This window comes from Megalops cyprinoides, chromosome 25 (assembly GCF_013368585.1).
Source record: "Megalops cyprinoides isolate fMegCyp1 chromosome 25, fMegCyp1.pri, whole genome shotgun sequence".
In the NCBI taxonomy this organism is placed as follows: domain Eukaryota; kingdom Metazoa; phylum Chordata; class Actinopteri; order Elopiformes; family Megalopidae; genus Megalops; species Megalops cyprinoides.
Window position 1 is genome coordinate 15590133 of NC_050607.1, and position 101872 is coordinate 15692004.

At 45.8% G+C, this 101872-nt stretch overlaps 3 protein-coding genes across 3 annotated transcripts; all 3 read right to left on the reverse strand.

Annotated features, from left to right (window-relative positions):
- Positions 1–14202: 14202 nt before the first annotated feature.
- Positions 14203–20097, reverse strand: LOC118771818 (protein Wnt-16-like). The gene is made up of 4 exons (XM_036519890.1): positions 19716–20097; positions 19309–19535; positions 16999–17285; positions 14203–14667 (listed from the first exon to the last, which is right to left on the reverse strand). The coding sequence occupies exons 1-4, from the start codon at positions 19805–19807 to the stop codon at positions 14203–14205; spliced, it is 1071 nt and encodes a 356-aa protein (XP_036375783.1). The 5' UTR covers positions 19808–20097.
- A 4104-nt stretch (positions 20098–24201) lies between these two features.
- On the reverse strand, positions 24202–84262 carry cped1 (cadherin-like and PC-esterase domain containing 1). Its single transcript, XM_036519737.1, has 22 exons — positions 83587–84262; positions 74187–74361; positions 70916–71010; positions 69572–69653; positions 68236–68308; positions 67769–67928; positions 65537–65667; positions 64667–64739; positions 63414–63578; positions 62856–62960; positions 62481–62611; positions 61440–61532; positions 60903–60991; positions 56030–56216; positions 55627–55795; positions 32846–32963; positions 31326–31462; positions 29486–29703; positions 29144–29245; positions 28469–28556; positions 27762–27908; positions 24202–26185 (listed from the first exon to the last, which is right to left on the reverse strand). Exons 1-22 carry the CDS (start codon positions 83875–83877, stop codon positions 25955–25957), a joined length of 3060 nt encoding a protein of 1019 aa, XP_036375630.1. The 5' UTR covers positions 83878–84262; the 3' UTR covers positions 24202–25954.
- A 3843-nt stretch (positions 84263–88105) lies between these two features.
- On the reverse strand, positions 88106–95670 carry LOC118772013 (inhibitor of growth protein 3). Its single transcript, XM_036520247.1, has 12 exons — positions 95579–95670; positions 95368–95439; positions 94094–94194; positions 93543–93608; positions 92781–92877; positions 92027–92098; positions 91800–91916; positions 91422–91582; positions 90771–90967; positions 89402–89594; positions 88979–89017; positions 88106–88285 (listed from the first exon to the last, which is right to left on the reverse strand). The coding sequence occupies exons 1-12, from the start codon at positions 95604–95606 to the stop codon at positions 88169–88171; spliced, it is 1260 nt and encodes a 419-aa protein (XP_036376140.1). The 5' UTR covers positions 95607–95670; the 3' UTR covers positions 88106–88168.
- Positions 95671–101872: the final 6202 nt, after the last annotated feature.

The following is a 101872-nucleotide window of genomic DNA, read 5'->3' on the forward strand; positions in this document are numbered from 1 at the left end:
GCATGTATTTGTGTTTGTGTTATGCGCTGACTCAGGGTCGGCCTATGTCTGCATTTTGCACTGATTCAGGCTCAATGTGTGCGAGTGTCTGTGTTATGCACTGTTTCAAGGTCAGTGTGTGCATGTGCCTGGGCTGTGCACTGACCCTGGGTCAGTAAGGAAGGCATGCAGGTCCCCCCAGCACTGGGTCTGCTCCAAGGTCCAAGCCACTTCCTCCAGTGCCCGGGCCCTGCTGCAGGAGGCACTGTCCTGCCTCCGGAAGAACTGACCCAGGGCCCTGCGGTAGGCCCCCCTGCTCCTCACGTCTTTCCCCTGCTGTTGTGTGACCGCTTGAAACCACAAATGACAACCACACAGTGGAGGTTACAAAGACATTGGCCAGCAGCTATCTAAACTGCATCATATTATCAAGTGCCTTACGTGTTAATGTGCAGCAGCTTTGCCCATTCATCTTCAAGTAAGACCGACCGTAGTCATAAATTTAAGGATTATCTATGTCTAAATATAACAAGTTTGTGTTCAAAGGAACATTACAGTGCCTGTAAGTTCACAGTTCTGTCCCGCTGATGCTGCCAACAGCAAAGTTTCAGTGATTCATCACTGCTATTTGCTACAGCTGGAGCTATTTATAGTGAGCAATTTCACACTAAAAGAGCTCCAACGTCACAACTCAAAACTTTAAACAGCTCAGAGAGGAGACTATCCTGTTTGGTGCAATAATATGGTTTGCTTTATACTTACACATAAAAATGTACCCAGAGATAGCTCAACATTTCAAATGTAAATTTAAAACTTTTATATCAATTTCAAATACTTTAAGCCCAATTTACAAAGGTGTCTTGTGCCAGAAGGTGTGCCGAATATGAGTAACTGAATCCAAGGTTGTTAAAACTTTCAAAAATATTGCAAACTTCCTGAAAAAAACATATATTTAGAGTTTTTGTATTTTTCATTGCAAAGGTTTGTGGAGGCCTTTCTTGCTCCTTAAGGCATCAAATATCGCTGTGATTTTAATCTGTCTTGTTTTCACTGTAAACAAAATGCCAGGTATTATAATAATCACAAGGTACTTTGGGTGGGTTGAAGGTTGAGAATGTCATATTGAATGCTGTATCAGTATTGGAGCTGACCTCCACTCTGTGATGAAACTAAGGACCTCCACTTGGGACATGTGTGAGAAGGGAGTTGATGAGCGTGTATCTGAAGACGAGTTTTGTGGGAGTAGAGAATCTCATAACTGAGGACGAATTTTTGAGGGACTCAAAACTATCATAACTGAGGATTTATTTTCGTGGGAGTTGATGATGAACATATAACATTGAATCCTGCCACATGGTTTCTGTTTCAGTAACTGTGGGCTCATACTTTGAGATATACAACACAACGCTCAAGCCACTCATATTGCACATAGATGCAGCATCACAATGATAACAGAGAAAATAAGTGCAGAGGACAGACTTTAACCAAGTTTTCCATATGTTCTCAGATAAAAGGTGAGGTCATGTGGACTGACATGAATGCAATTAATCTAGGGTTGCCTGTATGGATGACAACCATCGACCTGTTTAGCTAGGTAGGACTCAAATTTCATTCATTGATTTAATCCCCTATGTCTTCAGAAAAAGACAGTCTACAGCTTTGACTATCCAAAGGAGCGGAGGAGAATGTTCAGTATCACTACTGGATGGGCAGATCTATCTCTGAAGAAACTGAAGAGCTCAAAACTGAGGACATGAGTGACTTGGAGTTAATGATCTCATAGCTGAGGACTACTTTTTGTATGGCATACAAAAATCCCACAACTGAAGACAGTTCATGTGACTGAAGGCTAGTTCATTTAACTGAAGACGAGTTTATGTGGGAGTCGAGGATCTCATAACTGAAGGCTAGTTCATGTAACTGAAGATGAGTTTATGTGGGAGTCGAGGATCTCATAACTGAAGGCTAGTTCTGTGACTGAAGACGAGTTTATGAGGGAGTCGAGGATCTCATAACTGAAGGCTAGTTCATTTAACTGAAGACGAGTTTATGAGGGAGTCGAGGATCTCATAACTGAAGGCTAGTTCTGTGACTGAAGACGAGTTTATGAAGGAGTCAAGAATCTCATAACTGAAGGCTAGTTCATTTAACTGAAGACGAGTTTATGTGGGAGTCGAGGATCTCATAACTCAAGGCTAGTTCTGTGACTGAAGACGAGTTTATGAGGGAGTCAAGAATCTCATAACTGAAGGCTAGTTCATGTAACTGAAGATGAGTTTATGTGGGAGTCGAGGATCTCATAACTGAAGGGTAGTTCTGTGACTGAAGACGAGTTTATGAGGGAGTTGAGGATCTCATAACTGAAGGCTAGTTCATTTAACTGAAGACGAGTTTATGTGGGAGTCGAGGATCTCATAACTGAAGGCTAGTTCTGTGACTGAAGACGAGTTTATGTGGGAGTCGAGGATCTCATAACTGAAGGCTAGATCATGTAACTGAAGATGAGTTTATGTGGGAGTCGAGGATCTCATAACTGAAGGCTAGTTCTGTGACTGAAGACGAGTTTACGAGGGAGTCGAGGATCTCATAACTGAAGGCTAGTTCATTTAACTGAAGACGAGTTTATGTGGGAGTCGAGGATCTCATAACTCATGGCTAGTTCTGTGACTGAAGACAAGTTTATGAGGGAGTGAAGAATCTCATAACTGAAGGCTAGTTCATTTAACTGAAGACGAGTTTATGTGGGAGTCGAGGATCTCATAACTGAAGGCTAGTTCTGTGACTGAAGACGAGTTCATGAGGGAGTCAAGAATCTCATAACTGAAGGCTAGTTCATTTAACTGAAGACGAGTTTATGTGGGAGTCGAGGATCTCATAACTGAAGGCTAGTTCATTTAACTGAAGACGAGTTTATGTGGGAGTTGAGGATCTCATAACTGAAGGCTAGTTCATTTAACTGAAGACGAGTTTATGTGGGAGTCGAGGATCTCATAACTGAAGGCTAGTTCATTTAACTGAAGACGAGTTTATGTGGGAGTCGAGGATCTCATAACTGAAGGCTAGTTCATGTAACTGAAGATGAGTTTATGTGGGAGTCGAGGATCTCATAACTGAAGGGTAGTTCTGTGACTGAAGACGAGTTTATGAGGGAGTTGAGGATCTCATAACTGAAGGCTAGTTCATTTAACTGAAGACGAGTTTATGTGGGAGTCGAGGATCTCATAACTGAAGGCTAGTTCTGTGACTGAAGACGAGTTTATGTGGGAGTCGAGGATCTCATAACTGAAGGCTAGTTCATGTAACTGAAGACGACTTTATGCGGGAGTCGAGGATCTCATAACTGAAGGCTAGTTCTGTGACTGAAGACGAGTTTATGTGGGAGTCGAGGATCTCATAACTGAAGGGTAGTTCTGTGACTGAAGACGAGTTTATGAGGGAGTTGAGGATCTCATAACTGAAGGCTAGTTCATTTAACTGAAGACGAGTTTATGTGGGAGTCGAGGATCTCATAACTGAAGGGTAGTTCTGTGACTGAAGACGAGTTTATGAGGGAGTTGAGGATCTCATAACTGAAGGCTAGTTCAGTTAACTGAAGACGAGTTTATGTGGGAGTCGAGGATCTCATAACTGAAGGCTAGTTCATTTAACTGAAGACGAGTTTATGTGGGAGTCGAGGATCTCATAACTCAAGGCTAGTTCTGTGACTGAAGACGAATTTATGAGGGAGTTGAGGATCTCATAACTGAAGGCTAGTTCATTTAACTGAAGACGAGTTTATGTGGGAGTCGAGGATCTCATAACTGAAGGCTAGTTCTGTGACTGAAGACGAGTTTATGTGGGAGTCGAGGATCTCATAACTGAAGGCTAGTTCATGTAACTGAAGACGACTTTATGCGGGAGTCGAGGATCTCATAACTGAAGGCTAGTTCTGTGACTGAAGACGAGTTTATGTGGGAGTCGAGGATCTCATAACTGAAGGGTAGTTCTGTGACTGAAGACGAGTTTATGAGGGAGTTGAGGATCTCATAACTGAAGGCTAGTTCATTTAACTGAAGACGAGTTTATGTGGGAGTCGAGGATCTCATAACTGAAGGCTAGTTCTGTGACTGAAGACGAGTTTATGTGGGAGTCGAGGATCTCATAACTGAAGGCTAGTTCATGTAACTGAAGACGAGTTTATGTGGGAGTCGAGGATCTCATAACTGAAGGGTAGTTCTGTGACTGAAGACGAGTTTATGAGGGAGTTGAGGATCTCATAACTGAAGGCTAGTTCATTTAACTGAAGACGAGTTTATGTGGGAGTCGAGGATCTCATAACTGAAGGCTAGTTCTGTGACTGAAGACGAGTTTATGTGGGAGTCGAGGATCTCATAACTGAAGGCTAGATCATGTAACTGAAGATGAGTTTATGTGGGAGTCGAGGATCTCATAACTGAAGGCTAGTTCTGTGACTGAAGACGAGTTTACGAGGGAGTCGAGGATCTCATAACTGAAGGCTAGTTCATTTAACTGAAGACGAGTTTATGTGGGAGTCGAGGATCTCATAACTCATGGCTAGTTCTGTGACTGAAGACAAGTTTATGAGGGAGTGAAGAATCTCATAACTGAAGGCTAGTTCATTTAACTGAAGACGAGTTTATGTGGGAGTCGAGGATCTCATAACTGAAGGCTAGTTCTGTGACTGAAGACGAGTTCATGAGGGAGTCAAGAATCTCATAACTGAAGGCTAGTTCATTTAACTGAAGACGAGTTTATGTGGGAGTCGAGGATCTCATAACTGAAGGCTAGTTCATTTAACTGAAGACGAGTTTATGTGGGAGTTGAGGATCTCATAACTGAAGGCTAGTTCATTTAACTGAAGACGAGTTTATGTGGGAGTCGAGGATCTCATAACTGAAGGCTAGTTCATTTAACTGAAGACGAGTTTATGTGGGAGTCGAGGATCTCATAACTGAAGGCTAGTTCATGTAACTGAAGATGAGTTTATGTGGGAGTCGAGGATCTCATAACTGAAGGGTAGTTCTGTGACTGAAGACGAGTTTATGAGGGAGTTGAGGATCTCATAACTGAAGGGTAGTTCTGTGACTGAAGACGAGTTTATGAGGGAGTTGAGGATCTCATAACTGAAGGCTAGTTCTGTGACTGAAGACGAGTTTATGTGGGAGTCGAGGATCTCATAACTGAAGGGTAGTTCTGTGACTGAAGACGAGTTTATGAGGGAGTTGAGGATCTCATAACTGAAGGCTAGTTCATTTAACTGAAGACGAGTTTATGTGGGAGTCGAGGATCTCATAACTGAAGGCTAGTTCATTTAACTGAAGACGAGTTTATGTGGGAGTCGAGGATCTCATAACTCAAGGCTAGTTCTGTGACTGAAGACGAATTTATGAGGGAGTTGAGGATCTCATAACTGAAGGCTAGTTCATTTAACTGAAGACGAGTTTATGTGGGAGTCGAGGATCTCATAACTGAAGGCTAGTTCTGTGACTGAAGACGAGTTTATGTGGGAGTCGAGGATCTCATAACTGAAGGCTAGTTCATGTAACTGAAGACGACTTTATGCGGGAGTTGAGGATCTCATAACTGAAGGCTAGTTCTGTGACTGAAGACGAGTTTATGTGGGAGTCGAGGATCTCATAACTGAAGGCTAGTTCATTTAACTGAAGACGAGTTTATGTGGGAGTCGAGGATCTCATAACTGAAGGCTAGTTCTGTGACTGAAGACGAGTTTATGTGGGAGTCGAGGATCTCATAACTGAAGGCTAGTTCATGTAACTGAAGACGAGTTTATGTGGGAGTCGAGGATCTCATAACTGAATACTCATTCGTGTGACTGAAGACGAGTTTATGTGGGAGTCGAGGATCTCAGTTAAATTCAGTTATGAGATCCTCGACTCCCACATAAACTCGTCTTCAGTCACAGAACTAGCCTTCAGTTATGAGATCCTCGACTCCCTTCATAAACTCGTCTTCAGTCACAGAACTAGCCTTCAGTTATGAGATCCTCGACTCCCACATAAACTCGTCTTCAGTTACATGATCTAGCCTTCAGTTATGAGATCCTCGACTCCCACATAAACTCGTCTTCAGTCACAGAACTAGCCTTCAGTTATGAGATCCTCGACTCCCTCATAAACTCGTCTTCAGTCACAGAACTAGCCTTCAGTTATGAGATCCTCGACTCCCACATAAACTCGTCTTCAGTCACAGAACTAGCCTTCAGTTATGAGATCCTCGACTCCCACATAAACTCGTCTTCAGTCACAGAACTAGCCTTCAGTTATGAGATCCTCGACTCCCACATAAACTCGTCTTCAGTCACAGAACTAGCCTTCAGTTATGAGATCCTCGACTCCCTCATAAACTCGTCTTCAGTCACAGAACTAGCCTTCAGTTATGAGATCCTCGACTCCCTTCATAAACTCGTCTTCAGTCACAGAACTAGCCTTCAGTTATGAGATCCTCGACTCCCACATAAACTCGTCTTCAGTCACAGAACTAGCCTTCAGTTATGAGATCCTCGACTCCCTCATAAACTCGTCTTCAGTCACAAAACTAGCCTTCAGTTATGAGATCCTCGACTCCCTCATAAACTCGTCTTCAGTCACAGAACTAGCCTTCAGTTATGAGATCCTCGACTCCCACATAAACTCGTCTTCAGTCACAGAACTAGCCTTCAGTTATGAGATCCTCGACTCCCACATAAACTCGTCTTCAGTTACATGATCTAGCCTTCAGTTATGAGATCCTCGACTCCCACATAAACTCGTCTTCAGTCACAGAACTAGCCTTCAGTTATGAGATCCTCGACTCCCTCATAAACTCGTCTTCAGTCACAGAACTAGCCTTCAGTTATGAGATCCTCGACTCCCACATAAACTCGTCTTCAGTCACAGAACTAGCCTTCAGTTATGAGATCCTCGACTCCCACATAAACTCGTCTTCAGTCACAGAACTAGCCTTCAGTTATGAGATCCTCGACTCCCTCATAAACTCGTCTTCAGTCACAAAACTAGCCTTCAGTTATGAGATCCTCGACTCCCTCATAAACTCGTCTTCAGTCACAGAACTAGCCTTCAGTTATGAGATCCTCGACTCCCACATAAACTCGTCTTCAGTCACAGAACTAGCCTTCAGTTATGAGATCCTCGACTCCCTTCATAAACTCGTCTTCAGTCACAGAACTAGCCTTCAGTTATGAGATCCTCGACTCCCACATAAACTCGTCTTCAGTTACATGATCTAGCCTTCAGTTATGAGATCCTCGACTCCCACATAAACTCGTCTTTAGTCACATGAATGAGTATTCAGTTATGAGATCCTCGACTCCCACATAAACTCATCTTCAGTCACAGAACTAGCCTTCAGTTATGAGATCCTCGACTCCCACATAAACTCGTCTTCAGTCACAGAACTACCCTTCAGTTATGAGATCCTCGACTCCCACATAAACTCGTCTTCAGTTAAATGAACTAACCTTCAGTTATGAGATCCTTGACTCCCACATAAACTCGTCTTCAGTCACAGAACTACCCTTCAGTTATGAGATCCTCGACTCCCACATAAACTCGTCTTCAGTCACACGAATGAGTATTCAGTTATAAGATCCTCGACTCCCACATAAACTCGTCTTCAGTCACAAAACTAGCCTTCAGTTATGAGATCCTCGACTCCCTCATAAACTCGTCTTCAGTCACAGAACTAGCCTTCAGTTATTAGATCCTCGACTCCCTCATAAACTCGTCTTCAGTCTCAGAACTAGCCTTCAGTTATGAGATCCTCGACTCCCTCATAAACTCGTCTTCAGTCACAGAACTAGCCTTCAGTTATGAGATCCTCGACTCCCTCATAAACTCGTCTTCAGTCACAGAACTAGCCTTCAGTTATGAGATCCTCGACTCCCACATAAACTCGTCTTCAGTTAAATGAACTAGCCTTCAGTTATGAGATCCTCGACTCCCACATAAACTCGTCTTCAGTTAAATGAACTAGCCTTCAGTTATGAGATGGATGCCTGGATGCCAGGCAAATACAACATGTTCACAGAACATAATAAGGGCCTCTGCTCCGGCCACACATAACACAACGCGAGCATACAACAGAATAGTGCATGTTCTAACAGGCGTCAAAACAATGCAAAACTTCAACAATCTGCAATACATTCCGACAAGTCAGCAGGAGAGGGGTGGGGGACAGTGATAGAGCCGTTTTTCCGGACCAAAAGGTCCCTGCAGTCCCACAGCATCTTCTTCGTCAGGCTGATCACGAGGAGCAGGAGGAAATCAATGTCTGTCTTGCCACGGCGGGCGTCCCATCCTCGGATCAGCTTGTCGTAGTCCATCACGAAAGCCGGGTCCAGTGTCTACAGCAAGCGCTCCGACCTGGCCCACACACGTGAGATCACGTCCTTCATGGATGCTTTTTTTATAACCCAACATATCCAGCAGATGGCGTTACATCAACATTCTCTGTAAGCACAGCTATGGTGTGCCACTGGCAACTCGTCCATCACAGACGAATTCATCCAAATTAATTTGAATAAATCTGCTTGGCATTATGGGAGACCAAGCCAAGCTCATGCAAAAAGAGCTGGCTTTGAGTGTATTCCCAAAACTCCAAGAAAAAGAAACATATGTCATTGGGTGTTTTCGTCCAATTTAATGTTAGCAGTCAGTCATGTTTTGCTTTTTTTTCATCTATTTATTTCTGGCTTTATGTATCTCTAGTTCGGGTAGTGTTGATAGAGAGTTCAAGCACTATCATGATGACAGTTTTGATCGTTATCGATAAATATCTACTTGTGTCATATGTTCCTTGACCTTCAGGGTTGTTAACTAATTGGGTAACTCGAAGATGAAATTAATGAGAACGACTCGTCTTATAATGACATGGTTTTCCAATAAACCATATTTCAGTATAATCACTCAGGGTTCAAACAGGCCCTTAATTGGTTATTAGGCAAAAGCGGAACAAAGGGAGCATTTCAGGGAACATTCTAGAAAAGAGCTTGGTGCATGTTTCTGTGTTAAGTCTGATGTGCTCAGTGTAAACCCACTCACCTCTGTATAGATTTATATCTTGCTGGTGAATCTTTAACAGATGTGATTCCTCAAGGAGTTGAATTACCTATAATACATACAAACATACATACTCATTATAAAGACATTATTCTTTATTTCTCAGTTACTAGATTGTATTTGGATTTATTTTTTTTTCCCATAACAGCATATGGTGTAATTAAATAATGCTAACACTGCCAGAACTAAAGCATGTAACTTAAGAAAATGAAAGACATAGCAAAACAATCATAGATTAAAACATATTTGTAAAATGTACAAATGTGTGAATTGTCAGCGCTTTCATTTGTCTGAGAAAAGGACACGTGTCGGAACCAGTTGTCACAAATCAGCCCCATCAACCCCCTCCTCTTGTTAAAGTGTTTTATGACTCCTTGGTTGCTGGTAGTGCTCAAACTTCTTGCCATGATTTATTCTCCTATGTGTAGACAAAAGACAGGAAATGTGGCAAAAGAAGGAATTTTACCCTATAATATGAAAATTAAATCATTGAGAGAGATCAGAGACTGACTGCATCCTACAGACAATCGGAGATTGACTGTAGGATGCGAAAACTTTCAGTATTTGTAGTTGGTGCCAGGAACAACACTTTCCCCAACCGCCAGTAGCACCAGTTCAGTACCTTCTTTGCTGTAGAATCATCATCCTGCCCTGAGAAATATATCATAACCTAAATATATCCAACAATGATTTTTTTATAACAGATGTCCCCATTAAAAACCTGTTGGTTATTTTGAATTTTGCATCTGTGTCGTCTCTTTGTTATTTCATCGCAGTTACTTCACTGAAAGAGACACTGAGTGGCAGGAATTTAGCCTGACAGTGCAAAGTGCAATGAGTGCAATGCGAACCCATCTCATCACCACAGGGACATGGGTTCGGCTCTCCAGAGCAGATGAGAGGGATATAGAAGAGGAACATTATGTGTTCACACACAGCATACAATCCGATGTTTATTCAGCATAATAATCGAAATCATACCTCCGCAGGGAAAACAGGTGCAGCAGCGAGGAGGCTATATTCAGACATGAGAATCTGGAGAGTGCTCCCCCTGCAGGCTGGTGACTCTTAGTGCAGCACAACAGCCTCTGCCTCTCGCGACAAAATCACCCTCCTGGACCAAGAGTCCTGATCACTGCCCTAAGAGTAACAGTGAAATATCACAGCACCACAACAACGTTAAGCACACAGTCCCAGGACGAGAGAGTGAGACCACAGCGGCCGTGTTGGGAATCTTAATTCCGACGATTCTGGCGCTGAAACGGCACCCAGCGTTGCACGTTTTGGCAGGCAGCACACTCACCCGATCCAGACTGCTAAGCGCTCTGCTTCTCAAGCGGCTGGCAAAGAGCCGCAATGCTCCATGGGAAAATGGACAAGGGAACGCATACAGTAGGAGGAAGGGGCCGGGGGGCCCGGCGTTCTTGGCGCGAGTCGGTGTTTTCAATGCTGAGTTGGGATGAAAGAGAAAGGAATAGATACCATGAGACCCAGAGCAATCATGAGCTGAAGCCGAATAAACTAGGAGAAAGGGAACAGACACAGCACAGGCGAAGTCAGGGGTCTCGTTCTCTGGTTTGTTTCGGTGGTCCTGCTCTGTGCTTTGTTTCAGTAGGAAAGGCCAGGGTTCGTTTTGCTTGGATTTTTGCCCATTCTGTGAGGTGAATCCACATGATTAATTTCAGGTTTAAGATCAAAAGGACAATCAAATCAAGCCCCCCCCCCCCCAAAAAAAAACATGTCAATGAAAGACAGCTGTGAAAGATAAGTGTAGACAAGCGTTATCAGTAACATTAACCGGTGTCAATGGTTCGAAAGGCCTGTATTATGAGAGTTTACTAACGAGTACATGATAGTTCAACCGTGTTCCCTCTAAAACTGTGGCTTTGACATTGGCACAATAATGCCTATTGAAGTTATTCAGGTCGTAGGTGTGTCGCAATGTTGTGTGACTGTGACTGACTGATATGTAACTCCTGAGAACTTCGACCAGGCCAGCCCATCGCCAAGTTTTAAGCTTGCTGGGGATACACAGTTTTCAGCTTGGTGCATTCTTTCTCTCAGTAGGAACTATGAGTCTGTCCGGCCGATAATTTGTTTTGAACTCTCCCTTGCTGCAATGGGTCCTCAAGGCAAAAACCTGTGTTCTGTTAGAGAGATCTGATTTGACAACTCTCTCTCTGTCCTTTTGTCTGGCTTTGCAGATAGCTGGCAGATACTGGTGAGGAATGAGCTGCCTGAAAACCCTGCCAGTAAAACAAGCCTCATGTCCCTTTGCTGCCAGTAACCGGTTCACATTGTCACCTGAATTCACCTGTTATGCAAGCATAACACACACTAGGACCGTGAGTACCAGAATGCAGCTGGATATACCTGAACATACCCATTTAAAACTGAATGCATGCATGCATGTTGGCAGGATATGCCCCAACTCAGCAGCACCCTGGCCGAGAGATTCAGGTGTTCATAAAATATGCTCTCAAATGAGCATGAGATTCATAAAACTTGATATTAATTTGAGCTCAAGTAAAGAAACTGTGGTCTGTCATTCAACGTAAGAACCTAGCCCTCTCCTTTGACAAGAACTGTGCCTCTGTTCTTGCATTCTTAGATTTAGGGGCAGTCTTTGATGCTATATATCATCATGTCCTCATAAACAGACTTTGTTGGGCCTAGTTCAGATCCAACCTATCTGATCTTTACACACATTAACAATGAATCCCCGAATCACTCCAGGGTAAGGTATGGAGCACTGCAAGGATCAATGCTTGGACCTCTGCTTGTTATACACATTACCTATCAGCAATGTTATTTGTAAAGATCACATTAGCCTCCATTGCTATGCAGGCAGCCGATAATGGTATATACCAATTAAAGCGATAGAAGTTGTGCAACTTTCACAGATGGAAGCCAAAGCAAGATCCAAAGCAATGGATGACTCAAAACTTTCTTCTCCTAAATATAGCCAAAATTAATGTAAGTAAATGTAAGGAAATCAAATATTATAATTCATAAACAAAAAAGGCAGAGGAAAAGACTTCATTTTGAGGGCACATTTATACTGTCTGACAATATTATGTATGTTTTAATATATTTTAATAATTACGAATGGCAAAGAACAGATATTAATACAAAACAACAAATCTGAAAATATCAAAGTCCATTTTTAAAACAATGATTTCTATTCTATTTCTATAATTTTTATATATAAATATTTCATTCTGGGAACCTAAGACACACATGCACCGACAAAATGAAAAAATAATGACAATCCTCTGTATTTTAAAATAATTTATTTTACAATGACAAAAAATAACGTACTCTCTGCAAAGAATTAGACCAACTTTGAAACCCTGTGTTTTAAAACTTGATATGACTTTTAAAATGTTGCCGCTACAACACGTCTCTCTATTCTTCCAGACTTCCTGGAGCCAGGAACCATTCCTTCGCCCATTTCTCCCTGTTTGTACGTCCGCTGTAAGTTAATAGACTTATTTTTCACCTTTGAGCCGCTCCTGTGCTATGCTGAAATCAGGGGTCAGCTCAGTTGGCTTTAAACCCCCTTTAAAAAAAAGCACTTGTGGTATTTAGCAGAAGTTTGTCACTTTTCACAAATCACTGTTCCACACTCACAGTAAAGAGACAGTCAGACAGACAGAGGGAAGCACCCCCATTTTAGGTACAGACGGCAGAATACCTCAGGATCAAAGAGAACAGCAGGTCTGTCCTCTTTGACAAGCAACTGACGGGGAAGACACATGCAAACACTGCCGAGTGCTCAATAGTGACCAGCATAAATGTACAATGGCTGCAGCGTTGATCTGAGGCTGGTCACCCTAAAGCACAAACATACAGAAAACGCTTTACAATAAAACAGCACAGCCACCTGGTTATAATAATCAGAGACAGGAAATATTTACAAAAGGAAACAAACAGGATTAAGACTGATTGTTGCATAAGTTAAAATGTACAAAATGTAAAAAGTAATGCCATTTATTAAAATATTATGTTCATTTTTATATATATCTGATCTGTAATGTGTATGCCTTCAGACACTGTACAGTGTTTTAATTTGCCAGAAGCAGCTTTTTGCTCAGCATTTGTTTCAATTATTCAATTCTGTTTTAAAGTTTGATGCTAAAAAGAAGAACAAAACAAGTCAAAGGAATTAAAGCTGTAGGTGTTGAAAAGTCTTTTTCAAACGATTCATTTGCTTTTTTGGATACCACTATATCATTTGCCAATCAGGAAAGAAAAAGCGGATCTTATGGCTGCAGTGTTTTTAAAAAGTGGTTTGATCAAAATCCAGAACATTTCATTTATAAAACCAAATTACAAGGAAATTTACAGCTCAACTAAAATAAAGGGCATAACTGGAGTTCTGCAATCTGGTAATTTATAACATAAATGTCTGAATAAAATGTGACCTTTAAAATGCCGAGCTTCAGACAACTTACACATGAGCGTGTCTGCTCTGAATTACCTGAAATAATGTGTGAGCCGTAATTCAAAGCACAGCGTTTATTTACAAGACTGTAGGCTCACAGATCCATTGCTAACCTGCGCCTGGGTTCCCTTTTCACCGTTATACGAATATTAATCTCTCCAGAGTTCATCTGGAAGTCTCTCTAGAGGGGAATCTGAATAGCTTCAGTGTGCGCCTGCATCTCTCAGGACGAGTCTGAACGTCTCCAGAGTGAATGTGAATCTCTCCACGGGGAGTCCGAATCTTCCCAGAGTGAGCCTGAATCCCTCGGGACCTGAAGTCTGAATCACTCCAGAGTGACTCTGTCTTTCTCTCGAGAGGGGAATCTGAACCTCTCCAGAATGAGTACGAAGTTCTCCATAGCCAGTCTCAGAATGAGTCCGAATGTCTCCAGAGTGAGTCAGAGTGAGTTTGTGAGTCACGCCTTCGAATCTGGTTCCTCCCAGTGCAGTTCAACACTTGCACACACTCTCTAGCGGTTGTTTATTTCCCAACACCGAAAGCACAGCTTTACCCACCTTAGCTATTTACAGTGACCCTTTCTGCACCTTTGCAACGCGTACGTATTTCCTGAGCTGGCACAAGAAAGTCACCATGTGGGTCGGGGTCGCGACCCACTACGCCACAACCACCCCCCCCGCCCCCCCGCCCCCCCGCCCGCTACTTGCAGGTGTGCATGTCGTTCATGCTCTCGCAGCGGCGGCAGCGCACGTAGCAGCACCAGACGAACTTGCAGTCGCAGCGCTCCACGCGCCGCACCACGTGGGTGTTGTACCCGCGCCCGCAGCACAGCAGGTTGCAGCCGTCGGGCCCGGCCGAGGCGCGGCTGCAGCGGCGGCCCCGCGTCCCGGACACGCCCAGGCGGCGGTCCTCCAGGCAGTAGTTGGGCGACTTGTTGAGGAAGACGAGCTCGTCCTTGCCGACGGGCGCCCGCCGCCGGGCCTTCTCCCTGCGCCGCACCTTGCGCCCGCCGCGGGCCTGCACCAGCACGCTGGCCTCGTAGCGCTCTTTCAGCCAGGCGCCCACGCGCTCGAAGGGCGCCATGCTGCGCCAGCACGTCTTCACCGCGCACGAGCCCGACACACCGTGGCAGCGGCAGTCGGTGGACATCGTGCTCGCCACGGCCTGCGGAGAGGGGCGAGAGGGAGGGGAACTGCATCAGAACCGGACTTGGGGGGGGGGGTCTCTGCTCATACCGAGAGCACAGAGGAAAGGGGGGGGGTCATTTCCTTAATATTGCGACATTTTTTGTACACAGGAAGTCAAACGGTCACCAAATGCAGAAGTGCTTGCTTTGACTTTTTCTTTACTTTTGACTGCAACTGCACAACTGACTGTGGGCCCTTTCTAATGTGGGTGGGAAACTTTGTGGGCTTCTTTTTGTATGCAGGCAGCCCAAAGGTCACCATACACAGGGCTGCTTACCTTGACTAATCGTTTTGACTGGAACCGCACAAGTGCACTACGGGCCTTTTCTAATATAGATAAGTGACATTGTAGACATACAGTACAATGTCAGACAGCAATGCAAACCCCTTAGACTAGCTCTAAGAAGAATGGAACTGTACTGCCTATTTCCCAGTCCAGTCACCTGACCTAATTCCCATTGAGTGCCTTTGGGACAATACCAGCACACTGGCAGGCTGTTCACCTCCCATGAGCTCTGGACCACAGTAAACACAGCATGAGTTAAATAACCTCAGGAGCACCTCTAGGCATCATTCAACAACATGGTAATGATGTGTGAAGCCATCATGAAGCGCAAGGTGGATCTACACGATATTAACACCATGACCAGCTGTATGTATTCAATCATGTACGGTATTGTAATCTAGTTTTGCATGCTAAAGCAATACAGTTTCTTACTGCTAGGGCAATCAAGCTTTTTATGACTAAACTAGCTTTGGACCCATTAAAAAAAAAACATGTTAATATCTAGCTCTTACAAGGAGAACTGTAAAACCAAACATATCCTACCACAAAGGCCTTGCTGTCTGGCCTAAGATGTAATCAATTCTCAGGGCCTCGTAACAATTTGGGAAGACTGGAACCAGACCTCTTCAGAGTTATTTATCCAGAAACGTTGGAGAGAATGTCGAGAAAATCTGTTCCATCGCAAGCCTAAGGGCCAGGATGGAGACACTCTGGATGACCCTGAGCGAGTCTGAGCTGTCTCCACGGTGACTGGGAGAGGAGCGGGAAAGCAGTGCGTACGTGCAGCAGACCCAAAGCGCTGGTTACAGAAGGTGGGGGGGGGCGGTTGGGGGGTAAGGTCCCTGAGAACGTGCGGTGACAGACACTCTCCTCTTACCGTGGTGTGAAATTCACCGCTCGGTGACCGACCGCGGTTCCCACGGAAACCGGTGCCTGTCAGCGTGGGAGACATGTAGTGCACGTTTGCCCATGATTCGTCTACTACGAGCCCTTGAGGCTTTTCACAGGACGCTGACCTCAGAATTAAGCGGGGTCACTCAATACAGGCAGGGAACGCCCAGGAGGCGGCCTCTGACAGGGTCAAGAGGGCCAAAATCTACTAAGGTGGAGGCAAATAAAATAAGGAATCCCCATCCAGTTTGTACATATGTTTGGTAGCATAACATGTCGGTGTACATTTATTGTAATATTGCTTTGCACTTCCTTAGCCTATAGCCACACAGAGGCCAATGCACAGTTCTGAGAGTTGTACAGTTTATACTGTGTGAACCACCGGTGTGGTTTAGTCTTTACTGGAGGTGCTGAGATTAGGTACTTCACTCAAGAGTGCCACAGCAGCACCCCAGCTAGGGTTTCTCCTATTACTTCCCTTTGAGATCTTTCAAGTGCTTGCTTATGGCTCATTGAGTTAGGTATTTTACCTGAATGGCGGTATTAACATCCCTGGGTAACATATCTGTCAACAAGCATAAATTCACTTTTATGTTAGCCCACTTAAAATATACAAATGTAATGAATTCTCAGATAGTGTAGAGTGTGGTGTAGAGTAGTGTGTACAGAAGCATTACTTGCTGTATTATTAGGTAGGCAATGCAAAAAATGGTGTGGTATGAAAGCACCTGTTATAAAAAATAATTTTATAAGCGTATGGCTCAAGAGTAAAATCTGAAGAAAATCTGAATAAAATCCATGTTATGCACTGACATAATGTGACTTGTGGACTGTCTGTAAAGCAAAAAAACATAAGTCTACTGTTCAGCCAGCCACATACATGTAACAGCACTCCTCCTCACCTGTAATATTATTACAGTTGTGCATATTTAACGGCACTGTGTCTCACCTGTAGCATTCTCACAGTAATACCCCTGTAACGACCCCCTCACCTGTACTGCTCTCACACCTGTATCTCTGTAATGGCTGTCTCCCGAGCCTGTGCCCTCCTGACACCTGCATTCTGTCACAGCTCCTCTATGTGTTCGGATGCCCCCATTCTCGAACCCCGCTCCTCTCTCCCGGTCTCACCTGGCGGCCGGCCTCGCTGTTGTGCTGGTTGACAGCGATCAGGGCGTCGCTGCCCTTGGCGGAGGCGTTGCCGGCGGAGCCGTCGGCGAAGCGGCGGCTGAGCCAGGTGCCGTAGCGGATGTCGTCGGAGCAGCCGCCCCAGTGCCAGCCCTCGCTGGGCGAGCCGCTGCCCTGCAGGGTCGTGTCGCATGAGCACTCCGTCACGTTGCCCGAGCTGCAGGCGCGGGTCACCGCGTGCACCAGGCCCGCCGCCATCACCGCGTAGATAAAGGCCGTCTCCTTTGTCCCTGCGGCGGCCAATCACAGAGCGAGGTCAGGGGTCAAGGGGTCAGGGGATCGAGGTCGTTTTCTATTACGTTTGGCTGCAGAGTAAATACTCAAAACCAGCATTTCTGTAGCACGTCTGATGTTGGGGACTTCCGGGTTCCCTGCACATACCCTTGGTGACCAATCCAAGATGCATACAGACTCTGCTGTGATTGGAGGATGGGATGACTGAGGGCGGTATTTACTGGATATTGACAACTCTGTAGACCTATCAAAGGCTCCATGCACATGCTGACTCAGTTCTGTGTTATACACGCCTGCGCAACATTTTTTGTTGTAGACATGTATTGGATTTGACTCCTGTCTTGTACACTGATTAGAGTATTACACCCTTGAGGAAGCCCTTTGCCTTAATTCCAAAAAGGTCCAAAATCAGTGTGCAAAAAGCAATGTAAAATGATAGTACCAAGACTATTAGTAATACTATGACGATTACATATGCTGCATCATCACGTGTTGGATTTATAGGTGTGGGACGCTCAGAAATGCTGTGGAGAAAACCCTGAAGGTAATTTGGAGAAGACAAAACATCTGTCTGTACAATTTGTTAAAAACAATGCATGTATGTAAAATGCGGCACTAATTAAACAGATTGCTAACAGTTATTGAAAGTTGAAGCCACTGCGAACATCACTTTGTTTCTGTTAAGCTGATGGACGCGCCTATTTTTATGACGTTCGAGTTACTCTTAAACTCCGAACAAAACGTTGCATTAATATGTCGCACATTACGCAGGAATCTCTATGCAGAACTCCGCCATGTTGTATTTTATGAACGGTGATATAAAACAGAATATACGAAATAAATACAATAATTGTACTTTAGGCCCACAGCAGTTCACCGTTTGCACTGTATACAGCGTGCATCAAACACCAGTGAAACGACTTTAAAAACACAGAATTATAGCTGTTTTACATCTTCGATGTTATATTATAATTGAGTCATATGTTGCCCGTGACAAATCTGCCCAATCCTAATTCAATAAGAGAACATTCACCTATTAGTCAATTATCTAATTGGCTTAAAATTCTCGCTTGACAACACTGAGAAGGGGTATTTGTACTCAAAGTTCCAAATACCTTAACCTCGTATCTTGGAAGTGTCCGGAAATTTCTGACCCGGGTGTATTATTTTAACGGCCATAAATCACCTAACGCTTTCTGAGCTTCAAAGTCATTGCACGCATTTTTCGCGAATTGGGAAATTCACATGTTTGATTGTGATAGAATCAGGCGGCGTAAGGTAATATGCAAGGGAAGGACGCGGCGCTGAGTCGCGGTGCGCAGCTTTTAAAGTTTGGAATCTTGGAAAAAGACAGAATTTTGGCGTGTAATCTGAAGACAAAGTAACTGTGTCTAATATTACAGGTCATTCCTGGATCTCGTAATTACTACAATCCCCACTGGATTAAAAACGGGCGAGTGAAGTAGTTCTCTTTTCAAAGACAACACTTGACCGTAGATAAGTGGTGTGTTGAGACGGGTAAATCGAAGCAGATGTGCGCCGTTCCGCGCGCTGCCTTGTGCAGGCGAGAACCAGCAGCTGCTTCACAAATCAAATCACCTTTTTCAGGCCGAAATGTGAAACATTTTACTACCCAAAATCACCACGAGAAAACAGTTATGAGACTCTTAGGAACAAAGAAAGTATTTGTGAACAAGAAGGTAGCTTATGTGCAAATAGGAGAATTCACGTTCGGCAGTACACGCAAGCGGGGAAAATTGAATAAATATAAAAATTGTTTACAAGTCCATAACTGTGGGTACATTAAAATCGACTAAATTAATTGCAATATTCACTAAAACATTCTTAAACAACTAATTGCATACGTATTTGCAGCCTTTCGATTTTCGTATTTTTCATTTTTATTAAAAACTATTTCAGACAGCCCGCAAGCTTGTCGTGCACTCAAAAGGAAATTGTCAGATAACAGTTCTCAGATGAATAGCAACAGATGAAATGATACGACTTCCAGTCACTCACCGCTGGTTAACTCGTACCCGAACACCGACACCTCTTTCGTCGTGGAGCAGTTCCACCGCTCGTGCTTAAACTGCGTCTGGCACTCGGAAATCCCGAGGCGCGCACCGTCCTTGATGCTCGGTAAGAGATATGGCTTTTTCCTACAGAGATCCTTTTGTTTATTTGTGAGCGGTAGATTTGCGCATCCCATCTTCTCTGGTACTCCAACAGACGTAATGCCCAGCCACCTACGATGCAGACCGGTTCATAAAATCAAAAATTTTCCCCTCAACGAAATAGGCTGCATAATTAAATTTAAATGTCATGCGCTCTTAGTCGCTAATTTACTAATAAATTACGAAACTTAATTAAATAATAAAAAAGCCAGTCACATTACATTACATTACATTGTGAGCGATATTACTTACATCCAACTTCCTCTGCAATGGAGGGGGTATAACCAAAACATGACAAAAACAATGCAGATTTGGTAAATTCCGCAAAAAGCCCGACACTCCATGACCACCGCATTTAAGACTGCACCATGCCACAAATTCCATCGATATTGTCTAAATGTGTATTACTCTTACATCTTAGCTAACTAACTTGGACCTCTTGGCGTTACTCTTCGGTCGGCGGTCTCTTTTAGAAATCCCCTCTGTTGACATGCATTAAATGACGAGTCGTGGCTTTGCTTTGACAACTGGACTCCAAGGTTGATGCATAATACGATTAGTTTTCATTCCTTGTACGGAAGCATTCAGTTTTATCCTGATCTCACGGAATTCACGTTGAACGTTCCTCCCGTGCTAACAGCCAGACTACGATTGGCCTGACTGGCTATTAATATTCAAAAGTCTTGGCGATTCTTAAAGCTAATTGGACGCTGGTGGAGAATTTGTTCTGACGCTGGCACAGGGTGGCTGGAGTGAGGGGACTTGCTGAGCTGGTTGGCACGGTCGGGTGAAGATGCGCATCTTGAAAAGGACTTTGCCATGTCAAGCGCCGATAATTTCAATGCAACTAAACTGAGGCCACGCATGATCTGAATTAATAATCCCCATACTAAAAAAAGAACGAAAAAAAAACCCCAAATCAAAACAATACATTCTGAAAGTGGCGGTCAGTCGGAGTCTATTGCACCTTAAAATGTGGCATCAGCGAAGACAGGGAGCGAAATACGTGTACTAGTCGAGTACAATAACGAATGCTGTTGCAAGTATTCTGCACAATTTATTAAGACAAACGCGAAAACGATTGTTTATAATGTTTATAATACACTGGCATATTATATTAAAAACCGAAATTTATGCAACAGGACAGAGGTATACTTGCTTAAACAAAACAATGAATGATAAAACAGACGTGCAGTCTGAATCGGAAATAACCAAACGAAAAATTGAATAAAAACAAAAGCATATTATTGTTTTCATATTTTAAAAAAAATTGGATGAACTGACGTGTTTTAAATGTTATGATTATGTGATTATTATTATGGTTACTGTGATTTTTCATTATTGTATTAGACCGTGACATTAAATACTAATTAACTTTTTTTTTTTTGAATAATTTGTTGTCCCAACGCTGGCACAGCTCGTGAAATATGTGCAGCTCCACATTTAAACTGATGTATAGATTTTCTCATCTGATATGACACTACAAGACTATATTTAAGAATATCCCAAAAAAAAACACACGTGCCAGCGCGTTTCAGAATTCGATGTATTGCTTGTCGCATCAGAAGTCATTTTTATTGTTACGGAGCCACAATTTTGCTAAACTGGCATATGTTACAAAAATGTAAACTAAATGTTATTACATGAAAAAATGTAGCAGTAATTTTATGAGACTGAGGCATCAAATATCCGTTTTTTTCCAGTTAAATGTTTTTCCAGTTAAACATTTTTGTTGAAATTTCCATTTATTATTCAATCAACCATAGTGGTTTTTAAATGTACCGAAAACAATAATCACTAAATCAAAACAAAACGAAACAAAAAAAAAAAATTAAACTCGAAACATATTTTAAAAAACCAAACTTAATAAATGAATGCCTGGAAACTAAACCCATACGGAAAAGCTAAACCGTACAAAATCAACGTCTTGCCGCTTGATTATGCGCCCCATTCAGAAATTAAATGCCCATATAATTAATTTAATATCTGTTAATACATCTTACAATGGTATGCCAAAAATACAACGCACGCATTTTCCTTTAATACAAACTTCATCTATTACAATGTAATGCAACATGCGCGTTAATTTACGAATTTATTTCCAGGCGATTATTATTACAGGCTGTGTGACTGAGGCAGTGCTGTGTGGCCGAGGCGATCCCACCTTCTGGCTACAAGAGGCCGTCTGCTTCACATCTCGCTTTCCCGCAACTGACATGGACCTCGCCGAAGAAATTGGGGGGGAAACGGGCCTACAATGAAATCTGACCGCAAACCTGAGCTGAGGACGACTGAATGAAATCCTTCGTTCTCTTCCCGCATGAAATGAGATGCACAGGACTGAATCTCGACCATAACTCCCCGACTCACACTCTCACAAACAGACGCATCGCGTTGTATTTCATCAGACGCGTTGGTCGTGAATCTTCGACAGTAAATACACGGACTTTGTTCGGGCGTCCACAGGCTCCATTGAACATTCTGCGCCAATGTATTCAATTACAGCCGCATTCCTCAGCATACATACTGTAGGCTCGTGCTCCCGTTACAGGCGCGATGAAATATTGCCAGCGTACAAAGCTGTCTACACGTAATTAGGACACAATGCTTTAAATTTGTCGGCCATTTAATTTTGGAGCAAAGTCGTATGGACGCATGATTTAAGCCATTGCAGGGAATTATGCAAGTCACTACTACGTTTTTCTCGAATGTTTGACACGTTTGGGTTAATAGAGGGCAACAGGACATTGAACTTCACAGCAAATGCGCTGTTTTGGCGAGTCTCACTTGGTCCACGCATCAATGAAGCAGAACTGGGCAGAAGAATCGGTGATTGACGGATATGATCAGTCACGTGCTTAATTCTGCGCATTCCCACGTTCGTGGGGAGATTTTAGCTTCAACAATACAGGGTTTAAATCAAGCACACAGCGACTAGAAAAAGCACGTGTTTTACATAATTCATTTTACATTTTCGGGCGTCACCTTTCCCCCCCTTCATTTTCCTCGCCACTTTTCCTCTCTCGTTACTAACATTACAAATTGAACCTTGTTTTTTTTCTTCATTGTCCTTTTATATTTCCAGATTTCAGATCTGTGCGCGTTTGAACAAAATCGCTGCTCGAGTTTGATCGGACGGCGTGCTTTTAGGGAATCCGTGGCTGTGTTCAACTGAACAGGCCATGGAATAAGGGCAGATAATGATTAGCATCAAAGCGGTCTGGAGGACACGTGCCGCCATTCAGCAAGGCTGAATAATTTCGGAATCTCATATTACGAGGTGGGTCTGTATCCCTCTCTATCTGTCCGTCTTGCGCAACGTAGCCGCGGCACATGCCTTTCCATTCTTCGTCAGCGTAAAATTCCATTTGCTGTGCGTGTGTTAGTGTCTCCGGATTAGCCCTCGCAGAGGAGAGGACTCTGCCGGGATATCCCTGATATCTGCCAGACTGCCTGTTAAATCACATCACACTTCATTGTGCTGCATGACAGCGAACATTTGCTTTGAGACCGTAGGCGCGCCCGTCTCTGAGTGGTCGTCAAACCCGACAGCGCACCTGGACCTTCCAGCGCAGGTGAGGGTAGGTGCGATACCTCGAATTGACCAATTTGGGACCTGAACGCAAAACCTCTTGGCCACAAGCCCATTACCCCTTTCTCCATCGATGAGGTTCAGATCCAAACATAAAAACAGAAGAAAGGAGAGCTCAAGTTAAGAATTATTGCATTCTGCTGAGTGCCATATACAACGGACAAATAATTTAGAGATACGTTACAATCATTGTTTATAATTTATTTCTGATATTTAACTATTTTATGCTACATTTTGTTATGGGTCTGACTCAGTTCAATTCAGAATTCTCCAATAGTTTAAAAAAAACTGTTCTGGACTGTTGTCCACATGGTCACTTGAGAAATGTATGCTTTATATCACAGTTTTATCAATATACCACAAATGTGTCAGGATTAATAAATTCAACATGAATAAACTTGTACTTTACTTAAATATTATAACAGGCACAGTTACCATATGAAAATATACATTTCAATGTAAGCATTTACTGATACATACACATTCAAAATGGAATAATTATGGTGTGTAATACTGTATGTTTAAAGTTCTTCTATTATGCATAACCACAGTTCACAAAGAAAGCTGCCAAATAAATTGCCGTTTTTTTATATTGGATATACTAAAATGAAATATGACCTCAAAATGACCACATAAAGTGTCAGTTATCGGTTGGTGCCAAATACACATACATGATGACCAAATATGTTTATAGCAACAGGGTAATTATAACATCATAAAACTATAAAAATAAAATCTGGATCGCTTGCTAGTTTCGGTAGGTGTTTGAACACTTCATTTCAACGCAAAACACTACACAAGCTCAGTCTATCACAGATTTAGGGCAAAATCCATTTTTAAATTCCTTTCAATTCACTGTCCTTGTAAACTCAATTTGTATTAAATCATGGCAGCCAAGCCCAATTTATTCTTGCATAAACACATAATTCAGGAATCGGCTCATATCCTGGAAATAAATTCCTTCAATTGACCCATTGATCCCTGACAGAAATCAACCTCTACTTGAAATACACACACACATAATACCTCATCGGTTTGTAAACAACGTTCTTACAAACACTTCACTCTGACCATCAAGGAAGGCACATGAATTGGTATAAAAATATATAGAAATGTGTAAGAATATATAGGCATTTTGATATTTAAGACATTTGTATAACAATATAAAAATTCTGCAAGACCTTTGGCTTTGAATACAATAAGCTGTCTGCTTGACAGTGAGGTATGTGGGATTTAAGACAATGGGCTTCTGCAGACCTGTGCAAGGTGTCTGTGGAGACCCCACCGTGTCGAAAGATGGCTTTGAGAAGCATTTTTGGCACTGGAGGTGTGCGCTGTCCCCGCGCACTCCGAACGGGCGTTGCCGTCGCGGCGTTTTCCGCCACACTGTAAACAATCCTGCCCCCCCCCCCCCGCTGCGGTGTCCTGGCAACGTTGCGAGAACGTTGTGCGCGAGCTGGAACATTAGGCGGGGTAATGTCGACGGTGACTAACGATGTTTGGGCGGAACTGGCTGCCCGTCTTGGTCGCGCAGCAGCTACTTAAAAGTTCCTCTCGGACTCCATTGCCCGAATCAGCTCTCATTGGTTACATCTGCTGCAGTCGTTCTTGCCTCGTTCGCGCTCCCTTCTCCCTGACCTTATGGTGTCGAGGCACAGGTCACATGACATGGTCTAATAGAGTCTTGGCCAATTGCGGGCCAGGAAAGTAGAACGGGTCCAATTGCTGGACCTTGGCTCCATTTCATTAAGCCACACCATTGTATTTCTCCAGATGCTTAACACTGGGCCATATCCTAACCTATTATTGCATGTTCCCTCACTTCGTTTTGCATTACCCTTGTTCTAGAAGCCTAGAATCAAACCCGTCACCATCTTGGTTGCGGTCCCAGTCCATCAGAATGTGAGTGAAGGGAGCTTCACCAGCTCTACAACTCTCATTACTCTTCCGTCAGCCTAAATTTGCAAACTGGTACAATTCACTGGAAGAGAGGTTCTCTTTGACCTCCCAGCGCAAAATAAAACCAGCAGTGGAAATTCTTTTACATCCATGGTGGTGCAGAATTTTTAGCATCACAGATAACACAGATTCTGAAAATACATGGCTTCAGTCACATTTCTGACAACTCAATAGAAGCAATATTATTGCAATTATTGTATCTGTTGTATGAAATAAATAGAATGCCATTTCACTGGTCAAAAATGAATAAAATTCATAAAATGTGAGAATCTGTACTCTGTGATGACAAAAATGCTACAGGGGACTGGAAGTGTGCTTCAGTAGCAAGTTAAAAATATTGAAGTACATTGCAATAAGTGCTGAATTGAACTGAGATTTATCAATTTAATGGAACTCAAATTTGCTTGTTAAACCTGATGGGCATTTTGAATCTTTGGTCTGTGTATCATGTTGATGAGAAAAGATATAATTTAGTTACCCCAAAATATTTTTACATTAACGTTTTTGTCATTTGTGACCTAATGTAATATCGTAATAATTACTTTTTATATGGGTAGTGCATTTAGTTATTTCACAGGGACAGCATACAGTTTTCAACATGGATGTGAAGACATCCAGTGTATTGTACCAGTAAGGTCAGAGGCTAATTATCATCTGTAGTTTCTGGGTTCATTGATAATAGCTAGCTAAGAGTCAACCAAGATATTCTGCTCAGCAGAATATCATGTCTTTTTGTTTAGTTTGTAAAGACTCCTCCTGTTGGTTAATATCCAAGTATGCGTTCACGAGTACGTCTCAGCTAAACTGCTTTTCACTCCAACTCCAACCGGCTCAAAATCCCCAGCTGAGAGTGTGGAGACATGTCACACCATAAGCATCCACAGATCAGGGGTGGATTAGCGTCATATTCTGCAGAGAGCAGTCTCATACACGCTGTATCTCAGAGAGACCGCGCGGTCGCGTTTTTCCTGCTCCTCCAGCACAGCCTGCTGAGGAGAACCTCGGAGTAGACCTGGTTTATCGTGCCTTTGACATGATAGGGCGAGTTCGAGGCGGACCACGGGTCCTGCAGGGTCGGCGGCTCGCCGGCCCGGGCCCTGCTCTCCTCAGAGTGTCGGAAGAGCTTCATCTTTCTGTGCAGCGGCTCTTCCGAGAACGTCAGCTTCTCAACCTGGAAAAACAAATCAGAGCATTACATTGCATGACATTATTTCCATTCAGCAGACTCTCCTATTCAGAATGACTTAGGTTACAATTTTTTACGTTACCCTTTTATACAGCTGGATATTTACTGAGGCAATTCTGGGTTGAGTACCTTGCCAAAGGGTACAACGGCACTGTCCCAGTGGGGAATTGAACCAGCAACGCTTCGGTTACGAGTCCTGCTCCTTACCACTATGCTACGCTGCCGAAGCAAAACAACACCATTTGCCACAATGCACTGGGGCATCATCAAAGCATAACTGTTTACTGTTTACAAAAAATTGGTGTCCCTTTTAAATGACTGGTTAGGCCAATCGTGGTTAGCCAAATTCTCTCTGTTCTTTCTGCTTTCATGTACTTACTTGAATAACCTAAATGAAATAATTGGCTCTCAGTGAAACCCGTGATCATAAATAACTGTGCCACTGTGAGCTGAAAACTGAATATGTAGACAAAGGAAAAACCACACACTTCAATTTATGCAGCCTGGGGGTCTCTCCTTTTAGATCAAGGCATGGGCAGCCACAGCATTAATAACAGTAACGGTAATAACGTTAAGTACGGAGATGAAAAGTAGTTTCACCAATGCCATTGTTTGTCAGTTATTCAACAGCGTCACACATCACACAGGTGATGATTCTTCAGCATGAAAGAAATCATATTAGCTGTCAGTTCAGTGATGAAAGATATCCTCTGCTGTTGGAATGAATTTTGAAATCCATTCTGATTTTGGGTACATTTAAATTAATTATCTATGGTTAAGCCATGAAAATTTTTCTGGCTTGCCATAGGAATCTACTCCGTCGTTAAGAGTCATGTAGCTCAAATAAAATCACGTTTTGTGTGGAGCTGCTACCACTTCAGACAGACCACTGGACGCATCTGCTACCAGCATGCACTTTATTAGCGAATAAAAACGCGGTCTCATTGGCAATTACTCATTAACTGATCCGGAGAGCAAGTTTCCCTGATAGATTGCAAGGAATTATGGGTCTTTGACTCGTCAAGACGGGAAGAATAGGGGCCATAATTTGAGAAGAGTTCCTGGGATTTTGACCGATGGGCATGTTCAATCAGCAAAACAAGAGTGTATTTCCTGTTAGCTGAGGTAATGGTTGTTTTTACCTTCTTTTGGGGAATAAAAGCCAAGGGTTTAGACCTAAACTCCATTCAGGATAGCCACCACATGTGAAAATAATCTACTCATGCTTTTGTCATAGCGGGAAATCCCAGTAATAACTACAGGGTGCTCTGTCCTGTGGCAATCATTTTCATTGACCAGGAAAACCTTACCTTACTGTCAGCCATAATAACAATCAAATAACAGCAGTATATGTATTATCCAGGGTGGTATTTAATGACATGTTTTTTTGTGATATGAGTGTATAATGAAAAAGCTACACTAACTATGTGTGTGTTTTTGGTAACTAAAATAGAGTAATGCAGTTGAGAAAAATAAAGAGGCTTAATGCTGATGTAGATATATAAACAGAAGCCAATGAGTAGGGAAATGACACTTGGCTAGTGCTCAAATGGAAGGTTACCTCATGGAAATGACAGGCACACTTTCCCTGAAGGAATTCCTTATAGCGCCCCATTGTGATGCGGAAGGTGTCGATGACCTCAAACCCATAAAGCTTTGCAGTTGTGAGAATGTCCTCATTCACATTGTAAAGATCCTGCACCCCGCGCTGGAAATATACAAAAAAGGGTTTTTGCTTAAACTGTACTAAGCCAATTGCAAACATTTAAAACTTTAAATATACATACAAACATAAAAATACCTTTTGAAAAAATAACATTGCATGTGAAGACTTAAATCCATCATTCACACATGTATTTGCTTCTGGTAACAAATGAATACACATTTATTTATGCACTACTTGGTATTTCACTTTTAACTCAGCCAAAATCCCTTTTCATCTTTTTTTTTAGCCTTGACATTCTCACTCCGCAGGTTTTAACCAGACCTGCAAGTAGCTTTTCTGACTAAAATCGCACCCGTTTCAAGGCTGTAAAATATTTACAAGGTGTCACAGTCTCTTTCAACACCACATGTAAAACACAGACACAAAAATATCTTGGCGTTTGTTAAAGCCAAAAGTCAGGCCTCACTTGATTTGATGCTCTGCATGGTCTTAAAAGGTAATGTGGTTTCTCAAGCGCAGAATCCTCCTTCACACAAGTGAGTTGGCAGACAGACAGGCAGACAGGATGGACAGGACAGATGAACGAACGGACAGATACTCACAAGGGACAGTGAGCGAATCCCGTCCACAGGTAGGTGGAATCCCATCCCGAGAGATTTTATCACCACCAGGATGTTGAGAAGATTTTCCCTGGAGGACAAAAATAATATGGAAGGAGTGAAAAACGCATGTGCACACATGCACGCATGTAAGCACACACAGACAAACAAACACACACACACACACACACACACACACACACACACACACAAACACAAACACGCACGACCTCTTGAAGAAACTCTTCCCTTCATTTTATACTATTTATATTGAATTATCTGTTGCCTTTTATAAATAGTGGTTTCTGTTGTCAGGTCTTTATTCTATTTTTTGCATTTGCAATTATTCTCTAATGCATTTATTGCTTGTGCAGCAATAACCACGACCTATGGAGGATAGAACTACAGTGATGTCAGAAATTTAGCTTCCAAGTCTGTCAGATTGCTCAGAGCTGTCCAAGGTACTCAATCCATGCTTCCTATTGCATTTTCAAACATGACATATACACTAGGACTGGGACATCATTTACATGGAGAAGACTCTTTAGATGAGGAGTCATGCTGTTTTTGTGAATAATGCAAGTGCTCAGATCAAATACAGGAGTGTGAATCCACTCCTATTTCACCAGCCCGCTTAATGTCAATGTGACATCACTGTGGGGGTGTGAGGTGAGGTACCTCTTTAGGACTTCATGCAGAATGTTCAGGTGGTTGGTGTTCAGCCACTGGACGCCCCCGGTAACCAACACCGTCTGGGGGGAGTTCTCCAGAGGGCGGGACCTGGGAGAGGCACAGAGAGAGAAGAGACGGGTCAGAACCAAGGTTCTGGTTCACCTGTCCCTCCCTAAATGTTTATAGCACCTACTGAAATCCCCCAACATCCAATCCTGCAAGAAAGCCGAACAGATGCGCTCCTGTTCTTTTGGAAGTTGTAAGAAGGTAAGAGGGTCTGCTAAATCAATGTAATGTAATGTAATGGAAAGCTGTGAGGGAAGCGAAGAAGAGACGTTGATAGCTGACCTCTTGATGAGCTGCTCCAGGGCCTGCTCGAAGGTGGGTCTCCGGGCCTTCTCCAGCCAGAACTGGGGGTAGTAGGAGTAGCTGATCAGGGTCCTGCCCTCGTTGACATGGTAGACGACTGTGTCGTGGGCCTTGTCCCAGTCATCCAGCGTGGCGTTCACGCGCTCCATGAGGTAGTACATCATCCCGCGGTTGGTGGAGTCGCCGATGAACAGGACCTGGGAGACAGCAAAATAATGATCACATTTATACAGGTGTGGGTGCAAGGGTGGTGTATGTATGTGTGTGTATATACATATTCCCCAATTTCATACTCGATAAATGAGGACTGTTCTGTGGAACTTCAAGTGTTTTGTGTGTACTGACTATGAAAGCACATGTTTGTGGGGGTGTGGCTTGATCGTTAAGCAACTGGCTTATCAGCATCACTTCCCTTGAGTGGCTAGAGGTGACTGGTCTACACCCATGGGCTTTATACTTGATTTGACACAGGCATGCTTTCCCTCTTTAACCACGCGTATACTGTGTACATATGCATTACACGCTTGATGCTCTGATGAAGGTCTAGTGACCCAAAGCTCAGCTTTATTGAATGAGACTTGTGAAGGTCACATTGTTCAGAAGTTTCAATCATTTTTATAATTATCAAGACTGCCAGTTTGATCTTATATCACCCATCAGCACTCAACTGCATACATAACATATTTCCCTACAGTACAGTACTCATGAACAGAATGACTCAGAATGCACTGCAGTTGCATCACCTGGCCACCTGGCAGTAAAAACCCAGACTTTTGCTTTCTTGGGAACAGTACAAGAAACAGAGTTAAGAGTTGATCCTGTGGCACAATTTTCCTGGATGTCCTTCAGTTAAGCCACAAAGGAATTCACAGGTAGAGCTAACACAAAATAAATGAGAGATTGGCTGAACGACTGGCTTTAGGCGTTAAAGTATTTCGTGAAATTAACTGTCAAACCAGTGTGGATAAATTGAATCCATTCGGCCATGTTTGCATTGAGCAGACAATAACTTTTCATTTTCAGCCAATTGTCAATTAGGTTACCTCTGATGTGCTCCTGACTGGTCACCTGGAATTTTTTAAAATGTTTTAATAATGATCCTGGCTGTACAGCCTGATGAAGGAGCCACTTTTTGCCCATAATGCTTTGCGTAAGCATGAAATTGGTGCCATTTCACACCTGGGCCACGAGGCCCTTTTGGAACGACACCAGAACTTTGCTTTAAATGCCACTCTGTTTCACGCTTAATTGGCTGAACGTGGAAGCTGTGGCTTGTTCCCCTCACAGACAGTGTGGGCTGGGCACCAAAACCACCAAGTTATCACACTGTCACTGTCTATCTGACGCTCTCTAAATCAACACACAGCTGCCTAGAACACAGCCCGGGGAGGAAACTGAACTTCCATTTGGAGAGCTTGGACTGAATGTTTCTCATTCAGAAAGGACAGAAGCCACAAAATGTCAGTGAATCTGCCAACAGTTACCTAACATCACACCTACTGTCTGCTGAGTTTTAATGGAAAAAAGTAGAGAGAGAGGGAGAGAGGGAGAAAGAGAGAGAGACAGAGAGAGAGAGAGAGAGAGAGAGAGAGAGAGGGGTAGAGAGAGAGGGAGAAAGAGAGGTAGAGAGAGAGAGAGGTAGAGAGAGAGAGAGAGAGAGAGATCCTTATGCTTATGCTGTACACCAACCCAGAGCATCTCTATATTTCTGTTCAAGCCAGATGAGGAAGCACAGTTCTGGTCTGGGTCGTATGCACAGACTATTTCCCTTCAAGTCTGTGCCGCGGTGCTAACCCACTCAGGCAGGCCGAGCACTTGCCTTCCTGCCCATCATGCAGTTCTGCAGCTGGGGCCGGGCCAGCAGCGGGTGGTAGCAGCCGTCCGGACGCCAGCTCACCTCCCTCCAGTCGCAGGTTCTATTGTCAGAGCAACTAAGGCATGGCACCACCCACCGACCTGCACAGACAGACAGACATAAAACACATTAATCCTCATATTTACCGAATGCGTCTGCCACCCTGTATAATTATGTTTGTGTTAAAATTCCTTTCATAAACTTTAAATTCATAGAGATTAAATATAAAATAGAAGTGGCAACTTGTTAAAAATTAGTTATAAAGACAATCTATCAGTAACTTATAACATTTTAACAATGGACTAATGGACTCAGTGTTTTATATCTCATTGCATTTTTAATATGATGACAATCTACTGTATGTTATATATATTTATGCTCTTTATTTATTCATATTTTATTTATTTTACGATGTGTGTTGGTTGTGTTGACTACTGTTTGCAAACCAAATTGCCCCTCGGGGACTATCCAATCCAATCCAATCCAATCCAAGGTTTCCACGTTCCCACGTTTTCCAGCTGTAAGGCTCTTGTTGTTAAGAAGGAACATTTTGATCTCTGCTGAGAAAGTGTTGCTAGATCCTTGGTGTAAAATGGCGTTCACAGTTTTCCTGTGAGAGACCTCTGGCCCACGGCAGAAGGGGGGCTGAGATATCCTCCTGAACTGCAATTCCCCTGTCTTAACCCTGTCAGGTTATCGCCTGTGTATATCGATCCCAGCTGTTTCCTACCTTGCACTGCAGCAAAACCAACAGCACTTTCCTGTTCTTGCCCAATCATTGCTGATTATGTTTGAATCCCCGCCCCCAAAACATCCCTGCTTGCTGATGCAAAAGGCCATGCACTCCAGACACCCTGCCCAACACTGTCTAATCACAGATCCCCCATCTTCACTGAAAACGGACTCCCCAGACCTGTCCTCTCCAGCTCATCTCCCAGAAACACCCTCACAGCAGGCATCTACAGCTGCAAGGGTCGACATCTTCTCTACAACACTAGCCTCACGCTCACCGGTCTCTTGACCCGGGCAATTGTTTTGGATGATCAGTTTTACATCAGAGGAAGCGCTGTGCTCATGCCCTCAGCCCTTTGGGGTTTAAAACGAAAGGTATGAGGCTGAAGCCCATCCACAATGCCTTCCCGAGACTGTGATGGGATCCCACAGGAAAAGTGATAATATGTAATAAAACAAGCACAGTATATTGCCGGGGATTACCAGAATGAACAAAGAAAAAAACGGATTACACCCAACTAGCAAGTAGTCCGACTGCTGAAGGTAATGTAACTGTTTTATTTTGTTTGTGGATTTCTGCAGAAACTTGTAAAGCTGTTGACTGCTCATAGTGTGAAATGTTCCTCAATAAAAAGGAGTTTGCAGTTTCGTCACCGCAATCAGAGACACACGGGCGACCATGATGAATTTGCGTAAACACCGTGTTTGTGTGTGTGTTTGTATTTGTGTTTGCACGCGCAGAGGGAGCTAACCTGGGGCATCTCCCGAGGAGCAAGGCCCAAGAGAGGCCTGGGTCTTTCCTGAAATGGGTGACCCCGGGAGGGGCTCCAAGCCGCAGGGTTGATCGGGTTGGACCACCAGGCCGCAATCCTACAGAGGCAGAGGAGCGAATGGAAAAAGGACTGATTTGTTTCTGGTGTCAGTCAGGCAGAGGCGGGGTGGAGTCTCACATGAAGGATCATGGTGGGTGAGCGAAGTGTGATCCTGGTGCAATACTGTAAGTCAAACAAATCAGTCACTCTGAAAGGAAACCACGGCAACAGCACCAACAGTCAGCAGAAATGCATTCTCAACGGATGAAATTCAATCCGACCAATCACCAGCCAATCATAAACCACAAAGCCACTACAATTACCGGTTTATATTTTATGTTTGCTTTTCCGCCTCTTAAAACGTAAAACAACGCCTGACGGTAATTCCTTTATAATTGGCGATTAGCAGGCAATTCATGCTTGGTCTGAACCCCAGCCAAAATCTTGGGCTGTCAAAATGTTGCCATTGATGGAGAAAGTGTCTCCAAAATGAAGGACTTTATAGAAGCTGATCTCGGTAATCTAAACTGATTTACAATGATGTATGTATATATACACATAAACCTCAGATCTGAATTATTCCAGTATATGTAGACTTCAGCAGTCCACCCTCTGTAGAATCTCTGCAAAGGAGGTTAGGAACAGTTGATTTTGAAATTATGTGGAGTGGGAGATGATGGTTTCATGTGGATGGGACTTGGGGAGGGGGGGGGGGGGGGTTGCAGTTTTGCATGGACGTGCGCGCATGTGAACACACGTGCCTAAAGGTGCATGGATTTTTGGGGGCATGGCGGGGCATCAAAGAGGAGGGTGGCCTTCCTGGAGCGGGGGGTTGGGGAGGGGGGAGGGTTGGGGAGGTGTGAAGATGTTAAGATGTCAGGCAAAACCGCCGAGATGAATGGCGGCGCGGGCGCCATCCGCGTCCGACTCAAAGGGCCCGCAGCGGGAGCCGGCCGGTCTGGCCCTCGCTGCTGAGAGAGACACCCGGCGGAGCCTCTCGAGCTCTCACCAGCGCTCGAAACGGCCCCCCTCCCCCCGCCCCCCCGCACCCTCCGCCCAGGGGCTTCGCACGACCGCTGCACATTCCTCGCGCCGCCGAGACTGCTGTCGACAAAGTGCCACAAGACAACTTAACAGGGATTTTCTTGTTCGTACCTGCGGTCAGTGTACACGCATAAACACTGGATCACTTTTGATTTCGGGGCGCGGACATGAATCGAGGGGCCGGCGGAAGCGCCTTCCCTCTCCTCTTTATTCTGCCCCAGTTTAAACTGCCCCTGCGTCCATCTCAAGAAACAGACCCAAAGTGTACTTTACAGTAAGGCCACTCTTGCAACAGACCCCCTCCCCCCCATCCAACAACCTCTCTTTTTGTCGTACAAGAGAAAGTTAAGGTCAGATGGGAGCTGATAGTCCTTCAGAGAGCGCTGAAAAAACAGGTCCCCGATTTTATCCGGGTAATGAAAAGTTTATTTTTAGGGAGATAAAAGGAAAGCTCCTCTCTGGACGTGCGGCCAGAACAGAGGGAGAGGAGGCATTCGGGAAATTGAAAGATAAATGAGTGTGTAAGCATGTATGTAGCACAGCGGGGAGGAATATGAGGGTTGGGGGGTCGGCTTATTTCATGTCATCGGGGGAGCCTCGCTCAAACCCAAATACTACTGGGAGCTGTTTGATTCACTTATACGGTCCTCCGTCCAATGGCAATAAGGCCTTAATCTCCCATGATCAAAGACCAACTCTAACCTCCTCTGATAAAAGGCCTCTCTAATCCAGCTACCCACTACATTATATCATGAGTTTTGTCAGTGCCAGCTTTATGTTTGGGTGTACCTGCTTTTTTTGGAACCGAAACAAAGTGTGACAAAGCCAAATTCCTCCGGGCCTCATCCGTCTCTGAGCTTCTGTCAAATACCTCCACTTCTCTTTATGAGCCATTGCTATCCCAGATGCCATGGCCTTCTGCCCTCAAAACGCTTGCCAAAAAGCAGTATGAGACCAGCACCAAATACCTGCTGACTGACAAGGTTGATACTGTCTTTCTCAGACACCATAAGGATGAGCCACAGCAGGCTACCTCCCCATAAAACCAACAGTCAGCCACTACAGACAGTATAGCTGCAGAGGCTGGGTTTTACACACAGATATGTATGGTGTCCATAAAAAGACATGTCTGTGTTGATCCTCAGTTGTACCCCCTACCAAAGAAAATCATCAATACCGGCTCTCCTCTGGGGTGCACTGGCTATACTGAAATGGAGACGGAGTCAGCCCCGCCCACACAAAGTCAGTCACACCCACACACATTCAGCCTCACCCACACAAAGTCAGTCCTGCCTACACAGAATCTCTCTGTGTATCTCTCCCTCACCTCCTCTTCAATGAGTGACCTGCGGCATGGAACTGAGATGCAGGACTGACAGGTATTGCCAGCTTTTGTCTGGGTCGGACTAGCTGTGTGAGTGACTGAAGACGCGTGGTGTGGTGGGGGACTCAGACAAAGATCTGGGATCACACAGATCCGATCCACCCAGCACGGGCCGATGTGTCCTCCTTACACCCACTGTAGTACCTGAATATGAAATATTTGCTTTTGAAGGGAGATCTTGACCTACATGATATTGTCAGAGTAGAATATATGCTAACTGGCAAACAAGAACACAGGCGGACAACTATAACATCAGAAGGCAAAAGGACTTAGAGGGGTCTATTCTTCTCTGGCCATATATAACTCTATTCAAAACTATGACTCTGTTCAAAACTAGCACAAATAAAACTACAGAGAAGGTAAGAGAACATTAAGGTTCAAGCATTACTGAACCGTGTAGTTTTCAGTACGTCCAAACAAAAATGGACAACAGGGCATAGGTATGTCTGTCACAGTCTTCAACCTGTTAAAACTTCTTTCTAACACTTCTGAGCATGCAAAGTCTGTAAACTGTAAAGTCTTCAAAGTTGACCTTCTTTGTCTAAGAGCACTCACTGCGAGCAAAGCAATCTACACAGCATTCCAAATAAATGTTAGAACATGAGCCAAATGGTAAAACAGCTTGTACACAGTTATGACATGCAACACCATTGGAGAAATACAGACTAGCACAGCCCCGAGTGGGACTTGGCCTCAACCTCCTCATGCCGGTCTTAAACACATGGAAATAAAGAGCCATATGATCAATGTTACAGACACCAGCGGTACCAGCCTGTTAATTTATCATGAGTATGTAAGTCGGCATTTTATTTTAATCCTTGCTGTGGTTGCTGACATTCTCTTTGTGACAGCTTCAACCATTCAAGAAAAGGCATTTCATATAATCCTACATAAATAGGATTACACCGAATGCTATAGTATAATCCTCCAGCATAATGGTGCTTATATGTAAGCTTCATTGTATAGCTTTCTTGGTCTTTCCACTCCTCATTAAAACCCATGAGGTCAAATGTCACCTGCACTGCTGTAGAAAAATTTGTTTTTCATTGTTACATTCTTATTTTTAGCTATGTGAGAGAGTATTAAAATGTATTTTATTGTATATTGTACAAATTACAAGAGTTGATAGGTAACAATTTTTTGTGCATGATTCCTAATGTATTTTGTGTTTCTTTACCATTTCTGTTTTATGAACATTTTGAAAGAAAAGTAGAAATGTTCATATTATAATGTTTGGTCAAAATTTCATAAAAGTGTTTCACTTCCAAGCAATTTGCCATAGTCACGCATATGCAATATTCAAATTGAAGCAAATGTATCAGGTACTTTGTAATTGATATTGCTTCTGTTTTTTGTCCATGGATCTACAATATCTATTGGGAAATGCAACAAGATGCCTGGAACAACCGTCTGTGCATAGTTCAAAAGGACAGAGTAAGTAAGCTGCCATTATGTGCGTTTAGCATGGAGGACTAACTCCCACAGGAAATGAGTTGAAGGGTAAAGATGGCCATTTCCATCTTCTACACAGAATGAGCATTTTTCTTCAACTGGGCATTGTGAATTGCTGTTTTCTGACATTTAAGCCTTTGAAGGAGAAAATGTCCTTCAGCAACAGAGGACCAACAGAATGTAATCAAAGTGTGATTGCTATCATTCCACAGTCATATTGCGTAAGGGTAGACAAACTGCATATCCAGTAGTGAGACAAGCAAAACACAAGTTGGGATTGAGGGCAAAAAGTATTTAATGACAATACATACAACACACTATAGAGGTAAACTTCTTTAGTCTTCACCAACAGACAGATCCTAATTTTCAGCCCACTTCAGCTCTAACTGTGTTCTCAGGAGTACTCCAGGTAGTACCATAATCCATATCCTGACCCAGGGTTGCCTTGTGCTGCCCTAATCTTAACCCCAGGACATTTGTGCAAAAAAGCAGAAGCTAATCCATGATCAGAGCCTAGAGATACTATCTGTCTCAACTTAATTGGATGGAGAGTTAAATCACTTGTGTCTCTGTGCACTGGATTAAGTCAAACTTATACAAACATGCTCATCAAAAGCAAAAAGAAAAAAGCCATAGGCGGCCCAGACAGGATCTGAGCTTTTGGTCTGACAGATGGTCTCCTGAACAGCACGGAGGCTAATCATGGTAAGGTTTCCATTTTTCCTGGGTGGGTGGCTCAATTTTTCCATCTCATTTCAGCCATACTTCCAAAAGAGCCACACACACTTCCACAAGGGAAGCTTTGCTGATCCTAGAGGTGCTCAAAGAGTCAGACGTAATCCTGCTTTTGTCACCGTCATGCCCCTTAACATGTAAGTGCGCCCCCTAGAGAGGAGAGTGGTTCATCACAGGCATATAACACGTCTGAATGTGGACCAGAGGTCCATGGTATCAGTGAGGAAGTCCGCAGAGGCAGCAAGAGCTCTGATTGGCTAAAGCGTGTAAGATGACAAGATGGTGGTCTTGTTTACACCACATAGAAAGTTTGAAAAGCAGGCTTCGCTAATTGCGCAAACAATTTTTTTTACCCTCTGTCTTTGGAGGCATTTTCAACACAGATACTGAAGAATATATGGGATAGCTTACCAGAACTCGAACTGGAAGAAGAGACCCTTGGATTGTTCAAGACCAGGTGTGGGACAACGCTAGATGCAATCTAGACTTCCAGGCAAAGTGCCGAGATGGGATGAATGCCTTGTTGTTAAACTTTATTTTCTCATGTTCACCCAAGACCACTCTGCAAAACCGAGCGCTGAGCATCAGGTTAACGATACAATCATGGGTATGGAATGTACGCTCTTGTCAAATTTTCGGTTCCGATCTCACCCCCCCACCCCCAAACAATTCCCAAAGTAAAACAAAATTTCCGAGTCACGCAAAGAGGAGATATATCAGAGGACTGTCTGGAGGGAGTCGGTGAAACGAAATCCAGTGAACGCCGGCCGCAGCGAGAAAAACACGACCGCTCTCTCTCGCATCGCAGATGGCTGCAATTTATTGCCAAAGAGAACTGAATGACAAAAATGCTTCTTTCGCCCATGTTGGGTTCCATATAAACATGTTTGTTTCACATGATGTGATCTGAAGGCAGGGGAAACCAGAGACACGGCTCATCTGGAGTTGGTTAATACCGATTTCGTTGTTGTGCATTTGTTTTTTTTTTTGTTATCGATTGAAGTCCAAGCGGGGCGATGAAGGCGTCTCACCCGGGCGCAAAATCTTTGTCTCGGGGGGGGGGGCATGCTGCTGAAGAGGCTGACGACAGCGCAGGCTCATCTCGAAGTAGCTTCTCTACACATGCATGCTAGCATGCACGCAGGGACACAATGCCGCAGCCGGTAAAGCATGTTCAGGGGTCTGACTCCATGGCTGCTGAAACTTTGCATGGGCAGAACATGGTGTGTTGGCTGACAGACTGGAAAGCCACCATTTTTTGTGGGCGCGGAGTGTACGAAGACCATCATTAACAGCCCTATTTCTCCCTCACAGGGTTGAGGCTCACCTTGGTCCTGATGGCTTATGATCAAATCCAGGTGGACGGCGCTGTGGGCCAGGCGTGCACAATGACCGCTGAGGGTTTTGGGTTCCATCCGAGGGCCCCGTTTCTGTTTGGGCCAGTGCCCCGTCAAGGAGACGTATGTGCATTTTTGATCTATCCCATGGCACGTGAAGAGCAAGATCCAAGCCAGCAAGCTTTCCAGTCTTCACCTTGGGAAAAGGTCATAGCTTAGCCACTCCTGGGGGCCCATGTGACTGAAATGTGTGCCTCAGATTCCCCATAGCTGGAATTGCTCTGGATGAGAACGATCCAATGCTTTTTCAGCGCACGCAGTGCACACAACAGGGTTCCACAACTCACCCCAACAACAAACACTGACTTCGGCAAACCAGCATGGCTGCTACAGTCAAACGGGCTGTGTGGAGTTGTTGCCTTCAAAGAGTTTCCACTCTGGTCAGAGAGAGGATTCACGCTCATGCCGAGCAGCTCTTTCAAAGGAGACAAAGAACCAAAGGATTCCTCCAAGGACCACAGGAATGCTGAATTCTAAAAGGATGACCAAATCGGCGGTGATTCAAACCCTGCGTCCCATGGATCCATGGTGTGCCAGGCCCAAGTTTCTAAATCCATACATTTATAAAGTCCTGTCTAAAAAAAGACACCCCATTCCTCATGAGTGATCACTCAGAGGATGACAAGAGCTGCGCTTCTCAACCAGCACGCTTGTAGCGCGGAAGCTAAAAACCCAGCCCTTTTTGACCTTCAGAAAGGCTGGAACCCTGACACAGTAATTCCTTTTGAAATGCTTTGTGCAGCTTTGTAGTAACTGGCCACAGGGGACGTCACTAGGGCTGACAGCTGCTCAGGTGACACTGTTGGTCAGGGGCCTGCGATCGCCCCGGATCCCATTACACTGAGCGGCTGAGCATGCGGAAGGAGCTGACAGCTTCCACTGGCCCGTGTCCGACGATGCTGCGGCGTACAGGAAGCGTGCGGCGAGGGCCTTATGACAAACGAAAAACGGTCCCCCCCCCCTCCATGACTTCAAACGCTGACGGCTCCGTGAAACAAAAGCAGGATACCTCTCGACCATCAGATAAGAGCCCCCATTTACAGACAGGAAATGAAGAAATGTCAGAGTGCGCTCTCACACCCCCCCAGACCTCTTAAAGGAAGACTCTGAACGTTCTCAAGACGAGAACCTGAAAACGCATAGAACCAGAACTCCAGTGAAATCCGATACGGGGTGCTTTTCATTCAGTACAAAGGTTTCCTGTCTGTAGCTATTCTTCCACGTTTCTTCCTGCTGGCAGGATGGCAAAGGATGCAAGCATCATTTTGTGATTTATGTGTGAATTCTTCAGACATTTTATAAGGCAGGCTGAGACTTTGGCTCACATTCAAAGATGCCAGTGCTTAAAGTTGCCCGCACATAAATAAAGTGAATATAGTCCGTACACTTGACCTGAAGCTGTTTTACAGAGGCAATCTTTTGACAAATGAGAGCAATTAAGAATGATTTCTGTGCAGTCTCACTACATACTGGCAGAGACTAAAAGAATATGGTGACAAACCTATTCATTTTCTGCAGTTTCCACACAGGCAGGTCCAAGGCCACCTACAGGGGGTATTTGACACAAGAGCCAGGCCTGCCAAAATGCCCTAAGCTAAAGGTCCTTCCAGGTGCGATGCGAAGGTGCATACCGGTAACTCCTGACTCAGTGGGAAATTACACTCAAGTTGCGCAGGTCAGTTATATAATGGGAAAATGTCCTCATGTCTCGGAAAGGAAACCGATTTTCAATATGTGCTATGAAATGGCTGTAACTGGTCGGTTCTGAAATTGATTCCTTTTTCTCCGCTAATGAGATTAGCAGCTGTATTTGGAGATTTGAGCTTTGATGTTACCTCTAAACAGACGTAACTCAAATAATACTGAAAGGCAAAGTGTGTGGCTGCATCTGGCAACCAGACTGGAGGACAAAGGGTCCTGGGTTTAGAATCAGAAGTGCCAAAGACTGAGGTAAGCTGGAAATGGGATGCCTTTACTCACAATAGTCCCCCTCCGAAATCACAAAACCAGGGCCAAAATCAGAATACACTGGTACATATAATTTAGGGATGGAACGGTCACAGTAACTAAGGGAGATAGACTTGGGAGTGGAGGCCGAGGTCCATGGGCTAATCAGAACCACAGAGGGACCGCACCCCGGGCTGAAACCCCATCAGAGTGACTTCATCCAACTGTGTCCGATTCCGGCTTGGTTCTGAAACCAGCAGCCCGCCCCATAATATTCCATTATGCGGTATCTCATACTGAGGAAATCAGCACACGGAAAGCAAGGTTCTCATTACTTGGGCTAGATCCGGCTGGATCAGGTGAGCTCATTACCGCGTTGTCTGAGTGATGGAGCCTGATTGTCTCTGCTTGGGCATGGGTTAAGATTTACAGAAACCTGATGGAGAAAACAGAGAGACGGAGGGTCTGCCATATTGAATCTGTGCTTCTCTTTTTTTTTTTTTTGAATGAGTGTAATTAATGCTGACTGTTGTAATATTCTGCGGCTGGCGTTGTAGTTATTGCGGCATTCCAATAATTGAGCTGCCTGGCCACAAATGAGAAGAGCCTTGAGACGAGAGGTTTAACCTTCTGATTAAAAGTGACTCTGGGATTTCGGGAGCCCCATTAACGAGAACGGATTACCCATGCCAGCTGCTGGAAACGTGTCTTGTTTATGCCGTTCCGATGACGCGATATCGGGTGCATTTTTTACAATATAAGCAAACGTTTACAGAGCTACTCCTCTTTCACAGCAGAATGACTACCGCTTTATATGCAGCACTTGTTCCCAGAAGGCTTTGCCTCACGGTGGGTAGCCTGTAGCATCTAACGCTGTAACGGAGACAAGCACCATGAGGGAACAACTACGTATATTTTCATTTCTTTGCAGTTACTGTTGGCCATCTAGCTAATCGTGATTTATTGTTGCCTTGTGATGTTTATTAACAATATTAATGCTCTTCATGTTTGAGCCCTCATATGTCCATATGTGTTTAGTAAATGAAATGAGCCAGTTCCTCTGCCTGAAGAACTTCAAGAGATTATTAGAGGGTGTCATAAAAATACTGTCATCTTTATCATCACAACCAGTACACTGTAACGCCCGGTGATTTATAGGGACTCAAGGGTGTCGTGAGGTTTGAAAAGCACATGTGTAAGAGGTCTGGCTGTGCTGTATTGTTTGTGCTGGAGCTTTTTTGGAGTCTTCCCTTGTCTTCCCTTTTTAAATCCATAAATACTATTGCATTTACGCATGTGGACTCCAGCGCTCCAAGAGCTGCGTGCAGATTATAGAGCTCTGAACTTTGTAAAGTTTAGGCGGCAGGTCTAAAGATACTCTGGAGATACATGGTTGGCAAACATTTCACTCCAGAACTCTCAAAGTTTGTTGAAATGCACACTCAAGAGATGTACGGACAGTAAAGCTCGACTCTGTGTGTCTGCGGTATGTGACACTAAGAGCATCATATCAGCGACACAGCAAGCAGAGGAGCCTGCGTCTTTTTAAGGAACAGGAGTGTGGTCGCGTGTTCTCAGGGACGCAGCCCCTATAAGACATTTACAGGCACTTAACAGGGCCCACACGTCGATCTGGAACAGGGCCCTTCGGTGGAGGATTTGGTGCGGCGTTCGGTCTCCCATAAACACAACAGCCACGCCCTTAGATCCCGCAGAGCCAATGAAGCGACAGATAAGGATCTGGTTGCTTGAGGGCGGCTCGCAGGGCAGCCGGGGTTGTCGATTGGACAGTGGACGCATTGGGAGACCGCTGGCACGCAAGACACAGAGCGTCTATTCATCGGGATGGCTCCTCTTCCACTCTGACTCACCGTTTTCCTTCTCACTTCCCCCAAAACTCAATTACGTTCAGCTGCTTAGTCACTCGGTGGGCACTCTTACGCACATGTCCTGGTTTGCATTGGCCATTTACGCAGATACATATTTCCAGAAATGTGATAAATTACCTTGCTTGGTGACTACAACAGCAATATATTCAGATGAAACTGGACGAAAAACCAAAAAAGAAACATACATGGTCTGCCTGGGTGTGGATTATATAAATTTTGTTTACCTCAGCGTAAACGTTAGCGTTAGTTCCAGGGAATGATGTTTAGTTATAATTCTGATTTGGTGTAACTTTTTAAATCTGTAAAGGGCTCTATAATAAACTCCCAGATGTATATCTAGATTAAAAATGGACTTCTGATATATTATAAGTACACAGTTAAAATTTTGTGGCTTGTGATGGACTGGTTGGAACTGAGACACCCGACTGTTGCTTTGGTCTGCTGAACCCCACTGGAGCAAGACAACCCCGCACTGTGTGTAACCACCAGACCGACCCTGTCTCCTGTCCTCTCAAACAGAGGATAAGAATATGACAGAGAGAGAGAGAGAGAGAATGGGACTGAAGCCTGGGGGAGAGTGTGGGAGAATGGGGGACAAGGAAGTGGGAGATTGGAGACAAAACTCTCCAGTCAGGATAACACTTTATATGTGTGTGTGTGTGTGTGTGCTCTTACCTTCCTACACGCTGCTGGGGGCTGGAGCCTGAGTGAAGATTCACCTGTAGCAAGTGCACACCTCACTGCACGGACAATGTAGGAATCGCCCAGACCTGTTTCCGTCAACCCCCTCCCTCCCTTCCCTTCCCCGAACCCCGCCCTCACCCTCCCTCTATCGGTGACCCTCGCCTGCCCTTCCCCTCCGAGCAGTGCGCTCTGAGCAGGACAGCGGAGAGCGTCCCTGCGCTGTCCTCTCCCTCTCTCTCTGTGTGTGACCCCGGGAGTTAATCCTCCCTGAAAGCAGGTCTGATCAGGCAGACTTCAAACATTCTGCCCCCGGTCATGAGGCCCTGCAGGGCCGCGGGTAATCATCTAAATTACAGTTCAGGACCTGATGGATCGGACAGACCTGCGGCACTGTAAGCCCAGGACCACTGTGCTTGCGTCTGTGTTCCTCTCTCTGTACTAACTGACTGGGCGGGGCAGCTGGGGGGTGGGGGGGGTGGGGGGGGGGGAGGACACTGGAGGACCCCTCACCTCATCCCACCGCCTTGTCAATCATTCTACGCTGACAGTCTGAGTCCCCAACCCTCGGGGGGGGGGGGGGGGGGAGGCTTGAAGGGAAACCGTGGCCAATTTTAGCTTCCAGCAGAGGGTGACGGAAGAGAAGAAAGGAAACGAGAGTGGAATAGAGAGAGGAAGAAAGTGAAGAGGAAAGAAAGAGGAAACCTGGACAGACCATCAGAGGGAGAGTAAAGACAAGGTGGTAGGGGAGGGGGAGGATAGAGCTACAGAGAAGAAGAGAGGGAAGGAGAGAGAAGGGAGAATGAAAAGAGGAGAAGGTGGTGTGGGGCGAAAGGATGAATGCAGCAGGGTGAAATAGGAAAGAGAAAGAGAGAGAAAACTGGAAGCTCCTTGTCCGTGATGACCCATGCTGTGGCTTACATCATAACCCTGGGCCCTCAATCAGCTCTTTGCTGAACAAACATTAGTGCAGGTCAGAGCCCTTTCCTTAATAAAAATAATTGTTTCAGCTATATAGTTATTAGTCAATGGTTAAATGACATAAGCTGAAATAACCATTACAAATGATTTTTCTGCCTTGAATAAAATAAATGTTGAGAAAACCAACATTGACTAATAACACAGAATCATTTCACTTGCATTATAGTTATTCCTGAGGAAATACTGCGGTCACCGTGCAAGATGAAAATATTGAGGTCACCACTCAACTTGAATGTCTTTTTATATGAGCACTGTGTGCATTATCAATTGTACTCAAGCACAGAGCCACAGGGCGTTAGGAAAATCAGGAAGAGTCCATGTGCTCAACACAAACTCAGTATATGTGCAAAATATACTTTACATGGGGCTGTATGACAAAACTATAAGCAAGTCAGACACTCTTGGCCCAGAGGATAATGTAGCTGTCTCAAAGGGAAAACTATTACTTTGCCTCTTGACCCTGCTTTTTGACGTGTTTATTGTGAAGCCCTGCCATCTGCATAGCACTGTGCACAACATGAAGGAAATATCCAATAAACCACAGCTAAATATACAGTAATAAATAACTACCAGAGAAAGACGGTATCACACCCAAAGTGGCCGGAGGAAATACTTCTTACAAAGTTGGTCCTTGTTGGCCTGAGATGCCACAGGGCTTGATGGAATAAATCTGCCACGTGCCTGGAGCGGCTGAACAGTGCTCCCATTTGCAGGCCGATGGCCCAGAGATACGGAATCACACAATACTGCTTTTCACAGGGCGCAGGAATCCGCAGCTGCTGGACTTCAAAAACCACGGTCCGAGCGGAGCTGTCCTGGCAGCGTGAGGGAAGCAGAGTTCTGCTGATTGGAAGATGCCTACGATGATAAAGCGTGTCTCCTCAAATCCATCACAGAGATGACTCCCACCACACACAGACAAGCGGCCTCCTCCCCTAAACTAAGATCATTTAGATTAATTGTTTGAGAGAATGCGCTCTTGAATATGAGTGAATGTTGTGTTCAACATGGTAATTACCTCTACTGTCTAACTAACTAACACCGGGGTCAACATGTTAACATGTAGACTTCTGCATTCATCACCAAACACTGCAGTGTACTTGTTAATGGACCCAGTAATCCATCAACAAGTTACTGAATGCTGTGATCCACACAACTAATTAACACTGGGGTCCACATGTTACTGAATGCTGTAATCCACACAACTAATTAACACTGGGGTCCACGTGTTACTAAATGCTGTGCTTGACACCCTAATCAACACTGAAGTCTACATGTTACTAAATGTTGAGATCCACACACTTAACACTGGTATGTACATTACTGAATGCTGTAGTACATACACTAATATACACCGGGGTCTATGTTACTGAATGCCGAAGTCCACAAGTTAAACAATACTGGGACCTACAGACAAAGTGGTTTGCATTTTACTGAACTGGCTCATCTCCAGCCAGCTCTGCTCTCAAACAGATAATAGAAGCACGCTCGCCTCTTTGGAGACACAGGGTCTGCACGCCTCCTCCCTCCTCCACCCCCCCGTCTCCTCCACCCTCTCGCTCCTGCAGAGGATTGGACCCCTGCTAACACCCTCAGATCACTGCTGTGATATCTCAGCGACATGGCAGCTTTACCAAATTAAAGGCACGCGGTTAGAGCGTGAGGCACAAGCTTCGGACGGGACAGAGGTGGCGAGGCGGACGTGCTGACAGACGGAAAACAGGTGGGGATTGCCGTCAGATGAGGTGCGGTTGTTCGGCGCTGATAACAACGGTAAAACACATTATCCGGCCAGTAAACAGAAAGCAGATGGCCGTGCGCGTTTCCGTGCTGAATCGCCCTTATTGTAGATAGGACAATCTACTTTCATATCTGACTCTTCTACATCCTCTCCTTAATGAAATGAAGTTATGTGCACAAAGGGACACTCCACACCGGGCCATTCGAAAGCGAGTTGAAAGGCCTCTTTCAGGCAGATCTGCGCTCACGAGGTGAGCTGAAGGATATTATGTCTGTAAAAGTTGGGGGAGGAAAGGAGGAGGTTTCTCGCTGGCGCTCGAAGCGGCATCCGAGGTCCTGCCAGACGAATTAGCTCCGCCGTTTGAGTAATGGAACAAGCATGTAAAAGTGATTACATACATGAACAGCTCGATGGCTAATGTACTGCGCTCCCGTGCCTCTAAAGCATGGTGTTATTTACACAGCTCAACAGTCTTAACCTCAGTATTGAAATACCATACAGTGCTTCCCCTAGGCTAGACCTTACACTGATTAGTCCATTCAATGGGAAAGGCCATTCACCTCTCTACATGGGATCACGTCTGCTGATGGTTAACTCTTCAAAATGTTCAGAGCTAGGATTACCTGTTAAGAAGCATTAGGAAGCACATTGGCATTAATTTGCTAGTTTTAAGTACTAGAGGAGAATGATTTTGCTAGCATTAAGTCTTCACATGGCAGGAGTTTAAAGGGAGTTGAAGTGAGTGACTAATGTACCGGCAGTCCTGAAATGCCACACATATGGAGCTGGATAAGGAGGTGGAGGTCTTTTGGTTCTCTGTGATCCCTTTGAAAGGGTAGGGAGAACAAACAAACAGGAAATGACATCACCTCCCATTGTCAGAGGCATGAAATATGACACTCTTCTTTGACCCATTCATTACACCCGATCTCCAGCATGCAAAGAAAACCAGACAGGGATCGGGTCGGAGCCCACTGTCCCGATCCCACTGCTCTGTCCCTGCCGTTACGGTGACCTCACAGTACACAAGCGCTGACCTCGTCAACCCTCACCAAAACACAGCGCTGACAACAGCACTCCTCAGTTAATGCAGCAGTGATGTGACCATACTGCACCAAAACAAAGTGATGACCTCATCAAACCTCGGCTCCTTGCCAAAACAGCACTGACCTCAACTCACCAAGCTAGTACAATGCTGGTCTCACCATACCGCACCCAAAAGCAATGCTGCCCTCAACAAATCTCACCAAAACACACAGCACTGGCCCCATCACATCATGGCAAAACATAGCGCTGACCAGCCCTTGCAGGTAGGTTCTGGGGTGCCACTACCCTGATGGTGGGTGCATTTACCATGTCTTACGCTCACCAGCTCTGGAGTCAATTTCATGCTTGATATCGGTGCTTTTCCTAAATAAAGCTGAATGAGAAGTCCTGGACCTCGGTACTCTTTACTGTACATACAGAACTGATGTTTACAACACAACAGTGTCAACCACAGAATGCAAACAAGTGAAAGGCATGTAAAAACCAGCAGGCACCGGACTTGTGTGGAACCCGTGCTGGAATCGTTGTCAGCCAATGGAAAATCTGTTGAAAAAGAACAAGCAAAAGCTTCGAAAAAAGTTTTCTGAAATTGCAGGTTTTGCTCAGAAGAGTCGAGGCCGTTTGTGACGGCCCATTGCATTCAGGATTGCGGGGTGAATTCTGGATTTCTTACATACAAGGTCACATGAGTGGAAAAGACAGACTGCGGCTGTAATTTTATTGATGGGGGAACGATGCGGAGTTGATTTGTTTTCCATAATTCTGAGAAATGCGGCAACTATATATATTCAGACCCCAGTGTACACCAATTAACTGTAAACTTTTCGGAGAAGTCAGGGTAACTTAAATCTCACGTAATGATTAGTCCAGACTCTGGTTCTTGTCCATTTTTACCAAAAATATTTTGTCCTACTGTACAAATAATATTCCCAGATATGAAAAATTATATTCCCAGGTATTCCCAGACCTGATCAGAAGATTATTATTACAGTACACTGCCTTTGTCAAAATAAATTGACAAAATGGATGAATGAATTTAAACAATTTAATTCTTCAAACAAGGCAAACGTATTTGTAGTGTTCACTATTTGTTTATTGTCCATTATGGAATAAAATAAAAATACAATGACTCATTTATCATTTGAATATCATCATGATTGTGCTATTCAGTATCCACTATCTAAATAAATTAAAACATAATATCATAGTTTGACTCATGTTAATGAGCATCTCCATGGAAATCAGTGATTTGTGTCTTGTCTGTCCATATTTACTTTGATGATTTGATATAATAATGATTTACATTATTTAACAATTATTATTATTACTATTTATCACGGATGAACTCAGCAGTTATAATTGTGAATAGTTTATTAGTTAGTAGATGCCCTTTGCAACTTGAAAACTATTATAACGTACTACCCATTTCTCCATCTGGCTATTTCCTGAAGCAAACCTTGCTCCGGGATACAACAGCAGTGCTTTGTCTGGGAATTGAGCCTGCAGCTTCATGGTAATGAGCCCAGGTCCTTAACCACCACTGCACACTGCAGTCTGTAGATAAAACACATGCACAGCAGACCACAGTTTGAATTGTTTCTGTGGCAAGAATTAGATTTCAGATCCACATGATAAAAGGAACCAGCCCAGTTACCTGTGGTTGGAACCTTATCGTGTCACTCAAAAGGCTTCTTGGAAATGGCTGCACCTGATATTTTTCAGGGAACTCGGTGAAAAGGGTTGGGACGACGGGTGAGGGTGCACTTATAAATTTAGTGCCTCCATGACAAAGAGCTCAGGGGTAAACTCAAACAAGCCCCTGTCAAGCCAGGATGGCTGGTGAACTCATTGGTCGTGAGAGACGGCTCCGTTTTACCTTAACACCCGCTTTACTCTGACTGACTGATCCTGATCTGCTCGTGCTGCCTGGCTGCTCGGCTGGGCTCCAGTCAAAGGCCCAACTCAATTTACGAGTCCGATATGTATACGTATGGACGTTCTGCTCTGGTTGTTCCATTACGGGAGTCCAACTCTGCGGTCGGGGAAAACAAGTGCGGGGCGTTTGATTTCGTGCGTTCGGGTCCGCGCCAGACCCCCTGCTGTTTGATAACTTCCCCCTGGAAGGGAATCGTTTCCTGGTGCTCGCCAAATGGGAATTCCGAACTGGATGCCGGCCTGGCGGCTTCACTGCAGCCCAGCTCTGCCCCTACCCCTCGCAAACCACGATCTCCTTCCTCCCCTTTGCTGTCCAGCAGGATTAGTGGTTATTCTACGCAATTATAATTCACTTATGTGGAAGATTCCCATACTCATGGGCTTAGCAACCCTGTGAAAACGCAGCAATCCCTTCAGAAGAGACCTTCTCGTCCCATTCTGCCCAATTACCCAGAACCCCCCTGCTCTCTCCGTTCATCTGTGTCCACTTAAGAGCGATGAGCTACTGAGAGAAGAAGCGATTTGTTTGCTTTGATATGCAAATAGAACGGCCAGACGGATTTTTTCTAAACAGAAATGAATTCCAGAAAAAGGAAAATAAAAAAAAATTAAAAAAAAAGAGACATTTTTCTTTTTCTTTGAAGCTCGGACAAATTTGGGCATTTAATAATAAACAGATACCTTGCTGGTGGGGGCGGGGAGGAGGGTGCAATTAAAGAACGGAGAGGAGAATGGAAATGAAATGCAGTCTTAGGACTTGAAAAGAATTCCCGTCCTCTGCCACCTTCCCCTTTCCCTCCCACCCCAGACCCCCAAATGGTTTCCACAGCGTAGCTGGTGGGGGCAGGGGCTCGGACCCTGGATACCCGCATTATTCTGTTGGATAGCTTTATGCAGTTGTGTTGTTACCCCTACAAGAGGCCCCTAGTGGCCGCCCCTTGCTCAAACAGCCCTTGACATAGTGTTTATAACTCGGGGGGAAATTTCGTTTGGAGGGATGGGGATGGGGGGTGTTGAGCTGGGTCTTCGACTCAAGCGTGGAATGAAATTGTCGAGAATCAGTGCTGCTGTACTACAGGGTTTCTAAAATATACAGCCACGCTGTCAGTTAAAATCTCTCTCTAGTATCTATAGGAGACAGGAAGCATATGATCGATCAAAATGAAAAATGACACAAGACTGGCATGAACAGCTGTGGACGGCAGCGTTCACGTCACTGACAGACAGACCAGAGAAACGTTGCGGGACCCGGCTTGTGTGGACTTTGTGTCACTTTACAAGAGTTCTCTGCAATCTCTTTATTCTGAGATTGCTGTTGGCAGGACAGAGAGATACCAGATATGTGTGAGAAGCCTTAAGGATATGCTGAAGTTGTGAAAACATTAAATAAGGTCACCTCAGTTAAAAACCCAAAACAAGTTGGCAGGCTTGACAAACGATCCTATTGGATATGCCTGAATGGCAGCTTGGTGCTCCTGAAAATCCCACTGAAGACTATGTAAACATTCTCATTTATCAGCCTTAACTGTAGCCAGGGACCAAAAGTAATCTTATCAGCCCCGTCAAATCCGATTTTACGGGAGAGGGGAAGGATTTGGGTTTCAGGATAAAGGGGAGACATAGTTGGTTTGCATACATGAAGGAGACAACGGCTTTCAAAGTCCCTGTCATTTGGGTAATTCCTCTGAAGACAAATACATCTCCTCAGGAAATGTTCCTTAAACCGCTGCCATCGCTAAGCTAAATTCATTGTCTGCCCACCTGCCTGGCCATATCTATGCTGAATCTCAAGGGGATTACTGCTTCATATCAGATGAGTTAAGAATCTGGAGTCAGAGAAGAATGGCCAGAAGAATTTTTCCAGCTCTGACATGACTTAACCAGGCTGGAGATCACACAACCAGCTAAGAAACCTCTACCTGCACAACAATCTCAATCGACTCTAAACCATCCTCTACCGGCACAAAAATCTCTGACAGCTCTAAACCTAATCAACCAATTCTAAATTCTCTGTCCCAGTTAAATGAACTCTACCTAGCCCTAAACCTGCTAAACCAGCTCTAAATCTTCTCTACCAGCACCAAACCATCTGTGCCAGCTCTGAACCCCCTATACCAGCCCAAAGGCTGCTCTACCAACCACAAGTCAGCTCAAAGCCCAAAGTCAAGAAGTCCATTCTTCCGAGGAAGCATCCGGATGCAAAAATGTCAAAAAAAAAAAAGGCACCGTAAACTCAGGCTGTAATGTCTGCTTTTATAATTCCAAGAGAATATTTACGGCTGCGCTGATACAGAATCCTGTAATTCCTCAAACAAGCTCGTCTGAACACATTTTCGATCCAATCGCAGCCACACCGCAAAGCGCCGCTGGCAGAGCAGCTCGGCTGCGAGCGTTAGCTGGCTGGGACTCTCGACCTCGCGCGCCGCACCGCGCCGCTGTGAGCTCAGATGAAAGGCAGTAAAAAAACGTGCTGAACCAGTAGTTTAGCGAGCCCGGGCTCACACACGGAGATGAGTTACGAGTTTGTTTACACGTTTCCTCCCCGCGGAAGACGGCAGTGGTCCCCCAGGGCCCGGGACCACCGCCGGGTTCCCCCGGATGCGCGTTTTAGCTGGCGTCCACCTCTTTCTCCGGGAAAGGAGGCGGGGCTGGCGCGATCCCCGGGTGCATCCACTCTGGCGCGGGCCCCTGACGTCTACCGCACTGCGAAATCGTCACCAATTACAGCTCGAGTGACTCCATGCTGGGAACAAAGCAAACATTTATCCCCAGTCATGTGCGTGCACACGGAATTCCATGGCTCTGGTTAGCGTTGCGCTGTCTAAATGGGATTCAACCGACTGTCTTCCTTGAGGGAGGCCTTCCTAGGGTGCTGTGGTCACAAAGCATATTACAAAACTACCTCCCCCTCCTTCCCCCTAGCCCCCATTCACCATCTCCACATCTTGCTCCAAGAGATCCATCACTCTTGTCGAGCTGGGGGCTTTCCAGCCCTGCTCCGTTTTTGCTGTGTGTGGAAATGTGTCACTCAAACACAATGGAACAGAGAGAAAAGCGCTCTTCCAAAGGGGTCACTGCTGTGTCACCGACTGTCATGGTGAAGGTCCCGGAAACGAAAGGACCGCGGGAAGGAGGGAGACGATTCCCCTCCCGTTGGGTCTCACACAGCGAGTCATGCTCAAGCTGGTCCTGGGCTTTGATCCCGCCTCACATCTGAAGGCCTCTGACTCTGGGTCTCACAGATGTCTAAGTGCAGCTTCAAAAGCAAAGACAAAGGCAGTCTTCATTCCTCTGATTAACTGGATGCAGAGAGAGGAGAGACAATCACTTTGCCACAAAGGGACTGATCTCCAGGCTCTGATGCTCCATCTGAACACAGCCTCCCCTGGGACAGAGGGATCCTGTCACATCCAGAGAGAAGTAGATAACACTAGTCTGAGCTTAGGGCAAACACTACTGTCATACTCAGAAACTGAGTCATGAACAAATTGCCCTTTGGATCCAACACTGCTGTTGCATCCAGAAGCACCTACCATAATATAACATTCCTCTTCTACTTCATTTTTGGAATCAAACCAAACATCTCATTCATTATTCGGTAAATGGATTGCCCATATGAACAGCCTGTGTCTCAAACCCCCAACACAGCTGTTTCCCTGTATTACATGCAGACACCACATGCAAGCCAGCGGTGGTCCATGCATTGGACACTGACCACCGTACCCGGCTGGCTGGAGACACAGAGGACAGCAGAGAGGGACACAACCTGTGTCCATTGTATTTCCCACAGTGTCCATCTGTCCAGCAAGACTCGAACGAATTTAGAGTCAGATTCAGGCACAACATATCCATCCATCAGGTGCACCCCCCACCCCACCCCCAAACAACCGCCCCCATCCCCGTCTGAACCCCTCTGATCTGCGGTATCGGCTTGCACTGAAACCCGAACATCACAATGAGGCTTAAGGATGAAAGAGGAGGCGTTCCTTTGGATTACGCCCCCTCCCCGTTCCCATGGCGACTGCTGCCAGCCCCGCCACCTGCGACCTTGCCCCCGCGGCAGAGGTCACCCGCCGCGCCCTTGGGGAGGCGGCTGCGGTCGGAGGGAGAGGCGCCTGCGGAGCGTCGGACCAAGGCCTCACCCCATTCCTCCTGCTTATGCCGGAACAGGTGTCCTCTTTGAAGCTGGAGGACTGCCCCTGCCACCCCCCCCCCCCCCCCAGCCAAGCCGAAATGCGGTCTCTCAGAAAGGAACACAGCAGGTGTGAATGATCCCCTGTTGAAAAGAATGGCCCACGGGCGGGCGAACAACTCTCAGTAACACCCATAGTCTCACACCACCAGCCATGCCAGCATGGCCACAGGGCACACGATCACTGGGCAGCCCCAGCAGAGAGAGCACTGCAAGCTGGCCTGGAGGTGTATTAGTAACTTAGGACATCTGACTGCGCAGTCACTGCTTTCATGGGACACACAGCTGCACACAGCATATGCGTGGCATACATTCTCTGGGGGTTTCCACACAGGGGCCCCGCTGTTGTTCCTGCCCCAGGAGCTTGTGGCATTGTGGGTAGTGGCTGGGCTTTAAATACCCCCCCCCACAGATAAATATGGATGGGGTGGCTTATGCTGCCAGAGTAGGTAGTTTACACATCTTTCTTTGATCAAAACAAGGAAATTTTCCTAAAACAAAAGATGTTGTAAGTAAATGCGCCAAAGGGAGAATTTCAAGGACATGAAATCCTTAAATATGATTCAGAGAACCCCAGAATCCATGACTGTGAGTCAACAGTGGCTTGGGGACAAAAACATGTGTACAAACATCAGCATTTGAAACAGAAACTTACTTTCACAAAGACAAACTGTATGTCCAGCAGCCAACATCCAATAAACGGGTGCCCAAAGAAATGCTTTTAAATAAAAAGGAAAATCTGAAAAATATACATGTGACCACTGAATCATCTGACTGCTCTTGTTGGACAACAGACCGCAGTGCTCAAATAACAGCCAGGGATGAAGCACGAAGAATCAGCTCTGTGGGGGCACTCTGACAGAGCCAAACTGCACACCAGCAGGCGCACGCTTACCTCAGCCCCCCGCCGTCCCCCTCCACCTCCCCCTCCCCGCTCCCCCCCCCCCCCCCCCCCGCGCCGCCTCAAACCTCGCCCCGGCCCAGCGGAATGGGGCTGGTGTAAACTTTCTCCCACATCCACAGGTATCCCGTCACACTGACACTCTGGGACTATAGGATTCGCCCAATTTATTACTGTAGTAAATTAGCCTATCCTGAGGGACATTCCTATGAGGACGGCGGCCAGATCAAAACTCCAGAACACAGATGATTTCAGTCTGTTATATTTATTACTAGAGAATTTGCTCAAGATTCCTATTCTATTCCATTCTACTCTATTTATATATACTTGTTTGTCTGGCAGGCTCTCCTTTTCAAAGCAACATGATTCATAAATGCATTTAACAGGAGCAACAAGAACAGAAAGAATACAGGTCCAAAACAACCTTCAACACAGTAACTAACCATCAAGCTGAAAAACAGCCCTAAATTATAACAAATTAATTTTACTTAATTTAGCGTATACACATTGCCTTCCAAGTACCCTTTAGGGAAACTCTGAGAACAACTCTGAGAGTTCCCCACAGAAGTCTTAGGTATGAGAATTTATTATGTTGCCTTGACAGAGGGATTTATGGGTAATGTTCTCTTTCCACTGGTTCCCCTCCTCCCCTCCCCTGCCTATCAGACCACCACCAAGACAGGATAACCGCTAACCACACGCAACGCCCCAGGCAGTTACACTGCAGCCCAATTAGAACTTCAGTCATGCTACACTATCAGTAAAAATCAAAGGCCAATAAAGATCTTTCCTCTAATTGCAAACATGCCACTGTTGTAAATTGAGGAATTGTGCTCTTGTGAAGAAAAAAAAAAAAAAAAAACTAGACTTATTTGCTGTTTCTGTTTATGTATAATGATAATGAAACGCATGACATAATGATTCCATACCGGGCAGATTAGGTTGCTTAGTGGTATCATTATTCATTTCAAAACATTTTTCTCTAAAATGATTGAGAGCATTCTTTTTGTGGGATGTCACCAACGTGAAAATACAATGAAAAGAAAATAAAACACACAACAAACTACCAGAGGACACATTTAACGGAATCAGGAGATATGCTCCTCTTGGTTGAGAGGATGACGCCTTCCTTTAATACCCTTAATGAAGATGAACTGAATATCAGAGAAGTTCCCCAAAATAAGATTTAAGACCCAGCTGCTCATAAAACATTTGCTATATTTAAAACTTAATTCCTAACTGTTAAGCATGACAACCTAATTATGTGTTTCACCCTGTTGGCATTCAGAAAGGCAAACTGGCTGATGCACCATGAATGGAGCGTTCCTGCCCTGCTCTTTGAGACGGGACCCTTCCGGTGCCTTGGAGGGGACACGAAGCACAGGGTCTACACACCTGCACGAACCCGCACATGACGTACTCGTCGAACATGGGCAGGCTGGGCCGGCTCTCCCGGAAGATGTTGAGGGTGTAGATTGTCATGACGACGGGCTCCGGCTCCGACTCGTCCATCACCAGGACGCTGATTCTGCTGTTGCCGAGGCCGACGGGGTAGTTCGCGGTTCTGTGGGAGAGGAGTTGGGCCGTCACAAGACACAACGCAAACACGCACAGACACTGGGTGAGGAAAAAGATGCAGAGGCCCAGGGTAGAGCATGAAGCTATAGGCCAGGACTTAAACTGCATCCTCATTGGCTATTTGTTCAGAGACTGATCAGACACTGAGTCGGCAGAGAGCAGTGATTGAGGGCTTGCCTGTAGGGTATTTTCAGAAGGGGTGGGGCCTTGGGTGGTTTACCTGGGTCCCCTGCGCTCGTCCAGATGCACCTGGCAGTGTCGGCCGACAGGCTCCGCCCGGATTCTGACCGTCACAACGTCGAACGGAACCTCGGCCCGGTACTCTTTGACCCAGGGGCTGAAGGGCGGGGTCAGCACCAGCGGAGGGTCTGTGTACACCTGCCTGAGGTGGGGATCTGAGCACCTCTCTGAAAGGAGGAAGAGGAATGGAGGGTGAAGACTACCGTATTGCAATATACAGTTCAACACATACCAACAGTTCTCCAGCTTTATAAGCGGGGAAATAACATTGTTGACAGTTATTACATTTTATAAACAGCTATTACACGTGACACTGTATAACAAGCTGCTAAGAGATAAAGAGGAGTATGCTAATGGTTATCATTACATCAGATCAGGGTGTAGAAGACAGGAAATGATGTTACACACATCTCTGTCAGCAGAAATGTCTGTAGTTTATACTGCTGTAAATTGGGGAACTGGTTGAGAGTTTGGGACACAATATTAGTAAGTCTGTTTTGTATGTACACATCTCTGTGTTCAGTAACAGAGAGAACACAAATAGTTAAGCTACATGGCACATGTGTTTGTCCCCTTGTACATAATTAGGCAGATAAAGGAAAGGTAATTATGTATAATATATGCATATGTACTTTTCTCCCTGTACATGAGAGATGTGGGGGAGGCCCACACAAGAAGAATGCATTGACTCACAATAGCGCAACATGTGAACCGTTTATCCAGGGGCGAAGGGTGAGCGTTCCGCTTGGGGTCTGTGAAACGAGGGGCCCACGTACAAATGTGCGGTTTTCCAGAAACGAGACAGGGCTGTCGCGCACATTTAAAACCCGTTTCCCGCTTTTACGAGGGAACCCGTTTCACGCCCTTCGGTAGCCTCGGGGGATCAAAGGCACAGGGGCGACGCTGCAGATGCCGCGGGGCGACCTCGGGAGGGTGGGGCAGATGTCGAAAACAACAGGCGCTGGGAGGGGGCATCTGTTCGTTTACAGATAGGAAAGACCGGTGGCGCGGGACAGGCCTACCAAAAACCCACACTGAAGATGAAAGGAGACCAACACCCCCTACACCAACGCTCAAACTAATTAAGGGAGATTGACTTTGAATTAGAGTTGATTAAATCTATAAAAGGTTTAATAGGAACTGGGTGTTCCTGAAACCTGCCATATTAACACCACACTCACAGATTCCTTCACTAGGCTTGTTAGAAGGGATCTATAATAGTAGAAAAAGTATACTGCTGCTACTACTACTAATGATGGTAATAATAATATTAATAATAATAACGACTGTACAACGATTAGCATGGTGTAACACTGCTACCCTTACAGTTATACAGTGATTTCACCTCTAATTCTATATGACGTCATGGTCATAGTTTCTGTACAGTCACTTCCACCTTCCATCGGAGGATCTCAAAATGCTCTGTAACAACTGTGTGGGGTTCCCATATAAGACATACAGAGCATTAATGTGTGGCCCCACATAGTTTTGAGGCATTGGTTTACACTAGGGCCACAGGGAATAGCGCCACTTACTGGTCTTCAGATTGTACTACAAGCAGCAGCAAACATGGCTTTTGAGGGCTAGCCCTGCTGAACACCCCTTTTCCACTGTAGGGCTGGATCCAGGCTGGGTCCCTTTCAGGTTCTGGTTGTTTTTCCCTGTGCTTTCGGTCATGCCACGCTAACTTGCATCAGTTCAGCAGGACTGGTGCGGCAGGACCGGTGCAGCAGGACCGGTGCAGCAGGACTGGTGCTGGCCTGTACAGGTTGTGGGTATTGTGATATTGCTTCATCCAGAGCCCATGCTAACAGCCGCGGGGGTAGAAGTCCGTGTTTTAAAGGAATGAGCCACCGTCGCTGACGACTGCAAACAGCCAGAGGTAGGCAGACGCACTCTCAGACAGACTGCATCAATCCCAGGTGGGAGTTATTTTATCTGGCCCTCTGCCCACACACAGGAGGGGCAAGGAGCGCTTCACTCATGTTTTGTCTCTTAATAGCTGGCAGAAGGGCTGGCGCGAATCAAAAGGCATTGCTTTATCTATCGACGGTTTCGACTCCTTCTTTGGGGCGACCTGGCTGTTACAAACGAGATGGCTTGCATCCGAACTGCAGAGGCGCATTCAAGCGGTCAAGAAGAGCAGAGAACCGTCACAGCCTGACTGAGCTCCCAGGTAGGAAATGAGATTTCAGAATTTATTTCAGATTTTAGTCTCTTTTTAACTACATACCTTAAAGGTGATGCAGCTTTGCAAACTGATATTAGAATATACTCAATAAGGTATAAAGCATCTCAGGTGTAGGAGGTAGGTAGGTATCTAGGAGTAGATGTTAAAAATTTGTTTAATGTTCCTCTGAAACCATTTTCTGTTTAGCTGTAGTCTTTTCAATGTCAACTGAATTTTCAAACGAGTCTTTTATCATGAATGACTATTTTATCACATTGCCTAGATGTTTAAATAGAGGCTTGTCCCTCTGACTAAAGTTTCATAAGCCTACAACAAATGGTCAGTGCTTGATAGGGGTTGAGGGGTGTTGTATAGAAATACAATTCAGTGCAACTCTTTTTTTAGACAAATTTTCATCTTTTGAGGTACTGACTTTGGCTCTGTTTTGAACAATTTCCAATGTTGTGTGGCTTAGCCTATTGCCCCCTCAAACCTGAGCAATCATTTATGCCAGAATGCTCTGAATCAATGGCTAGGATAGCACCGAAATCTGACAGAATACTGATTATGGTGACTTTAGCTTGCATATTGATAATGTATCAGATTCTAAAGCAATAGGGGCTTCCTGGGGCTGAAAAATTCTTTTGACTGGCTAGATGTTTGGGTGGCTGCTATAAAAGACTCAAAAATCAGATCATTTTGGAATCTTTCTTGATGTGATTGCACCTGTAACAAATAAGACCATGACCGGAACAGTTAAGAAGGGCTGGCAGCCAAGTTTTTAGATTAAATAACTAGGCCTGAATCTTTTGTAAGCTCTCCTAATTGGTTATCAAAAGATGAGCGAGTGGATGGTTTCTTCATCCATGTTAAGACAGCTCTGGATGCTGTTGTTCAAGTTAGAACTAAAATGGTTCCCGTCAAGCGTAGAACACCATGGATAAATGAAACAACCTGTGAATTTAAATGTTGCTGCAGGAAAGCAGAGGGAAATGATGAACTGCCAAAGCTGCAAGTACACTATGAGATCTTCCAAGTTTACCACAATTAGTTACAATAAATCAGTAATGGCGAGATCTTCAAATTGACTCTTATTAGTTACAATAAATCAATGATGGCGGTGAAATGAAACTATTGTTCTCAAATTGAGAAAAACAAAAATAATTCAAGCATTCTTTGCTGTTGACAGTCTTAAATCCAGATCAGTTCTCTCAGTTTACTGGTTACTGGCTATTGTTTTTCATTAAGGAGGTCCTCCGTCATGAAAAGCTAGCACTACTTGTGGGGTTCTGCAAAACTCAAGTCTTGGCCCTTTCTCAGTGTACATGGTCCTACTTAGTTATGTCATTCGTAGTAATGGTGTGTCCTTCCAAAGTTAGGCGGATTATACTCAACTGTATCTAACTGTTAATCCTGGGAGATGCTCTTTAATTGCAGCCTTAATTAAATGCCAGTAAAACAAAATATCTGGATGTCACAAAGCGGCCTGTCATTAAAAAAAAAACTTTTAGTTGGTCCCAAGAGTCAGAGAAAATTGTTTTGCATGGTCCCATCTTATGTGTTCCAGACAGCTGTTTTAAGAACAAGGCACAGGCCGCTTTTAATTTTTATGCTGTCGGAATCCACTCACTCATTTTATTAGAGACTCCCCACGCAGTTCCAGTTTTTAAATGACAGCTACAACACACTTGTCTAGAATGGCTTTCCTTTAAGCTGCTTTTGTTTCTATTTTAATCTTACTCGGTTATTATTGCTCAACTTACTTTCATTAATATTTTAGATTAGAATACTTTACATTAGTATTACATGTTAGTATTTTTTGGGGGGGATAACCTTGGCCTTGCACCTCAGACTAAATTGAAGTAATAATGATTGTGCTATAGTGGGGTAGCCAAGTGGAGCTCCAGCTCACGTGACTGTGGGCACTAATCTACTAAAGGAAAGTGCTGTCACTGACACAGGCCAAGGCCGAATCCGCTGGAAGACAAATCTGGAAGATGACGGTTTGGCTTTGGGGGAAAAAAATGAATTAAAATTTTACATCACTGTGAGGCTCATGGTTTGAGCGTCACACTTCACCAACTTGTCAGCTGCTCGGGCTGACGGGCCAGCTCAGATTTCGGTTAAAGGCGTCCCACCGCTCAACGCAGGAAGGGTTTACGGTTGCCATAACTGCAGTTTGGCCTGGGTTTGCAATCTGAGGAGGGGAGTGAAATCTGTGGGCGGAATGCCTAATTATGAGCGCTCTTCTCTCTGAAGGAAAGGAAATATACCGCAAAAAAAACCACGCACACATTCTGCTTTCTCCAAAGATACCCCTGACATAACAGAGCATCCTCTTCCAAGACAGAAGGTGCTGACATGTGGTTCTTAATATGTGACATGGTGGTTCACATGTGTTGCTTGTGTAATGGAAACAGTATATTCCTCTCCCAGATGGAGTACTCCAATTGTATACTGGTCAACACTACTCATTTTGGTACACTGAGCCCGAGTTGTGGCCTCTGTGAGCTTTGTGGATATGAGAGCCAAGTGAATTTATGATCAGAGTAATAATGAAGAATTAATGATTGAAATATGTCCACTATGTTGTACAGCAGCTCCGCTATTGTCAGTATTGTCAGACCCATGTTTACTGGTTGATTGACAGCTCAATTATCAGCTCACTTGAGTGCTGCCTCACCTTTCTCTGTCAGGGAATTCTGGGAAACCTCAGGGGAGCTCCTCCCTCCCTGTCCCTCTGGGTCACCAATCCTAAGGCGGGAAAAATAACTCAATTAAGGGTCAGTTTTCTCAAACACTCCCAGCAGTGGATGAGGCTTAAAATGACAAAACACTCAGGAGAATGACAACTACAACATAAAAAAATGCAATGAAAACTAAGTGGGACTGAGACGCCATTGAAGCCGCCACACACACACACGCACACACACACACACACACACACACACACACACACACACACACACACACACACACGCACGCACGCGTGCGCGCGCACACACACACACGCACACGCACACGCACACACAGACATATATAGACACACACACGGCTCTCTCAGAGACTGGAGACAGCGGTATGAAAAGCGCAGCCTGCCTGGCGTTTCCAATTTGTCCGCCTCCAGGCCGTTAAGACGCCCGGACGCGATAATGATCGGCGGTGTTATTGTTCTCCTCTCCCCAGATCGCATAAAGATCTCGGCGTTGCCGTGTGATGCCGTTCCAGGGGGGCCCCCCGCTTTAACGGTGCCTGCCGACAGATGTGGCAGCCACACGCCGGCGGAGTGGTTCCAGCAGGCGCGCCCCAAACGCTGGGGGTGGAAAAGCAACACTTTGGGTTGGGGGGGGGGGGGGGGGCGTCCGTTTGTCGCTGCCTGATCGAAACTGATCTGAACAGACGAGAGCCAGCAGGCCCGTGGGGGCGGGGGGGGGGGGGGGGGGGGGGGGGGGGGGGCTGAGGGGGTGAAGGCGGCGCGAGAGGGGGTTGGGAGACAGGGTGTAAATCACCCGGTCTCAGCTGAGCCGAACGGACCGGGCCAGAACCACGACACATCCTCTCAGGTGCGCCAGAGGCTGAAATATGGGACATTTGTACTGCCTGGGAACCCAAACTGGCCTCCCCTACAAAACCGCACATCCTCCAGTCCCCCACCCCCCCCCCCCCCCCCCGGCAAACAATGTGGATTAGCAATTTCAATTTAAACAGACGGGGTCTTTTCTTTCATAATTAACTTTGTTCTGGGGGAAGCCAAATAAGTGTCATCTTTGATATGCAGAGCAGGATTCATCCACTGCAGACCGGTGGAGGATCACAGGCCTAGGCCTTCAGTCCTGTCTCATGACTGGCGGTTGTTTAGAGTTTCAGAGCTCATTAGGGCTGGAATAATGTTTGAGGAGCCGAGCAGATGAGAGGATGTAGAATTAAATTAAAGCTGCCTGGAGGGGTGCACATGAAAAGCAGGCAGGCCCTCTCTCCCCGCTCCGTACAACAGCTTCTGCTGCCTCACTCAGGACCGCAGAGAAACTCCAGGCCTCCCGCACTGCAGACGAGCAGCGTGTGAGTGAGTGAGTGAGTGTGTGTGAGTGATTGAGTGAGAGAGAGAGTGTGTGTGTGTGTGTGTGTGTGTGTGTGTGTGTGTGTATGCACTCTTTAACGATTGTGCCTGCTCTGTGCGTGCTTGACTGTGTATGCAGTGTTGTGAGTGCGTAAATCTTTCAGAAGAGGCCCTGATCTCCATGCTGCCGGGACAGGTCCTTACTCTGTCTGGTTGCGGACCCAGTCCAAAAGCGTCGCCAGCAGGACTCCTTTCCCAGATCCCTCTGCCCCGTGGAACCTCTGGTCTAGGCAGCGCTGTAGATGAGAGAGGGCCGGAGAGGATTCTGGGTAGAGCTGCCAACACAGAGAGATTCCAAGGCCTCAGTTTACACCAGCATCACATTCCATGACACCATTCATCATACCTGTCACTTTAAATTGAGAAACAAAGGGGTATAAAACACAGACTGCCTGATACTGTATCATTCAGCACAGAGGAGCAGTAGGATTTTTGTTAACTGGTTTTTGGACATGAATGTCTACATAGAAACTTAATGACACCATATAAACATGTCAAATATAATGTAAAAATAACTACCAGTTCAAATGGTCCTGGTTTTTTCAGCTGCCATAGAAACTGGAGGAGCAGAAGCACTTCATTTGGAAGAAGACAGGCACTGTTTGTCCGCACGCAGCCACTGTACTGGAAAACAGATCGACCACACACTGTATCACGTCAGGAAGGCTGATATACAATGAGCACAAGGCACCAAAATGTGTGATAACCCATCCTGGACCAGTACAGGTGAATAAAAGACAGTCGTGGCCATGTGCTCAAGGCAAAGGTTGCCTGTAAGTGCTGATCCTGGACCAGGCTCCCCAACAACAACTCTAAAGTTAACTATTATAAACCAAACAACAAAACTGACCCAAGATCAGCAACACTTACAGGCACTTTCAAAACAAGCATTTCAGTGAGATGGTGGAGGAGACCAGCCCTTTGTCGTGGGGACAGCATCGTGAAGGCGCTACCCAATGCAGGAGATAGACCAGGTGCCACTGCAGTGGAGACCGCAACCTGAAAACCCCATGCTGTCACCCCAGACTCCCGCAAATCTGACCTGGTCATGCTTTCTGACACACGAACAAGCCTCACCTGCGTGATCACAGCGCCCAGCTCGGAGGAAGTGCTCGGCGTGTTGTGATTGTCAGAGCGAGCTGGCAGCAGGAAGTTTAGAGCATCTTCCAGGATGAGCTCCTTCGCGATTTGGCCCTCAAACCCTGGGTCCTCCAGGTCCTCAAAGTGTAATTCATCTTGCACCTGACAGAGAATGCCAGAGAGAGGGATGGGATTTACAGGGAACAGTACATAGCTCACCACTGAGTACATGCTGCCCCCTAGTGGAACTGACCACACATTGAAGCCAATTATTTCTATAAGGCAAGAATCCAAACATGTTTTTAGATGAAAAATCAACAAAGTCAGATCAAAACCCAGTCAATTCTGAAGTGCAAAGTGTTTTGCCTTTTGTATTCATTAACCAAAGGGGTTGTTATTATCACAGTGGGATTTTTTCCCCTCACATATTTTCCTAAATGAAAACACCTATCCTGTATGGCTCTAATGTTCTGCGTCGGCAGCTACAGAATAAGTATAGATGTGCTTTGAATTTTGTCAAACACTGATGACAACCGTAACAGCACAACAGAATGGCTCAAGAACCCAAACAAGGAGAAAGAAGATTTAAGAAAAGGACGCGTTATAAGAGTGGAACGAATGGAGAATATGTTTGGAATCTGAGGGCAGAGAATTGGGTCAAATTAGTTAAAGGCCTTTATAGAGGGGCCTTGTCTGAGAGCAGTGAGAGCAGTCTGCCAGCTCTGCTTTTAATCACAACTGATAGAGCTGCTGACATAGGTACAGATGTTTGTGTGTGCGTGTCTTGGAGACTCTCCTGCTTGACGTGCATGCATAGGCTATATGCATAGCGCAGATGTTTTTAATTAAGTAACAGGATTGAAGTTCAAGAAAGAGTATTGTAACACAGAAGGAAATCAGCACCCCCCTTTAAAACCAATAGATGCCCTGATTCAAATGCCTTAAAAGGCTCTTTTACCATGTTTACAAGGCTACCCTTTAAAAAAAAAAATCTTTTGGAATCCACGTGCTCACCTAGTTAGTTTGGCTCATGGTTCATTATTGCCACCTAGTGGCCCACATAACTTCTTGTCTTGGAAGACATGCACTGAAAATCACAGTGGAAACCAGCATAACTTTCAAACTGCAGATAACATGAAACATTCTGACCATGTTATGCCCGCCTAACACATGGACTCAAACTCCTGTCTCAAACAGTCGAATCAGGAACGAGATTTAGGAAATGAAAACGGGAACGCGTCAGTTCTTACCTGGACAATCTCAGGACGGAGAGAGGAGTTAAACTGCAGAGTCAGGGTCAACAACTGGAAACAGAGTCCGCACCTAGGAGGCAAAACCGACACCGCGCTCAAGCCATGTCCTGGCAACAAAACGCGGAAATGCCAGATATTTGTGCCTTAGGGTGGCCTGGGACTCATTAGGGCGGAGGCTGAAACAATGTTAAATCATAACTTCATTAGTAAGCTGTAGGCACCGCTGTGTGCTTGCCACACTGAGGTGACGCTGTGCAGCTGTGTCGGATGTCCTTGCCTTACGTCTACGGTTGCTCTTTCAGGCATATTCTAGGACAGGCTTTGGATTCTCGGTAGGCATTCTCTCGGTGGTCAGTGACAGCACCGTGAATATTCTTGCAGAGGATTGGCTGTTTGCTTATCTTGGTTTTTCTTATTAGCTTGATGCTGTATCCCTGGTGTGTTCCCATCAGTTTTGTTACTACACCCTTGTTGTTGCAGGTCCAAGAGGACAATATTCACCATATGCCAGAAATGTCCTTGTAGGTTGCTTGGTGCATGAGCACCTGCCAAATAAATATTTTTTTTTAAACTGTGTTAGACACACAATGCGCTGACACAAGGCACTGACATTTGAACAACCAAATAAATTTGTCAATTTTTTTTCTAAAAAAAAAAAAAAGAGAAGTAGAGCTTCCTTAAATATAAGTCTCCTTTCCAAAAGACAAAAAAGCTGTACAACTCAAAGTTGTGGTCTGCCCTGTGTTACAGGTAGATGAGCCTAGTGCAAACATCTTTAAAGGAACAGCCCTTAGCACAAATGGGTTCCTCAGGCTGCACTATAAAACTGAATCCAGAACGTTCTCAGAGCTCCAACGGAGACGGGACCTGCTTTCGGATTCGGACGCTCCAGCAGTCATCGCCGCGGCCAGTAAGACCCCGCCCACGACCTCCTTCATGTTGCGCAGGGCCTGGGGGGACGCGTCGGCTGACAGGAGCTTCCGGAAGAAAGACTGGAGCTGGGAGACAGAGACGGAGATAGAGACATGTGGGTCACACCAAGACATGCCCACTTGCAGCGTACTCATGCCTTTATATCTACTGCTCCATATGAGGTATGGCTCTGTGCTCACAAGTAATGCCTGTCTATAACCTGTATATCCACACAAAAACATGGAGACATGGGGATGCAGTTCATCCATCTATGGGAAGGCCATCATTAAACAAATCTATATTCACTGTATCCTTGTGAACACTGCGAGACTGATTTTTAAACTCTTTGTTTCATTACTGATCCACTGTCTCACTGCTACGTAGCCACAGCCATGTTCAAGTAAACTACCTGGTTAGCTACCTGAGGGCCAATGTAAACTGCGACATTACAATCTTAACATAGCGCTTTCCTGTATTTCCATAGAAAAGACCCCTCCGTATAAGATCTTATAATAAACATTCTCTGACATTTCAGATCAGATTATGTTGCTTGCTAGTTAGACATGGGGAAGCTGCGAAAAAATAGATTTTACTGTCATTGGTACTATGATAAACTATAAAGTCACTAGTCATTTTTCTAAGCACAGCAAAGGACAAACTTGAAAAAGTGATCTGAACAGAAATTTTCACAGCTGCCTGAATAAAACTGTTACCAAATGAATCAGTTCATCAAATAGCATGTAAGCTGGTGCTCTAAACAGTTAGAAGCAGTCCTCAAATACTCATATGAAAGGCCCATTAAACATAAATGTACTCACTAACTAAAAGTCAATACCTCATATTTACTTAAACGGCTCCTGTGGTTGGTCTGTGCTTTGGCAAAACTATCAATTTCACTGGCGGTGTTGCAGCCTCACAATCCTGCCAGCAGAGGGCGGCAGTGTGAATGATGTGTTTGTTAGGGGGAGGAAGGGTTGGGTTCTGTGCCAACAAAGGCACTTGAGAACATTATTTTCCCACTGTGGTGCTCTGGGGGTCAAGATCAGGCCTGTTTCACTTCAAAACAGTACAGCACCAGGGGTCCTTTTGCAGAAAAACAAGGCCAACGTGACAGATGTCTGCACCCCAGAAAGTGCACTGTCACCGCTCTCCCGGTGACAAAGCAAATACCATGAATTATGTCTCGGTCTTCAAAACGGTTTCACTACATCTGTTCCAGTCTTAAGTATGATAAATATTCATGTAGTCAGTCTGTCTCCTAAACACCCCCAAAGCTATTTACCCCTTTTGAAAATCGATATCACATGTTTAAAGAACGCCGCAATTCCAGAGACGCTGAGCTCCCCTCCCATAAAAAATTAAAATCACATGGAGGAACTCTGACTGCGTATTCAATATTCAGCGCAGCGGAGAGGACCGCTTCCAAAGGCTGGAGTTCAAATGCAGGCGATAGAAACAGGGAGCACTTTAGACAGCTGGCTTTGACGTTTCCCTCTGAACACGGCGGCTTGATGAGCCGAGAGCTCGCTTTTATCGCCAGGATGAAATATGCCGGCGAGCCGTTTATTTGCTTTCTCTTCTCCCGTGCTTTTGTAAGAGATATTTCTGTCTAACAGGGCTGTAATGACCCCCCAACACAACTGAACCCTGCAGGATCCTGGGGTAAATCGATCTCATCCTGTCTTAATTTAACTTGTCCTATTTTTGTAGGGGCTCTGCTAGAGAACTTGAAACTCCAGCAAACTTTCACCGGGAAACACCCAAACCGATGTTTTTCCAGGATAACAGATACTTCAAATATAAGAAAATGAACATTCACTTCCTTTAGTACATACTCAACAATAACGGCTACCATTTTGCAAGGGGATTATTGATATCACTTCATCAGTATGTGTATGGAGGAGATTAATTTAAAGCAGCTAATACTTTTATGATTTAAAGCCACACAATCAAAGGAATGTGGAGGAGGGGGTGGGGAGATAAAAGGTGAAGTGAGCTCTTCAAACCATACATCTGTATTCTCATCTGACTCAAATGTCTATGAATACAGTCTCAAAGGACAGGCATTATGGGAAAGGGCAGGGCTATTCCGGGATGCTGTTTGGCAGGTGGTGTGGGGTGGTGCAGCAATTCGGTAATAGCTGGCCACAGTCCCTCGTTAAAAGAGGGACCATCGAGAGCAGTTACCTTGGTGACATAGCTGTCGTGGGCGGAGTCGGTCTTGACCAGCCCGGTGGGGTGGATGAAGGCCGTGAGGGGTGTCACCGAGGTGACGAGGACGTACGTCTTCACCGTGGCCGTGAACCCGTGGCCCGCCGCAGGACGGTTGGGGGCGTCCAGTCGGGGCCTGCGGGGTACATCAAACATCACACCTCGGGTTAGGACAGAAACACAACCCCAGTCAACATCCCAAAGTCAGGAAGAGCGGAGAGAGAGGCACTTCACACCTGGCCACACCTGCTCTCTGTAAATCATCCCTCTGCTTGGTGGACATCCATATCCTGGATGATTTAACACACTGCACTTATGCTTTTACGTCTTAATCATTCCCTACCCCACTTTACATCGCTGAATAGTCCTACTTTTTATAGCTTTTTCAGACCTGCTGTATATCACTCCTCACTGTTTTCATTAGTTTTTCCCAGGCAACTCACTGTTGGTCTTTGGCTGGATTGTGGGCTGCTCCTGGCTGGACACAGGCAGAGGGAATTATGGGTAATGCAAGTCCTGAAACGAAGCACAACAACAACAATAAACAGACCCTGTTCCGCACTCTGGGAGAATGAAAACCACACAGGCTTTGGAGGAATCAAGAGGATCGTTCTGGACTGATGCCTGAAAGAAGCCCAGCGTATCTGCATGAGCCACTCGCTTCCCCTTCAGACCACAGAGTAAGTGCGCTTGGAAACGCTGACATCCCACAATGCCGGCGTCATCATATCCGCAGGCTGCGAGAATTTGGCTGGCATGACGATGCTAATGAAATTCCCCCCCTGGCCTCAGCCGCGGGGGGAACATCGCGCCACCCATGCTCCTCAGAAAGGCGTTAACGAGCTCGGGACCCTGCCGGGACCCTGCGCTAAGCCCTCAACGCGCCTGACGATTTTACCAGAGAAATAAACAGAGAAATCTCACTCGCATCGTTACTCTCGTTCCCTGTAACGAGCTGCCGCTAGCAACCCAGAGATGTACTAACAGCTCAGTAAAAACACCAAAGAGATAAAATTATGGAGAAATGGCACTCTCTACTGTTACTATCAGGAATGTACCATGCCTTTGGCAAACTGCCCGCCGTTTCCTGAACAAAGGCTTGGCCCGCTAACCCTGACAGTTAAATTCAAAAGGGTTATGGTTTAAGGAGGACACAACATCTGAACCGGGCCCAGATCTTCAGGACCAAATGAGAGCAAACATTTACGTGGGAAGCCAGCCAGGAGCAAGGTCAATATTGCTCTGGATTATGAACTGTTTCAGACCCAAAAATAATAAATGTTTTATTTTTTAAAAGAACAAAAAAAACAGGAAGGCTACAGCTGACTAGCTGAGAAGGGCGCAGTCATTGTGACTGGAAGGAGTACGGCAATTCATATTTGACTGACAGCACATAAACAGCCTCTCTCCATTACACCGTAGGAATGAGCTGAATTCATATGAATTATGAGAAGAAAATAACATTTATCCAAATTAAAGCGCTGTGAGGAATTCTAATCAGGCCCCATTTAAGCACCATAATTAAAGACAGAACAGAATCTACCACTATGAATGTTAATCTGAGGGCTGATCTTATGGAGGCACTGCATTCAGAGAGCTTTTCATTATGCTGTTATGCTCTTAAATAGCAGCATCAGATGTGCAACGTGACCTTTAATTCCACTGTCTAGTGAACACTGGGGGAGTCGCATGAGGGTTGGGTGATTTAAGGGTTCGGTGGTGAACCTGATACCGTTACTCCCGGTCATAGACGCGGGCTGTTTGTATGCGAGAGCCTACCTGCTAATCTGCCATCGCTCTGAAACCTGCAGAGCCCGTCCGCGTCGGAGAACGCGCGTGTCATTGCGGGTATTGTGTTAACCTTGGGGAGAGAAAAGAGCCCGTTAAGGGAGCTGGGGTCAAAGGTCATTCACGAGACAGCACCAGTGAGACCTTCATGAACAGACTAAGCATAATGTAAGCATAATGTGAGTAGGTGTGGTGTTTGGATTTCAACAGTGGCTGTAAATCTTTCGAGAGGAAAAGAAGTCTACCATATAAAACACAGTAGCCTTCAGATTTGGAAAACAGGATACCACCCATTATTAGAGAGTAAGTGTAGTTCTTACGGTGGGTTGGGCAAAGTACTCCTGTTTATATTGGCTGTGGTGTTGAGGTCAGGGCTAGTGTTTGTATTGGGATCCCAGATCGGTGAGGGGGCGGGGTGGGGTGGGGTGGGGTGGGGAGGGGGACTTGCACCAAAGCGAGGCCATATGAGGGTCAGCGCCTAAAAATATTTTTGTGAGGAATCCTAGGGATCTAATTTCGTTTCCCTGTCAGAAAACGGGCAACCAAGGGAAGGGACTTTCCTTCATGCCCTGTGGACCCCTCTTTCCTCGCCGTCACCCTCCCATGAAAACCATGGTGCCAATGTAAAGGTGAGGTCCCAGACGACCACCTCATACAGTCTGCAGGATACTGCAGAATGCGTTGCTCTGATTGCAACTGATGCATTTTTAACTGCAGGATGTGAAGATTAAAAGTGTAATCCGGAAGAGACTAAATGTACAGCTGGTACATATAGAATGGGTAAAGGACTAAATGTACAGCTGGTACATATAGAATGGGTCAGAGGCTAAATGTACAGCTGGTACATATAGAATGGGTAAAGGACTAAATGTACAGCTGGTACATATAGAATGGGTAAATGTACAGCTGGTACATATAGAATGGGTAAAGGACTAAATGTACAGCTGGTACATATAGAATGGGTAAGGGACTAAATGTACAGCTGGTACATATAGAATGGGTAAATGTACAGCTGGTACATATAGAATGGGTAAAGGACTAAATGGAATGGAATGGTACATATGGAACAGGTAAGAGATTAAATGTGTAGCTGGCACATACAGAATGGATAAGAGACTGTACAGCTGGTACTTATGGAACAGATAAGAGATTAAATGTGTAGCTGGCACATACAGAATGGATAAGAGACTGTACAGCTGGTACTTATGGAACAGATAAGAGATTAAATGTGTAGCTGGCACATACAGAATGGATAAGAGACTGTACAGCTGGTACTTATGGAACAGATAAGAGATTAAATTTATGGCTGGTACATATGGAATGGGGGAGTCTCACCCTCTGATGGGGCTGTAAGGGGTGTGCCTTCATTCTTCTGCGGCAGCTTTTCTCAGAGCCTCGCAGACAAATCAGCACTGCCCAATCACTGTCACCTGGGAGGATGGGGGGAGGGGGGGAGGGGAAGGGAGAGAGGAAGAGTTAAGAGAGACAGGAAGGGGGGGGGGGGGAGAGAGAGAGAGAGAGAGGAAAGGAGAGTGAGGTACAGAGGGATTGACAGAAGGTAAGGCAAGGAGAGAGAGAGAGGGGAAAGGAACGAGAAAAGAGAGGAAAGCTGACTTAATCATCCAAGATCTTACAAAGTGCGTTTGCGCTACATGTCAGAGACAAAGGACACACACTGTGTGTTTTGAGATCATGCCAACGTGTTATCTGTTTTACAGGAACAGCCCAGTGCCCTGCAGACTGCAGGACATCTACCAGAGGCGATAAATACATCACCATGCTACACGATAATGTTAAATGACAGCATGATGAATGCACATAAAGCATTTGCAGTTGATATCACAGGCATGGAATGAGGAAAGGGCATTCACTATCGCATATCGCGTCAAACGCATTCCTAAACCAAATGGCTTTCTATCCCTGACAGCTATTAAAAGCTGGATGACTGAGCTGCCACCTCCTCTAAGAGACATTTTGACAGCCCACTGTTTCAACATAACACGTCATGCAAATAACTTCCATCGGGTGCCCAGACAAAGCATTCTCTTATTAGCAGGCACCTGGAAAGGGACCGGACACGTTTTGAGGTCCTGCGAAAATAGAGTTAAAAATTGACCGCGTAACTGTTCCCGCCGCCCGCCCTCTCCGAGCCGGGCCGAGAGCACATCTGGCTCCCGCTCTGTGCCCCGGGACGCGCCCGGGGGGAAATGGCGTGGCGTTTTTGGACGGCCATTTGTCTTTCGGAGGGGTTGTGTAATGAATGGGAGGAAGCCTGTTTAGAGCTGAGGTCGTCAGTCGCGCTTCTCCCCGCGTTCTGTCTCTGTGGCGGGAACATAAACACCCCCCCCCCCCACTCCCCCATTACACAAACAGGGGCTCGGCTGCCCCGGTGCCACTTGGCATGCCTGCGCAAATCACCCAGGGAAAACAAAACAATCACAGAGATTGTGGCTGAGGGGCCAGGTACTAAGACATGAGGGAGCAGTGAGTACAACCCCCTTTGAGAATAATGGGCGAGATCATTTTTATGGGGAAAGAGAGTAGGGTGAGGGACATAATGGTTTAGACACAGAAGGGTTCAGAGGCAGAGGGAGCTCAGAAACAGCACGGTTCACCCCCCTCACCTTCTCTCTCTTCTTGTTAGAGCTGATAAAAAAAACTGACTTCACCACGTTTGCACGGTCATGCTATTTATATCGCTTCATAAGTGGGGCTTAATAACGTTCAGCTTACAACAACAAGAAGGTATTCTGCTCTTAGGGCTTGAAACTTGAAACTGCAATGCGTGTTCATAATGCGTAGGTGTTCGTGTGTGTATGAGTGTGTGTGTGTGTGTGTCCTGCTTACATGTGTAAGCAGGCACCTTGGGACCTTTGGTGGGCCAAGTGCTGAGATCGTTCTACCCCCAGTGGGTGTCTGTCAGGAGTCAGACAAAAAGACTCTTATTCATACATTAAAAAAAAAAAAAACCTACAACGTCGGTCCTGCCCTCTCGGAGCTGCCAGTGACGCTTTCTCCCACAAACCTGCCCTGCGACGTTGTGCAACATTCGCAGCGAGCCAGTACAGCTGTGGAGCCACACATGCTGGAACCCGAAGCGCTCCTTTCAGTTTTCGGGAATAAAAGCCAAAGCAGAACGCATAAGGCTCTTATTCCACTCCAGACAAAATCCTTCTTACAGGATAAACATTTACATTTATTTATTCAGCAGACGCTTTTATCCAAAGCGACGTACAAAAGTGCATACAGCAAGTATAGCGACAGTACGGGGACAGGATGTGTACAGTTCCACAACGAGACAGTTCTCAGCTGAGAGCACGGTCTGTTTGAGGACACAGTGCTATCAGATTTGTACAACTAGAGCGTATAGGACAATTAATACAATACACCATAAACCATATGTTTATGTTAAAATCACAATCCCGGCAAAGTGACATAATGAAGAAAGATATGTTTTGGATGAAATGCTCCTGAGTACACTCAGAGAGTGGGGAGAATATTAAGCTGGTGTTAAGCTAGCATTAAGCTTAAAGAGGGAAATACTCCATGCTAACAGTGACAGGACATTAGATCTGGTTTCCTAACGAAAAGAGCACTAAGGCAGCCGTGTGCTGGAGAGACTTGGTCAGGGTTGAGCGAATGGAAACAGGTGATCTCTGGGGATGTTTGAAGCCTGGGGGTCACGACCCAGCACCTCAGGGGGGCACAGCTGTAGGGGGTGGAGCCTGCTGGAGCTGTTTCTCAGATTGTGGGGATGAAATTTTTTGTTTAATTTAATGACCACTTTCAGCATTTGACTCTGACTGGCCCTGACAGTCCTTGTGACACCCTTAAACCAATCAGGGTTAGGAATGTTGAGCGGTTCTTGGATAAGCGATCTTGTCCTTTAGTCCAGCACCTGCATTTCCACTCAGCTGTGCTCAGGGGAGGAGAGGACATCTGCCTGGGCCCCTCCCACCCTGTCACCGGTCTGCTGGAGTCGTTAAGCGCTGGCCTGTTTATCCAATGACCCCTGAGCCTCTTTGATTCCGGTTTCCATGGCGAGGGCAGCAGGAGGGCCAATCAGCCTCGTGACTGACAGCTGTGGATCCTCTACATGGAAACTGAACAAAGTGAAACTGCCCTGAACGGCGCTGGACAACACTGAACCAAACCGTACTGTGCCGGACCACACAACTGCAACCAGCTACACTGAACCGCACAGAACCATACAAAATCACACACTGAACCATGCTGAACCACGCTGAACTATACAAAACCACACTGAACTGCAATGAACCTCATTGAACCATGCTGAACTACATCGAACTATACACAATCACCATGAACCAGTCTGAACTACTCTACACTATACAGAGACACACTGAACCACAATGAACCTCACTGAACTACACTAAATATCTGTACCTATGCTGAACACTTCTGTTGGATGCTATGCCTTTATGAATATGAACTCTTAGCCATGCTCTTAGGCATGCAAAATATAATGAATATATATTTTTAAAGCTCAAGTGACTTGGCTGCTGGTTCTAAGCTTGCAGCTGGCTAGTGACAGAGGTCATTGAGAGGTTCTTCTGTTGAACAGGTGCGCCTCTCTGTCCCTTACCTGGCTGGCTGCTGTCCTGTCGGAGAGTGGAAAATTGGGACACTCTGACCGAGTAGCCATGCTCCTCCAGAACACGCTGGTACAGCTGGACCTCCGTAGCCGTGGCGACGTGCTGACCCGTCAGCACCAGCGCCCTTCCGGCGAGGCCCGCCCGGGTCTGCCGGGACCTGGCCACCTGAGGGGAGATGGGTAGAACATCAACAGGGCTGACAGATCATTGACATAAGGTTGCCTGCAGACTCAGAGAGAATAAGACCTCCTTTCTCGAGCCGTCTGTTCTATGGTTACGACAGAGGTCGTCATGAAAACACTGCTGCTGTGGTGTCTTGAACCTGGGCATTTCCTCCAAATTGTAGGGTGAGAATCTGGGGCTGTGCCATTCAGACAGCTACACTGCAGTATCGCTATTCACAGAATAGTTAACAGCATTCTGAAATAAAACTGATTCAGATAAGGAGATCAACAATCCAACCATTTAATGAGCTCAAAAACCACACTGAGTGCCGTAAAATCATTTTCGGTAGATCATTTAATATTGTGTGTTTGTCTTTTAGTCCTATGACCCAATGGTCAGCTGGACCACACCATGACACTAACCAGACCACTGCCTGGTGCATTATGGGAGCTTGGTGGTGAGAGGTAGAGGAATGACCAATCCGAAGTATTACCCTTCACGGCCCCTCCCCCCAACCACACAGAAATGCAATCAGAGAGAGAGGGAGAGAATTCAAAATTTGAGAAGCGAAGGCTTCCGCATTTCTGCAAGGCCGCACCGCACAGAGGCGGGATGAACACGGCCTCCCGCAAACATTCATTCCCTGGGGGAGGGCTGTCCCTCGTGTCCCACTCTCTCACTCCTGCGGCATTTACACATTACCCATAAATCACAGCTCGCCGTTTAAAGAGACCACTTTGCGGATACGAAGTTCGTGGTTTCAAGTATTTGTACCAGGCAGCACTCCATGTTCTCTCCCCATTATTACACAACCCAGTGTAAGTCCACTGTATATTGTATTACTACTCAACAGGCTGTTTTATTTAACAACTACTTCACGGGCTCATTGCCTTGTTTCTTGCACTCAAAATGCAGCCATTTTGAAATGGGAGCAAACCAGCCACGGATAAGTATTGTATATTTGTGCAGTACACTTAGAGTAGAGCAGTAATGGATTTCCCCATTCACGGGAATCTTGGGAACATAAATGTCAAGGGCCTCCTGCACTCAGAGGAAACAGAATACACTACACAACACTCAGCACTCCAGAGACTTCTCTCCTCCGAGCTTTGGTGAAACTAATTAGCATCACAGGCAGCTAGGTTTAGAGGTGCAGTGCGTGCCAAAAAGAAACCTTAACGTTGATTAGCGTTGATGGAACTTCAAAAAAGGACTCCGACTTTGCCCCGATCGGGGCAGAGACGGCCAAATGGGTCAGGCTTCGCGGTGGCCCGGCTCCACAGCTGTCCGAGCGGAGCACCGTCACCGTGGGGCCCCGGCGCGACACCTCTCGTCACGAGACGAGCACGGTTCTCTTCCCATAATGCATCTTTTCGCCCCTGGTGCCTCCACTGCCCCATTCCCATATTATTCCCCGTTGCTTGATAGGCTAAAACTGTTCCCTTCCCTATACAACAGTTCCTCACATGATACTATTATTGTTGCCTTCCCTTCCTCGGTCCTTCACTCCTGCACATGCTAACATCGCACTGTCCCGGTGTCTTCCCTGTACACCACCCATCTTTATCCAAACTGACAAACAGACTCTGCAATCAGCATTTATGGCTGGATTTCTTTGTGCTGGAATATTTGATACTGCCTATTAACAGTAGAGGTTAGAGTACAACAGTAGTGATCCCCCCTGGACTAAAGCCTGTATTCCAGGGGAGTGTTAAATAAAACTGTACCTATGTTTGTTTAGTCTGTGTGGGGACGCAATGATGCTGAGGTGAACCGCAGTGCCACGGGTCAAAGTACAATTTCCGAGATTCCCTAAATGTTTATTTAAACCACCGAATCAAACTTTTCCAGCCCCAAAAGATATTATGATACGACACTAAACTATGATTTATGATAGTTTAAGTATACAACACACTAGGTGGTACTTTGTACTAAGCAAGGCACAGTCTTATTTTTGCCATCTACTGAACTCTGTAGTTTCCAGGAGAATGGCTCATTGGATCTGCTATGCTCTTTAATCAGCTGGATTAAAAAAAAAAAAAAAAAAAAAAAAAACTTATACTCTGACCTTCCGCATTTATAATAATAAAAATCACAAAGACATAAACCAGAATTTCGCTCTTGTTTGTTATTTAAAAGATATGACTGTTGCTGCCCCAAAGTTATGAGCTCTGACGTGTGTGTGTGCGCGTGAGAGAGAGAGCGAGAGCGAGAGCGAGAGAGAGAGAGAGATCGTTCATCTGAAGGGTGAGCCATCTGTTAACCCTGTACCAGATGTCTGTTGCGCCTGCCCCAACATCAACAGCAACATCGTTTCTTCTCTTCCTCACCAGTGTTGTACTCGAGTGGGACAGCGGTGCTGCTCCTCAGCTACGGCTCTTCTGAATGTTCTCCCCTCCCTCTATCCCTCTCTCCCTCCCTCCCTCCCTCCCTCCCTCCGTCCTGCACGAGGCCCACTTCTCCGCGCCAGTAAGCGTTTCCATCTGGGAGCCACACCACATCAGAGGGGAACGCTCCAACGCCAAATCTGCCGAGTCCCCCCCCGGCCCCAGATACACATCTCAGACATGCAATTATTTCCCAGAGTTCATTTTGCTCTCTGTAAATCTGCAGTGTTGCTTGTGGACGCAAACATCATTATTTCAATATCAGATGGTCCGGACCGAGGCTGGGCAACACCCTGCCAGCAGCAATGAGCGAGAGCCATTCCCGTTTTTATTTTTTCCAGGTTTGAGCGCCTCAGACTTTTTGACCACAATGCTTAGCAGGAGCGGAGCGGGGCAGAGAGCTTATTGCTCTGGATGCCAGACAGAAGTGCTGCCTCTAATAACAGAATGGAATTGGATACTTATGAAAAATTGCTTTCCCGGTGCTGAATTCATATTTAATCGGCAAACTGGCAGCCGGTAGGGTGACGCCGGCACTGCTGTTGAGTACTGTTGAATATTGAACATTGCTGGTCTCAAGATTGGCCTGGAGAACAGGGAAAGGTTGTTTACAGAGGGGGGGGGGGGGGGGTGGCGGTGACGAGAGAATTTAAGACTTCCTGCCTCAGCGGGTAGGACAGGCTAAGCCGGAGGGATGGGGGTACACAGCAGGGGGGGTCTGTAATTTGCGTGCCGTGCAGTTCTGCCCCCACTACCTCACAATTGTTACGACCTCCTTACCAATGCCACATCAGTCTTTCCATAAACACACAGAACACTGTCCAGAGAGAGGGCTACACTGTAATGCAGGAATGAGTGGGGTGGCCATTTTAGGGGAAGGGGTATGGGTACACTTAACCGGGACAGCAATGAGTTTTGCTTTGTGAATCTATATAGCATTCCTGTTATAAGCTCAATGTGAGTGGATTGGGCCATGTGTACTGGTGGCTTTCAAACCTAGTAGGGCTAGAATCAGTTGGGGATGCAACGGAAATCAAACTGTGGTGGGCAACCATACAATGGGGACCAAATCACAAGGTGACATGACTTTTTTTTACTCCGATGAGAAACTACCCAAAGGTGTGGAACCCTATGAGGAGAGTTTTCACAGAGGGAAAGCAACAAATAAATGAATGTAAAGTACTATGATTCTGTCCTGATGTGGGTTTATGGGCCAAAGGGCCACAGCTACAGTAAGGTGACCGCATCCATTACAGGCTTTGAAGCAGAAGATATAAAAACGAATCTACACAGAACCTGTACATTACATCTGTTTGCTTGATTCAGACACTCCCTTTCTCAACACACACCTGCCCTGCCATTATGATTACGACACGCAACAAAACAAAATACATGTGAAAAGGCGTTTATCAACACAAACATGAACCAACATGACAGGAAGCACAGCAAAATGTCAAACCATCAAGTTACATTAGGGATTATTCTATTAATATAGTAGTCCAGTACATACCAGTGTGTGTGTGTATTATATTATAAATATGTATATACACACACACACACACACACACACACACATACCAATACACAATATCCAGAACTCCTATACTTTCCCATTTAGATCTTCAGTACAATGGCAGGGACTGCACAATCACAAGCACACTTGTGTGTGTGTTCCCACCAGATGCGAGGGGCTGACACCATGTTCCCTCGTCACCGTACCCCCGTTTACGAGCTGCAGAGTGGCCCCATGGGCTGTGACCTTGTGACAGGGGAAGGGTTTGTGGCTGGAATGTGTGCTACCGAATACCAGGCAGAAGCTGTTATAAATAAAGCTGCTATCTTTAAAATCCCTGCACCCCCCCCCCCCCCCCCCCCCCCCCCCCCCCCCCCCCCCTTGCCATCCCCTTGGGTCGTGCCTTATGGCCTTGTGCTCCCTCAGATAGACATATGTAAGTGAGGCAAGAGAGAGGCAGCCCAGTCTCCTTAAACCCCCTCCCAATGCCGCTCACCCCAAAACTCCCTCCCCCCTTCTCCAACCCCCTACCCTTCTGAGGACACTGTTGCTAAGGAATGTTCCCCCACAGCTCACTGCCGCAGCCCGCTAAGGCCAAAAGGAAGTGGCGCTATCCCATAATCCTCTCCGCAACCTCACCACAATGTCACGGCAACGTCACAACACAGAGACGTCACAGCGATGCCCCGAGAACCTTGTACCTTATTTCCTGATAGATTCTGAGCTTGTTTTTCCCCAAGAGGAAACAGACTGTGAAGACACGCTCATTTTGAGTCAACGACGACCCGTCGCCACATCAAAACATGCTCGTTGACACTGTAGTGCTAAAACTACTGACCAAATAGTCAGTAGTTTCACCTTATCAATATCACAGCAGAACGGAGGTGCTCTTGACAGACCCTCTCTGCTATGCTGTGTTGAATGGTACACTCCTTTAACACAGGGGGTGAAGCATGGGGCTATTTTTACCATCTATAAGCCCTCGCACACTTGAACACACTCGAATATTTACGACGTCACGTCGCCGTGTTCCCCCACATGCACGCCAGCACCGTACTCGCACAAACACGCGAGCGCCAGCCGTGTAATGACCGCATCTGAAGCGTACGACAACCATAAGGGCACGCCTATAACATATGAACTCTCGCAAAAAGGGCTGTCAGAAGCATTAGACACAAACATAAAAGGGGATATTAACACACGCCCGAGTGTTTTACTTGAGCCGTTTGGGTTTTGGGACTTAATTTCGGCGTACAGGTTTGAAAGAGTGCAGAGGGGTTCATTTGGAAGCGAGGATGAGAAAACGCACTGGAACAGAAATGCGGAGTGAATGACGAGGCCTGCCGTCGCTAAAAGGAAGTTAAATGTGAGAAAGCTGCAGCTACCCAGCGCCGTCGCGGGTAAAGGCCTCTGGCTCGGAGCCCAAGGGTGTCAGAGAGCCCGCTGAGGGACAGCGGTGGCTTAGTTCTGTCTGCATTCAGAGGGGATTGGAGTGGATGTTTGTGCATGCGGAATCGTTTCTTCGCCTGGTAACCGGTGAAAGGCTTGGCACGGCGTCCTCTCCCCTCGGGCTAAAAGGATGCGGCGTTCTGTTACTGCCGGCTCCTCGGGTAAAAATTCAGCGCCGCCGCCGCCGGGCCCTGGATATAAATAACCCGCCCGAAATCACGCCTTCCCAGAAGACGCAGCCACCTCCGCTTATAGCACGGGAAGTGCTCAAGCAGAGTTCAAGCAGATTCTCCCTGAATTTCAAACATTTTTGCACTAGTTGAAGGCACCGAGCGGCAGGTTCCTTGCTTGAAAGTTAGTCACGGTTCTGGAATCTTCCCCCCGTAACAGTCATGGAAGCTGAGGTTTTCCTCGAGCTCCAGAGCCCTCTGCCAGAGTGTGTAAGGGAGTAGTCAGAAGCTCTGGACGGAGTTCAGGAGGAGGAGAGCTCACGGGTGAAACCTCAGTCCTGTCCCGACCAGGAGGGCCGAGTTACGTAACCTCAATCCGACGCTTCCTGGCCGCCTCCGGTGGCTCACACTTGTAGCTGTGGGAAGCAGGGTTTGACGAGCAGCCCGGGCTGGCAGCTCCACACAAACACAAAATAAAAAAAGTGACGAGCACAGCAACGTCACCCGTAGCTCATTACAGGGAATCGGACAATGCAAGGGGCAACCAATAGTAACACGAGTGACAGACTGTGAACGAATTACAGCAGCCATGAAAGCGTGAGGGGGGCGATGACCGCACAGTCTTGACGAAGAATGCATTAGAACAGCCCAGGGTGGCACCACAGGTGCCTGTTCCAGCCTCACTGTCCTCAAGATCAGACAAAATACAACTATAACAGATGGACAGACTGAATGCCCTGCCTGTGCAGACAGGTCTGTGCAGCTGGCTGTTGGTCCCCATGGAGACCTGGATGTGGGTTCAGATGCGTTGTTCAGCGCGTCGGCGGAGGAGGTACAGCTTGGCCCAGGTCACTGCGACAAACCTGCCAAGATGATGTCGCGCCGATTGGCCAGTTTGGAGACACACAGGTTAAACTTGGATTCTACCAGATAAACAGCAGATGCGTCTTCACTGCGGCATTTAACGCGTCTAGCCGCTTCCAAACATCATTTTCCTCCTTTTTATAATGAGCTGCAAAGCCACAAAGCATCAGGCTCCACATGTTTCAGTCTGGGACGTTTGGGGAAGGGAGTGGTCTTGGTTTTGCAGTTAATTCCATAATGTTTGACTTAGTCGGACAACATGACAAAGAGGTGGTTCTCCCCCTCCACAGAGGGATGATCATTTTTTTCGTCCAATTTTCTTCAAAACAGAATAACGCCAGCAGGCACAAGCCTTTCTCTGAGGGCTGAGGGCTTTTTCAAGCAGCTTCTAGTGCTCAAACAAAGTTGCTTATAACACTATGCCCTATGCCCCCCCACTTACAACCCCCCAGAGACCCCTGCGGGCTGGTGCCAACCCTGTGCATTTGAAAGGACTGCTGCGTGCAACAGGGCTACCATGGGAGGAGCAGCTCACTGTCACGAGTTCTGCCCTTGACGAGGTGACGCCTTACACATGCCACTGCCGGGGCTTTGGCTCATAACCGGGCATGTGGACGGAACCGCCCCCCTCTAGCAACCTGCCGTGGAGGAGAAGTGTCAGTCATGGTCCAGCGGACTGGCAGAATACCTCCTGTGCAACTTTCGACCTCTGACCAGGAAGTGCGATGGAAGGGGGTGCATATGAACCCGGCTCCGAGTTGCACGAAAGGAGTCCGCGTGGAGGCATGCATAATCCCATTGAGACTCTCTACGGAGGCGTGACAGAGACAAAACTGATTCCTCCGGGTTTCACGGCCGCTGCAGCCCAAATCCCTCTCGGTCGTACTGTACGTGCGTCACAGCAGGGACGGCGGGGACAGGAAATCGCAGCCATCTCGCCCCAGAACGCTTCCCGTTCAGTAACGCCCGCTCTGAGGACAGCGTCCCCCACCGCCACTGAAAATGGCACGGAGTGTGTCTGAGTGATCGAAGTGACGCACACAGCCTCATTAGCTACGCCTTGGGTTTGCGCCTGACTTTCACGAGATAGGGTCACGATGAAACAGCCACCGCAGAATTCAGAGCGGGAAAGGGAACTCAGGTATACTGTCAAGGCTTTTCTCGACGTTACTTGAATCTGTAAAAATAACGAAAAGGAGAGAGGGGATGGAGACACATCCGTCTCCCATTCTGACGCTCCCACTTCTTCTCCTACCCATCACCCCCTCGACATCCTCACCTGAACTCATCCTGCCAATCAGATCTGTTAAATATATACCAATATCTATTATGCTGTGTCGGAATAAAAGTTCCTCAATAAAAGTCACACATCAAGTCGTAGGAGATACCTAGACCTAGAGCTCCCAACTGTCACAAGTGGTGGGGGAAATCAGCGCTGCTTAATTATTTCTGCAGGTAGAAGTCTCGCCCTGTTAATGATGGCACAGTGTGGACTACAGGCATGAATGAAAACTCAATCAAGTTAATAAAATTCAAGCTCATCCCTCGCTGGGTCCGCTCAGACCTCAGAGTCAATACAGCGACTTAGCACACAGGAGCAGACATCTGCCTGTGTCTCCACGCCAACCTTGTGCTCTTGCACCATAGGGCTCACTCGCTAACAGCTGATCTGAGACTGCTGTCACTCCCTGACTAGAGTTTATCAACACAGAGCTGAACAATGACACAACTAAATCCAAAAGATAAACCCTTCTCCTTACTCCTCTTTCACTTACACTCTCTCTCTCTCACACACACACACACACACACACACACACACACACACACACACACAGGCGAACTGTTACAGGCCATTTGGGAGGACTGACATTCCTGAAACGCAGTGCATTTGGGCATATTTCAGTGACAGGGTCTCTTTGGACTCCCACAAGACTTGGGAGTGGTTTTTTTGATCGTCCACTTTTACAGTAAGTGTTTGAGAGGAATTCTGATGCTCAGTGAATAGTAGCTACAACAGGAGTTTGCTTACTTCATGCTGACATACAGTAGCCTGCTGCATACACTAACTCAAGTACGGGACATACTAACCTATACCTTTTCAGTCGTTTTGAAAGTAGTGTTAAATCAACCGACCAAGACCCACTGCTGTTGACGAAGTTTTTGTCGGTGAATTTGTAAATGAACTTCTGGTGCCGAACATTTCGCTCGACCGCAGAATGATATCTGCTCTGTAAATAAACCTCCCCTTGCGTGCTTTTCGCGCACGTGTCCGTATCCTCTCAGCCAATCGGTTCATAGCCTTGAACTCCACATCCAAAAATACTACCATAAAGACACGCATGTAAGGACAAAAGTATTTAAGCCTTTTGTAGTTAAACCACTTGGAAACGATCAAACATCTGCTTTCCGTAAACGCAGACTCATCCAAGCCACGGTTTAGCTTGGTAAAATTTGAGTTTCTTTCTAATTCATAGTTGCAACCATCCTGAAGTAGGCTACAGTAGCAACAAACGGATAAACACGATCGATGGTAAGCAAACTTCAGCACCATGTGCAGAAAACTACACCTTTAATACCCATGAACTGTCACTACAATAACAATGACCACTGACGTACTCAGCTGTTTTTAAGAGTCAAATAAGAAACCTACGCAGCACCAAATTCCCCACAACAAAATCATGAAAAAAATGAAATTGTACAAATTCAAGTCAAACTGACAATTAACATGCAACTTTCACTTGGTTAAACTGTCAAAATGGGCAAAGAAAACAAAATAAGTCTACCCTGACATGGGACGTACACAGCTGTTGCATACAGTTTAGAAACGTGCTTTAACACTCACATTCGCCGTTTCGTTTTGTAAACTTTCGATCACAGAAATAAGGCGCCGTGGATATTTGTAAAGTAATTGCACAAAACGTTCGTCCGCCTCCGCTGACTTGTTCGGCTGGTTAGAATCGGTGGCTTTAAAACGGCTCCGGGCGACCACCAACGTCTGGTAGAAGAGGCATATCGCAACTGCAATAAGCAGCACGGAACGTGGACAGCACCGACGCCGGAGTGCCCAGAGACGACGACCGATCATCCCCGCTTCTCTCGCTGCTCCGACGGCTGCGGACAAGAGGCATAACATTTGAAATGTTTACTTGGTCCCCGCATCCCACTCGAGCGTGCCGCGGAGGCAGCACTCCGAAGAACTTAAAGGTGAAGCGGAGCTATTTTGGAGAAAAACGCATTTCTGGAATGCACGGTGCGGGCACGACATGCCCTCGATTCGTTTCATCCTCGAACGGTCTCGACGTTGATTTTAAAACGAATAAAGTCCCGCAAAGTAAACAAAAGCATCCATCACTTGTATGATCTCCTCACGACTCGGAGCCGAGCCGACAGATAATGATTGTAAATCCATAAAATAAACTTATTTCAAAAAAGCTCTTCTGTTATTAATTGCATCTAGTTGGTTCTGTGAGCGCCTCGGTCCTGGCGCAGTTTCACAACCATGAATACCACTGTGGCCGGAGCAAGCAAAGAAAAGTTTTTTTTTTTTTTTTTTTTTCCACGTCAGGGAAGCGAGCCTCTAGATTACAACCACTCCGGGCAGCGAAGCCTCATGACTGCGGATAATCACACGCCACTGCGCTCTGACAGGAAAACTCTTTCTGACCTCGTAGAGAAGAATCTTAACCCCCGCAAAAACAGCGAGGAACTAAAAAAATCACATAAACATGCCGTTTATTAAGTCAAAATGCTGCGGCTTTTGAAGTCCTTATAAGGGAGCGCGCGGCTCCACAATTTTCTCGAAGCGAAAATGCCCAGGGAAGTAGAACCCACCTGGTTTCTATTAATCCTGGAAAAAAAAAAACTGAAAAGTTACTTCCTCTCTGCTGCGAACTGTTGATTTACACATGAATACAGAAACGCTGTTGCTGGCACCCAAATTTCTACACCCAGTGGTGTAGCAAACACTAGTTGCCAAAGAAGTTAAATTGTTTTAGAATTGTGAGGAATATTATATTTAAAAAAAAAAAAACCGCAAATAGCGAGCGGCATGTCCAGTCCTGATTGCACAGCGAGCAGTTTAAATTTGCCTTGCGTGCAATGCTTGCTCGGTCGGAGTTCGAGGTAAAAACAGTTCCAATGGCTAGTAAATACCGGAGCACGAAATCGCTATTTCTAACGGAACTGCGGGCAGTCCCGCTCCAAGAACGGCACGTGCTACTGACAGCGGACGGTGCGCGTCTTTCTTTGCTGACGCACTTTATTATATGTAAGCACATACTGGCATAAACAATGAACTTTTTAAAAGAAAACGCACAGTCTGTTTCAGCTGTTCTGTCTCTCCACGCTCATTTGATCAGGTAGTTAGTACATTCAAGTGCTTTGAACAGTTAACATTTAAGTTTTTCCATTGATTTCATTACCGTTGTTTCGTAGTTTCATCGAAGAAGGTAATCATATTTGCATTTTAAAAACCAGAATTATCTGTACTCTTTGAAAGACGAGGACATGGAAGTATATAAACAACTAATTACGATCCATTTAAAAGTTTTTTTTTTTTTTTTTTAATTTCCAGTTAGATAAAAAATGCAACCAGTTTAACTAAGCCACGCTCCTATTTGTAGTGCAATTCAGAAACTTTTCGGGAAATTCATCGCGACTTTCCTGCAAGGATCATTGCGCAAGTTCAAATCCAATTAACAGGAAGCTGTGACGATAGCTCATTATTAGTTGCCCGGACAGAAATTAATTTAATCCACAGTGAGGTTCCCAGGTGACCCGTTATGCAGGGGCTAATAAAAAAGTCGCATGTGAGGGGGGTGCGAACAAGCATGTTGCTAACGGTTATGACTTTTTAACAATGCGCAGCACGAGAAGCCCAGACTTCACTTGGAGGCGGGAGATCTTAATTACAGGCGTCTCCACTTACGTACACATTTTACGAAGAACTTTTGACCAAATATGGAAGAGGCCGATTTGCCAAAAATTACACAATTACACGAGCTTGGTCCTTGGTTGTAATGTGGATCATCTTAAACAGCGCCAAAAGTACTTTTACTTCCCCATGGTCGAACTGTTAACTTTTTTGTGGGATTTGACGGCAAACGTCATCAATCGGGCGGTGGCCCGTCAGAAGCATACGTCCGACACAGCGCACATCTGGTCAGCCTCGCAGTAACACACACTTCATAAGACGCGCAATGGAGCGCCCTTGGTTGAAGTCAGATGAGCTGCTCAGGTGCGGCGTTAGAGCCATTGGCGCACCGCTGTGTCGTGAAAATAGCATCCCCTTTCCCATCTGCCCGCTGTGCGCAGTTGCTCATTTCCGGCGGTATCGGCGCGTAGAAATCCAAAATTACAAACCCTTTCCAAACGAGCCGGCGCTGAAGACTGCTCATTTGGGTGGATCTCCTTTACCTGGACGACGGCAATGCACATTCTGTGTAAAAAAAATTACACTTCTGTGTAAAAAGCAGGCCAGAGATGCACCAATATATGAGAAGCACATTACAAGTATACCAACAGATGTCAACGCTGGCAACGCCGCGTTTGGACTCCACGTTATAGCTTGGTCTAAGTGTTTTCGCTGGCACACTTTAAGTATGGAAAAATATTTCTCAGTGACGAAGCAACCATTAGAATCTCGAGAAAACACGATTAAAATGGTTGAAGGATGCACATAAAGAAACAAAACTTAGATTTTACACTCACACATTAGCCCACCGGCACCTGCTGGAACTCCATACGCCTCTACACGCGGAATCTCATAAGCCGTTGGCTAAAATCCCACAGTCCTTCCCGGGCAAGTGAAAATATGAATGGTGAACGGTTTGCCAGCGTTTACCACACATTTCTTCGGACAAGAAGCGTAACAATCTTAAAGGTCCCTGCGCATTTGTAGAGCCCGGCTTTACTGCTACTTTACAAGCACAACAGCCTAAATTGACCGCATTCCGGACCGGAAAGTGTATGCAGGTGACGTCAAAGTGTAAAACGTTTCACCTTTTCCCGCAGGTGAAGTGCGCGTCACAGATTCTCTCCGTGTACCCCACGCAGCCATAGCCGCAAGGTAATGTGGCTGGCGCCGTGCGTACGAAGCCGTCTGTTATTAAGCGGGAAGACCCAGCTGGCGACTTTCTTTACCTTACAGCTGCAGACAGTTGTGGAGGTGTCAGTTTGGCAGACCGGCATGACTGAGTTTAGAAAATGACGGCGAAATGTAACGTCGAAAAAAAAAAAAAACCCATTAAGCTCACGTACGGAAAACGACTTCGCGCCTAATTATGTGGAAGAGATGCTGCACTGACCTGAAACCTGACCCCTGCTGTTATTCAAAGGATGCCGCTGGGACAAAACTTTAGCTTTCTAACATCTGGAGTGTGTAATATCTGGACCCATTCTTTAAAATTTACAAGCTTCTAATCTGACTCCCTTTAGCACGACTACTGAGAATATCGTGAGCCTCTTTTGTTTAACCAAGGATGGCCTACATTTTAAAAGCTAAACAATGAAAATGCAAAGCAGTGGTCGCTGCGGCAAAAACAAGATCTTCTCAACAAGTACAAAAAGAAATTAATCATTTTATTTTTTTTTATGCATTTCTTGAGACATTGCACATCACATTCAGTGCAGTAAGACAGACTAGTGACACACGCATAGTATGAGTAAAATACTGGCATTGTTCTTTTACTGTACAGTTTAACTACAGACACCTTCAGGAGGACATCTGACTACTTGAGATGAGGGAGCAGGGTTTGCTGTATCATCAATAACTCAGTGACTGGAACCACGTATTACTGTTTTTGCTCCAGTCTTTTGGTTCATATGAGTCAGTGACTGACAGCCATGGTGGCCTCACCTAGTAAGCTGATAATGAAGCCTCTCTTCCCATACGCACTGGCTGACACTCTGCTGCGAAAGGCCTCAGCAAAATCACAGGAATCTTCGTGCAGCCATCATCGCTGTTATAAATCCTTTGTAAACTGAGCTCTTAAAGGGAGTCGGCTCAGCAGTCCAGATCTTGTTAGGAGTTCCACATTCTATTTCCGCAGCAAGTCTTTTATCCATGACTAACAGACATGGAGGCACATCCTCCATCTTGTACAGTGTACTGTGGAGGGTCTTGCAGGGTTCGGAGGGCTGTGATGAGTTCTGTGTCGACCTCACGTGGTCAACAGAAGTCTTCATGAGCTTTTTGTAGGAAAACACACAGAGGGATCGTTCAATCTGGCGCAGAGAGGGGTGCCCGCATGTACACACTAACACGCATGTGCACACGCACACACACGTTGCATAACTCGCGTTTGTGATCGGCGGGTTGTTGATGTTAAGGTGGTCGGGGGGGTGTGACGGGGGGGGGGGGGGGGGGGGGGGTTGATGGTGTGGCCAAGCAGGCCGGCGTCTTCATCACCGCGGGTGATGGGGGCCTATTTGTGGCGGCTGCCCCTCCTCTTCATGGCCGCGGTGCACTGGGGGCAGTACCACTTGCCCTTGGGGGCCTCAGTCAGCCCCACGCAGCCGTAGTGGAACCACTCGATGGGGCACTGTGGGAAACACACAAACAGGTCACTTCAAATGGCTGCATCACTCCACAACACAGCATGACCCAGCGCCACTGAGATGACGCGCTAATCCAACACAAGTTTACATACTGTATGTCCCATATCACCTTTACATAAACAACACCAGCTGAGGTGGTTAACTGTACAACATAAATACCGACTTAAGGTAATGTTCCATTTATTGTTCACTTTCATGTATTGCTAATATGATATTCTCAAGGTTAGCTGATAGGCACTGTGTCTTTACTGTTCAGAATTTAGCCTAAAAAGTTATTCTGAAAAAAAGCACCAGACAAATTAAATACTAAAACATGTTCCTCCCCACAAGGATAATGGGGTCCTGACAGAAATTTGACCCCCTGACCCTCAAATCCTGCATGGTCACCACAATCTCAGGCCACTGCTGGTACACAAACATTTGTTTCCTCAGACAGAGGTGTGAGTTGTTTTGTCCCTCTCACATTGTAAACCTCTCAGTTGCTGAGCAATTGGAGCCCATTAGGTATTTGCAGTGACCTCTGTGTACTGGGATATTACACAGTTCAGCCACTATACCACAGTGCAGACAAGGCACGGCACTTGGCCCTGGTTGCTATCTAAGGGATATCTGATTCTAACAGCTGTTGGATTAATTTTAAACTCCTGTAGACAGAATGAAAAAGACAGGGTACTTACATCTTGATTATCACATCCCACCATCTCCCCATAAGACACCTGCAACCAAAGACACATGCTCTTTCACTATAACATTCACAACCACGAGCTCGCCTGTGGAGGAGAAACTGATTACAGTGGCAGTGTGTGTGGGTGTGAGGATATTGAGGTTTGTGGTGTTCTTTTGTGACATTATGCTGCGAGCTGCGTTTGGTTACAGATGTGGAATGTGCCAGCATTTGTCTTCGTGACGTGTGCCTGACTGGAGAGATGTACTGCAGATACATGCCTGGTTACAGACATAATACGTGTTCTGTTTTTGTTCAGGGTGTGCCTGGTTAGACAGACATGCACTGTGGGTCCATGTCTCATCACAGACACACTGTATCTGTGTCGATGTTGAGGGGTGTGTCTGGCTACAGAGAGATGCATTGCGGGACGCACTTGGTTACAGATGCAGTAGCGGGGCTCGTTGGGGTCGTAGGTCCAGTCCACCTGGCTGTTAGCCTCGGACTCGGGCAGGGCCGAGGCCTGCTGGGAAAGCTCCTGTGCCAGGGCCGAGGAAGAGGAGCAGGACGACAGGGAGGATGAGGACGACGAGGAAGAGGACTGGTGGTTTGAGGACTTCGTGTTGCTTCTGTAAAACGAAGCATAGAGGTCATAGATGTGCCCTGGCTCCTCTCCCCCAGACCGTGCCTCCCTGAGTTAAGCTTTCAGACAAAATTCCCTTATCAACGCTGGGAGCTGCTGCATGCACAGGGCCTGGCATGCACCAGAACAAGCTGGTCTCTGATCTACAGACTGGGGCAGCCTTCAGCTCCCAGTGCTATTAATTAACAACATTTCCGTTTGCGTGTCACGCCCACCCTTGCCGGCCAACAGCCGATCTCCTCCATCAATCACGTACTCAACACCTCCCCAGGGGGCTCACTCCGAGGCAAGAGTCATAATCCCTCCCACGCCCCACCCCCGAAGCAAAATGATGCATGCTTCAGTCAGGATGAATGAGCACTTCCCCTCTGGCTCTGTTCCAACACTCTGTGAGGTATGAGGGAGATCTGCCTAGTTGCTGCTGATTTTGAGGAGTTTTTAGGAGTTCAGAACCATTCTGGAACCATTTTAGAACCAAGTCTGATGCCCAGAACTAGAGTGGATCGAACACTATCTGCGGACTGCGACTACAGCAGCATCTAGTGGCAGCACAATGGTACTTCGTTTACTTTTTGGGGGAGCTGCTTATTCAGTCACCCAAACATGAGGGACAATACTGTCTGCAGAGGTGTTGCACAGCCATGGGTAAAAATGAGTGTGACGGTTTCTCCATATGCAAGTACTGAGTCATGGTGAAAAAACAGTGATGGTTTCTCCATGTGCAAGTGTGGAGACATGGCTAAAAAGGAGAGTGACAATTTAATGAGTCACTGTCAAAAATGAGTGTGATGGTTTCTCCATATGTAAGTGCTGAATCACGGATTAAAAGTAGTGACGGTTTCTCCATACGTAAGTGCTGAATCATGGCTAGAAAATAGTGAGTTTCTTCATATGTAGGAAATACACCCAGGCCAAAAGAGCGGCACCAACATTAGAAGACATAACGGGCTGCGATACCCTGCACTCACTCCCTAGAGCCTGCAGTCACATGAGCATGGTCCCTGACCACTTTGATATTTTTAAACTGTACTTTACATTCCATATTTGACAGGTCTGGTATTATGGGGTTAAGAGTTACAGGCCGTGACTGGCCCCTCAGGGATGGTCACACCGGTCTTTTGGTGACAGGTGGTGATGCCAGTGGCCTCGGCCACTCTCTTACTTGGACTTGCGGCCGGCGCGGGAGTCCGAGGCAGAGGAGGCGGGGGTCAGCGTCTGCGTGAGGGTGGACGCCAGCGCGGAGGAGGAGTAGCCGGCTGTGTCACGGGACAGGCCGAAGTCACGGCCCAGCTGGAAGTCGCTGTTCTTGATGGCCTCGTAGCTGGCCTTCAGGCTGGACGTCCTTCGGCCCTCCTTCATCTGGAACGCGGTGTGGGGGTGGCGTACACCAGACATTGGTCACTTCTTCAACTAAATAACCTTTTACATCACACAGCCTTAACCTCAAACGCTCATTAGATGTGCATTTTAAAGCAGTAAAGGCAAGTTATTGGAGATTTTCAGAGCAGCCCGAAACAAGTCACACTCCCAATCCTGCTTAAAGTTTTCATAAATGCGCTCTGATAAAAATATCATTTACAGAAATTCTATTCTATTTGTCTGAATGAATAAATGTAATGAAGGTAATGTAATGTACTGGCTGAAAAGCGCAAGACTATTTACAAACTTTCCAAAGCCTTAATACTCTACTTATTTCAGTTTCAAGTGTTACCCAAGAGGAGCAAAAACAGTTTTTCTGTGTGTTCATGTATGGTCAGGAGGGGGTCCGGCAAGTCCAGCTGCTTTCAGGTTGAGTCAAGGAGGGACAGTTTACCTGGGCGGTGGCCTGCACGGCCTGTGCTGCTGCCATGGTGATAGCCCCCGCCCCCGTGCCAGCGCCCGCAGGCAGGGAGCTGAGGTTGTAGGAGGTGAGAGGCTGGGAGGAGTTGACGTTGTACACGCTGTTGGAGGATGACATGTTGCTGTTCCTGCAGCCTGCAGATAGAGTGGGAGAGGAGGAGTCACTCAAATGACGAAGAGGACAGATCACAGTACACTGGCCCAAACTGAGGTGAACAGAGCAATGAAGCAAGTGTGTACTTCAGAAATGAAATGAAGGCCAAACAGAACTGGCATCTTTTAAAGAGGCGAACACACAGCCTCGCCCGTGGGGAGGTGGGTAACCGAAGCAGGGGAATGTGGGGGCCCTCACCCGGTGTGTTCTCCTTAGAGGCGTCGGACGTGAGGGTTGAGAGGAGGGCCTCGGACTTGAACTTCTTCTCCGGGACATGCTCGGTGGTGTGGTGGGCCGGTGTGGTGTACTTCCTCTCTGACGTGACACAGCACAGCACAGCACAACGTGAGCCCCATTTACTTACCCCGCCTCTGCTGCACAGGGACATGTTAGCTGCGCGCTTGGGTGCGAGAGCCAGCCCTTACTTTCCACGGCCGTGTGCGAGTGGGCGTGGTGGTTGTTCACGGGCTGCGACGGGCTGTCCATCTCCAGGGAGCCTTGAAGAAAAGCAGAGCGGCGTTAGCCTGGCGCGGCATCAGCCTGGAGCGGCGTTAGCCTAGCGGCGCTGCTGCGCGCGGGCCAGGAGAGAGCGCACACACGACGGGAAGCCTCACTCTTATCAGCCCGGGGGGAGTAAATGAATCCCTCCGATATAAGCCAGGCGCACAGCTCCCGCCCTCTGCGCCTGGCAGCGCGGCAGAGCCACAAGCTGGTCGGCATGACCTCTCAGATCGAGCGCCAGAAACGCGAGGCACGAACCTCATCGCTCATGACGACAGCACTCTCAGGCTCATCCTGTACCCTCGAACGAGTACGTCCAACTCAAGAACAGCGCTGTCCTGTACAGCAAGCGCAGCACAGAACTGCCGTTCACGTACGCCAGGTGTGAAAAGGCAAAAAACACACACCGAGTTACAGGGGTTCTGCTGTGTTAATCAGTGCTTTTAAATAGAAACTATTCAATACCGGCTGTGCCATTTCCTACAGCTACTTCAAAGTGCTATCCATAGTGAGAAAAATGGAACATGGAGCTGCTCCTGACAACCGATCCTGGAGCAGGATTAAGATTTTAAGCTTTAAATATTTCAGAGGTCAGGAGTGAGGCCAGCTGATCTCAGAGCTGCCGTTAAGGGCGGAAAAACAACTGCAGCGAGAGAAAGCGGATGACGGGTCACTCACGTCTCTCCAGGATCTCGGTGATGCCGGCGTTGTCGGCCTCCAGCTCCATCTTGAACTTGGCCAGCTCCTGGTCCAGCTTCCTGAGGTGTCGGTCCACCTGCATAGCACAGCACCACCACCATCACCGCCCGAATCCACCCAGTCAAGCAACAGATAACGACTAACAGCTCCAAACATCCATCAACCCCACTATCCTAACCTTCTTGGTAGTCTGAATAATGTTTTAGTTTGGCCAGTTTTCCTTCAGAAACCACAACACAAGTAAGCAAAAGCATTCAAGAAACAGTTAATTACTTTATGATGGAACATACATTTACATGAGGCAAAAGTGTATGAAAATATTCACTGAAATAGGTGGGCGTAAACATTCTTCAATGGCTTTCGAAATACACTTGACTGTGTTCAGTTTTCACAGTCCTTTACATGTGGTATGTGGTAATACTTAAGTTAATACTGTGGCGTTGGTGCATGTCTATGTGTATTCAGAATATTGCAATGTTACCCCACCTCAAAATCCACAGGGAGCACACGTCCCATTCAAATTAGTCTGAAAGTTAGGAAATTACAGACTGCCACCTAGTGGAATGTAAGGGCACTGGGCTTTTGTGGTGTGTTTGAGAACTGAGCCTGCGTTTACCTTGTTCAAGGGAAATTCTTCACTAAAACAGGAATGTGGGTACCAATGTTATTTCCTTGTTGTACTCTGATAAATACTTCTTATATTTTCTTCAAAAGTTCAAAAGTCACACTCCCTCAACTTACCAAGTCATAAATCTGATTGGCTAACTGAACCTTCTCGTCTGCATCCTCCAAGGCTTTATAATAGTCCTGTAACGCGGGAGAATTAAAGAATGACGTTAGATGTCAAATAAATCCAGGGGTTACTCAGACAGAGGGAGAAAGCTATTAACACAGGGCAGACACTGTTCCTCTTTGTTGGATCAAGTGTCTTTTTAAAGCAAATTGTATTTTTTTTTTCCATTATTATCAGAAACACATGTGAGTAAGCGACCAAATGATAGAAATACTTTGTTGGAAATAGCTAGTGCACTTTCAGTAGATTACCCTCACAAGCTGTTTAAATACGTGCTTGATACATCAATGGCACAGTGCTTCTTGATGTGGTTTTAGCTTTCAAGCATGGCTTTACCCTTCCCACAGTTTCATATATCCATTAAGCTCCACATACATACATGTACATACTGTATATGTGCATTCAATGACAGTGCAATAGATTTGAACATAATTTTTTACTAGGAAACAATCAAGGTAACCTAACCGTTATTGGAGATGAAAGAGGACTTTGTTTCTACCTTTTTTATCACTTCCATTTGCTCCTCCCTCCATTCGGGTTTATTCTTCTTGGCATTAATGAAGAACTCATTCACACGCTGTTCCAGCTGATCCATGGCGTCTAACGGAGAGAAGGGAATTCATGTTTAGGCAACCCGGATGGACTTTATGAGGATTCAGCTCAGAGAGTCAAAAGCATAAATCGCACTCCTGCTCACCTCACTTCAGTGGCTTCCTGCTATCGCTGGCACAAAGTTCAAAACCTTGGTGCTGGCATACAGGACAGTGAATGCGACAGCCCCATCACACCTCAGATCATCACCTTAACCCTAACCCTAGCCCCCAACCACCTTCCAACGCAGACTGAGGACCCACCTCTTCAGACTGCATCTCATTTCCGCTTCAATCGCCACACCCTAGCACCTGCTACTTGTACTAGAATTACTTGCCGCTCATTTACCTGTAGTACCGCTACGTGTTATGCTATATTGTGATTTGGGGACACTGACATATATGGTAGTGTATAAACATAACGACTTCCCACGGTTTTATAGGCTAGTTTCGGATTAGCACAAATTGGCTAAAAGAACGTAATGTAATGTTTTGAACACTGAACGCTGTCGCCTGTGATGGGACGACGCACACTGCAAAGACACGCGTGTGCACTCATGATTGCATACTCAAATAAAATCCGACAGTTCTGATTGTATGAAGAGGTCGGAGTTGGGAAAGTTTCCTTGTTTCTTGTTCAACTGCATGTCATCTATAATGGCTGAAACCGATAGAAACATTGAGTGTAGTTACGCTTAAACCTTTAAGTCCTGGGACGATTATGGCACCTAGTTTGCTACTTGCTTTGTTTATAGCCATTTGTTGAACAGGCAGGTAGCCAATACTTGGCAAACTGAACGGATTAGCTAACTTTCTAGCTATAGTATTGGTGTTGCTGGACTTAATTCTGATCAACTGGACTTACATCATCTTTAATTCGACTCCCTAAAGTTTTAATTGTTCAATTTAGCGGGTAGAGCTGGTGGCTGCTAAATGTGCTACACTATTAAGTAGCATGTCCGTAAACACTTCGACTTGCCCTTATATCAACTATCCTACCAGCCAATTATGTCGCTCTGCGATTTTATGATTAACTTTATAAATCTAAGTTAATATGTGTTGGGGTATAACGTATGCGTTAGTTATCTTGCAGTTAGGTTGTTTACAACAATCGGCTAACACGCTATGCGACAGTGCTCGCAGACGGGATCGCCGGTAGCGATCACGTTGTTGCAGTGCTTACTCTGAACCTGCAGGTCCATCTCTCTCATTTCCGTAAACCTGTCGCGCAGATCCATGGGTAGCTGCTCGATCACTGCCAGAGATGAGACAGAAAAAACACTCAAATTATTAGCAAGCTATTAGCCTGGGACAGAGAAAGGGTGAATCACACAAATTCCTGCGCGTTATGTCCCAAAACAGTCACCAGTATTTCGTAGTTGTGCGATACTCACTCTCGAGGTAGTCCTCTAAGTACAGCATTTTGGCGAATTATATGTTTTATGCCTTTCCGAAACGAATTTCTGTCTTTCAATATGGCGCCGTCTACCGCTGCAGCTCAAGGAAAAAAAGCATCTTTCCTTGTCTGGCGTCATTGGCGACTCGCACTTTGATTGGTTAAGTTTTGAATTTACGTCATCATTGTGCTCTTAACAGAAAAGCACACTGGATCTTGTAGTCTCTTAGGACAAGCGTCCTTCGTCAAAGTTAACCTTATTTAATAGTTAATCCAAACAAAATATGCCAATTCACTAATGAATAATTTAACATAGCATACTTTCACTAGACACTTTTACGAACTAACAAAGATTTAAAGTGCCCCCCCCCCCCTTTTTGCCAAAGCTTCATTATGCATTGCCCTTTTTTCTTGTAAGTGGATGATGTATCAAACCAGACATATTTTAGTCAATTTCAGCTGAGGTCAATTTATCTTTGATATTCAGAGATATTATTCTGCTCAAGAGTCTTATTGATAATTATAGTTTTCAAATCAAGTCAGTACAGTAAGATTCTGTGGTTTGGCAGCATGCATTTACTTGTGGTTATATTGTACCCTTTTTTCCATCAAATATCTGAAATAACATTTCCATTACATGATTACTACTTCAAAATCCCTTCTCTGGTCAAACAGTCTTATTAGAATGGCATGAGGGTAAGTGAAGACACGCTTCATTTTTGCATTGCATTGAAAGTATATTTTTTATTGTAAATGCTTTAGTAGTGATGAAGGGGTTTTGACATTGTTATATCATTACAGCATTACATCCACTGTTGACACTGGCTTGGGTAGATACCCATGCATTCTCTTATTAATGTGTTTTTCTCCATTTAAAGCCAATCTTGCCCACCATCATTAGACACACACACACACACACACACACACACACACATACACACACACACACACACACAGCCCTGACTTACTGTGACTGCCAAGTCATCTGCTCAAAGAGTCAGAAAAGGCAATGGTTGTCTTGATGGCTTAAAAACAATTAATTCCTCAAATCCATCCTGTCAGCCCTGTCTATTTTGTGAAACCTTGAATAAAGATTGCACACTGCTCAGTCTGGTGAATGGAATTGTGCACTGTTCCTTCTGTCTAAATATATGTCACATTCGCTTGCACTGATTTTTTTAAAGCCTCTGTGCCAGCCTCTTTTGTCTTTAGAAGATTTGTGATTACACCTGACTTTCTGACACCTGATTTCTCTGGCTTCAGAGACATGGCTTTAAATGCTCTGTTGTAATTTCCACAAAGATATACTTTATGTACACCAAATTAAAAAACAAAAAAACAAAACTCATTACCATTTGGATTTGGCACACTCGTCACATTTTACATCACACCAAAGGGTCCAGAATGATAGGCCAGTCAACTTGAAGGGACATCAACTCAGAACTGTACGTGATGCCAAAGTCAAATTAATTGTTCCCGCTTTTGTTCAAGAAGTAATGGCAATAGATTTATTCATGACAGTATATCACAGAGGAATAATAATTTCACTTGTGGTATTTGAAATGAGACCCATGAGCAGCATAACACAACAGAGAGACTCACAGATTACACATGGTTTATGACAACTCTGACGATTTTATTTTCTACAGCCTTCTGTCCCTACTCCCCTCATCAAAAAAGTAACAAGTTGTTCTCTCTGTTTAGACAATAATAGGCCCACTTTCTCATATCTGACCCCTTGACCAACGCATGCTATCTCTCGTAGGCGGACAGCCGCCCACTTTTCTCCTCTTTGGCTCTGGCTATGTTCCATTACAGCGTCGCATTAACTTCCTCAAACACTTGCATTCAGAATGGGGTTCAGAAGTTCACCAGATGCCATTTTACAGATAGATCCAGTGCATAAACAATAAGTGAAGGGGGACTGATATACTTCCAGCTGCCTCCTTTGGGAGAGTTTATGCGCTTGTACTACCACTTCCATTTTTTTTTTTGAGATACTCCAGCAGATTGGAGTGGTAAGGGCACATCAATTCCACCCACGATGAAATTAGAAATTGAACTATTTGAGCATCTTAACACGAAAGGCCAAGCACTCAACTGCTCTGCTGCCCTCTGTTGCCCTCTGCTGGGCTGGAGGATGAGTCACACATGATAGAGATTTAGGTTGTAGGTTTGGACCTGAGCAGCAGAATTGGGTAACAAGATGTCCCCACGGCTGGGAAGATACTGCACCATGGTGCTGTGGTGGGCACCTCTGAAAACGGGATATAGGGGGAATTTCTGTTAAAAATTAAAGACATTTATAATCATGAAAAGCGCTTTCTTCTCCCATTGCCCCCCCGCCCCATCTCGCCCTGCTTCCCCAGAGGGCAACAGCCTATTATGCCCAAGCTGTGAGAAGAACCTCATTCAGCGGCTTTTACTGTGCAGATGTTGTGAATGACAAAGCTGAGGAGAATGCCAGTTTTCTCATGCTGACCTGTGCCAGCAAATGCCTGCTTGTGCTGCTGGCACTGGCAGGCTTACAAGCCTGCTGGTCCTTCTATTACATCTATTCTATGGATGTTGGTGCTGAAAACCGAGGCCATGAACATGGGTAGCGGAGAGAGGGATGGTGACAGCGCTGAACATGGCAGCCAGGAGTGGACCGGACTGCTATAGAACCCTTGCTGTGGAATTTGAATAACGCCCAGTAAGTCATCTCAGTCAGGGCACACACCTGCATTCAGTGTGGAGTCACATGTTGAAGTTTTAGTTGCAGCGAATGTGATGGAAAAGCAATTGCGCTGTACCGGGTCACTTTGCTTCGGCCCCAGTTTGTGCTAGCCCGGTTCCAGCAGTAAAGAGGATAAAAGAGGGTGCTGCAGCAGGAACTAAAAGGTGTTGGGCTTAGCTCCAGCAACGGCATGGCAGCAAATCGAAAGCTGGAATTGCTTATTATAATGCCGCATCATCTCATGAAACTACACCAGATCCCACACGGCCCCGACCTAAAAGCGCTCGAGGAGACAGTGACAAATATGCCCTATAAAGCTGCTGTAACCTGTTCTGCTGAAGAGTTTACCGTGTCTGTAAATGCATGTCACTCTATGCCCCAGCGCTCAGACACACCCAGTCTGAGTAGCGCATTTATTCCTGAATTACAGAGGTATTTAAACGTGGCAGAAGTGGTTCCTGATGCGCAGGGAGCTGCTGTTTTCAAAAGTGGCTCGACGCAGTTGCGCAGCACGCTCCGCTCAATCAATGCCGCGACACCCCGCGCGCCGACGTCCCGCCCCCGCCTCCGTGAATTATGGGACATTTGTCACAGGCCGAGGCGGGGAGATTGACAGAACGGGAGCACCGAGCGGACCCGCCCACCCATCAGCTCGTGGAAACGGGCGTTCGGGATTAGCCTAGTGAATCACTCATCCCCCTGCATCCCAAAGACATGGCAGGAGATGAATGTCTTGTCTGTGGCAAGATCTACAGTGTCTCCTCTACGGCTTAAACATGCAGAGGACGTTTGGATAAATCATGCCTCTATGGTGGTGGGGAAATATCTGGGGTCAGTTCAGGAAACACAAATGTGAATTTATGTGTATTTACTGCATGGGTTGAAGTGCATAGAAAACAAGGAGTCCACTCCTCAATCCTTTCAAAAGAGCCACCAAATATTCCCTTGATTAGTTGATAAAACACCTGGGGAATGAAGTGTTTACAATATGTGAGCTCTGCATGTCCTCCCCGCCCAGTTTATTTAACTCTTTCAACCTGGAGTGTTGCAGGTTTGATTCCTCATTGGGGCACTGCTGCTGCACCCTGAACTCTCCTACACCCGAATATCCAACTGCATGCCAACATAGTACAAAAAATAAAAGCCTGGCTGCTAATGTGTCAGGTCTAGGGTAAAACAAAGAGTAATCCAAACCGAAGTTATCTCGTTGAAAAATTTAACCAATTGAGCCAATTATTTTGATCACCAATCACATCACATGTCATGCCCTGAAGTTCGCAGCCAACTCTAAAGCCAAGACCCAGAAGACAGAGGGGAGGACAGAACCAGAGTCATGTAATGGCAAATAAGGGCCAGGATGAGATTACAGTTGCTGCTGGTCACTGTAAGATCTGGTAGTCTCTCTATTACTGTGTGAAGGCTCTCCACATTTGAGTATTGCAAGTGTTGGGAGTGTTATGGATGTTTTCCTGTACTGATCTCTGCAGAGGGATGTTTCTCGGAGGGAAATGTCCCCAATTAAGGTCCTGGGGGAGGTGACAGCGGGGAGCTCGGAGCCAGCGGGGCCCGTGATCGATGCTGGATTTCACGCAATCCGTCTGCGCCATCATTGTGAGAAATGAGCCGGCGCGGCCTTGGTGGGGCGGTGAAGGATGGGACAGGGGGCGAGCTGCAATGCTTACTAACGTGCCGTGTGCTCAGAGGCGCTCTGTTTTCCCACAGAGCCCCATCATCTGAGGGCCTCATGGGTCAAACAATCTCTTTAAAAACTGCCACCACCGATCCCTTCCGTCTCCCCTCTCCTGATCTCTCTCTCACCTGTTTTCTTTCCTTCTATCACTCTGTCTCCCTCTTCAGCCCTCTCTCCATCTGCCTCTTACAGCCTCAGACTTTCTTTCATTCTCACACTATTTTTCTCCTCCTTCCGTTTGTATGACCAGGATGAATGGCTTAAATGTCAAAAAGAAATGGAGGACATTTTTGAACAGGAGAAAAATGTCAAATATAAAACTGCAGGATTCAGTTTTTTTCCATTAGTCTCTTCCTTTGAGAAGTATTTTCTCAAAGCGTACAGATTACAGAGAGTTGGCACAGCATTCAATTTGCTGTTCAGTTTAATTTTTTTGTAGAACACTTCATACCAAGGTGTCCTAGGGCATACTGCACAGCTCAAGCTAAATAACATATACAGAGTGAAAGCGTGATTAAATGACATCAAAGCGCAATTAAAAAGAATCCTTGAATTTGAAACATTCTCTTTCCTGTTGCCTTGGCAATTCTGGCCCAACAGGAAATAAATGCATTTGAAATAATTTGACACTTGAATATCCTACAGCTCCCGAGGTCGGTAAATTGAATAATCAAACTTCATTTTTTTCACCAAACACTACATTAACCTCCAGTGATTTCTGTCTAAATAATTAGACATCTGCATTTATAGACACATTCTGGCTGGAAAATGAATATTGATTAATTCATTTTCTGCGGGGCTTTGTGCAAGAATGTTGATGAGAAAGAAAAGAAATATCGGACTGGATTTTCTTTCATTTTTTGTGTAATAACAAGCATTTGAATTCTGAGCCACGAAATCGGTAGGTGGTCCCTTGGTCAAATTGAATATCCGGTCTCATCTGTAATTGGGAAGAGCACAGAGTAGAGGTTTCTATTTCTGCCTCCCCCAGACAGAGAGGATAAATGAGACAGAGGAGGGAGGTTATGGTAGACCACCCGGTTTTGTTGTAATCTGGCCACTCAGAATGGACTGAAGCATCAACAAACCCAGGACCAGACTGTCGGATAGACACAAATATTTAGATCTCCCAAATTAAACACTTGGAGCGTCCCGGTAATGCTAGCAGGAATTGCTTGGCGGGAACCCCTGACTGAACATTTATCTTAAAGCCCCGAGCGTGCGTCCGTGAGAACAGCGGAGAGGGCAGACGGATGTGTTCCTCTCCGGGTGGCCCCCGGGAGACACGCCGCAGCTGACGGCGGCAGAGAACTTTCATCTGTCCCCCCCGTCGCCGACCGTTTACCACTGAGGATGTGATTGCAGACACACAGGAGTATCCCTGTCGGGTGAGAAGAGCTTGCTGTCTGCTCAGTGTGGCAGAATCCTCTTCAGGTCCGGGTGCTGTGTGCTGTCACGTCTCATAAGGACTCGTGCCTGTCTCTGCTGACGACCCTCTGTGGGCGCTGGGCCAGAGGTCAGACCTGCAGAGACAGAGAGAGAGAGAGAGAGAGAGAGAGAGAGAGAGAGAGAGAGAGAGACTCACCTCTTCTCGTTTCCACGTGCGTGAGCCTGGAATTAAAAAAGCCTGCATTTCCTCGAATGGTAGTGTCAGCCGTTAAGGTGTCCTGAGCTAACACATTCACTAAGGTTGCTTGGCAACAATATGACTGACAGCACAGAGGACGAGTAGGTGCTACTTGCATTGCACTATGAGCAGGATGTAAGAACCTTTAGGAGTAAGGAGGGATGGAGTAAAATTGACTGACACCCCCCCCCCCCAAATCTAAACAGGTTGTGCTGGTGACAGAGGTCACAGTGACTCCAATGGCCTCTGCCTCACA

What these genes read in the sequence shown, in the direction of transcription:
- LOC118771818 (XM_036519890.1), bottom strand. Translation starts at nt 19,807, where the DNA reads ATGGAGTGTCGGGCTTTTTGCGGAATTTACCAAATCTGCATTGTTTTT. An exon ending in CATTGCAGAGGAAGTTGGAT is followed by an intron (nt 19,536 to 19,715) that starts GTAAGTAATATC and finishes TCTGCATCGTAG; the next exon opens with GTGGCTGGGCATTACGTCTG. An exon ending in ACAGCGAGGCCGGCCGCCAG is followed by an intron (nt 14,668 to 16,998) that starts GTGAGACCGGGA and finishes CCCTCTCCGCAG; the next exon opens with GCCGTGGCGAGCACGATGTC.
- cped1 (XM_036519737.1), bottom strand. Translation starts at nt 83,877, where the DNA reads ATGTTATGCCTCTTGTCCGCAGCCGTCGGAGCAGCGAGAGAAGCGGGG. An exon ending in GCGTCCGAATCCGAAAGCAG is followed by an intron (nt 64,740 to 65,536) that starts GTCCCGTCTCCG and finishes TTTGCCTCCTAG; the next exon opens with GTGCGGACTCTGTTTCCAGT. An exon ending in CTCCTCGGGAGATGCCCCAG is followed by an intron (nt 31,463 to 32,845) that starts GTTAGCTCCCTC and finishes CTGTCTGTGCAG; the next exon opens with GTCGGTGGGTGGTGCCATGC.
- LOC118772013 (XM_036520247.1), bottom strand. Translation starts at nt 95,606, where the DNA reads ATGCTGTACTTAGAGGACTACCTCGAGA. An exon ending in AAATGGAAGTGATAAAAAAG is followed by an intron (nt 93,609 to 94,093) that starts GTAGAAACAAAG and finishes CCCGCGTTACAG; the next exon opens with GACTATTATAAAGCCTTGGA. An exon ending in CCAATCAGATTTATGACTTG is followed by an intron (nt 92,878 to 93,542) that starts GTAAGTTGAGGG and finishes TGTGCTATGCAG; the next exon opens with GTGGACCGACACCTCAGGAA.